General features: G+C 42.7%; 1 protein-coding gene and 1 pseudogene across 1 annotated transcript; one reads left to right on the forward strand and one right to left on the reverse strand.

The window, feature by feature from the left end:
* The first annotated feature begins 24,751 nt into the window (after positions 1 to 24,751).
* On the forward strand, positions 24,752 to 92,036 carry LOC147426705 (uncharacterized). Its single transcript, XM_086498872.1, has 4 exons — positions 24,752 to 25,028; positions 51,718 to 52,203; positions 90,462 to 90,797; positions 91,620 to 92,036. Exons 1-4 carry the CDS (start codon positions 24,828 to 24,830, stop codon positions 91,791 to 91,793), a joined length of 1,197 nt encoding a protein of 398 aa, XP_086354998.1. The 5' UTR covers positions 24,752 to 24,827; the 3' UTR covers positions 91,794 to 92,036.
* LOC147426706 (uncharacterized) lies at positions 72,816 to 75,887 on the reverse strand (annotated as a pseudogene).
* Positions 92,037 to 144,179: the final 52,143 nt, after the last annotated feature.

The raw sequence follows: 144,179 nt of genomic DNA on the forward strand, positions 1-144,179 counted from the left end.
TGCTATAACCATCTCTGCTAATGCCTACCTTATCCATAGTATATTGCACATCCTCCTTGTCCAAGCAAGAGCTCTGCAAAAATCCCCCAATGCACTGCTCCTTTGCCTTTTTAAACTTCTTCTCTGTGAAAATCTTTTTGGCAACCTTGAGAGGTAAAACATCACAATAATGTTTAGCTGCCATTTCCATGTTTGATGCAGAGTTTGGTTGTAGCAAATTCCTAAATCAAAAGGTACAAAATTAATTGATTATTGTCCAAATGACACAAACAAAATAAACAAACTAAATTAAAGTTAACTGAATATTAATCATTTAATAAAGAACAATAGCATAATAACAATAACATAAGCATAATAATGTGGAGCAGAATCATAATACAACTTAACAAAAAGATTAACAACCTAACATAAGAAGAATCATATAAAATAACAATACCTTGCTGCTCTGATTCTCCTGCTGCAACCTCCTCCACCATGTCTCAAGGCTTCAATGTTCTTTAACTTCTTTTCTCTTTGTCTATTTCCTAACATTGTATTCTTGCTTCTAGCTTGTTTGAGCTGAGTTTGTAGCTTTTCGTTGCTCTCTTTACATTCCTCAAGCTGTTGTTTAAGAGTATTTATCATTTGTTTGGTCAAATGATCTTCTAACTTAAGAATATCTCTCTCTGCCGCAAGACTCTGTGTATAACCCAGCAACCCTCTTTGACCATCACCCACAAATTTTATCAAAGATGAACAATTTGAGAATGGGGGAGTGCTCTTTGTCATTGGGTCCACTGGATACAATCTTCCATCAGTCCAGAGATCAATGTGATTTTTTTTATCTTGCCGCATTGCTTCAAATATGGACGAGGACACCTCTGCACATTTCTTTCTCTTGCGCACTGGACAATATTCTTCATTTAGCTCAATGTGTAGATGGTATAAGCTTTTTCTCTTCCTCATGGAAGTCTGTTAACAGTATTTGTCAGAGATAGTACTATAGGAAAAAGCTGTGCAGATACGAGGAAGAAGACGACACAGAAAAGGTTTGTTTCAGCTTTTGGAAATTTTGAATTTTGGGCCAGAACTGACGTTTTCGTTAGTTTTGGAGGGAGTATTTTTTAGAATACGAAAGATCCTAGAAAGATTTGACAATGACATGTTTCGGTGGAGGTAAAAAGGACTCAAACTCACCTTTTTACAAACATTTCACTATTTTTAAAATAAAGTATATATTCTCTCTCTACATATTCTTACAGGGCACAAAAGTGACCTCAAAATTCCCCTAATGCACCAATTCCATAAACCCTTAGCCATACCTAGTGTCATCCAAGAAGAAAGTGACTTAAAGTCATGGGAAAGTGGGCGTACTCACTCCTTGATGGAAAGAATATTTATAGAGGGACTACCTGACCCTATCGAAGAAATGGAGATCCCATCTTCCCCACGTCAAGGGACTGAAACCCAAAAGGTGCCGTTAAACATTGCCAAATTGATGGATTTCATGTCTTCAGAAGTTAGAACCACCATCATGTCCAAACTATATAAAGACCCTGAGCTAGTCTCAGCTCTTCGAGCTTTTCTCAATGGAGAACTGAAGGTTGGGCTACCACAATTTGCATAGATGGATGGAGCTGGGGAGATTCCAATAGAGGAGGAACACTTAGATCCACAACCCAACCTAGATGAGAACCTTATTGTAGAAATACCCGTTAACAAGTTGGGACAATACTTTGAGGGAGATGAATCCAATGCAACCATACCAATCACTACCAAGGGATTAATTGTTTTAAGGGAATCCTTGATGGTGGTGCTGGGGTTAGCATTGTGATTAAAAATTGCTGGGAAAATATGGGAAGACCTCACCTTGGGACCACAACCATAGTAGTAAAGATGGCCAATGGGCCTATTGTTAAACTTATTGGGATGCTAGAAGATCTCAAGATCAAGGTCTTTGGACATAAAATATGAATTACCTTCATTCTAATGGATTTCTCCAAGCACACTTTGGCATCTGAGATGATCTTAGGCGTCCTTTCATGAGGGAAGAAAAAATGGTGCATGACTGGTCTAAAAACCATGTCTACTTGCAGTTCCAAGATTTTGTCATTCGAGTAGATCTTGTAACTAGTAGAGCACATCGTCTAGGAAATAGGTTTATAATTTATCATATATCTGACACCACAGTTCACTTGGCACCATTGCAGTATTGTTACACGTGTAAAGCGGACACTGATGTTGGGAAAGATTCTCCTTATATGGATGTACTACCTGGGATGACTGAGTCAGACAATGTGGATTGGGTCCACCTAGCAGCAACCATAGACACTTGGGGAAACAGGGGGACAACCTGGGTAACACCTGAGGGGGATAAAATGCCACCACTCGTACCCTTAAATATGCTGGAAGCAATGCATATAGCTTCTGATGACCTACAAGATGAAGGTTTGACTGACATTAGAACCAGTAGTGTCTCATTAGACGATAGCCCACACGAGTTGGGGTTAGAATCATCAATTGAAATTGACTTTGAGGACGAAGAATCTAAGTTAAATCTTAGTGCAAATGTGGGGACAAACCATTCAGGGCCCAGTGATACCCTAGATGACAATCTATCCAAGGGAGCAGAAGACACAAGTAGTGATTCATCTAGTGACTCTTCACTAGAGATCGGCTGTGATAAAAAATAAGACAAGAAGAGTAAGAGTATAAGAGGCGCCGATATCAAGCAAATGTGTGTGCTAGAATAAATAAAAATAAATCTACCGCAGAATGGCTTAACTATATAGGGGCATGATGCTCATCAGAAGTTGGTAGATAACTGGGGTGAATACATTCAAAGCATTATGTGGTGTAGTCCACAAGCCGTTGACATCGCACAACTACAGGCTACAGAGAAGCCAAAGTTGAGCCGTACCGTAAGGAGACAACAAAATCGAGATTTATCTCAACAACAAAAGGAATTGGAAGTGAAATCACAGTCCACAGAACAACAGAACCCCACAGACTTACACCCTGCACCTAAACATTTCAAATCCTACACCACAAAGGAACATAAGGTTGTGTATACAAAGGATCAAAGAAAACCTATCGATGGAAGCAATGGAGTTTATGATGGTCCAGTGATACTTAAGAAAATAGAGTTAGTAGACCCAGGAGAAGAGTCCAAACTTGTTTTCATTGCCCAAGATCTGACAGAGACTGAAGAGTGTGTACTTAGAGAACTTCTCAAGGAATTCACGGATATCTTTGCTTGGACATATCATGATATGAAAGGTGTTCCACCTTCTATGGTGCAGCACACAATCCCCATGAATAGCATGGCTAAACCAGTTCAGCAGCGACCCTACCCAATGAATCCTAAATATGCAAAGATCGTTCAAGAAGAGATTGAAAAGCTTGTGAAATACGGATTCATATACCCTATTGAGCACTCAGAATGGGTGTCTCCAATAGTGGTTGTGCCAAAAAAGAATGGGAAACTCAAAGTGTGCATGGATCTCAAGAAGGTCAATGTCGCCACTAGAAGGGACCATTACCCCTTGCATTATTCAGAACATGTGCTTCAAAGAGTTGCAGGGAAGGAAGCTTATAGTTTTTTAAATGGGTACTCGGGCTACAATCAAATTATAATGGCACTAGAGGACCAAGCTAAAATAGCCTTTATAACCAAATTTGGAGTGTTTGCCTTTCGTGTTATGGCTTTTGGCTTAACCAATGCCCCTGCTACCTTTCAAAGATTAATAAACACTGCTTTTAGAGAATATTTGAGGGAGTTTTGTGAAGCTTTCTTAGATGACCTTTGTGTTTATTCCTCTTGGAAAGAACATCTATAATGCTTATGAAAAGTGTTTGAGAAGTACAGATTGTATCGCCTAAACCCTTTCAAATGCCAATTTTGGGTTAAACATGGAGTCATTTTAGGGCATATACTGTCCAAAAATGGGATTTCCACATATGAGAGCAAAATTAAATTCATTGCTGAATTGCCACCACCTACAAACTATAAAGGAGTTCAAAGGTTCACAGGCCATGTTGGTTATTACTGTCAACGGTTTATTTTAAACTTTGTCGAGATAGCTCGTCCTTTATACAAGCTTCTTATTGAGTTCCATTGGACCGCGGAGTGTGATCATGCTTATGAGTCATTGAAAAAGACCTTGACTAGCACTCCTATTCTATCAGTGTCTGATTGGAATGTAGTTTTCCATGTTCATATTGATGCATCAAACTTTGCTATTGGATGTGTGTCTAGCTCAACCAGGAGAACATAAATTGGACTACCCCATTAGCTTTGCAAGTCGTCAATTGAATGATGCCGAGAGAAACTACACCACTACAGAGCGAGAGGTTTAGGTATGATTTAAGCAGTGAAGAAATTATGCTACTACCTTCTCGCTAACAAGTTTGTTTTCTATGTTGATCATCAAGCCTTGTTGTATCTAGTACATAAACCTTGTTCCACGGGAAGAATTACACGATGGTTGTTAATTCTCCTTGAGTTTGATTTTACTGTTATGGTGAGACCTGGTAAAAAACATGTCATGGCGGATCATTTGTCTCGCATACCCAATGGTGAAGCCCCTACTGGAGTCGATGATGAATTGCCTGATACTTCTGTGTTCCTAGTCAAGACCATACCTGAATGGAGTGAGAAGATTGTGAACTTTTTAGTTAACGGTTTTCCACCCAAAGAGCTTCGTAAGGACATAGATCGAGCACTGTTAAAAGAATGTTAACCTTACTCTCTCATTGCAGGAACTCTCTACATGCTAGGGAAGGATGATGTTCTAAGACATTGTGTCCGTGAGGATGAGTATTTATACATATTGCAAGAAGCCCACATGGGTATAGCCGGAGAATATTTCTCAGGGGAACTAACAGGTAGAAAGGTGTTGCAATCAGGCTATTGGTGGCCTACCTTATTCAAGGATGCATCACTTTTTGCAAAAGGATATGATGAATGCCAACGTTACAAGATCACGCAACGAAAGGATAGGATGACCTTACATCGTGTTAAAGTGACTCAACCATTTGAAAAATGGGGTTTGGACTTTGTAGGCCCAATTAGTTTGGCAGCTCGTAGCACTCAATCTCGATATATTATCGTTGCCAATGACTATGTAACAAAGTGGGTGGAAGCCAAGGCGACACGCAAGGTTGATGCAAGGTCAACTGCCAAGTTTTTCTTTGAGAACATTATTACAAGATTTGGTTGTCCCTTTGAGATTGTGAGTGACAATGGCACTCATTTTATAAATGGAGTGATAAAAGAACTCACTATCGACTTCATTATAGCTCACCATAAGTCCACACCTTATTATCCACAAGCAAATGGCCAAGCTGATAGTACCAATAAAACTCTCATCTCCATTTTGACAAGACAGTTGAGGCTCATCATACAAATTGGGATTTAAAGCTTACATCAGCTCTATGGGCTTATCGTACTGCATATAAACTTGCCATTAAATGTACACCGTTTAAGATGGTGTATGGCCAAGAAGCGATCATGCCATGGGAGTTTGTCGTTTTTAGTCTTCAAGTAGCTTCTGAAGAAGGTTGGGATGGTAACCCCTTAGTTGAGCGATTATACATCCTTGAAAGGCTAGATGAAGAGAGGCAATTAGCTGCGCAAAATGAACTTGTGGAGAAAGATAGGAAAAAGAAATGGTTTGACTGTCCTCTAAAGAACAAAGATATCAATGTTGGTGATAAAGTTCTTAGATATGGAGTGCGTAACAAACAGAAAAAGTTGAAATATGCAGGAAAAGGACCATATAGAGTATGTGAGATCACCCCACAATGAACCATTCGTGTGGAGACTCTTGATGGAGTTGAAACCATTGGATTCCTATGATCCTTTAAGCCATGAGGAGCTACGTGCCATCCATAAAAAAAGGCAGCCAAGGCACAAACAGAATTGAAGAAGATACAAGCTCAAGCTTAGACTAAGGAACGACAACAACGTATAAGACGCCAACGAGAGGCTAACCTTGGAGTTACACATGCATTCCACGTTGAAATCGACAAGGATTGGTTGGACTCTGACACACCTCTATGATACCCTATTGAGCTAAACAACACCTATGGAAAAGTGCTATATAACGCCTTATTGGACACGGGTGCTAAGTATAATCTGCTATCATATGAGGTGTGGTTTCAGTTGGGAAATCCACCTCTATCTGAGAGTATTATCCAAGTCAAGGGTATCAACAAGAAAAAAACTGCGGTTTTTAGAATCTGGCACACTTTTGTCAGTTATGACAATGGGGTTGTAGCTCAAGACTTTTTGGTCATGCATCTGCTGGAACTATGGAGGGTTATATAAACCTAGGATGCACGTGGATGATAGCCACCAAATGCACTATTGATTGGGGGACAGGGGGTGTCACAACGCAGAAACCAACTCTTAGCCCTGCCACTCAAGCCATAGTCCCTGAGATATTACCTCTTAGGGAAATAAAACCCAAAGCATTGCATGTCCAAGAGGTTGAACCATATGTCCCCATAGCCCAACTCTCTAAAGCTTCAACTGTTGTAGTTGAAATAAAGCTTGAGACACACAAGACCCACCCTAATATAACAAAGAAAACTTACAAGTGGGTCCCTAAAGCTTCTTTAGCAACCATAGCTAGTGCTAAAAGACAAGAGACTACTAAGAGACGTTCCACTTGCCCCAAAAAATGTAAAGAAACGGTGCGGGATTCCTAAAAAACTATTGGAAGCCCAAGGCTAATATGAAGGAAATGATCAAATATGGGTGCCAAAACGTAAATTGTGCTCTTACCTATCACTTGACCCATGTGAGCCCAATCCTGTAGCTCCAAAACGAATTGAAGATCTCGAAAAGGAAAAAATCACGGAATGCTACATACCCGCTCTAGAGCTTGTTTGGGTTCCGAAGAAAGAACGATTTGTTCCACCTAGCTCAGAAACAGAGAGTTCAAATGAAGCTTCTTGCTCTTCATGTAATTCCTATACGAAAATAGAAGCTTCGACACAACCTCCACCTACCATTGTACATATCCATACAAACAAGGAAGAGTTTGCACCTCCAGTTATAAGTTCACTACCTACAACAACGTTGCAAATAAAATCATGGGAGAGTACCTTACCACCCTTGCAACTAGATGAAATGCATAGGGCGGTCAAAAAATATTGGTTAAAGCCTTCACCCATAACAACTTGGAACAATTGGTTTCAAAAGGTGATGACATCATTCCAAAAGGTATGATCTACCCAAGGAAGGGGGGAGTGTTTGCTGACATCCATCATTCACTTATTTCCCTCTCACCCTTCTTGCCCTGACCCTTGAACTTTTTGATTTTAAGGATTGTATATATATAGATATATAGTAACTAACCACCCTAGTTTTTTTTGAAAAAAATAGTAAAGAGCAAGAGCAATTAGCAAACGAGTGTGCACAATACTAGTCAAAATCATTGACCCAGACCTACACATGTCACATCCGATACACTGAAATGGAAACCTATGTTATCAAACACGTTGATCCTCATCACTCGAGTGATGGAGGGTAGGTAGGATTAGTACAATAGGAGTGTTTCTATTTTAGAGTTTAGTGATTAGCAAAGTTCTCTTTTCCCACTGATGTGCATCTGGAAGGTGGATGTTTGGTGGTGACTATTGTGCAGTTTGTAACTACATAAGGATGCCTTCAAAGGACAATGACAATGGATGTGTACATGGTACAATGGATGTTCTCCATTATATCAGGTGTACTACTTTCTTTTATCTATGCTTCCACATTTACATGTTTGCATCTTGTCATTTGAATTCTAATAATGCATAAAATTTATGAAGTTGTAACATTGCCAATTTAGATGCTATAATTTTTTCAAACTTCTAGTACCTTGTTCTTCTCTTTGAGTTTGGTCTATTAATTGGCTTTAAGTAGCTATCAGGACCTTAGGCTAAACTAGGCCACTTAATTTGCTGACTTAAATTCCTAAATAGTCTATTAATTGTAGTAACGTTAGTAATGTGTTAGGCTATGAGGATATAGTTCTCTCTAGCTTATTTCACCTAAGTGTGACTTGCGTTATGGAAGCCCATGTGTTAAGCTGGTATTTGAGACCTCGAGTCTCCCGGCTAGTTTATGCTCAAGCTGGTATTTGAGACCTTGAGTCTCCCAGCTGTTGGTATTTGAGACCTCGAGTCCCCAGCTACTTGTAGCAACTATGACAAGAACAAAAAAGAAAAAAACGGAGAAAAAGAAAACAGAAAGCAAATAGCACAAACTTCCTTGTATTTTATGTTGATCACACTTAAGTGGTATAAGTGACAAGATCACTAGTCTATAGACCCCGACGAGCATTCCTAGGGTTAACTACTCTTTAGTCGACATTTTTTAATTAACTTAGACAATCTAGTACTTACTTTAGCCCTAGCTCTTGTATACTTCTCTTCGAGTCGACCTAATAGACCCTAACTCAATTGCATTTTATTCAGGTACTACGCTTGTTCTAATTGGCAATGTTACAATTCATTATTTTTTTTCCATTTCCTAGAATATCATGTATGCATCTCACTTATTGCACGCCTACACATGCTGCCTTTGAGCTTTCACAATGTTGCTTTTCTTATGACATAGGTACCCCTTGTTAGGAAATAAGACGTAGCTAAATAGATAATTGAGTAGATTACTTAATGGAGAGAGACATATTTATATACACGAGATTATAGAGTAGAGAGAGAGAGAGAGAGAGAGAGTACACACGATATACGTGGTTCACCCAATGTGGGCTACGTCCACGGGAAAGCAGCCACTCAATGGCTTTAGTACTTAAAAACAAGAAGTAGTTTACAAAGGGATTATACCCTTAATGGAGCTCCCGCCTTGCTTCACTCTCACCACCTCACACTCACCTTGTTGCATCAACTTCACACACTATGAAATGTGTGTAGAAATGGCCTCCTTTTATAGGCCAAAAGGGCTGCCCTTTCTTATGAGAGACAACCATGTGTAGCTGCCCTTGTGCGAATAAGTCCAAATCGGACCCTCCAATCCGCCCATGTGTGGCCGCCCTTGAGAAGACAAGTCCGCTTTTGAATTCGGCCACCGGCCACCGGCCATTGACTTCCGACCACCGGCCATCGGCCATTGACTACCGGCCACCGGCCAACCGACCGGTTGTTTTCCAACCACTTTCCGGCCGCCGTCCGGGAATAATATTCCGACGAAAAAGAATATTCCGGCGAAAAAAAAGTCTCGGGGGCGGAGGAGGCCTTTAAAGTTGCCCCTGATTCTTGTCCGTGAAAATTTTGGTTTCCGGTGAGTGATTTTCCTTCACGCACGATGGCTTCTCCTCATAATGAGGGCCTTACAAATGTGCGCTTTTACCACAGAAAATTACAAGGGTAAATCAGGCTCCATACTTAACACCCCTATCGTGGATCCCAATGCTGCACTATTATATTCAGAGGACGGAATCTACATCAGGAAGGGGGGCATGTTAACCACTGGCATCCACTTCTAGTAGTCGGTCCAATAGGAAAAGGGTAAGAGTGATCGCCGATGAGAGGTGCACTCTAACATGAACATTCAAGGGTTAGTTGGCTAAGTATGGGTGTCCAAGTGTGAATAGGGCGAGCTCATATAAATGTCACCTAGACCTAAAAATCATTCATTCTCTCATTTGTGCAATTGAAGAGTGCTCTTGCTCCATCTCCATCTTCTTCTTCATCTCCTTGTGTGTGTGTGTGCGTGTGAGAGAGAGAGAGTGTGTGCGATCGAGCATTGCGATGTCGGCACGGCGATTGCGATTCGGTTGAGTGCGGCATGACAGTAGCTCCTTCTTCTTTGCAGTGAGGAATCCTCCACGAGGACGAGCGTAGGGCGGTGAGTGACACACCCTTGCTCTCTTGAGCTTGCTAGATTAGTCTGGTTGTGTGCTTGTAGCCATTTGTGGCTCGCACACAGAGTATGGCAAGTCCCTTGCATTGACACGTGCAACAGACGCGCACATCATCACTCTGAGCGTTTTTTTGAGGACGCCAAAGCCCTTCATTCTCCACGTGCTCCAAAGCAATGAACCTCAAGCGAGAGATTGCCCTTTTGCACTTGGCGCAAGGTCAAGGGAGTTTGTCCTTGAGCCATCGATCGCGTTAAGGGCCATTCGAAGGGCCACGATCATCCCACTCGTCCTGCACATGCACGAAAGAGAGATTATATTTCAAAAAGTTTATATTTCACCATATATGTCCTAAAAATAAACAATTAAAAGAGAAAATAGTGTCGATTATCTTTTTCAATAAAAGAGAGAAATGACTAAAAATATAGAGAGAATAAAGTGCAATGAGTGCTACAATTTTAAATATATATATATACTTATACTAAATGGCTTAATTTTTAATCACAAATAGTACAAAAGAAATTAAAAAATCATATAAAAAATCTCAAAAAATGCTACAAATAAACATATGCTAAGTGCATGTTAGTATAAATATTCAATACTATCAATTCAAAAATTGAAAAGAAGTTTTTGAAAAAGCAAAAGGCTATGTATGAAATCATGGTGATCTAAGGGTAGAGGGCGGTAATTTGTAATCCCCCCCCCCCCCTGCTACCTCGAATATTTGTATTCATTTGAAATGACACAACCCGGTAATATTCACGATAATGATCGCGGTAATATCCATAATAATGTTCGCGGCAATCACTGGTGCGGCATACTCTGTCCTTTACTTCTTCGCCGTTGCACCTACATCTTTGCTCACCCTCCCTACTCTACCTTCCACACCCTCTACCTCTATCTCCCTTGTCCATCTCTCCTCTCCTTCTCCCTCACACATGCACGCACACACACACACACACACACACATATACATTCTATTCGGATGCGAATACGGTTTTGGAGTGGGGGTTATCCACGAACAACATTGGACACTCAACCTCTTTGCAACCAACTCGTCAATGCATGATAAATACCATCTCAACCCCCCCCCCCCCCCGGCGCCCGGTCCTTATTGTTTTCTACCGACACACACACACACACACACACACAATAATGTAAATAGAGAATACCTCTTCCATTTGTAGGGATTTACGAATGTTGTGCAAAGTAGAGCTTTCTTTTCTCCCCAGAATCGTTCTGAACATACAATAGTAATGCTTGTTGTTGGCGTGTGATTAGTTCATATGTGTTGGTGTGAGATTGCTTGTTTGCTTGGTGTATGATTAACACACACACACACACACACACAAAGGAAAAGAGAGGGAGAATGAGAGATTAGGAATAATTTAATGGTTATTGTCATAAGTCCTAATGTAGAGAGAGGAGAAATGTTTTAGAGTAGTGTCAAAATAGTGTAAGTGAGAGTGAGAAATGTTTAATGTTAGGTTAGAGTGAGAAATGTTAAAATAGAGTTAAAATATGTAAGGTAGGGGTATAGAGAGAGAGAGAGAGAGAGAGAGAGAGAGAGAGAGAGAGAGAAGAAGAAGAAGAAGAGAGGGAGAGAAAGATGGAGGGGAAGGGATAGAGAGAAAGAGAAAGAGGGATGGGATAGAGAGAGATATAAAGGTAGAGAGAGAGAGAGAGGGAGATATAGAAAGAGGGAGAGAGAAAAAGAGATAGCAAGTGGGAAAGAGAGAGAGAGAGAGAAAGAGATCAAAGGGAGAGAAGCACATTGACTTATAGTATCCCATAGACCCCATCACCAAAAGCACCCCACCATTTCTTCATTAAATCAATGAGATCAAAGGGAAAGAAGCACAATGACTTATAGTATCCCATAGACCCCATCACCAAAGGCACCCCACCATTTCTTCATTGATGAGGTTTGTAAGAGATGGCATAAAAGGGTTGTCAAGATATACACAAAACCTTCTAGTCAAAGAAGAAAATTTTGTGGTTGGGTGCTTTTGAGGTTGATTGTGAGGATTTTTATGTGTTAGATTGCGTATTGCACCACACAGATATCCCCAAAATAATCAAAACCTAACAAGCTGGGGAGGATGTAGATGTTGAGGGTTCTGGTGAGTACATGGTGAAGTGGCACTTGGAGGGAGACCTAAATATAATAAAGTGTATGTACAATGTGTCAAAGGGTGCCAATGACAAAACCCCTTATATATATAGCATGGGGGTAGCAAAGGAGTGGAATCTTGTTAATTAGAATAAACCCCCAGATAGACATTGTGAAGATTTAAACTTTCAATAAATGCAAGATATTGGTCTTTTAAATGTTTAGTTGTGCACATTGCGTGCAGAATCGTTGAGAAAATTGTGCAGATCTACATAGGGTTTACATGGAAACTACAACTTTTATCATCCAAGGAAACTATCCTGAAAGGTATTGAAAGGGTATTTTTTTATATTGGACTTCATTAGGGGAATGTGGTGATTGAGATAGACCCCAAGAGGTCATCTGGTGGGAAAAATGTTCCCAGAAAGGCTTCTATTGGTGGGGTGAAGGCCGGGATCTTTCATTAGATTCCATGGGTAATTGAATAAGGGAGCATCCAGAGTCCAGTAAAACCAATGGAAGGTCCTACATAATGCTACGAAGGACCACGGAGTCGATGGAAGAGCAAGAAATCAAAAGAAAAAAGTGTGGGAAGCCTTGGATATAGTCTTCTCTTACTTTGATAAAGTCACTAAAGAAAGAATGGCCTCTCCAACTTCAAGAAAGAGCTCAACCATTCTAAGAAAGCTAGGACAAATATTTGGAGCTCATAGCCTTTCATGCATTACATGGTAATAGTTAAATTATGATTTTGTTAATTTACCTCAGCACTTTTGCATAATCGGATAAAGATCTCTCTTTTTTGTGTAGCATATTATCTACAATCATAGTCCTTGGTTTATAAAGAAATATGGAAGCTTGCCAATTTGGTCTACTCAAGGTATGGATAAGTCCCACTACCAAGCAAGATTTAAGCTTTCTACGCACACTAGATGTGGAGGAAGAGCTCAAAAAGCTACTAGAAGTTTTCCAGTGGTTTTACAGACAAATGTCACATAGAACTAGTCACTACTAGAGTCTCTTCAACGTATTGATGCTAAGAGTATGGCAATTTTCTACCATATAGCCAGTATCAACATTTGCACGTCAATATGCACATTAATAATAGTGACTGTGAAACAGCCATGCATAGCGATGCAAATATTGATGCCCTGAAAGGGAAAATTTTATTTTGAAGTTATCTGTGAGATCATTTTGAGCTTTTAATGACAAGTAGCAAAGTTTTGTCTTCTCCAATTTGTGTTGTAGGTAAGCCACATCTCTCTCTCTCTCTCTCTCTCTCTCTCTCTCTCTCTCCAATGTATTATGTGCGCAAAACAATACACACACACACACACTATAGATCTACACATGCACACCAAAAAATATATATCAATTTTTCTTAACTAAATGCTAGATTATTTAAAATAGTTGAGATTTTAATCAATTTAGAAAATCTTATATGAAGGCTCTTAATTATCTTAGGTTATTTATTGTTACATCAAAGTTTTGCATTGTTTTTGTTATTTAGCTTCAATTTTTTTTATCTATTTGAAGTATAAATGTAAGATTTGAGATTTGATTTAAGTTTGAATTATAAATTTAAGTTCTATGTTCACTTTCTTTGCAATGCAAATAGAGACACCTACATCAATGTCGTGACATGAAAAGTCAAGTTCGTCTAAATTGGTATGAGCATCACAGTATGAAGAGCCCTTTTTAGTGAGATCACAAGAATGTGAAATGATTTTGAGTGCGGATACGTGTGTGCGGTGAGGAAGAAGAGTACACAATATATGATGGAGTCTGTAGTGAGATCACAAGAAGGTGAAAGGAGTTTGAGTGCCGATATGTGTGTGCGGTGAGGACGAGGAGTACTTAATGTATGATGGAGTATGCAATATAAGAGTAAGGTTAGATGTGAGTTATTATGGGTGTATCTGGTAGATCATATGAGTCCGTTACCCTTACAACCTCCCATTGAACGGCCAATGTGGCCTAAGTGGAGTAAAAAAAAACTATGTACCAAAAACCTATAAAATTATGAATCATGATATTGACTTCACCCCATGCCCGTGAGCTCTATGCAATGTGCAAATCGCTCCACAACTAAGCTCTTCATAAAACATCTGTAGGAGGGTTGTCATCTATAGAGACCTTGACAATATCAGTCCCCAGATCTGCCAACACATCCCATATGAAGTGATACCTCACCTCTCTCTGTGCTTTGTTTTTAATGAAACGTGGGATTCTTTGCCAAATCAATGGCAATCTAACTATCACAATACAATACTAGAATATGATGATCCTTTTCTAAATCTCCGTCTAAATGTGCCAACCATAATGCTTCCTCGTTGTGCAATCTAGTGTCAATGTGCACAAGTTGCCAAATGTTGTATCAACACATTGACCTGTACAACAAGATCACGTGTACAATGAGAGCATAACCATAAGCGAAAAATTGCGTTTGAGCTACAAAGCTTGACGTACATAGCCCATCATCATAAATGGCTCATATAGAGCACCACAATTGTGCAACTTGGTGGATACACTAGATATTGGCAAACTAGGAGAGCCTTTTTTAGAAAAAAAGGTACTCTTTTTGCGAGATCGCTTGACAATCAAGACTTTTCAATGCATCCTTGGATATGTGTTTTGTTTGGACCCTAATTCATGGCTCTCAAAATATGGTAATATGCTATACTAATTGCATAAATTGTTGGCAATCTAAATCTATACAAACTACTAAAAGTGGGTACAGTTGATCTTGTACATGCCCTTGATGCTATGGTTAGTTTATGAGAGTTGTGGGTTTGTGAGAGACTTTGCTCGTGGTTTTGTGATGCTAGGTTTGTGCATCAAATGGGCCTTTATTGCTTTAATTATGTGTGAGTGTTGATATCCTGCTATGGGATACAAGTGGTTATGCTTAAAGATATAAACATTGAATGCCAATGTGATCATTCTAGATGCTTTATTTGGTCTGTGGAAACTTGAGCAAGTTTATGGGTCTTTTGATATCAATTTACAACAGCTTTGATGCACGTTTGGCACTATGTGTTTTCTCTCATGATTGTGGATGCACCCATGTGATTTTGTCTTCATATTAAGGCAATCTCTCTACATGCAAGGCATGTTGGTGATGTCAAGAAATCAATAACACATCTTGATGCTCATGTTGGAAACTTATTTTGGGCTATCTTGTATTGCTTACAAAGCAAAACCTTGAGGTAATTCTTTTCTTTTTAACAATGCGATATACACCATGGCTTCACTGAAAGGACAAAGGGTCTACTGATGTGCGATCTCGACCCAACCTAATACTCTTGTAGGTGCCCTTATCCCCTATCTTGAGGTAATTATTTTATTTTTAACAATGCGGTATACACCATGGCGTCAGTGAAAGGACAAAGGGTCTATTGATGTGCGATCTGGCATGTAGAAACCTAGTTTTACAGATGTATGATTCATATGCATGTGAAATTGTAAAAGGAATGATCATTCTCATAAATCCATGCAGATAAATTCTAGAACTCCTTATCTGTGAATTTTTCACAAATAAAATACACCCTTTTCCTATTCAATCTGTAAATTTTTTCCCAATTCCATTTTGTGATACCCTTCTCTATGTAAAAATGTGAGAAAAAATGAAATTTAATATCCGCTTCTGCTGCACTCATGTGATAGTCACAAAATTATTAAGTGACCCCCCTGAGATCTAGCCACATCCTTGTTGTAACAAGAAACAAACCTGATTTTGGAAGCGTATGTGTATCCATTGTATGATGCTCATTGCCGAAGCCATTCAAAATTGAAATTGAAGCTAGAAATTGAGTACCTGGTAGCTTGTCGGTTGCATTAATACCTTCTATGTAGGGGAGAATTAATTTAAGGGTCTTCAAACCTCCTTGTTCAGAGTCGCACCCATGGAATTTGAGCTCAAGGGCCCTTGGCCTAGCCCATAGTGTTCTCTAAAGCAAGTCGAAACACAATACCCATTGCAACCCTTTTTGGGAGAGCTTGCTCGCATTACATGATCATGTTCGCTTGAGTGGCGTGCAATAGAGCTCAAAAAATTGCCTTTATAGGCCATGAGAAACACGAAGCAAATAGACAGCTAGCCGTGTTGGACACAAGCACTTGTGTTGTGCTCAAAGAACTCTCGTGGAGCCGTATTTGCTAGATTTTTGAATCCATAAACTGGGAGAGCCAAATTTGATTAGCCTAGAAGCTTGTGGGATAGATTGACAGCCTTGTTGAAAACCATGGTCGTGCTTAGTGCCATGCTGACCCGACCTTGCCGACACAATTTTACCAAGTCCAAAGATCGTACCTTTGTTGATATTGGCCTTGTCTTTGCTGGGATTGCCAAACAAGCTGATGCCATGCATGGCTATCATAAATAATCATGCAGCAGTTCGATGCATGCCTTACAAACTATATTATGGCCGTGGTCATACCCCGATCATAACACCCCTGGCATGCCTTGTAGAGGCCTTGCATGCGGCTCCGGCTGTTACAGCGGCTACTGCTTCCGTGGGAAAAACTCCTTAAATTGGGGTAGGGGGGACCCAAAATAGGGCGCCCCAACTCTAAAAGTAAAGCATTATATATGTGAAAAGTCATGATGTAGCCATGGCGGGTCGACTGCGCAGAGCCGAGATGAGAGAAAAGTGTTTGCACGTCGCCTCGTGATGTTTCCTTGCAGATAGCCAAGAGATAAAAAGTGTCCCTCTCAATGGTGCGAACCAAATTAGAGCTATCTTCTTGCAATTTTGCAAAGCCCGAACTTGCTCCTTCCTCCATGCAAGGGGTGTTTCCCACCCGCAGCTCCCACCTGCCCTGGCTAGTCTCGTCATGCAAGAGTTGTTTCCTGCGACCTGTTGCCCCATGGAGCCTCAATGAGAGAGGAAGAGGAATAGATCATCAAGATAGGGAGGATGCTGAGATCGAGAAAGCGAGAGAGAGAGAGAGAGAGAGAGAGAGAGAGAGAGAGAGAGAGAGAGAGAGAGAGAGAGAGAGAGAGAGAGAGAGAGAGAGAGAGAGAGAGAGAGAGAGAGAGAGAGAGAGAGAGAACAAGAGTCCCTTCCCCTCCTCCATGACTGCTCTCCCATGAGCTCTGATACCAATGTGAAGACTGGGGACTGGAGCATGCAACTTTCCACCCAACCCTGTCCTATATAGGCCCTTCCTTGCTAATAATAGGGACCCCCTGTACCGCATGTCTGTCTTGTCCCTTGACCTGCCCGGTATTACCCTAGGCCTAACACAAACACCCAAAAACAAGCATGTAATCAATAGATGGCTTTCTATCATGCCATGCTTCATATGGAGTCATAGACTGCAAAGCATTTGTAGGACACCTATTGAGTACATAAGTGGCACACATGATGGCCTCAAGAAAAGATGAATGTGGCAAAGCTTGACTTTTGACCATACACCTTGCCATCTCCATAAGTGAAATGTTCTTCCTTTCAGCAACACCATTTTGTTGAGGCGTATACAACATTATACATGGTTGTTTTATCCCACGACTAGACAGAAATGCATTATATTCATGAGACATATACTCCCCCCCTCGATCGGAACGGAGGGTGCCGATAGTATATATAGAGACATTTTCAGCCATAGCCAAAAATTGCTTGAAGCACTTATACACTTTGGACTTTGCCTTAAGCGGATACACCCATGTATGCCTAGAGTAATCATCAATGAAAGCCACAAAATAAAGGTAATTGTCCAAGGATGGAGTTTGCATGGGCCCACAAACATCACTATGCACAAGATGCAACGTGCATGTAGCCCTAATTAAACCATCCTTTGGAAACTTCAAATGCTACATCTTACCTAAAATACATCCTTCACAAACATGCTTAGCACGTGCTTCAAGATGTGGCAAAGAAGCATCCATATCAGATTTCTGCAAACACAGCAAACTGGAATAATTCACATGCCAAAATGTGCATGCCAAAGTTTTGCATTTGAAATAGCCTTAGGATCCAGAACTGCATTTTCAAAATTCTGCCCACACTTGTCATACAAAGTGAGCTTATACAACCCACAACATAAAATGCATGATGCAACAATCTCATCACCAAAACTGAGATCATGAACTGTACATTTGATATCTACAATTTTCACAACAAGACCAAGTCTAGCAAGTGCAGATATAGACAAAAGGTTCTTCTTGATCCCACGTACATAAAGTGAATCAACAAGTGTAAAAGAATTTACATTCACAGTAGTCATCACAATCTTTCCAACTCCCTTGACCGGATAAGAGGCATTTTGGCACAAGTGACTGAATTCCCATGAGAGACATCCTTGAGAGAGGTAAACAAGTCATGATGAGAGGTAATGTACTTTGTAGAACCATTGTCAAAGTACCACACGTGAGCATCTGCAACAACTGACATACATGCATCATTATGGATAGAAGGATCATAAGTGCACTCTACACTAAAAGCCCATTTTGCATAAACAGCAGCATCACAATGTCCTTTCACACAAGACTCAACAATAGTTGCATTTGTAGTGGAACCATGCCCTTTCTTCTTAGCCTCTTTTGCCTTCAACTTAGGACACTGCTTGATTAAGTGATCATAAGCTTTACAATAATGGAAATGCATCTTCTTTTTGTCCTTTTCACCAAATTTCCCAGACAAATTGATGCCAACATAAGCATTAGGAATCGGTGATTTGCCACTTGCACAAGGACCATGAGAAGTGGCTACATTGTTATTACCACCTTTTCTTTGAGCAACAATAAAGGCCCACTCAATTGCACATTGTTTAGCCCTGTTTTTTCTAGAAAGTGATTCTTGCAACAACAATGTGCATAATGCATCAAACTTGACAACTTTTGGAATTCCTTGGGTCATAAGTCTCCTAGTACTAGCAAAAGTCTCGTAAGAATCTGGTAAAGCATCAAGAACAGTTTGCACAAGGGAATTGTCAGAAATGACTTCACCTGTGCAGAAATGAGTTGCTCATTAATATCCTTGACACCAACAAGGGAAGTGTCCATCTCATCTTCCTCATGCATAATCTTAGACTCCAGCTCTTTACGCAGCAATGTAATTTTAGCCTCATTGCGACTTGCATAAAGACCAGCTAGAATATCCCAAGCTTGTTCTGAAAATTTTGTTGAAAAAAGATGAGGAGTAATAGTGTGCTTCACAGACAGCACAATCAATGCATGAGCCTACGCATCTCTTACATCCCAACAAGCTTGCTCAGCCGTAGGCAAAACAGCTCTGGCAGTAGCAACCCTGCCACCAAAACCTGCAATATCCTCAACATTGCCTACATCCTCAGAACCAGGACGTACATCAATGCACAATATTCCAAACACCCGGCCCTTTGACACAAGGACATGTTTCATCATGTAAGCCCACATAGGGTAATTTTCCCCATCCAATCTATCCTCAACAGCAAACATCTTGAACACATATGTGTTGTTGTTAGCCATGGTGAATGCATGCACCTGATGTGAAACTGCTTGAAAAGAGGAGAAATGAAGCGGGACCAACATGTTATGTATAGCACAACCCGTAGAAGACTGTAAGGACCTATTATGCAAAAAATGACACTAACAAAAATTTTGCACAAAATGAAAAAATTGCCTGCACAGCACTGCATGTAGTGGAAATGAAGGCCGAAATGAGATCGAATCAAAAATCTAATGGTGCTCACCAAGCTAACAAAAATAAAAAAAAGTGAGTAGGCATGTGCTGGAGCTGCTAACAACTAATCCCGGGAGGTCGCAACCTGTTTTGATACGAATTGTTGGAATATGGTTGCAGGGAAACACACACAACTTGGAGAAGACGAAGGAAACTTAAGGCACACAACTGAGAGTGTATTACTTAGTGTGAAATGGAAAGATAAAATAACCCTAAAATGATGGGCATATATACAATGCACGGGGGGAAAAACCTCCTAGTGAGGGAAAAAAAATTGCCCTGGTGGTCCTAAGTGTGTTCACTCACATCGCTACCACATGTATATGGTAACAATATAATGTAGAGCACGATTTAGTCAAAAGAAATAGTTTTAAAGCATTAGAGGCATGCACTAAAGCATTCAAACACCAAATTATTGTAGTTAATGAAAACATGACATAACTCACTAACTTAATTTTAAATTTCATGAGTCAATAGGATACAAAAAGCCATCCCAAACAACCGCTTTCGTAGGAGAATTTTCCCTAAAAGATTGGTAATTATGATAAGACTAATTTTTTGCAATCATTAGACCCAAAAGGGGTGGTGAAATCATCTTAAGACCATGAAGGCCCCAAATGTTTGTGGGAGGACAAAGCCGCAATAAGAATAAGAATCTGCCAAAAAATATAAGCTCCAACCACAAGAATAAGAATCGGACATCTTGATGCATGTAGACATATACTCATTTGCTAAATAAGAATGCAATCCATACATATAAACCTAGTCCCTTTCGGAATATGAGTAACTCTCAATAAAGACCATATAGGGAGACTCAACAATCACCACATCATTTTTATAATCCTTCACAAGCTCCTCCAACATGGCATCAGCTTTTACATTAGCCATCATCATATCCTCAAGCATGATAAACAAATCATGTCTCTCAGCCTCAATAGAGTATTCCTTTTATTCAAATATGCCATGCTTGAAAGGTAAGTCTTCTACACATTGCTTCATTTCCTTAACAAAAGAATCAAACTATGAAGAATCGACGATCTCATCATGAGACATCAAAATTACATTTTTGTGGCCTTCCATATACTCAAGAACCTCCAAAGCCTCTCTATCACTCAAGGCATGACTATTTATAGCATCACATATGTAATTGCGAATCTTTTCATGGGAAATCTCCGCATTAACAAAGTTCACAACCTTAGTAGCATCATCACTCTCTAACATAAACTCCACCATAGCATGCACGTGAGAAAACTCTTCATTGGATCATCTGCTTGCACATAAATATCACAATTGACTTGAAAACCAACCTCTAACTTCTTTATGTTAAAGAGGAAGACTCACACTCACATTAGTGTCAGAACCATGCATGACTTCATTCATCATACATCAAAAGCATCAACCATGTGACTTACATATTGCTTTTCCTCACTCTTACCCTTTGAAAGTTCATTGATCAAATTCTTGTCATTCTCATTGACATTCATCTCGATAGTCACATCATCTTTATCCCTTTGAACGTTCATTGATCGTATTCTTGTCATTGACATTCATCTCGATAGACACATCATCTTTATCGTGTGTAGCACCATCCCAACACCATTAAATCTACATAAACAACAAGGATGACATACTGTGAGGAGCTTCTTGTTAGTCTCTTTTTCCTTACTACAAGCTTGCTATTTTTGCTCAAGGCATTCATCAACACAAAAACTTTGATTGCGTTTTTTAACCATATCCAAAATTAAAGCATGATTGATATTTGGCTTCACTGTTTTGCAATCTTAACTTTGTTCGTTTCTTTAGTTTTCATTCCTTATGTTTTGTAACGTTCACTGCACCCTCAAGTTTTTGGCCTTTTAAGCTCATCCTTTAGCCTCAATTAGCCTTCAAGCTATGCATAAATATGGTCAATTTAAGCATAAGAGGAGGAAATTCTTTTACCAATGCTTTGCATCATCTACCCTATAGTTCATTTAACCCCTCACACACATGTCCATTGTTTCTTCTTCCCCTACGTAAAACTCTTAATGGAAAGGCCTACCTTCTTTGGATCCTTTATTTCTAAGACCTCTCAAGGAAGGCCTTCTTTAACTTATCTTAAGTCATCACGTTTGGTGACTGACATGATTTCCATTGAGCTTCATATTCATTGCACCATGTCCTTGAATCTTCTTTCAAGCACCCTTACTAATTTTTATATTGCATAAGTGCTAGATATTCCTTATTTGAAATCAAACCAGAAAATTTAAATTTATCCATGAAATCATCATCTTCTTCATGCACCATTAAATTATGGAAACTCTTCCATCATGTCCATCAAAACTTGTCAAATGGAGGTCACTTGAAGTAGCTCCTCATTGTTGCACACTGTGAGAGACATACCATATCTGTAAAACCACAATTCCAAAAGGTGCACTTTAATGTTTCAACAAATCCTTTGATCTCTACAACCAAAGTGTTGAACATGGAAATGTCCAAAGATACACACAACTATATGCAAAAATTCCACAAACAAGGAGCTCTCTTGGCACCACAATGTGTCGGCACGGCAAGACGAGAGCCCAAACTACCATCCATCAAGGAGAGTGAGACCCATACACACAAAAATATCCTCATATTGTACCCATACATGCACCACCATAAACCCCGCTATAGCTGGCACTACATAGGCGACTTGCCTTGCATGTAAATGCACCTAATACACCAAGCTAAAAAGCCCACAAAAGAAAAACATACACACTCTTATGTCACTCTATAACATCTCCATATGTACAATATGTACAAAAACTCTCTTCGAAATGTGGCTAACAAAGTCTTATCCTCATATCAAGTGCATTGTATTTTTTTTATATGTGTTGATCTAGCGTGGATCTTAGTTGTAGCTACTTGTTGTAGCATGGAACATCCACTGCTATCAGGGTGCATGTTCATATAGTAATGCACATCAATCTTTGGCTATTCTAGGTCTTCATTTTATTGATATGATACATGTTAGAAGAAGAAAAATTTAAGATAGGCTTGCTTTGATGTCTCTGATGAGCTTGTTGTTTGCCCTTATATCTTTGGAGATGAACTCCTAGGCCTCAAGAGCAAAAGTTTACTCTATTGCTTTCTAATGTGTCTATCTTGCCAAAAATTCTTTTGATGAAATGGAATGTATCCATTGAGTGGTTAAAGAGAACACTATACAATTGGTTGTTGTTTTAACTCTTGCACTTCTTCTCTACGTAGCTTTGTATTAAAATTTGCAGTGCCTTTCTTGGGCTTTGAACAAGTTATTGTATTTGATATAATTGAACAACCCTTAACGAAGTCTTTTTATGAACAAATTGGCTACCTTTGTGGTTTGTGAAAATAGGTGTTAATAAGACTATCTGGCTTGTTGTGGGTTTTGAAACATGGAGATTGCCTTGAATGGGATCACTCAGCTAACGATTGCTTTCTTGTTAAGGACTTGAAACAATGAAGTTTTCGCTACAAATGTTCTATAACAACGAGCCCCATGCTTCATTGTGGACAAAATGAAGCAGCTGCATGATATGATAACAAAAGTATGAAAAGTAAAGACTCGCTTGAAGATAAGCCCCATGCTTCATTGTGGACAAAATGAAGCAGCTGCATGATATGATAACAAAAGTATGAAAAGTAAAGACTCGCTTGAAGATAAGTCTAATGTTGGGGATGTATCTAATGTTGATTATTCTGACATAAATCGTGGTATCCAAAGAGTGTTTTTTTCCCCACTAGTCTCGTCATTTTGAGATTAGTTTTTACCAAACGATGACCTTGATCATTCGACACAACCCCTTTCAATTGAAATCATTGATCCCATGCCCAACTCCCCGTTGTATTGGGTAGAGGGACCACTGAAAAGATGCCCCCCTATTGAGGGGCTCGTCTACTCCCAAAAATTAACACTTGATTGCTCCAGTTTAGAAGCAACTCTTATTGTGAGCTGAAGTGGTTAGCGCAGTTGAGTTGAAATCCGGACCATCGGATTGTGTTTTCAAGCCTTGCTAGTAGAAACGGTTCTAAATACCCCCGATTTGTTCAACATTTGGTATTGAAATTTTTACACGGGGAAAATAAAATGTTCTTCTTCCTCTCTGGATTGCTATTCACGCTGTCATTTCTCTTACAAGCACCTGTTGCGTACAACTTTCTATTGCATTCCTTCAAAGCTCGAATCAATTGAGCATATCATGTATAATTCCTCACCTAAGTTGGGTACCTCTAAACTGGTAAAGATGAGGTAATTTGCCCATGTTGCCATAGAATGCAAACCATGGGATCAATGATACATATTGAAATTGGGGCCGTTGCTAAATCTCGACCATCAATCTGTAATTAGTTTTTTTATAATTAGTTTTCTTTGGAATTATAACCACATGGTCCTGCATCTAAAGTAAAGTACGCACGTGGGTGTGATGGTTAGGGCTCACCCCGATGGCGAGGGTTCAAATCGCGGATGCAAGGGGGTGAGGAGTCCCGAGATTAAGCCCCACATCTTGAGATTAGTTTTTCTCTCACTAATCTCGAAATCCTGAGATTAACTCCCAAAAATCGATGGCAGAGATTTAATGGTAGCTCAATTTTGAATCTAGGCTGTCGATCCCATGATTTGCATCCTGTGGTACTTAAAGGGGAGACGCATCCAAAGGGGAGGCCCATGTGAGGCTATCTTTTCTTGAGGATAGTTCTTTATGATGGCAGTTGTACTCACAGAGTTGTAGGAAGGAAGAAACTCACAGAGAAGAGAACTACATCGGCTCTCGCATTTTTGGGAAAACTACTAATATATCCCTCTAATATGTGGAAATGCCCAGAATACCCCTCAAATTTGAAAAATTCCCCATATACCCCCAATATTTTGTCATAAATTCCCACAATGCCCTTCAAATTTTCCAATATCCCCAAATACCCCTAGTTGTGAGATTAAATTTCTCCAAAAATAGAGACAATTGTAGCTTTTCATAAGAAGACTGATCTCAACTGAAGATTAGAAAGTCTTGAACAATCCAATCAAGATAGAATTTTGTGAAATTTGAAGGGTGGGAATTTCCACAAATTAGCGGGGTATTTCGGTAATTGTCCATAAATTTTTACTTACTACTTTTCCCGGCTAGAACCAGGGGAAAAGAGCCTCCTCTCTTAGATGGTTTTGCAGCAGCACGCATTGGGAGATAGAGAGAGAGCATGGCAGAAGCCTGCTTCTCTCCACTAACCAAACACTGCGATGCCCACCTCCACTCTACTCAGTTTCTTCCCACCTGCTCTTTTCCAGCTCGTTTGAAGACGTCATTTGTTGGCAACCCTCCATCAGCAAGGCTTTTCTTCAGGTCGGCTCACAAAAGCAGCCATAACGTCAACTCTGCTCCACCTGCAGGTTTTAGCAAGGTTTGCCTTTTCGCTTCTTTTATTTGTACGTGTGTCTGTGCTTACGCTTACATGCATGTATGATGCATTTTCTTGTTCTGTATGTTATTGACTGCGCATATGTGTGTGTGATCACTTCTGCTGGTTTGAAATGTGTGGAGGTAGTAGTACCTTCACACAAAATGCAACAGTCTCAATCTATTCATTCTTTGTACCATGTATGATTGTTGCTTGTGTGTGTCCTCATGTGCGGCACTCTCACGCACATCACAGCTGCCAACTAAGTGCACTCACCACTACAATTGTAAGTGGTGGGGGGCAACTGAAATTAACTTGGTTTGACTACTTGGGGTAGATAGTAATATTGACCTGGCTTCGTATGAAGGGGGGTGGATAAAGTAAATATAAGCATTTAAATATTGGTAGGTCATGGCCGGCATGATTATATGTGGCACTAGCAGCACTTTGCATATACGGATAAGTAGGGCCTTCAGTGGACTATGGCATGGAAGAAGTTGTTCAACTTGGAGAGTTAGCAATTGTGGCTTATAAGGAAGGTGAGTACTCAGTAGGCTTCTCTAATTACTTAGTCTTGGGTAGTTCATGTTGCATCTTGAACGTTTTAGAGTGAGCATGGCCAAAAAGGGAGAAATGGTGTCGGCCTCCACTTCACACGTGTGTTGTTCTGATTGCTTTAAAGAGGTAACCATAGTAAGACGTACTACTGGGGTGTCCATCGTAGCTTCTTGAATGACCTGGTCTTGCTTCTTATGTCCTGTGTGAGCTGTAGAGAGGTGTCAAAATTATGCATTTCAAGTGAATGTCCAATACGACCCTATTTATTATTTTTTCATTTTAGGTATTTATTTTACTTATTTGACATGAGTCTTGGTCGGGCAATTCATGTGAGGGGTATTTAAATTTTAAGTCTCCTAGGAGAGTATATAAGAGCATCCTGCCCCCATGGTAATGATGATCTAACTCATTGCTTGCTTGGTTGGTTTGAGCATCTCTCTCTCTCTCATTCTCTCTCTATCTCTGTGCTTCCGCATCGTTGACTTTGAAAGGAGAGAGGTTTGCCTTTGAATTCCCTTAGAAGAGAAATGAATCAAAGAGAAATTCACCTCCATTTTCAGTCTGCAAGGTAGAGACTTTATAATTGGATTGCCTTGTAACTTGACTTATCCAATTTTGAAAATTAAAGAGAACATCAGACTTCTTATCTAGAAAAAATACCCATGTCTTTCTAGAGGAATTATCAACAAGTATCAAATAATATTTTGAACCTCCAACCGAGTCCCACCTCCACAGGACTTGCAATATCAACATGAACTATTTACAAAATACAAGAGGCAAACCAACGGGGTTGTAACCTAGTGGTTAAGGTGGATGTGTGGGTGTGTAAGGACCCAGGTTCGATACCCGAGCGGCAGCTTTCATATTTTAGTTGTACCTCTATTTTTTTTATAACAAGAGGCACGAAAAGTTGCCTCTTTGGAAATGAGTCACCGTGGTGTTTGCGTTTCGCACTTTAACAGAAAACATGATGAGACTTGCGAAGCTTGGGCAAGCCAGTAACAACATTCCTGGAAACAAGATGTTGCAAAAGAGCATTTGGGACATGACCAAAGTGAGAGTGCTAATGAATACTCTCATCACTCGTAGTTTTATCGGGAACGTCTAGAAATAACCCCTAGAACGTGGTAACAGTGTTCTGAGCATTGGTGAGTGAAGGGAACGTCTCGGAACATTTTGGCGTTCTAGAGATGAAGTGTTACCGGAATGGAACGGAGCGTCGAGGAACGGATGGCCGTAAATGGGTAGCTTTTAAGAAACAGTCTTTTTTTGAGCGACCCTTCCACTTATAAAATATCCCTTCCCCCCATCCCTTACGTTCACACAAGCTATCAAGCTCTCAAGTTAAGCTGTCAAGCTATCATGGTAGAAAGCCATTGTGGAATTGATGCTGTAAGGATTCTAGGTGCTAATCCTTAATTAAGTACTTAAACTCATGATTAAGACTTAAGAAACTTGAACTGTACTCGAGACAAGACTTAGAAGACTTTGTGTTTGATTGATTGAATGTGTGATACAAGGGCTCCTTATATAGGAGACGAAGAGACATAAATGAAAAGACACGTCTCTTGGTGAAGAGACACGACTTTAGACGTAAAGACACATCCTTTGGGCGAAGAGTCGCACCCGTAGAGCGAAGGGGTGTGACCAGTCGTCGAAGGAGTGTGGCTTTTTGCGAAGAGACACGTCCTTTGGGTGAAGGGGTGTGACCATCCAAGCGCAGGGGTCCTCCTTGGCATGGCACTTCGCGTATCTGCAACTAGGAGTAGATGTATTGCTGTTAACATAGTCACAATTGTGACATTCCCTCCCATTTAACATGAGAGCCCGTGTCAAAGAAATGACTTCTGATGTTGATAGAACTCTGGAAAAGCATTGAATCTCAAAAATCTTCAATCTTTGAGTTATCGGAAACCTTTATCTTGGACCTTTGCTTCTTGCGAAACCTTTTTGCTTTGACTGCTAAATCCCGTGTCATTGCATTATTCAAAGACTTTTTAGAGGAATCTGGCTTTATCAGGTTGACTGCAACAAGAGGTTGATCTTCAAAATTCTTCATGTGATGTAAGACTTTTGGTTCAAAATCTTCCAGTAACTGCGAAATATTTGGGGAAGAGGAAATCTTCTCAAGGTACTCTTCAGATGAGGTAACTTCAACTTTATGAATCACTGGAGAGGATTTTGGCTTGAGAGTATAATCATCTTCCAATAATGAATCCTAAAATTCTTCAGAATCATCTTCTGAAACTGTAACTTTATGGCTTGTAATTGGCATATCATCATCTAACAAAGAATCAAAGAAAGCATAGTCGTCTTCAGACTTGGAATTTGCAACTAAGTCCTTATCTTTGTCTTCATCAATTGATTCAGGAGAAGTTAATGAATTCAAAAATTCATCAATAATAATATCTGCATCTGTATCGAAAATCATATTCTCTTCATAATCCACTGTATCATGCTGTTTGACTAGTACACGTGAGGTTTGAATCACTCTTTCCGCATGAGAAAGCTCGTGTAAAGTCAATTCACGTCCATCTTTGAATAAATTGATAGTATGTCCTCGAAAGCTAATTGCTGGATCATATTGGAATAACCAATGCTGACCAAGAATCATGTCATAATAAGATAAAGGCATGACTTCGAAATCCAATTGATCTGCATAAGTTTGCATCTCAAACTGCAACCGTCGAACTGTCTGATCACAAGTCAAAATTGATCCATCTGCTAATTCCACATCATATAAGTGAGATGTCTTCTGAGTTGGTAAGCCAAGCTGTTGAACTATCGGAGTGCTGACGAAGTTATTAGAACATCCGCTGTCCACCAAAATATTGATAGAGCGACCATTGAGTGTTCCAAGAAGGCTCAAAACTTGCTTTGAGAGGCTCCAAAACTGAAGAATTGCACTGAGCATGCTTCATAAGAATACTCGTATCCTCTGAGACACGAATCGTATTGACCACAGATTTTCTTTTATCCTTAGCAGAATTTGGTTGTTCAGAATTCGATGATGTTTCCGCGTTGGAATTTCTTTTCAAATTAGACGGATTTGGTCTCTTTGGACATTGATACCATCTATGGTCACCACTGCAAATTGTACATAATCCTTCCTTCTTTGAAGTCGAAGATCCATTTGACGAAGAGCCTTGCTGAGTATTGGAATGCCGATCTTGAGAAAAATCACATCCTTTACCACGATCAAGTGGAGGAACATGTGAATAAGATCTGCTTTCAGATTGTCGATCTTGAAAATAGAACCTTGAAGTTGAATAACGTTGTGTTGCTTGCTGTCTGAACTGAGATTGATGTTGCTGACTTTGGCTATAGCTGTCTCTACGATCACGCTGTGAAAAGCGAGCGCTATTTGAAAATCTGTTACTAGGGAGAAAATTCCGTGTAGAGCGTCGATTATCGCCAAGACGCTCCACATAGGCAATTGCAGCATCCAAGGTGGTAGGGTTGTATTTGTGCACATCATCCTTCAGGTTGGGTTCGAGTCCGTCGATAAAACTGTGAAGTTTATCAGAGGGACTAAGGGTCTCTATCTCCAGAATTAGCCTTTGGAACTCTGTGATGTACGCGGCCAAGGGACCTGTCTGGCTCAGGCGGCGAAGAGAGGACCGGGCATGAAAATCCGCATTGGCAGGTTCGAACGCCTTGTGAATAGCACGCCGGAATTTATCCCAAGAAGGTGTGTGTTTACCATCAGCAACCCTCGTTGCCACCAAAGAAATGCTGTGTCTTTGAGCAGAGAACTAGCAAGTGCAACTTTTTACTTTTGACCAAGTCTGTGTTCGATAAGTAAATCTCCATTTTGAACAGCCATTGGTCCAGCACGCGCTTGTCGTGGCGACAAGTGTATGGTTCCGGCAATTTAACATCAAGCTTCTTCTTCTGTGCAGCATTAAAATTTTTGTAAAGTAATTAAAGTTCGCGATTGTCTACCTCTTCAGTTGGATCTGGTTCGTTTGGTTCGTCCACTGAAGCTTCGGAAGAAGGTGTTGAAGATGCTGCATTTGTAGTTCGAGAAACAACAGGTCGACTTCGAGAAGTGTTTTCCATATGCATCTCATCCAAGCGAGTGTGAAGTGATGCAAGGCTTGCGGAAAGTGTGGCCATCTGCTCCTTAATATGAGTAAGGGCATCGTCAGATTGACCACCTCCTGTCACAAAGTGATGACGTGGCGGACAGCAGAAACCCTAAAATTCTTGCAAACCCTAATTTTTGCCAAAAAACCCTAAATTCCGGAAATCGCGGAGGCGGATTATTAAAATAAAATAAAATAATATATATATTTTTTTGGAAAATGATGAGCGACGCGAATTTTGCTTTTGCTTTTTTTTTTTTATAAAAAAAAAAAGAGAAAAGACTCTCTAAGAGAGAGAGAGAACTGATGCTTTTGATTTTAAAAGCTTTTGGGGCTCTGCTTTTGGGCATCCCTTGTAACCTTTAAATTAGTGGTGAGGGCCTCACTTCTCAGAGCATCTGGACGCAGAGTCTGAGAGTGAAACCCTAACCGCTCTCTTGTACTTTGATGATTGATTAATACAAAAAGAAATACCGAAAGGGGCGCCAGTCTTTGGGGCCAATATCTCTAGGCACGGAACTCCGCCGGGCCAGTGCAAATCTATTGTGATCTGTGAATTGTTTTGAAGTGGTTATTTGGTGCTGTCGCGGTTGATTCTTGACATGGAGTGTCCAAGTTTGTTACAGTGGTATCAGAGCACGGCCGATTTCTCTTCTACGGGAAATCCGATCTCCGAATTTTTTTTTCCACGGCACCTATGGCTTCAGGTAATGATCAGTCGACTCCCTCTGCATCTGGACATGCGGGCTGGGATCACAACGAAGATTCAGACAGAGTATGGCCCGCCTTGGCCTACTTAGGCAGAGCGGCGAGAGATAGAGCGTCGCCAGTTGATCAGCGATGCAACAATGATGATGCTCAATTTTGCCAAGGACCCGAAGATGGCAAAATATATGAACCAGACCTCTTTGAAAGAGCTACAGATGGAGTGGCAGAGAACCACAACACCACTCCCGAAACCCGCTCTCAAGAAACCTTCTGCCTCCAAGAAATATACGGAGAAGGAACTGGAGAACGTGGTTGATGCACGGATTGCTCAGCTTTTCGACGTGCAAAAGAAAGGCAAAAAGCACGGCAAAAAAGCAGAACAAAGGTACTGACTTCCCGGGATATTTGGGTCGTCAGTCGACTTTCGACAAAGCAAAGAAACGGGAGAAGCGTGTTCGATTTGAAGGAGTACCCAGTTCTTCTTCTTCTTCTTCTGATAGTTCTTCTAGCTCCTCAGATTAGAGCGAAGAAGACAGAAAAAAAGCAAAAAGCGAAGCAAGACACAAAGCTTCGGAACGGGCAAGAAAAAAGCAAAGAATACTACATCTTGCCCAGAGACTGACAGTTCTACTGAGGACTCGTCTACAGACAGCTCAGATTCCGATGACGGAAAGTTTTATGCGAACAAGAAGAATTTTTACAAAGCCAACCAGTATGACTTTCTCGAAGATAACAGCAAGAAAGTCCGAGAGTTTAAGGAAGGTGGCCACTCGATCAAGTTTGATACTTTTCAGGATACTCAGATGCTTCGAAGGCTTTGTCTTTTATACAGCAGTTTGACATCGCTTTCGCGGGAGGACGCTATTCAGAGCACTCCAAGATTCGGAGAGCTGCCTCTTACTCTGAGGGGAATGCTCGTACTTGGTGGTCCACGCTTCTATTAAGCAAGACTGTGCCAGTTACATGGCTGAAATTCAAGAGGCTTTTTATTTCTTCTTGGTTGACTCAAGAGTTTGAGCGAGATATACGAGCTGCTTGGAACCATCTCCGGATGACCAAGAGCGATACAGTGAATTCTTATCGTGAAAGATTCTGGAGCTCTTTTCTACCCGCCTCTTCATTCAAGAAGATCTCGTTCAGAGAACAGATTGAGCGGTTTACCTTGGGTCTACCTACAGAGATCCGAGATCATTGCTTGGAACAGAAGTCAGCTTCTATTCAGGAGTTGATGAGTCATGCGAAGCGAGGCTTTGCCATTCACTCTGGCAGTCTGACCTACCCCACAGATGAGGCCATGACACAACGAGCCGAACAGACTTCTGGGAATGAAAGTAGAATGAAAAAGAGCAACCCAGAGAAAAAAAAGGATGCACGACCCAAGCTTACTCCTGAGGAGAGAGCTCGCTTCATCAGAGAGGGGAAGTGCTTTGGATGCGGGAAACATGGACATATTTCCGCAAAGTGCCCTGATAAGGCACAGAAAGAACAGAATGATAAAGACGACGACAGGTCTGAGAGTTCGAGAGCAGCTGAGGAATGTGGCAGAAAAGGCAGATAGAAAAGCAGAACTGGTACCACATGGCGTGGGACTTGCACCGAATCAAATGAATGAAAGTACAAACTTTGCCGTTTTTTTTTTGGGGCAAAGTGAAGGATCAGGAAGCTCTTTTGAAGGAGCCAAGGCCAACTTCTTTTCACTTGGAATTGGCGGCTCGATTTGGAACTGCGCCCGACAGACTGACGCCACTGGCGGAGGTAGTTCGACTGGCACCCGGATGGGATGTTGCCATTACACCGAGCATTGGCAAACTTCGTTTGCAATGACAGGGGTGTTCAGGGCACGTGAGTGACGTTCTACTCGGGATCCCTTGGTACCACAAGAACTACGCCGTGGTTGACTACCGGGCCGAGAAAGCGACTTTGATAAATGAAGGGCTTAGAGATTGTACTTGATGAACTTCAGTTTTCTTACTCATTCTTTTGGGAGAACTGAACGATGGATAAAGGTTGAATATGTTTTGACCTGAAGAAAAGAACGCCAAGATTTTTTTCTCCACGCTCATGCCGATTGCTTTTGAGAGGGCCTGAAGATCATACCATTGATCTGATATCTGGAAGCACGCCACCGAATCGGCCACCTTATTGTGTGAGCCGAGTACAGAATGAAAAGATTATGAACTCAGTGAAAGACCTCTTGGAAAAGGGTCTTGTCCAGCCTAGTACTTCACCGTATTGCTCTCCAGTGTTGTTGGTTTTGAAGAAAGACGGATCTTGGAGAATGTGCATCGATTATAGCACTCTCAACGAAATCACCATCAAGAACAGATTTCCGATTCCTAGGATTGATGATATACTCGACAGGTTACAGGGATCCTCGTGCTTTAGCAGGATTGACTTGAAGAGTGGATATCATCAGATCAGGATAGCACCAGGAGATGTCTACAAGACAGCTTTTCGGACGAATTTTGGGTTATTTGAGTTTTTGGTGATGCCTTTTGGCTTAACCAATGCTCCTGCGACATTTAACCGGATGATGGATAGGATTTTTCGAGAGTACAGGCTATTTGTTGGCACTTTCTTTGACGACATCATTGTTTTCTCCAAGAATGAGGCAGAACACAGAGATCATCTGTTTCAGGTCTTTCAGGCATTACGAGATCACAAGTTAGTGATTAATGCAAAGAAAAGTGAATTTTTCCTACCAGAGATACACTTTTTGGGACACATTGTGTCAGCAGCAGGAGTGCGAATGGACCCGGCCAAGATAGAGACTATCCGTGATTGGCCCGATTTGAGGAATGTCCATGAAGTTAGAAGCTTCTTGGGACTGTGTTCGTACTACAGGCGGTTCATACGAAACTTTGCAGAGGTTGCTTCCCCTTTGCATACTTTGACACAGAAAGGAGTACCTTTTTCGTGGGGACCCACAGAGCTGACTGCCTTTCGGACATTGAAAGAGAAATTGACTACGGGACCTATTTTGACTTTGCCGGACTTGCAGAAGTCATTTGAAGTATTTTGTGATACTTGTGGTCGTAGTCTGGGTACGGTCTTGATGCAAGAAGGCCATGTCATAGCTTACGAGAGCCGTTTGTTCTCTAGGCTGGAGAAGACAGCACAGATCTATGGGAAAGAGCTTTTGGCGGTTATCCATGCTCTTACTCAGTGGCGGCATTACCTACTCGGAGCGGATTTTACTGTCTTTACAAACCATCAGAGTTTGCGCTACTTCTTGTCACAGAAGCAGCTTTCGGAAAAGCAGATGCGGTGGGTGAACATCTTGTCACAGTTCCACTTCCAGATTGTCCATGTGCAGGGACAGAAGAATGTGGTGGCAGATGCTTTGTCTCGGAAATCGTTGGTTCTGGCTATTTCCGCGATACATCATAGGAGCTTCGAGGATATGGTCGATCAGTATGCCACAGATACAGATTTTGCAGATATTTTCACACGGATACGGGATGGGGAGACAGTAGCTAGATACACCCTTCGGGAAGGCTACTTGATGAAAAAGACTATGTTGTGCGTTACACAGCCGTTGAGGGAAAAGGTTATGACTGATTGCCGCTGTCCACCTTTTACGGGTCACCGCGGCATTGCTACCACCATGAAAGGGGTAGAGAGAGATTTCTTTTGGCGGAGATTGAAGAAGGATGTGGAAGAGTTTGTGCGCAGTTGCTTGGTATGCCAGAAGGTCAAGTTTGACAGGCATAAAGCACAGGGATTGTTACAGCCTTTACCCATACCCACCCGCCCCTGGGAAAGTATTGAAATGGATTTCATTTTTTTTGATCTCCCGAGAATACAGAATGATCACGATGATTTTCCGATTACATGGCACGCCTGAGACGATTGTCTCCGACAGAGACCCCAGATTTATGAGTTTGTTTTGGAAGGCAATTTGGGAGAACATTGGCACGCGGTTGCAGTTCTCGTCATCGTTCCACTTGCAGACTGACGGGCAATCTGAGATTGCCAATTCAGTGATTTTAGATTTATTGAAGTCTTGTATCTCGCATCAGAAGACTCAATGGGAAAAGAACTTACCTTTGATGGAATTTGCCTACAATAACACGATACACTCTTCGACGGGGAAGACGCCATGAGAGATTGTTGAAACTGCTGCGAAGGTTCCATCCTTCCTGAGCACGAAAGATTAGAAATTTGAAGCGGATGAATATTCGCGAGATTTGGATACGGCTTTTGCCAAGGTTCACGAGACTTTACAGAAGTCTCAAGAACGACAGAAAAAGGCAGCGGATCGGTCGCGACTGGAAACTGAAGGAGGATGATTGGGTGCTCTTACTTTTGAGAAGGCACGCCTAAGAAAAATAAAGGGAAAGGAGAGGCTTTTTCCAAAGCTTAGTATGTGATACTACGGACCTTTCCAGATTACTGACAAGATAAATGATGTCTCCTTCCGATTGGAACTGCCAGATACTTGGAGGATTCATAATGCATTGCATGTGAGTCTCTTGAACCCTGTTAAGGGTGATGTGCCTGATGATGGGGAGCCTGATGAGCAACCCGAAGTGGAAGAAAACGAGGAGATCCTTGTTCCTGAACAGATTTTGGCACATAATGATACGAAGAAAGGTAAAGTCCGAAGGCGGTTCTTGGTTAAGTTCAAGAACTTTCCTGCATTTGATGCGAAGTGGATGGAGGAGGAGGACCTAGCAGATACTCCTCGGATTGTGAAACTTTACCTCGATGTTTTGGTTTAGCATAGTCTACTCCAAACGGAACCCAGAAACTCAGCTTGGCCGAAGATCTGGTGCAGTGGGATGCACAAGAGGGGAGTCGCTCCACTCCTTTGTCAACAGATGCCTCGATTTTGATACTAAAGTCACTGATGTCTCTTGGAGCTTCAGGGATACTGAGAGCTGACAGTATTCTGCTGGCTGACTTTATGAAATGGAATTCCTGATTATGATACTGATTTGTTCTTGACTTCTTGTGAGTGCAGGAACTGATAGCCGAAATGACTGCAGTATTTTGGTCTGATTGATCTCGAATAGACATGGTTGCAATAGGGGTTAGTCAATCGGACATCGATGAGGTCCCGATTGGACCTAGATGTGATTGCTAGCTACATTGCCGATAAATCATGGTCTAAGATCCGAATGAATGTTGAATGTCATGTGATGTCCTGTGATGTCTGGTGATGTCCTGTGATGTCGTGTGATGTGACTGTCGATTTTGTACATGTGCTAGATGTGTGTTCCTAGTACGTAGGTACTAACAGTCAGTGTCTGCTAAGACGGTTTATGGCTTTTGTCGGTTTTGCAGGCGTAATCGCGGTCGATTACAATGCTTTCAAGAGGGGGGTATGTCACAAAGTGATGACGTGGCGGACAGCAGAAACCCTAAAATTCCTGCAAACCCTAATTTTTGCCAAAAAACCCTAAATTCCGAAAATCGCGAAGGCGGATTATTTTTTTTTTAAAAAAAAATATGTTTTTTTTTTTGGAAAATGATGAGCGACGCGAATTTTGCTCTTGCTTTTTTTTTTTAATTAAAAAAAAAGAGAAAAGACTCTCTAAGAGAGAGAGAGAACTGATGCTTTTGATTTTAAAAGCTTTTGGGGCTCTGCTTTTGGGCATCCCTTGTAACCTTTAAATTAGTGGTGAGGGCCTCACTTCTCAGAGCATCTGGACGCAGAGTCTGAGAGTGAAACCCTAACCGCTCTCTTGTACTTTGATGATTGATTAATACAAAAAGAAATACCGAAAGGGGCGCCAGTCTTTGGGGCCAATATCTCTAGGCACGGAACTCCGCCGGGCCAGTGCAAATCTATTGTGATCTGTGAATTGTTTTGAAGTGGTTATTTGGTGCTGTCGCGGTTGATTCTTGACTTGGAGTGTCCAAGTTTGTTACACCTCCATCCTGGGAATTTGGCATGGTTATGCCTCAAAAGGAACTCGAACAAGTGCAGGAGGAGGTTCTGTGAACAGGTTTTGGGACGGGAGCACTTGCGGAAGCTCCGTTATAGGGAGAGGATTCACCGGTATGGCTTCTTCGGGAACTTCGTCTATATATGAAAGATAAGGGACGGGCACCCCGAATGCATCGTCTACCATGGGTGCGATTCCCATGGCGTCCAAAGGACAAGCAGGGAGCCAGCGTTGGTCAGAGAAATTTGTAGAATAACATGCGCCCATTTGTAATGCTGCTTGCTGGTCATCATGTATTTCTCGTAAGTGAATTTGGGGAAGGGTTAATGTATAACGTAAGTTCACATGAGGGCTTTTAAAAATTTGGGGATGGGCAGCCAAATTAAAATCGAAGGTAGATGCTAAGATTAAAAAGCTTATGTTGCCTGCAAATGACGTAAAAGAGTCCAGCGAAAGTCTATTGGCAGCGTAAAACAGCCAGCGCTTGCAAAGAGGTAACTCCAATGTGCGGAATTCTTGGGGAAGGGGTGCGCCTTTTCAGCCCATCGTTTTCAGCATGATCAACCTAGTGTTTGAGAGTCTCAAGCGTTTCAGAATTCAGCCTGACATACCTGGGGAAAGGGTGCGCTAGTGAAGGGGCATCGCCAAAGGGTTTGCCAGTGATGAGGTAGCACCAAGGGGTGCCTACGCCAAGTGGTGTAATTCTAAGGCTGCTGAATTTCAGCAGTGCTGCGGAAGGGTGCCTGCCGGCGAAGGGTTGCTACCTTTTGGCACGAAGGGACACCTTTCGACGAAGAGGCATCTGGCAATATTTTTAGCAGGTATGCCATACACACCCATCTTTGTCTCTTTGGTTATGTACTTAATAAGAGAAGGGTTCGGGTTACCTCATACATGTTGGTAGGTAGTCGATCTTTCTGTTGCTTCCATACAACTCCGGGAAAGGGGTAGAGTGTAGCGTCAAGGGTGAGAGGCTCACAACCGTAGGGTCCCGGGAATTTTTTTTCTCTGATACCACTGTAAGGATTCTAGGTGCTAATCCTTAATTAAGTACTTAAACTCATGATTAAGACTTAAGAAACTTGAATTGTACTCGAGACAAGACTTAGAAGACTTTGTGTTTGATTGATTGAATGTGTGATACAAGGGCTCCTTATATAGGAGACGAAGAGACATAAATGAAAAGAAACATCTCTTGGTGAAGAGACACGACTTTAGACGTAAAGACACATCCTTTCGGCGAAGAGCTGTAACCATTGGGTGAAGAGTCGCACCCGTAGAGCGAAGGGGTGTGACCAGTCGTCGAAGGAGTGTGGCTTTTGGCGAAGAGACACGTCCTTTGGGTGAAGGGGTGTGACCATCCAAGCGCAGGGGTCCTCCTTGGCATGGCACTTTGCGTATTTGCAACTAGGAGTAGATGTATTGTTGTTAACATAGTCGCAATCGTGACAGATGTGATAGTGAAAGCTTCAAAGCGGTAGAGACATTCTTTTATTGGCCTACTTTGAGGAGAGATGTGGATGCCTTTGTGTGAGCATGCGTGATTTGCCAAAAGGTCAAATTTGACAAGCAAAAGGTTGGTACTAGGGTTGTTACAACCATTGTCAATTCCAGATAAGCCATGGGAAAGCATTGCTATGGATTTTATCTTTGATCTTCCAAGAACGTCGACAGGGAATGATGTCACAATCTGATGACGTGGCTGCCCATTGAACTGCGCGAAATGTTGACGTGGCAGACTGGTACGACAGCCTGCAGGCCCAGGATTCGCGGCGGAAATTGCGGCGTTTTTCATGGGCGATGACGTGGCAGCGCTGGCAGCCTTTGAGCGATGCTTTTGGCTACGCAATCTCAAAAAGAGAGAGGGAGCTTTTGCTGCTTTATTTTCTACGTAATTGCAAGAGTGAGAAAGGGCTTTTAATTTTTGAAGAAGCTTTAAAATTGAAAGCCTAAGGGCAGATTTTTATGTCAAGCTTTTTAAAGAAGCTTTTGGGGCTCTGCATCCCATGTAACCTTTAAATAAACGAGCTGGCCTCTCACAACTCACAGCATATGGACGCAGAGTCTGAGTGTGAGCGCCTGCCCGCACTCTTGTACTTTGAACTCATATCAATACAAAAAAGAAATACCGAAAGGGGCGCCAGTCTTTGGGGCCAATATCTCTAGGCACGGAACTCCGCCGGGCCAGTGTGGAATAAATTGTGAACTGTGAAGTGTTTTGAAGTGGTTATTTGGTGATGTCGCGGTAGACTCTTAACTTGGAGTGTCCAAGTCTATTACAGTGGTATCAAAGCACGACCGATTTCTCTTCTATGGGAAATGCGATCCCAATTTTTTTCCGCGGCACCTATGGCTTCAGGCAAAGATCAGGCGACTCCCTCTGCATCCGGAGATGCGGGAAGGGATCACAACGAAGATTCCGGCAAGGAGTATGGCCCACCTCGGCCTACTCAGGCGGAGCGTCAAGAGATGGAGCGTCGTCAATTGATCGACGATGCAACAAAGATGATGCTCAATTGCGAAGGACCCAAAATTTGCAAAATATATGAGCGAGGCTTCTTTCCAGGAGGTGCACGCGTAGTGGCAGAAAACCACAACACCACCCCCAAAACCCGCGCTCAAGAAACCTCCTGCTCCCAAGAAGTATTCAGAGAAGGAATTGGAAGAGGTGGTTGATGCACGAATTGCTCAGCTTTTTGACGCGCAAAACAAAGCTAAAAAGCACGGCAAAAAGTAGAAAAAGGCACTGACTTTGCGGGTTATTTGGGTCGTCAGTCAACATTTGAAAAGGCAAAGAAACAGAAGAAGCGTATTCGATTTGAAGGAGTATCCTGTTCTTCTTCTTCTTCTTCTTCTTCTTCTTCTGACAGTTTTTCTAGCTCATCTGACTCGAGCGAAGAAGACCGAAAAGGCAAAAAGTGAAGCAAGAAGCAACGCTTCCGAAAGGGCAAGAAAAAGACAAAGAAGTCTAAATCTCGCCCCGTGAGTGACAGTTCTACAGAGGACTCGTCTACAGACAGTTCAGAAAGGCACAGGCATAGAAAGAACAGAACGACAAGGACGATGAAAGGCTTGAGAGTTCGAGAGCAACTGAGGAACCTGGAAGAAAAGGAAAGATGAAAACAGGACTGGTTCCAGATTGCGTGGGTATCGATCCCAGCACGGTGGACGAGAGTACAGAACTTTGCCGAGCTTGGGGCAAAGTGAAAGACCAAGAAGCCTTGATCTTCTTTGATGGAGGAGCTAAGGCCAACTTCATTTCACTGGAATTGGCGGCGCGGCTCGAGATCACTCCCGATTGGATGGAACCACTTGCGGAGGCAGTTGTAGCCATTACACCTGTCGGCAAACTTCGGTTGCATTGTCGGGGGTATTTGGGGCATGAGGACTTTTATATAATGCCTTTGGAAGGTTGTGATGTTCTCTTGGGAATTCCCTGGTACCACAAGAACAACGCCGTGGTCGAGTATCGGGCGAGGAAAGCGACATTGACTACAGAGAAGGGCAGAACCATTGTACTCGATATAAAACTGAAGGGCGAGTCTGTCCCTATTGTATCGGCTTTGGCCATTTCAAAATTGATGAAATCCAGTCTGTTTGTTTACTCGATCTTTTTGAAAGAGTTGAGTGATGAGGATAGGACAAATATGTCCGAACTTGATAAAGAACGCCAAGATTTTCTCCACTCTCATGCCGATTGCTTCTCAGAGGGCCTGCCAGGCGAGTTACCACGTGCTTGTCCTGAAGATCATACCATTGATCTGATTCTTGGAAGCACACCACCAAACCAGCCACCTTACCGTGTAAGCCGAGCATAGAACGAAGAGATTATGAACCAAGTGAAGACCTCTTGGAAAAGGGTCTTGTCCAGCCGAGTACTTCACCGTATTGCTCTCCAGTGTTGTTGGTTTTGAAGAAAGACGGATCTTGGAAAATGTGCATCGATTATAGAGCTCTCAACAAAATCACCATCAAGAACAGATTTCCGATTCCTAGGATCGATGATATACTCGACAGATTATTGGGATCCTCGTGCTTTAACATGATTGATTTGAAGAGTGGATATCATCAAATCCGAATTGTGCCAGGAGACGTCTACAAGACAGCCTTTCGGACGACTTTTGGGTTATTTGAGTTTTTGGTGATGCCTTTTGGCCTAACCAATGCTCTTGCGACATTTAACCGGATGATGGACAGGATTTTTCGAGAGTACAGGCTATTTGTTGGCACTTTCTTTGACGATATCATTGTTTTCTTCAAGAATGAGGCAGAACATAGAGATCATCTGCTTCAGGTCTTTCAGGAATTACGAGATCACAAGTTAGTGATTAATGCAAAGAAAAGTGAATTTTTCTTACAAGAGATACACATTTTGGGACACATTGTCTCAGCAGCAGGAGTACAGATGGATCCGGCCAAGATAGAGACTATCCGTGATTGGCCCGATTTGAAGAATGTCCATGAAGTTAGAAGCTTCTTGGGATTGTGTTCGTACAGGCGGTTCATTCGAAAGTTTGCAGAGGTTGCTTCCCCTTTGTATATCTTGACGTAGAAAGGAGTCCTTTTCCGTGGGGACCCACAGAGGTGACTGCCTTTTAGACTTTGAAAGAGAAATTGACTACGGGACCAGTTTGGACTTTGTCGGACTTGCAGAAGTCATTTGAAGTATATTGTGATGCTTGTGGTCGTAGTTTCGGTGCAGTCTAAATGCAAGAAGGCCATGTCATTGCTTACGAGAGCCGATTGTTCTCAAGGCCGGAATTGACAGCACAGATTTATGAGAAAGAGCTTTTGGTGGTTATCCATGCTCTTACTCAGTGGCGGCACTACCTACTCGGAGCGGATTTTACTGTCTTTATAGACCATCAGAGTTTGCTCTACTTCTTGTCACAGAAGCAGCTATCGGAAAAGCAAATGCGGTGGGCGAACATCTTGTCATAGTTTCACTTCCAGATTGTCCATGTTCAGGGACAGAAGAATTTGGTGGCAGATGCTTTGTCTCGGAAGCCGTTGGTTCTGGCTATTTCTGCGATACATCATCGAAGCTTTGAGGATACGGTTGACCAGTATGCCACAGATCCAGATTTTGCAGACGTTTTCACACGAATACGGGATGGGGAGACAGTAGCGGGATACCACCATGAAAGGGGTAGAGAGATACTTCTTTTGGCCGAGACTCAAGAAGGATGTGGAAGAGTTTGTGCGCAGGTGCTTGGTATGCCAGAAGGTCAAGTTTGACAGGCATAAAGCACAGGGATTGTTACAGTCTTTGCCCATATCCACCTGCCCCTTGGAAAGTATTGCAATGGATTTCATTTTTGATCTCCCAAGAACATAGAGTGGTCACGATGGTATCTGGAGTGTTATTGACAGATTTAGCAAACAGGCTCATTTGATTCTAGTGAAGAAAACAATCAAGCCGGATCACTTAGCGAGACTGTTTGTGGCCCAAATTTTTAGTTTACATGGCATGCCTGAGACGATTGTCTTCGACAGGGACCCTCGATTTACGAGTTTGTTTTGGAAGGAAATTTGAGAGAACATTGGCACGCGGTTGCAGTTGTCGTCATCTTTCTACCTGCAGATTGACGGACAATCTGAGATTGCCAATTCAATGGTTTTAGATTTATTGAAGTCTTATATCTCAGATTAGAAGACTCAATGGGAAAAGTATCTACCTTTGGTGGAATTTGCCTACAATAACATGATACACTCTTCGACGGGGAAGGCGCCATTTGAGATTGTTGAAGGTGCTGCGAAGGTTCCACCCTTCCTAAGCACGAAAGGTAGGATTTTTGAAGCTGATGAGTATACGTGCGACTTAGACACGGCGTTTGCCAAGGTCCGCGAGGCTTTGCAGAAATCTCAAGAACGACAGAAAAAGGCAGCGGATCGCAATCGTCGTGATTTGAAATTGAAGGAGGATGATTGGGTGCTCTTACGTTTTGAGAAGGCATGCCTGAGAAAGAAGAAGGGAAAGGAGAGGCTTTTTCCAAAGCTTAGTATGAGATACTACGGACCTTTCCAGATCTCCGAAAAGATCAATGATGTCTCCTTCCGACTGAAACTGCCTGACACTTGGAGGATTCACAATGCATTTCATGTGAGTCTCTTGAAACCTTTCAAAGGTGATGTGCCTGATGATGGGGAGCCCGATGAGCAACCCGAAGTGGAGGAAAACGAGGAGATTCTTGTTCCTGAATAGATTTTGGCACATAAGGACACAAAGAGTAAGGGTAAAGTAAGAAGGCGGTTCTTGGTTAAATTCAAGAACTATCCTGCATTGGATGCGAAGTGGATGGAGGAGGAGGACCTAGCAGATACTCCTCAGATTGTGAACCTTTACCTTGAAGCTTTGGAACGTAGAATTCAGCTTGGCCGCAGATCTGGTGCAGTGGGATGCACAAGAGGGAGTTACTCCGCTCCTTTAATCAACAGATGCCTTGATTTTAGAATACTAGAGTCACTGATGTCTCTTTGAGCTTCAGGGATACTGAGAGCTGACAGTATTCTGTTGTATGACTTTATGAAATGGAATTCTGGAATATGAAACTGATTTGTTCTTGACTTTTTTTTTAAAGTGCAGGAATTGATGGCCGAAATGACTGCAACATTTTAGTGTAATTGATCTTGAATAGACATGGTTGCAATAGGGGTTAGTCAATTGGGCATCTATGAGGTCCCGACTGGACCTAGATGCGATTGCTAACTGCATTGCCGATAAATCATGGTCTAAGATCCGAATGAAAATTGAATGTCATGTGATGTCTTGTGATGTCAAGTGATGTCTTGTGATGTGATTGTCGATTGGTACATGTGCTAGATGTGTGTTCCTAGTGCGTAGGTACTAACAGTCAGTGTCTGCTAAGACAGTTTATGGCTTCTGTCTGTTTTGCAGGCGTAATCGAGAGCGATTACAATGCTTTCAAGAGGGGGTATGTCACAATCTGATGACGTGGATGCCCTTGGTGTGTCCACAGTTTGACGGGGCTACCCACTGAACTGTGCGAAATGCCGACGTGGCAGGCTGGTACGGCAGGCCCAGGATTTGCGGCGGAAATTGCGGCGCTTTTCATGGGCGATGACGTGGCAGCGCTGGCAGCCTTTGAGCGATGCTTTTGGCTACACGATCTCAGAAAGAGAGGGAGCTTTTGCTGCTTTATTTTCTACGCAATTGCAAGAGAGAGAAAGGGCTTTTAATTTTTGAAGAAGCTTTAAAATTGAAAGCCTAAGGGCAGATTTTTATGGCAAGCTTTTTAAAGAAGCTTTTGGGGCTCTGCTTTTGGCATCCCATGTAACCTTTAAATAATGGGCCGGCCTCTCACAACTCAGAGCATCTGGACGCAGAGTCTGAGTGTGAGCGCCTGCCCGTACCTTATACTTTGAACTCAGATTGATACAAAAAAGAAATACCGAAAGGGGCGCCAGTCTTCGGGGCCAATATCTCTAGGCACGGAACTCCGCCGGGCCAGTGTGGAATAAATTGTGAATTGTGGACTGTTTTGAAGTGGTTATTTGGTGCTATCGCGGTAGACTCTTGACTTGGAGTGTTCAAGTCTGTTACAAATGATGGTATATGGACCATTATCTGCAAGTTCAGCAAACAGGGCCATTTTATTCCTGTCAGGAAGAAGATAAAATTTGATCAGATGGCACGGTTGTTCATGTACAATGTGTTTAAGTACCATGGTATACCACTGTCGATTGTCAGTGATCGTGATCCTCACATGACGAGTTTGTTATGGAGAGGATTGTTTGAGAACATGGGCACTACGCTCAAGTTCTTGTCTTCGTTTCATCCGCAAACCGATGGACAGTCAGAAGAGGTTAATTCTACTGTCTTGATCTGCTGAAATGTTGTGTGTCAGATAATAAGAGCAAGTGGGAACAATATTTGCCTATGCTCCTAGGGTCACTTATATATGGAATTAAAGTTGGGTCGGGCAATGCCACTCACTTGTTAATGAGTTAATAAACTCACTTATAAGAGGTGCTTCACATGCAGATAAATACCTAGGCTGGGTACTAATGCAACTGTATGGGAACACTCCTTAGTGCCTACACCTAGCAGACACTAACTGTGCTCATGTGCATTCAGAGGGTATGCAACTACTCTAAAGTGTTTGGGCATGTAGGTCCTCTGTACAGGCTCACAAGGGTGCCATAACACTTCCTAGACTGTGTAACAAACTTGGACACTCCAAGTCAAGAATCAACCGCGACAGCACCAAATAACCACTTCAAAACAATTCACAGATCACAATAGATTTGCATTGGCCCGGCGGAGTTCCGTGCCTAGAGATATTGGCCCCAAAGACTGGCGCCCCTTTCGGTATTTCTTTTTATATTAATCAATCATCAAAGTACAAGAGAGCGGTTAGGGTTTCACTCTCAGACTCTGCGTCCAGATGCTCTGAGAAGTGAGGCCCTCACCACTAATTTAAAGGTTACAAGGGATGCCCAAAAGCAGAGCCCCAAAAGCTTTTAAAATCAAAAGCATCAGTTCTCTCTCTCTCTCTTAGAGAGTCTTTTCTCTTTTTTTAAAAAAAAAAGCAAAAGCAAAATTCGCGTCGCTCATCATTTTCCAAATTTTTTTTTTTAATAATAATAATCCGCCTCCGCGATTTTCGGAATTTAGGGTTTTTGGCAAAAATTAGGGTTTGCAAGAATTTTAGGGTTTCTGGCAGAAATTAGGGTTTCTGCTGTCTGCCACGTCATCACTTTGTGACATACCCCCCTCTTGAAAGCATTGTAATCGACCGCGATTACGCCTGCAAAACCGACAAAAGCCATAAACTGTCTTAGCAGACACTGACTGTTAGTACCTTCGTACTAGGAACACACATCTAGCACATTTACAAAATCGACAGTCACATCACACGACATCACAGGACATCACCAGACATCATAGGACATCACATGACATTCAACATTCATTCGGATCTTAGACCATGATTTATCGGCAATGTAGCTAGCAATCACATCTAGGTCCAATCGGGACCTCATCGATGTCCGATTGACTAACCCCTATTGCAACCATGTCTATTCGAGATCAAGTAGACCAAAATGCTGCAGTCATTTCGTCTACCAGTTCCTGCACTCACAAGAAGTCAAGAACAAATCAGTATCATAATCAGGAATTCCATTTCATAAAGTCATCCAGCAGAATACTGTCAGCTCTCAGTATCCCTGAAGCTCAAAGAGACATCAGTGACTTTAGTATCAAAATCAAGGCATCTGTTGACAAAGGAGCGGAGTAACTCCCCTCTTGTGCATCCCACTGCACCAGATCTTCGGCCAAGCTGAGTTTCTGGGTTCCGTTTGGAGTAGACTATGCTAAACCAAAACATCGAGGTAAAGTTTCACAATCCGAGGAGTATCTGCTAGGTCCCCCTCCTCCATCCACTTCGCATCAAATGCAGGAAAGTTCTTGAACTTAACCAAGAACCGCCTTCAGACTTTACCTTTCTTCGTATCATTATGTGCCAAAATCTGTTCAGGAACAAGGATCTCCTCGTTTTCTTCCACTTTGGGTTGCTCATCAGGCTCCCCATCATCAGGCACATCACCCTTAACAGGGTTCAAGAGACTCACATGCAATGCATTGTGAATCCTCCAAGTATCTGGCAGTTTCAATCGGAAGGAGACATCATTTATCTTGTCAGTAATCTGGAAAGGTCCGTAGTATCACATACTAAGCTTTGGAAAAAGCCTCTCCTTTCCCTGTTTCTTTCTTAGGCGTGCCTTCTCAAAAGTAAGAGCACCCAATCATCCTCCTTCAGTTTCCAGTCGCGACGATGGCGATCCACTGCCTTTTTCTGTCGTTCTTGAGACTCCTGCAAAGTCTCGCGAACCTTGGCAAAAGCCGTATCCAAATCTCGCGAATATTCATCCGCTTCAAATTTCTAATCTTTCGTGCTCAGGAAGGATGGAACCTTCGCAGCAATTTCAACAATATCACATGGCATCTTCGACGTCGAAGAGTGTATCGTGTTATTGTAGGCAAATTCCACCAAAGGTAAGTTCTTTTTCCATTGAGTCTTCTGATGCGAGATACAAGACTTCAATAAATCTAAAATCACTGAATTGGCAATCTCAGATTGCCCGTCAGTCTGCAAGTGGAACGATGACGAGAACTGCAACCGCGTGCCAATGTTCTCCCAAAATTGCCTTCCAAAACAAACTCATAAATCTGGGGTCTCTGTCGGAGACAATCGTCTCAGGCGTGCCATGTAATCGGAAAATCATCGTGATCATTCTGTATTCTCGGGAGATCAAAAAAAAAGAAATCCATTTCAATATTTTCCCAGGGACGGGTGGGTATGGGTAAAGGCTGTAACAATCCTTGTGCCTTATGCCTGTCAAACTTGACCTTCTGGCATACCAAGCAACTGCGCACAAACTCTTCCACATCCTTCTTCAGTCTCCGCCAAAAGAAATCTCTCTATACCCCTTTCATGATGGTAGCAATGCCGCGGTGACCCGTAAAAGGTGGACAGCGGCAATCAGTCATAACCTTTTCCCTCAACGGCTGTGTAACGCACAACATAGTCTTTTTCATCAAGTAGCCTTCCCGAAGGGAGTATCCAGCTACTGTCTCCCCATCCCGTATCCGTGTGAAAATATCTGCAAAATCTGTATCTGTGGCATTCTGATCGACCATATCCTCGAAGCTCCTATGATGTATCGCGGAAATAGCCAGAACCAACGGTTTCCGAGACAAAGCATCTACCACCACATTCTTTTGTCCGTGCACATGGACAATCTTGAAGTGGAACTGTGACAAGATGTTTGCCCACCGCATCTGCTTTTCCGAAAGCTGCTTCTGTGACAAGAAGTAGCGCAAACTCTGATGGTCTGTAAAGACAGTAAAATCCGCTTCGAGTAGGTAATGCCGCCACTGAGTAAGAGCATGGATAACTGCCAAAAGCTCTTTCTCATAAATCTGTGCTGTCATCTCAGGCCTAGAGAACAAACGGCTCTCGTAAGCTATGACATGGCCTTCTTGCAGCAAGACTGCACCCAGACTACGACCACAAGCATCACAATATACTTCAAATGACTTCTGCAATTCCGGCAAAGTCAAAATAGGTCTCGTAGTCAATTTCTCTTTCAATGTCCGAAAGGCAGTCACCTCTGTGGGTCCCCATGAAAAAGGTACTCCTTTCTGTGTCAAGGTATGCAAAGGGGAAGCAACCTCTGCAAACTTTCGTATGAACCGCCTGTAGTACGAACACACTCCCAAGAAGCTTCTAACTTCATGGACATTCCTCAAATCGGGCCAATCACGGATAGTCTTCGCACTCCTGCTGCTGACACAATGTGTCCCAAAAAGTGTATCTCTAGTAGGAAATATTCACTTTTCTTTGCATTAATCACTAATGTGTGATCTCGTAATGCCTGAAAGACTTGAAGCAGATGATCTCTGTGTTCTGCCTCATTCTTGGAGAAAACAATGATGTCGTCAAAGAAAGTGCCACCAAATAGCCTGTACTCTCGAAAAATCTTGTCCATCATCCGGTTAAATGTCGCAGGAGCATTGGTTAAGCCAAAAGGCATCACCAAAAACTCAAATAACCCAAAAGTCGTCCGAAAAGCTGTCTTGTAGACATCTCCTGGCGCTATCCTGATCTGATGATATCCACTCTTCAAGTCAATCCTGCTAAAGCACGAGGATCCCTGTAACCTGTCGAGTATATCATCGATCCTAGGAATCGGAAATCTGTTCTTGATGGTGATTTCGTTGAGAGTGCTATAATCGATGCACATTCTCCAAGATCCGTCTTTCTTCAAAACCAATAACACTGGAGAGCAATACGGTGAAGTACTAGGCTGGACAAGACCCTTTTCCAAGAGGTCTTTCACTGAGTTCATAATCTTTTCATTCTGTACTCGGCTCACACGATAAGGTGGCCGATTTCGGTGGTGTGCTTCCAGATATCAGATCAATGGTATGATCTTCAGGCCCTCTCAAAAGCAATCGGCATGAGCGTGGAGAAAAAAAAATCTTGGCGTTCTTTTCTTTAGGTCAAAACATTTTCAACTTTTATCCATCGTTCAGTTCTCCCAAAAGAATGAGTAAGAAAACTGAAGTTCATCAAGTACAATCTCTAAGCCCTTCATTTATCAAAGTCGCTTTCTCGGCCCGATAGTCAACCACGGCGTAGTTCTTGTGGTACCAAGGGATCCCGAGTAGAACGTCACTCGTGGCCCTGAACACCCCTATCATTGCAAACGAAGTTTGCCAATGCTCGGTGTAATGGCAACATCCCATCCGGGTGCCAGTTGAACTACCTCCGCCTGTGGCGTCAGTCTGTGGGGCGTAGTTCCAAATCGAGCCGCCAATTCCAAGTGAAAAGAAGTTGGCCTTGGCTCCTTCAAAAGAACTTCATGATCCTTCACTTTGCCCCAAAAAAAGCGGCAAAGTTTGTACTTTCATTCATTTGATTCGGTGCAAGTCCCACGCCATGTGGTACCAGTTCTACTTTTCTATCTGCCTTTTCTGCCACATTCCTCAGCTGCTCTCGAACTCTCAGACCTGTCGTCGTCTTTATCATTCTGTTCTTTCTGTGCCTTATCAGGGCACTTCGCGGAAATATGTCTATGTTCCCCGCATCCAAAGCACTTCCCCTCTCTGATGAAGCGAGCTCTCTCCTCAGGAGTAAGCTTCGGTCGTGCATCCTTTTTTTTCTCTGGGTTGCTCTTTTTCATTCTACTTTCATTCCCAGAAGTCTGTTCGGCTCGTTGTGTCATGGCCTCATCTGTGGGGTAGGTCAGACTGCCAGAGTGAATGGCAAAGCCCCGCTTCGCATGACTCATCAACTCCTGAACAGAAGCTGACTTTTGTTCCAAGCAGTGATTTCGGATCTCTGTAGGTAGACCCAAGGTAAACCGCTCAATCTGTTCTCTGAACGAGATCTTCTTGAATGAAGAGGCGGGTAGAAAAGAGCTCCAGAATCTTTCACAATAAGAATTCACTGTATCGCTCTTGGTCATCCGGAGATGGTTCCAAGCAGCTCGTATATCTCGCTCAAACTCTTGAGTCAACCAAGAAGAAATAAAAAGCCTCTTGAATTTTAGCCATGTAACTGGCATAGTCTTGCTTAATAGAAGCGTGGACCACCAAGTACGAGCATTCCCCTTAAAGTAAGAGGCAGCTCTCCGAATTTTGGAGTGCTCTGAATAGCGTCCTCCCACGAAAGCGATGTCAAAGACACAGCCTTCGAAGCATCTGAGTCTCCTGAAAAGTATCAAACTTGATCGAGTGGCCACCTTCCTTAAACTCTCGGACTTTTTTGCTTTTATCTTCGAGAAAGTCATACTGGTTGGCTTTGTAAAAATTCTTCTTGTTCGCATAAAACTTTCCGTCATCGGAATCTGAGTTGTCTGTAGACGAGTCCTCAGTAGAACTGTCAGTCTCTGGGCGAGATTTAGCCTTCTTTGCCTTGCCCTTTCCAAAGCGTTGCTTCTTGCTTCGCTTTTTACCTTTTCTGTCTTCTTCGCTCGAATCCGAGGAGCTAGAAGAACTGTCTGAAGAAGAAGAAGAAGAACTGGGTACTCCTTCAAATTGAACACGCTTCTTCCGTTTCTTTGCCTTGCTTTTTGGCTTTCTTTTGCCTGTCAAAAAGTTGAGCAATCCGTGCATCAACCACGTTCTCCAGTTCCTTCTTTGTATATTTCTTGGAGGCAGAAGGTTTCTTGAGAGCGGGTTTCGGGAGTGGTGTTGTGGTTCTCTGCTACTCCATCTGTACCTCTTTCAAAGAGGTCTGGTTCATATATTTTGCCATCTTCGGGTCCTTGGCAAAATTGAGCATCATCTTTGTTGCATCGCTGATCAACTGGCGACGCTCTATCTCTCGCCGCTCCGCCTAAGTAGGCCAAGGCGGGCCATACTCTCTGCCTGAATCTTCGTTGTGATCCCAGCCCGCATCTCCAGATGCAAAGGGAGTCGACTGATCATTGCCTGAAGCCATAGGTGCCGCGGAAAAAAAAATTCGGGGATCGGATTTCCCGTAGAAGAGAAATCGGCCGTGCTCTGATACCACTGTAACAAACTTGGACACTCCAAGTCAAGAATCAACAGCGACAGCACCAAATAACCACTTCAAAACAATTCACAGATCACAATAGATTTGCACTGGCCCGGCGGAGTTCCGTGCCTAGAGATATTGACCCCAAAGACTGGCGCCCCTTTCGGTATTTCTTTTTATATTAATCAATCATCAAAGTACAAGAGAGCGGTTAGGGTTTCACTCTCAGACTCTGCGTCCAGATGCTCTGAGAAGTGAGGCCCTCACCACTAATTTAAAGGTTACAAGGGATGCCCAAAAGCAGAGCCCCAAAAGCTTTTAAAATCAAAAGCATCAGTTCTCTCTCTCTCTCTCTTAGAGAGTCTTTTCTCTTTTTTTATAAAAAAAAGCAAAAGCAAAATTCGCGTCGCTCATCATTTTCCTTTTTTTTTTTTTATTTATAATAATCCGCCTCCGCGATTTCCGGAATTTAGGGTTTTTGGCAGAAATTAGGGTTTGCAGGAATTTTAGGGTTTCTGGCAGAAATTAGGGTTTCTGCTGTCCGCCACGTCATCACTTTGTGACAAACTGTCCTAAACCCTAGAAATAGGAGTTACAACTTGTCACATGCACATAGGGTTAGATGTGCACGTGACACTTTGCTAGTCAACTTGTGGCTACCTTATGCACTTCTCTTGGTGATGTCCGTTGTTTCTTCTCTATCATCTTAGTCTCATCGACTTCTCCCTCCCATTTCTCCTTGCCTTTGTTATCGTATGGTACGAGTTTGCGAACGTCGCCCGACTTTGAGCTCCTACCATTGGTGGCTTTTTGGTAGTTATGGCTTATGGTATGCAATTACAGAGTGAGCTTTTGGTGGGAGTGCCTATCTTTCAGAGGCAGTTGTCATCCTCCCTCTACTTTGCTTACCAGGGCTCTTTTTACTCCTTTTATAGTTTTTTCCCCTAGCTTTTTAGTTCTTTTAGGTTTTGCCGTATGGCTAGTTGTATACAGTTTTTTCAAGTGTTACCTTTGAGCGTGCTTTGTAAAGAGTATTGTACTTGCCCTCAGAATTGGCACCATTTGGGTGTTCTGACGACAAATGGTGTTCTGACGATTATTTATGCAATAGAAATCAGCCCCTTTTCTTTGCGCACGCACGCGCGCGTGCACACACACACACACACACACACACACACAGAGAGAGAGAGAGAGAGAGAGAGAGAGAGAGAGAGAGAGAGAGAGAGAAAGAGGAGAAGAAGAAGAAGAGAGTTTTAACATCGTAGGAAACTATCCCAAGAGACCTTAAAGATCTAGCCGACGAGGAGTTGAACTCAAGACCTGTTATGAGAGAGAGAGAGAGAGAGAGAGAGAGAGAGAGAGAGAGAGAGAGAGAGAGAGAGAGAGAGAGAGAGATTTTTGTTTGAGTTTTCAGAAGAAGAAAAGGAAAGTTGAGGAGGATCCATGGGAATCCTTATTTCGGCAATTGGAGAAAGATTTAGAGAATGACAAAGATGATGGTAACGAGGAAGATATAACAGAGGAGGATGTAGCAAATTTAGAAAAAGAGCTGGACACGCTCCTTCAGGACATCGAAAATGCAACGACAGATGACAAGCAGGCGAATGAGTCAAATGACATGCTGAGAGGTCAGGGTCCGGATGATGATGACAGTATTCTTGTTGACGAAGAAAAGGGTATTAATGCCAAAGGGAACAGCAAACATGATCAAGACAAGGGTCTTAATGGAACAGGAAAAGATAGAGACGATGATGAGGAAGAAGCAGATTTTGAGCTTGCAGATGATGCCGATGAAGATTCAAGTGATGATGAGTTTGAGGAGCCCAGGATAGTAAATTTGCAGAAGTGGCAGCTTCGGAAATTAGCAGCTGCAGTAGAGCTTGGAAGACGAAAAGTGAATGTAAGTTTGTTGTTCATGATAGATTATGTGTTTTTGCAACTTGCATAATTCTTCCATGTTCCTTGTCGCTGAAAGTTTAAATTTACTGCTGCTTTGCGTTGTAAGCCTTATTGTTTGCTTATTACCAACAGTATCCTTCACTCTTCTCAACAAGGACTTCGTATATGTGCTTTTTTTTGGAAGATTCAGATAGGCTTTTAATGTATGTGTTAGTCAATCAGCTCTCAGTCTGTCACTTTTGCTGCTTGTTATTGTGGCTGTCATACTTCAGATTGTATCTCAAAGTACGAACTATTTGTGGTGCATAAGGCCAGTTACGGAGAGTTATTGCCTTCGGGCCTGCTTTGTAATCAGTGTATACTTGCCCTCAGAATCGGCACCATTTGGGCGTTCTGAGGTTCTGTTCAAGTTATAGAAATCAGCCTTCTTCTCTCTCTCTCTCTCTCTCTCTCTCTCTCTCTCTCTCTCACACACACACACACACACACACACACACACCATAGTCACAAGGGACACGTCCCGAGGAGTGGGGACGGGGCTCAAATAATTTTTAGTGTAAAATAGAGGGCGGGACGGCAAGTGGGGACGGGAAGCCTGAAAATGGGCGTCCCCTGTGACTATGAGACACACACAGTGACACACACATCACTTTTATCTTATGAGTGCTGGCCTGATAAATTTCCTACCTAATGAAAGTTCCTCAGCCTTTTACTGGAAAAAAAATCCACACTTACACTCACACAGTATACTATTTCTCTGTGATTACTTTCCTACAAAATATCTCATTATTTTCCTGGCCTTATATTTCAAAAACCTATGACTCTCTTGGGGGATGCTTGGTGGGACCTTACCCCGTGATTGCTGGCTTGATAAATTTCCTACGTAATGAAATTTACTCTCTTGGGGGATACTGACTTGGATGGGAATGCTTGATAGAGCAACCCTTTGAAGGGAAACATATGGGGTACCCGGCTGGCTTTATGGCGGCGTACACATACATTTATTACCGTCTCCCTTCCTGCCCTGAGTTACTCGACTCCTCGTCTGCATCTCCTATTGCACTACCCTCTTGAATTTTCTCTATGTTCTCTCTCTTGCGCACACACCCTCTCTTTCTCCGATCCTGTGGCCCTCCTTAACCTATACCTATTTTACTGTCCTGGAGCATTTGTGAGTACTAGTGACTAGTGTAGGATTGCTTGGGGATTTTGCCACTGGCAGCTGTGAAGGCTTTGCTCACCCCGAGGTTGTCGATGGAACTTCACCTGCAGACGGCGTTGCCTATTTAAACAGGTGAGAGGTTTTAACTCCCTCACTTAGCCTTGATATGCTTTGTATAAACTGTGAAAGTGAGTGAGGGTCGTCGTGTGTGTTGCTGGTCTGAATCTTGCATCATGGAAATAACTGAACAACCTGCTGGCTCTTAGGTGGGTGCCTAACCGCTTGTCGATTATCATTTGGTTAAAAATTTGAGCAGAAACCTGGATTATTGGTTAAATTAAAAAAAGGGGGGGGGGGGGGGGGGGGGGTTTGGCTTGATGGCTGTCACAACTGTCATATTTGGTTAATGGTGCCGTGTTTTTGGCTTTATATGAGTAAGTTTCTCTGTTATACTGTTGTTCTAAGCTACTCGGTATGGTTTCTCTCTGCTGCCTGTTCTGGTTCCTGCCGAAACTGAGAATACAGTCGTGTTTATGATTTTATGCCTATGATGGATTGTGTCGCATTAGGCTACTGGCAGATCTTCTGTTGTTCGGTGCTGATACTCGTTCAGGTTGGTTAAAAAAAGGGGGGTTCGCCTATACTAGTTGATATTTCTATCGAAATTAATCAAACAAATCAGCATAATTTTACACGATGTACACCAAGCCTGAATAGTCAAATCGTTGGAGGTTATACTTACTTACCAAAGTTGATGGGTATTTTTTCCACATTTTGTAAAAAACCACTATTTGCCAAAAGTGACCTCATGTGGTTTGACCGAAATCACTAATATAAGCTCTAGAAAACTGTTTGACCTACCTACCTACCTCTCATTGCTGTAAGTAATTGATACTCAAGTTGCTATTGATAATCAAAGACAGTTATAAACTTACTTTTTGATACTTGTTATGGCTATTAAGTCATAGTTACAGGGAATGGTCATTTTCAGGTCTCTGTTCCCCATTCCCATTCCAACTTCCCATTTCGAATCCCCGTTCCGTGTTTCAAACGTGAGTATTCGTAACAAGAAATGGTGTTTCATGCCCGTTGCCGTTTCTTGTTCCCCGTTTCGAAATCCCGGAACGAGGAACATTAAAGTCCATTTGCTTGGACTGCCCAAGTGTCTGTAGATTACAAAACTGTAACATCTGATATAAATACTGTTTGATTTATAGATATTGCTTGACATAGATGTTTTTGGCACTTTCAAAATTTTGTATTATGACATTGGGGATGACTCTAGCTGTCTTTTGCCATGTTGGCTTGGCCGTTAAAGAGGATTCTTGGTCCTCCCTCTTTGCCTTCTAAGATCATGGAGCTTGCCTACTTAACTATTAGGTCATTTTTTCAACATCTTGAGCAATGTTAAAAAACTTTACACTAAATTTTTTTCAATACTTGGTGCAAACCACTCCACTTTATACTTGGGCTTAGCAAAGTAGTGGGCTTAACAAGTTGGGTAGAATGAACAAAATTTTAGCTTAGCCACTTGCATCAAAAGGGGTAATGGCCTTTTGATGCCTTTATGGATAATTAAAAAGTGGGTTCTCTTTTTGAAAGATATCTTTTTGATAAGATGTTTTCACACTTCAAATAACTTAAAAAAAAAAAAGAAAGTAAAAAGTGATAACAAAGAAAATATATTTTTTTCACTAGACGTTTGGATCAGCAGGGGTGATGGCCTTTTGATCATAATAAAACCATTTGAAAAACTAAGTAAAAGAAAAAGTCTTTAGGTTCTAGCCACTTACTTTTGCAAGGGTAAAGACCTTCTGATACTTTGCTCTATTCGATATTCTAAACTTATTTTTGGATAGTAGGTTAAGAATTTTTTGGCTTAGCTGCTATTCGTCTCTGAAGACCCTGGCTACCTCTTCTATAGGACCATTGTATCTCGACTATTTCTTGTATAAAAATATTAGAATGATACTTCATTCTCATTATTATGTAGAAAAAGCTATCAATATGGCTCAAGCGGACCAGGCAGCCATCAATATGGCTCAAGTCTCAAGCGCCATCAATATGACACAACTTACAAGCTTCATTGGGGGGGAAGGTGGGTATCCTTCCCATCCTCTCCTAGATAATCCAAACCCCCAAGCTCTCAAGTCTCAAAAACCGGCCTCCCCATGGCATATTTTAGGTTCACTGTTCCGGCCCCCGTTCCCGTTGCGCTGTTCCAAGTCCACTTTGTTCTTTGAACGTTCCGGAGGCCCCCGTTCCCGTTCCCCGTTCCCGTTCTGTGTAACTATGAATACAATGTCTGGGTACAAAATAAAATAAAGGCTAAAAGGAACATCAGTGACCGAGAATAACATCAATGTCCTCCATAGTGAGTACTCTAGCGACTCTTGTGTCGTGCTAGTATGGTGTGGATCCTCTGTAGTAGTCTCCATTGGTGTCGAGACGGTCCCTTCATTCGGGGGCGACGGGATCGCCCCAACTCTATCGCTCGATCAAGCAATGTGTCTCTGGTGCCGCTATACTGTGGGGCCGATTCCTCTGTCCGTGTCCGAAAGAAATCTGTAATTTTATAAGTTGTTCCCAACTTATGAGGTCTTGTCTGATGGGGCCCAGGGGACACAGATAAAAAAAAAGAAAGGAGAAGAGAAAATCGCGTGGATGTGCTGATGTGGCAAGGTCGTATGGATGCCTTCGCGATTCACGCTGGTTGCTGATGTGACATTGTACTTCTGTGATTTGCGCTAGTAGCTTTTGAGTGCCAGTTTTTGGGCCAAATGCTTTTGGTACTTGAAGCTTTTGAACTGATTGCTTTTGGGGCTCTGCTTTTGGCATCCTTGTATTGTTTATAAGAGCCCTTGAGGCCTCACTCTGCAGAGCATCTAGACGTAGAGTGTGAGAGCAGAGGTTCCCTCGGGAGTTGTACTTTGCAATGATTAATGATAAAGAAATACCGAAAGGAGCGCCAGACTCTGGGGCCAATACCTTTGTGCAGGGAACTATGTCGGGCCGTGTCGACTCTCTCTCCCTCTCTTCAAGTTTAGTGATTTTGAATTTCTGCTCGTGTATTATTGATTTTTGGCTTGGAGCGTCCAAGCTTGTTACAGTGGTATCAGAGCCAGGTTAGAAAGATTCTTCTTTTACGGAGGTTTCGATCCCTTGTGTAGGATACATAGATTCTCGAGGAGAACACGACAGAACAGTCAAGATTTTAAATGTATGTGAAAGAATCTTCGTGTCCCAACCCTGGACTTATCAGCCACTTCCACCCTTACTTCATCGCTCATTGGGCGTGCTCTCGTCTTCATCGCTCTATCTCACAAGGCATAAGCCATAAAGAACCCGAGATTACACATGGGTTCTCGTGGAGAATCTAACAGAGATAACACCTCTTGGTGGGTAGGCAAAGAAAAGTTGAAATCAGGTGCAAGAACTGAAGAAAAGAATGAAGGTTTGGACAAATTCTTGGCGGAAAAGTTTGCCAGAGCAGAGTACAAATGTCAACTGCAGGTTGACACGTGTGAAAAGATTGATCAAGTACTTCAGAGACCCAAGATTTGTGAAACACCTGAAGGATTACCCGATTGATGAGATTTACTCGAGATGGCAAAGGCCATTGATTCTCCTCTCAGGTCGGGAGGAAAGCTGAAAGGACAGATGAGTGCAGAAAAAGCGAAACTTATACTTGCAGAAAGAGCTGGATAGAGTTCTTGAAAAGAACCAGAGGACCACCAGAAGACAAGCCAAGAAATTTTAGAGCAGTTGAAGAGCGCGGAAGAAAAGGAAAGACGAAAGCTGGACTGGTGAGAACCGACCCTGATCAAATGCTTTGCAAAGCATGGCGTAAATTGCCAGACCAGGAAGCCCTTATCTTCTTTGATGGAGAAGCTAAGGTCAACTTCATTTCAACCGAACTGGCAGGTTGCCTTGGAATTACGTCTAACCGAGGAAACAAGGCCATCGGCTGAGGTTGTTCTATAGGACGGGATGTTGCCATTACACCTGTCATTGGCATATTACGTTTGCATTGTCAGGGGTATTTAGGGCACGAGGACTTTTACGTCATGCCTTTGGAAGGGTGTGATGTCCTACGAGGAATCCCTTGGTTCCCCAAGAACAGTGCCGTGGTCGATTATAGGGCAACGAAAGCCATCTTGAAGAATGAGAAGGGCAAAGAGATTGTACTTGATGTAAACTAAAAGGCGAGTCCGTCCCACTTGATGAAACCCAAGCTTTTTGAAAGAACTGAATGTGATCAAAGGTCAAATATGTATGACCTTGAAAAGGAACGGCAAGATTTTCTGCAAGCTCAGGCTTACTATTTCCTTGAGGGCTTACTAGGCGAGTTGCCTTTTTCAGATCTTGAAGATCACATGATTGTTATGATTCCCGGTAGTACACCACTGAACCGGCTACCTTACCGAGTTAGCCGAGCTCAAAATGATGAAATAATGAACAAGGTAAAAGAACTTCTTGAAAAGGGTCTCATCCAACCTAGGCACTTCACCTTTCTGTTCACCGGTGTTGCTAGTACTAAAGAAAGAGTACTAAAGAAAGATGGATCGTGGAGAATGTGCATTGATTATAGAGCTCTCAATAAAATCACCATCAAGAACATAGTCCCTATCCCAAGGATCGATGATATTCTCACAAGGGTCCTCTTGTTTTAGTAGAATTGATTTGAAGAGTAGATATCATCATATCCAAATTTGCTCCTAGAGACGTCTACAAGACAACTTTTAGGACGACTTTTGAGGTTGTATAAATATTTGGTGATGCCATTTGGCCTTACGAATGCTCCAACAACATTCAACCATAGGATGGATAGGATTTTCAAAGAGTACCGATTGTTTGTGGGCACTTTCTTTGATGACATCATCGTCTTCTCCAAGAGTGAGGCAGAGCACAAACACCATCTGTTGCAAGTTTTCCAGACACTGCGGCAACATATATTGGTTGTAAATGCGAAAAAGAGCGAGTTTTTCTTGGGCGAGATACACTTTCCGAGATACATCGTCTCAGCGGAAGGTGTAAAGATAGCGGAAGGTGTAAAGATGGGCCCGGCCAATGTTGAGACCATTTGTGATTGGCCCGATGTCAAGAATGTTCATGAAATTTGAAGCTTTTTGGGTTTCTGCTCCTATTATCCGCGGTTTATTCGAAAATTTGCAGAGATAGCTTCTCCTTTGCATATGTTGATTCAGAAAGGGGTTCCTTTTATTGGGGGACGGTTAGAGATTGTAGCCTTCAGACTCTCAAGAAAAAGTTGACAACCGGACCAGTATTGACTTTTCCAGACTTGCAAAAGCCCTTTGATGTTTACTGTGGTGCATGTGGTCGCAGTTTGGGAGCAATATTGATGCAAGAAGGCCATGCCATTGCTTACAATAGCAGGATTTTTTCACATCGTGAATTGGTTGCACAGATTTACAAGAAAGTTGTTGGCAATTATCCATGCACTTACGCAGTGGCAACACTATCTACTCGGAGCTGACTTTACCGTCTTCACAGACCATCAGAGTTAACGCTACTTACCGCTGAAGCAGCTTTTGGAAAGGCAGATGAGGTGGGCTAACATCTTGTCATAGGTTCATTTCCAGATAGTCCATGTTCAGAGACATGAGAATTTAGTGGCAGATGCGTTGTCTAGAAACCCTTGGTTCTGTCTATTTTCGCGATACATCATCGAAGCTTCGAGGACATGGTAGATGAGTACGCCATAAATTTTGATTTTACAGATATCTCTCACCGAATATACAGTGGAGAGACAGTTGCAGCATACGGGACGGCTATCTGATGAGGAAAACGATGTTGTGTGTTACACAACCTTTGAGGCCCACTTCATGCCAGTAAAGAAGACAATTAAGCCCAATCCTTTGGTGAAACTGTTTGTCTCATAGATTTTCCGATTACTTGGGCATGCTCGAGTCCATTGTTTCGGACATAGATTCCCTAATTCACTAGTTTGTTTTGGAGGGCAATCTGGGACAACATTGGTATGCGGTTGTAGTTCTCGCCCTTGTTTCACCCACAGACAGAGAGGCAATTTGAGATAGCCAATTCAGTGGTTTTGGATTTCTTGAAGTCTTATATTTCGGATCAGGAGACTCAATGGGAAAAGTATTTGCCCTTGGTGGAGTTTGCCTACAACAACACAATTCATTCTTCGATGGGGAAGGCGCCATTTGAGGTAGTTGAGGGTGCTTAGAAGGTCCCATCATTTCTGAGCACCAAAGATAAGATTTTTAAAGTGGAGAAAAAGCAAGAAAAGCAGATTTTCGAGAAAGTCTAGAGGGCATGCAAGGCCATCTAGCAGTTCAGAGGAGAGCTCGTCTTTTTCTGATAGTGACCAGATGAGCAAGAAGACCAAGGAGTTCAAAGAAGGGGGTCAAGCCGTCAGGTTCGAGACGTTTTTAGGCTACCAGGACACCCGTCGAGCCCTTGAAACTGTACAACAATTTGACATCGCCTTCTCTGGAGAGCGGTTCACAGAACACTCCAAGGTTCGAAGGGCGGTATCTTTCTGAAAGGAACTGCACAAACATTCTGTTGTTACGCACAACAACAGTTGCGACGTGGTTAAAATTCAAGAAAATTATCACGTCAACTTGGACATCATATGAATAGGAAAGAACGGTCATCATGGCTTGGCATCACTTGAGAATGACTAAGAAAGATACATTGGATGATTACTGCCAAAGGTTTTGGGATACTTATTTGCCAGTGTCTTCATTTCTGAAGATTACTTTGAGAGACCAGATTGAGCGTTTTACTGTGGTTTGCTAAAAGAGATTCGAGACTATTGTCTAAACCAGAAGTCTGACTCTATTCAGAGACTTATGGAACATGCTAAACAATGACTTGGAATGCATGCCGGCTCATTGGCTTATTCTACGGAGAGGATAGTATCCACCTCAATAGGGCAAGAGTCCACTAGTGAAAAGAATGAATCAGGGGAATCAGATGACAGCTTGTCACAAGATTCTGGAGAATCAGATGGTAGCACATCCGAAGGTTCCGATGACCTAAGGGAACCAGATGCAAGTTCATTAGAGGATTCCCAATAAAGGGGATCAGATGATAGTGCATCTCAGGGTTCCGATGATTGAGAATGACTTGCCAACGGACAAGGGAAGCTAGCGAAGCTACCAATAGGTCCTAGGGCACAAGGAAAGAAAGGAAAAAATCAGTTGGTAGATCAAAGACTTCCCCAAATCAAGGATGAGATTTTTGAAGCAGATCAGTATGATCTAGATCTTGATACTGCTTTTGCCAAGGTGCACGAGGCTCTTGAGAAGTATCAAGCACGACATAAGAAGGCAGCTGACAAGAATCAACTTGCAGGTGAAAAAAGATGATTGGGTGCTCTTACGGTTTGAGAAAGCATGCCTAAGGAAACGAAAGGGAAAGGAGCGGAAAGCTAAGAATGCGGTACTATGGCCCTTTCGAGACTCAAGAGAAGATAAATGATGTATCCTTCAGACTGAAGTTGCCAGATACTTGGAAGATTCGCAATGCTTTTCATGTGAGTCTTTTGAAACCTGTAAAGCGTGAGGTGCCAATCGATAGGGAGCCTGAGGAGCAACGTGAAGTGGAAGAGAGCGAGGAGATTCTTGTTCTGGAACAGATACTGACTCATCAAGAAAGGAAAGAGAAAGGTAAAGTAAACGACGGTTCTTAGTCAAGAACTATCTGGCTTTGGATGTGAAGTGGATGGAGGAGGACCTAGGAGTTACTCCTCAGATATTGGAACTCACCTTGAGGTTTTTGGTCTAGCTTCGACTTGTAAGGTGCAGCGGAAGTGAATGTTGAACTTTGCTCAAGATGAGTGCTCCGAATTGTGCTCAAGGGTTCCTTTTACTTATGGAAGGGAGAGCCTTCCGTTTCTTTAGTGAGAGAGTGCAATGGACACAAACAAAGTGGTGAACATTGTGAATGAAGGTGCTGAGATTGAGAGATAGAGAGAGAAGAATACGACACTAGAAAAGTTGTCAAACCCTCCTCCAAAGGCCCCACCCTCTATGGTGAGAGCGGTCTACTTATGATTGCACAAATCTCTACAATGCTTTGGACTTGCCGACGATGTCGACGACGATGAGGACGACGACCAAATGGGCTGAAATCTGAAAATGCTAATGGCTGAAATCTGCAAATCTTTATCTGCTGAATTCTGACTCTATGTCAGTGACGATGTCGATGGCGACGATGCGACGACGACATGCTGAAAACGCAGATGCTGAAATCTGCGTTTTCCGGGCTGAAACTGTAAACTTCGCCGGATCTGACCGTGCGGCGAGGATTTGTTGCGGGAAGGTGAGATCTGCCAGGTTTGGGAACTCTATTGCGGTATCTGACTGCTGAAAACTAAAAACGCTGGTCCTAGGGCTGCATCTATTGCGATGGAATTGCAAAACGCTGAGGCTGATCTGCAAACCAAAAATGCTAGGCTAAACTCTGCTTCCTGTGGTGGAAATCTGCTAACGCTAGGAATCTGCTGTCTTCTGGGGAATCTGCTAACGCTAGGGCTGATCTGTTGTCTACTGTCGCCGGGAATCTGCAAATGCAAAAACGCTGGCTGATCTGATGCAAAAACGCTAGCCCTTCTAGGTGAGTGAAAACGCTAGAGTTGTAGCGGGGGGGAGTCTTGCTGAGAAGTTACCTGATGAACACGGGGTTCTTGCTGCCTCTTCTACCAGAAAGTGCTAGCGCTAGGTTTTCTTATATACAAACTTAGCAAAATTGCCCTACCTAGTTTCCAACAAAAGTCACTTAAAAATAATAAGTGAAAAATGTCAAAAATAGGGAAAATAGGTCTATGCACTGTAAAACTGCTCTTGATGGGTTCTGATGGAAATCTGATGATCATGTTGTGTGCAACCAGAGGATATGCATCTAATCTAAGTGTCTGGACATGCACGGTTTGCGAACAGACTCACAAAGGTGCCAGATCACTTCCTATTCTAGACTGACTTGACTAAACTGAACCTTGGTCATGTTGTAGCTTGTCCACGGACACATAGGGTTGGATGTGTCACGTGACATCCCCTCCTTTTCAAAGTGAGGTACTAATACCGAACTGTATGGCGTCGAGGGAGATCGCCAATAACATCCGGAATCCTTGGAAGGACTCTTCGCCGGCCCACTTTGATGTGTGGGTCGTGCGATACTTGAACTTCATAAAGGTCTGCAAAGTCTTCTTATTTGGGCCGAGCCGAAAGCGACACAAAGTCATCTTCAATGCTTCCACTTCGTCTATAGTCATGCGTCTACCTTCTTCAAGAATCTCCGAGGCTGAAAATTCTTGAAACCACTTCTAACACAAAAACATGAACATATCCATTCCATGTAAAGTGACTGGAAAAAATCTCGTCTTCCTAAAAGACTGTGCATGCAATGTAGATGAACAAAGTGACGGAGTGCCAAACCGTTCATCAAACACACGCAAACAATGGAGTCGAATCTTGACTTGCTGATCTAAATCAATCAACTGTGGCAAATCACAATGGAAATGCCGATACTTGATGCTCAATTTTTCTTGTGCTCTTTCTATGACTGTGTCATGCCACGGAAGAGACATGGAATGCGACTTCCTTGAATGCATACTTTTCATGAGAAATCCGCATACATCCGTGCTCATTCATGAGTGAATTGTGCTCAACGTACAATATGGCATGCCTATGAAAAGGGATCACATAAAGACGCCGACTAAAATACAAGAAACTATCACGAATGAAATACTCGAACAATGCGTGCTGACTAATCACTCGAACACATAGTACTTCCTGTGAGGGTTCTTTGGACCTCGACTCGAGAGCCAAGATCGGTTCTTTTTGAGGGGGTTCTTTGGACCTAGGCTCGAGAGCCAAGATCGGTTCTTCCTGAGGGGGTTCTTTGGACCTTGACTCGAAAGCCAAGATCGGTTATTCTTGATTGATCGAATCTGCAACGAGGTTAGCTTCGCTAGAAAAAGCATCAACTAAACCATCATCCTTGTGAACAATCACATCTTTTTCGTGCAAATCATCATGCTTGTGAGTAATCACATCTTTTTCCTGCAAATCATCATGCTTGTGAGTAATCACATCTTGATCATGCAAATCATCATGCTTGTCATTGTCATGCAATTCTTCATGCTTATCATCATGCAAATCCTGTGTGTCATGCTTTGGAGAAGAAGAGATTGAGAGAGTCTCCTTTTCCCGAATCTCTTGCATCTGTGTCTGCACTTGAGAAAATAATCGGAACAAGGCGGCTTTCCTTTCGTTGTGCCCATGCTCTATGGTTGCCATTCTTTCTTTGTGGTCACGTTGGATTTCTGCTTTTCTTTCTGCATTTCTTGCTTCGCGTTCTAACTTCTTGTCCATCATCATCGTGTCGAAAGCCTCCATAGGAGGTAGTGCAATCCTTGGCGTAGATGGGGAAGGGTTGGAAAAACCTCCTGGTGAGGAAAACTCTTCTTCGCCACTCCCATGCTCACCACCTCCAAGCGAAGTATCCATTCCGCTTCGAGTGATGACCATTGTCAGGAGGACGTAACAATTGCTAACCTTAGTTGTTGGTTTCTTTCCAATGATTTTTGTTTTATTTTTGAGACCCTCATTTTGAACTTGCAAATGGTCGGACATTGTATGGCCAATGTGAATGGTAGTTTCACCCGCAAATGGGAACTTGGTCGGCACTGGAACTCGTAAAGTAAAAGGATGTCTAGGCTCAGTTCAAGATCATGTAGGTCCCCCTGTCGCACTTAGCAAGTTGGTGGATACTAGGAAGTGAACTCAATAAAGGCATAAAGTCAAGGTGGGATCACCGACAGAAAGTATCTGACAGTTGGGCCACATTGCACTTTTGGATGCGGTCCCAATGAGGATAGATGGTCAGAGACCAGTGGGAGCCTAACGGAAGCATCCCCTAAAATTTAGGGAACTGCTATTTTGGGCCACGAAATATATTCGCGTCATTAGCTTCAGATTGACAAGGGGAACATTTTATTACTTTGCTGCAAAGTCAATTGATGAACTAGTTGAGAGATTTTTAAGCAGGAAGCCCAATGTGGGGAAATTGCATGTATGAGTGCCAGGTGGCACTTTTTGGCCAATTTACGAAGTTTGGGAGAACAGAACTCGTAACTGACTTTTTGGAGCAATATTGGAGGCTGATAACTATGATTTTCATCCATTTCTCTCTATTTTTGAGCTTCCTATGACTTTACCTAGGACCAAGGAGCTCATTTTCAGCATTGAAAGGCATCAAATGCATGTTTACAGGGTTGTTTTGCTGCGTTTTCAGCGATACGCACGTTTTGGCAGCTGTGGAAATCTTCCCCTTTTGCATCTATTTGTTCACAGATGCATTACAGGTCAAGGGCAGAAGAGGGGGTGCTCGATTTATGCTGGGGGGATGCTTCATCGAGAACCTGTCACAGGTTAAGAGCTATGAAGTGCTTTCTTTTCACTCTATGTACAGTGTGGTGCTAGGAGTGATGCCCTGCACACTACAGACTGCTCAGTGCTCTCTCTCTCCCCTACGTGGAGTTATGTGATGCCCCACAAGAGGACTCTTCATTTGATTGATGTACAGCTGTGTGGTTTCATGCTTTTGTGCTGAGGCAAGAGCCTCATTGAGCAGAACAGGGTTAGCTAATTGCTACTCCAAAGCAGGCACAGGTGAGGGTCATAACCTCACCGTACAGGTGCGTTTTCAGCGCTGTGTATGCGCTGTAAATTGATTGTTTTTCAGCCATACGGACGCCAGAACCATTGGGAATAGTGCCCATTGGTAGAGGACAATTTGGTGACTATTTAGGGCTGAAAATAGGGCAAAAACCAGTAAATACAGCATGCTGAATTTACTGTTTTTGGGCAAGAATCAAAGGGTTTATGCCGGTGGAAGTGAGTTCTAGCAAAGGAATTGGTTTCGCGCAAGTTTTGGGGCTGTTATGTTGCCGAAATTTGGCCAAAACAGGTGGTATCTACCTGGATACAGTTAAAGGATTCCGAGGACTCTACTTTGTAATTTACCCTCTCAAAGTAATAAGAAATACCGAAAGGGGCGCCCATTTTGGGGCCTACAGGTCGTCGGCGTCTGCTCGGACCATTCTTGCTTCCGAGGCGTGTGTTGATGAGCGCGCGGCGGTGTGTGCAAGTGAAAGAGCACGCGAGAGTGTGCGGGGTGTGCACCTTGGAGAGGGGCTAGTGCTTGCAGAGTAGGAGGCGCTAGCAGAACGAAGAGCAGGGAGAGAGAGCGCTCGTTAGTTTCAAGGGGATAAGTGAGTGAGTTGATAAAAAACTCACTATCCCTTTATTATTTGTATAAGGACCATTTAATAAGTTAGTGGCCAAGCTCAATGTGAACTTGGCCAAAGGTTAGTAACTTTTAAAATATATATTAAAAGGGGGCCATTTGGGCCTTTAACCCAACAACCTCCCACTTAAAGGCATAAATGGCGCCTTTAAGCTACGTGACTCCCACCATCTCTATGCATAGATGATGTTGTGCTTTGGGTAAGCACTTAGTGAGAGCATCGGCTGGATTTTGTGATGTATGGACCTTAACCAATGTAATAAGGCCATCCTCAAGCACTTCTCGTATGAAGTGATACCGCACATCGATATGCTTTGTGCGTGCATGAAACATGGCGTTCTTTGCCAGACATATGGCACTCTGGCTATCACAACCAAGCATAGGTGTCTTGGCAGGCAAACCAAACTCACTACATAGGCGTGCTAACCAAATAGCTTCTTTGGAAGCCTCAGTGGCTGAAATATATTCAGCCTCTGTCGTAGACAATGCAACAATCTTTTGCAATCTAGAACACCATGAAATAGCACCTCCCGCAAGAGTAAATACATAGCCACTTGTGGATTTCCGTGTATCCACATCACCAGCCATGTCAGAGTCACAAAATCCCTTCAACTCCATTGGTCCTTTACCATAGTAGAGGCATTTGTTTTTAGTCCCTTTCAAGTACCTCATAATGGACTTCACTGCATCCCAATGCAACCTGCCTGGATTAGCCATAAATCGGCTCACAACTCCCACTGCATGAGCTATGTCAGGCCTAGTAGCAACCATAGCATACATAAGTGAACCACAAGCTGAAGCATAAGGCACACTTCGCATGTCATTGGCTTCTTCCTTTGACTTGGGACAATCATCCTTGGAGATCTTGACATATGGCTGTAATGTCACACCAAGAGGCTTTGCTTCAGCCATGTTAAATCTGTCCGCACCTTTTCAATGTACTTTTCTTGCGACAAATACAATAGGCGCTTGTCTCTTTGCCGTGTAACACGCACTACAAGTATATGTTCAGCTGCCCCAAGGTCTTTCATTGAAAACGCAGATTTCAGCTGCCCTTTAAGAGCATCAACAATGCTTCTTTTCTTTGCAGCTATCAACATATCGTCTACATAGAGCACAAGAATGATAGGGCTGCCATCCTCATCACGTTTGGTATACAAACAATGGTCTGCATGGCTTCTTTTGTAACCATGTTTAAGCATGAAGCGATCAAACTTCTTGTACCACTGTCTACATGATTGTTTCAGCCCATACAAGCTTCTATTGAGCATACATACCAAATTTTCCTTGCCAAGGATAACAAAACCCTCGGGTTGCTTCATGTAAAGTTCTTCTTCCACATCACCATGCAAGAAAGTGATATGTACATCCATTTGGTCCATTTCCAAATCAAGAGCAGCGACTATGGCAAACAATACACGCAAAGTGGTCATCTTCACAACAGGAGAGAACACTTCCTGAAAGTCTATGCCCTTGGTTTGAACATATCCCTTTGCAACAAGCCTTGCCTTATAGTTGGGTTTTGCATCAACAGTCTTGATTTTATACACCCATTTGTTAGGAATAGCTTCCTTCCTTTGGGCAATTCAACCAAATCCCAAGTATGATTAGCATGCAAAGCTTTAATCTCTTCCTGCATAGCAAGCTCCCACTTGTCGCTGTGCTCACATGTCTTTGCCTCTTTATACGTAAGAGGCTCTCCCTCATCTGTCAACATAATGTAATGCAAAGAGGGGTCATATCGACTCATAGGCCGTCTTTGACGAGTAGACCGCCTCACCCAATGATCCACATTATCTGGCAATGGGTTTACATCAGGTGGCACGATAAAATAATCAACAATGGGCTGCTATACATCATTTTCAGCACCATTTTCAGCATTGTTTCTTGGTTGCAAATGCCCTTCAGGAGCCTCAATTTGCTGTCCAACATCATCTGGCTCAAACACCACTGGATCATCTACATTTTCAGCCATTTGTGGTGCATCCCGAGGGTCAAAAATAGGCCTAATAGGTGGTTGGTCATGCTGAAATTTCACCCTTTTATGGTCATGCTTTGAGGCACAATTGTTGTAGCCTTGCCTCATTAAAAACAACATCCCGGCTACGTACAACCCTTTTGAGCTGAGGTAACCAAATCCTGTAACCCATTTCGCCTTCTTCACCATATCCCATGAAGAGGCCTTTAATGGACTTCGCATCTAATTTACTCCTCAACTCATGCACAAAAGCTTCGCAACCAAAAATGCATAAGTGATCATTGAAGCAGGCTTGCCAGACCAAACCTCTTGAGGGATGTCACCTTTCAAAGACATGTGAGGGGATCGATTGCATATATGCACTGTAGTTTTCAAAGCTTCTCCCCAAAATCCATGAGAGAGATTAGCTGTGGACAGCATGCATCTCACCCTCTCACAAAGTGTCCTATTGAATCTTTCAGCCACACCATTAGAAGAGGGGCTGTATGGCATAGTAAGCTCTTTCTTAATGCCCAAATTTTCACAAAACTTGTTAAATTCAACACTTTTGTACTTCCCCCCATTGTCTGTACGCAAGCATTTTAGCTTTCTACCTGTTTGGGTGGTCACAAATGCATGAAATCTCTTAAACGTAGCAAAGGCTTCATCCTTAGACTTAAGCAAATAAACCCAAATTTTCCTAGAATGATCATCAACAAAGGAGAAAAAATAACATGCACCACCCATAGACTTAGTAGGCATGCTGCATACATCAGAATGTACAACATCAAGCACACAAGATTTACGAGAGAGACCAGAGTAATAAGAACGCTTTACTTGCTTGCCATATTGACATTCATTACAAAAGTCAAGCTTTGTGCCTTTAGCATCAAGCTTGTTCAAAGTACAAAGCTTAGAAAGGCCCTTTTGGCTCATATGGCCAAGCCTCTTGTGCCACAACTCCATGTGAGAGTTAATTTCAGCCAATGCAATAAACTTGCCCAATAGGGCCTTTCCATGCATGCAGTAAAGTGTCCCTTTCTTTGTGCCCTTTACAATCAGCCTTGAGCCTTTAGTCATTTTCCATGATCCTCTCTCAAACAAGATGCTGTAACCATGCATATCCATCTGACCAACAGAAAGCAAACTCTTCTTGATTCTTGGCACATATCTAACATCATGCAAGACAAGCTCATTTGTGCAATCTATGGAGAGATGCACAGTGCGAATACCCTCATTGGAACATGCATGATTGTTTCCAAGGTATACATGGCCACTCTTGCCTGCATCAAAAGTAGAGAAACACTCCTTGATAGGAGTCATGTTAGGTGCAACGGAATGAATGTTGTATTTTCTCAAGATTAGTGATCTTTATTTGTTCAAGGTTCCTTTTAGTTCTTAGGGAAAGAGAGAGCCTTCTGTCTTGTAGAGTGCTATGATCATGAACAAAGTGAGTGGATATTGTGCGTGCAAGTGGATGAGACTGAGAGAAGGAGAGAGAAGAGATATGACACCCGAGAGTTTGTAAAACCCTCCTCCGAAGGCCCCACTGTCGTTGGCGAGAGTGGTCTACTTTGATTGCACAAAGGTGTAGAATGCGTATGCAATGGGACTATGCCGATGACGACGACGACGACTCGATGGCTGAAATCTGTAGTCTTCTATCTGCTGTTTTTCGGGACTGTTTCGGTGGCTGAAAATGACTGTTTTGGCTGCGTTTTTATGGCTGAAAATGGGGGAGCATCTGCAACCAACTTGGGGTGAATCTGCTACTGTATCCTAGGGCTGGAAAACGCTGTAGATCTGAGGCAGTTTGGCTGAAATTGCACTAACGCTGGCTGATTGCAGTTTCTTGCCAAAAATGCTGCAGTTTCTTGTGGGAGGTCAAAATGCTGATGTATCTGCTGTCTAGGCTGAAATCGCTGATGATGCTGCTGGTCTGCAATCTCAAAAACGCTGGTCCTTTGGGGCTGCTGCTGTAGGTCAAAAACGCTAAGGGCTGATGCCTGTGGGTCGCGGGAAAACACCAAGGTGATGGCTCTGCTGCTAGAGAAGGAAACGCTAGGGAGATCTGGGGGTATGGCGAGGTTGGGAGTCCCAAAATGCCAAGGTGCTGAGGTACTGCTGAGAAGTTGCCTGTTGAGCGGGAAGCTCCTGTTGCCTCTTTTGCCAGAAAGTGCTAACTTGGGTTTGCTTATATATTAACTTAGCAAAATTGCCCTACCTACTTTTGTTGGAAAGTCACTTAAAAATAATAAGTGAAAATACCAATAAATAGGAAAATAGGATAAATGCATTGGAAAATTCCCCTAACTGATGCTAATGGATTCTGATGGGAATTCCGATCATGCTGTGTGGAACCGGAGGATATGCATCTAAGCTAAGTGACTGGGCATGCATGGTCTATGAATAGACTCACAAAAGTGCCAGATCATTGCTAATCTAAACTTGGCTTGACTGACGGGAACCCTGCTATGGTGTAGCTTGTCCACGGACACATAGGGTTGGGATGTGTCACATGACAAGTCACATGAAATGAAGCACCGGAATCAACAATCCAAGTCTGGGACAATGCATCATTGACAGTCAACAAAGCATCAATAAGATCACTCTTGGTGATCTGCATGTCCTGTGAATGAACATTTAGAGAGGCACCAAAGTCATAAGCATCATCATCTGACAAAGTGGCACACAAGATGTCCTCTACATCTGACAGCTCCTCAATCACGACATTAGAAGCCACATTGGACTTCTCTTTGTCCTTTGAGCTATCCTGTGCATCTGCCTTGACTTCCGTCTTCTCTTTCTTTTTGTCTCTGCCATTCTTTTTCCGTTCTAACTCAGCTTTATAGTACCTGCAATCGGGTTTCTTGTGACCTTTCCTGCCACATTGATAGCAAGTCACATCGCCCTTGCCTTTGCTGTCATTTCCCCTTTCTTTACTCTTACTGTTACTCCTTTGTGTATAAGCATTCTTCTTTTCTGTCCTACCTCTAACCATGTTGGCAGAGCTGCTCCCCTCTCCACTTGCTTTCCTCCTGATTTCTTCATTCAAGATAGAACCTCTAACACCATCAAAGGTCAAATTGGGGTTATTGGACAACGAAACCACCAAAGTTTCCCATGACTCAGGTAATGTCATAAGCAAGAAGATAGCTTTCAGCTTATCATTAAAAGGGGGCAAGCCTGAATCTTGTAACTGCGACAAAGTACCTGCGAACAACGACAAGTGCTCTGCCGCGCTCTTGGACTCATCTAGTTGCATGCCAACAAGTTTTCGTATCAAGTGCATATGGTTGACAGGCGTTGTATTTTCATACATTCCCTTTAACTTCTCCCACACATCAAAAGCAGTTGTGAGACCTTTCACATCAATGACGGTCTCATTGGTCATGGCCATTTTAATGTATGTAACGGCCTTCCTGTTCATGCTAACCCATGCTTCATCCGTCATATTGTGTGGCTTTACCTGTTCAAGTCCCCCTTCGCAATCCTTAAGAAATAGGATTCCCTGAATCCTGTCTTTCCAAAGATCAAAACCTGTTCCATCGAACCTCCTAATCTCGAAGAGGTTCTTCACATTCGAAGAAGATGAGGCCGTAGTTGCACGAAATAAGAGGGATAATAAGCTGAATTTTTGGGCAAAATGCGCAAAAATCGGAGTATAGCCTCACAGAGATGTGCACTACAGCTCCAAATGGTCACAGGAGCAATTTGGGGCAAAATAGATCGGTTTGGGCACAAAAATCAATATCTGAAATTTATGCGCAGGAAATTTCAGCGAGCGAATTTGTGCTCGAAAACAACAACTTTAGTTGTTTTTAGCCTTACAGAACATACATAAGGCTAATACGCAGCCTTTAGAAGCATGTAAGAGCAAAAGCCCCAATTTGTAGCATCAAAATTGCATGAAATTGAGCCACAAATGGTCATACATTGCCAAAATTTATCAAATGTGCGTAGATTGCATCAATTTGCACTTTCCCCAATGTAATCGCACCATAAAAACACTTGCAAAAACCTGAAATTTGCTTAAAACACCTGTTTTAGGGCTTGTTTTTCGGCAATTTCAGTGTTTTCGGGCAGCGGGGACTTAGCAAAAGTATTCCCACACCTTAATACATCATTTGCAAAACCTGTATTTTGCTGTTATAACCTGTAATTTTCTGTTTTTGACCTAATTTCAGCCTATTTTCGGTCAATTTGGGTTGCCGGGAGCTCTCTAGTGTCCGGGGACGAGTCCTTTGGCGACGAAATTGCAAAATCTCGCGTGAAAGTTGACCTTCTTGGCTGAAATTCAGCGCTTGCAGGTTTGGGGGCAAACCCTAATTGGGCTCTGATACCGGTTGATGAGCGCGCGGCGGTGTGTGCAAGTGAAAGAGCACGCGAGAGTGTGCGGGGTGTGCACCTTGGAGAGGGGCGAGTGCTAGCCAAGTAGGAGGCGCTAGCAGAACGAAGAGCAGGGAGAGAGAGCGCTCGTTAGTTTCAAGGGGATAAGTGAGTGAGTTGATAAAAAACTCACTATCCCTTTATTATTTGTATAAGGACCAATTTAATAAGTTAGTGGCCAAGTTCAACGTGAACTTGGCCAAAGGTTAGTAACCTTTAAAATATACATTAAAAAAGAGCCATTTGGGCCTTTAATCCAACATGTGTGTACTTAAGTGTTAATTCCCGTCGCAGGTTCCTTTTGCAAAGTGCTCTGTGTGTGTGTCTAAAGTAAAGAATTTTCGGGTGAAAGCCAACGTCTATCGCCCTACGGGCCGGTTTCAAGGTTTCATTGCCGGGATACAGGGTGGTCTCGTACGGTCACGTACGTTTTGTCCATGTACGAAGACGTACGGTACTCATCGAACTAGAAAAATTTATGTCATACGACATGGTTACTAACGTTCAAAAATAAAAACACGCAATTCTTAACCTTAGATTTTACACTTACGACAAATAGACAATTGATTATCACATTGGACAAGAATGCAACTTGCAAGTGCCAAGTGCCGACACTCAAGAGTTGAGAATCAAGACAATGAGACAGAATGGCCATGAACTGCGATTCGCATTACATATGTCATAAATCAAAAAGCTAAGTTGAGATTCGATAATCGAGATGATACAAAAAAGTAGGCCTTTTAAGCTTCAATCATGCAAAAAGTGGAAGTAGGGTCAAAAAAGATATGAGAGACACTAAAGTCTAAGAGCTTCCTCGGCTCTCATCATCATCATCATCTTCCTCTTGTGAGCTATGCTCATCGATGTCATCTTCATCCTCACATGAATCGGATTGTGGTGTGTCATAATCTCCCTCACTAAGGAGATTTCCCTCCTTGTCATACTCCGGCTCTCTAGGGTCCATAGTGTTGGATCTACGAATAGGTACATCCTCCAAAACAGAGGCTGCCGCAATGGAGCCGCTTCCCGAGCCTCGCCGCACATAGGTTGTAGGAGTAGTAGCCTCCATCTCACGCCCACGGCCACGAGCATGGGAAGCTCTTGCACCTCTACCTCTTGTAGCCGAAGGGACTCCACGCACAATGACCCTCTTGCGTGATCGTGTGCGAGAAACCCGTCGGTCAATCTCCTCTAGCTCCAAGTAGAGCTCGCGAAAAATTTGCTCCTCCGTCATATCACGCTCTTTGTTGACACTTTTGAGAGTATCAATTGAGAGCTTGCAATCATCAACATTGACCTATTTGACAAGTTATACAAAAGTTCAAAAGAGTCAAGACTCAAGATAAAGTTAGCACATGTGAATTGGAATGCAAAGCCATAGCAAGAAGCAAGTGTGTAGAAAGAGGGTTTACTTGTCTAGCCATAGGCATCTCATGCATGGAGCGCAACATTCGGAGATTGGAGCGACAATAGATGAGCCGCTCCAATTGCTTTGTTGACAGTTTGTTGCGAATGTTGGTGTGGATAAGCGAGTATGTGGACCAATTTCGCTCGCATGCACCGGATGAGCAATCCTATATTATATTCAAAAGATAGTGAGTATCATGTATGTAATATAATTCATGAGAGAGAGAGAGAGAGAGAGAGAGAGAGAGAGAGAGAGAGAGAGAGAGAGAGAGAGAGAGAGAGAGAGAGCGCGAGCGCCAAGGCCCGAGGCTTAAGAGGGTTTACTTGTCTAAGAATCCTTAATGCAACTCTTTGAAGGTGAGGTAATTGGTACCCGAAGCTCTCCCACCAAAGAAGAGGCTTCACCAAGGACTCCCTCTTCCAACATATGGTGGAAGTAAAAGCCGTGCCTCTTTGGCCTCCATAGTTGATTAGCTCTTGAAGGAATGCGCCGTGATGATCTTCCGAGAGGGCCTTGGGAAGGAAGTTGCGGCTCTCTTCTTGTAGCGTTTGGTTTGTGAAAAGATCCGGCTTCTTGTAGGCCGGATGCAAGAGAGCCGCAAAGTGGTGAATGGGCCTCTTCATAAAATCCCATCTCTTTTGGAAAAGAAAGAGAATATCATCTTTCTTGGAGATGAGTGAGAGAGGTGAGGCATAGTGCAAATTAGCAAAAAACATATTGTCGACTTGAGAATGGAGAGCAAAGGAGATACATCATACCGTGTCCCATCGGGTGGACCATCAAGAATGGTTGATGCCTCTATTTCCTTGTATGCCTCATCCATGAAGTGGTGAAGAAGGCCTATGGTAGATCCCTCCATGTCGGTCATTCGGAGCACTCTGTAGATGGGCAAGATGGCTACCACAAAACCCTTCACCTCTTCCCAAAATTCTTCTTTGAGGGAAAGCCGTTGGATGGCCTTTGCCTCTTGTGAGGTTGCCGAGTTCTCTCCTTCACACCATTGCTTGAACTCATCGGACACCATGGTTTTTTGCACTTTGTTTTGGACATCGTAGAGGCGCTCAAGAAGAAGCCACATAGAGGCAAATCGTGTTGCGGAGGGTTTCTTCAACTCCTTGTCAGAGTACGTGCGAAAAATTGCAAGTACTCTCACCTTAGCATTGATGAAGTTGACGATAGTAAGGGCTTGGGTGAGAATGGCCTTCACCCATTCTAGTTCTCCTATGTCTTCCATGAGAAGATCGAGGCAATGGGAGGCACAAGGGGTCCATACAATGTTCTTGTATTCGGCCTCAGTCGGCTCATGCTAGTGCAATTGGATGCATTATTGGTGATCACTTGCACCACATTTTTGGGTCCGACCTACATTAAAGAGAGAAAAATTTAGAACACTTATCAAGAGGGCAAAAAGTAGTAAGTACATACTACACATTGCACAATGCACATTGCACAAGAAGAGGGGACAACTTAAACTCTCACCTCTTCTATTGCCGCTTTGATGTGCTTGTAGATGAATTTTCCCGTGACCTTCTTGCCTCTTGCTCCCGCATCAACCGCTCTCAAGAAGTAGGTGCCAAGAGGGCATGACACGAGTATGTTAATGATGCCCCTCTTCTTACGATCACTCCACCCATCGGAGAGAATGGAGCATCCATATTTTGCCCATCCAGCTCGCACGGGCTCAAGGGATTTGTCGATTTCTGTCCGCTCTTCGTCGAGCTTCTTGGTGAGCATGTCCGCATAGGATGGACCCGTCCACCCCTCACATGGACCGACGGCCGCAATAGCTTTCACCATCCTCTTCCACCGCTCTAGTCGAAGGATGTTGAAAGCAAGATTACACTCAATGATGGTGCGTGCAATCTCAATGTCCGCAAGCCTTTGTCTCTCTTTGAGGAAAGACAATGGACCGGAGCTCAAACCCACCGATTGCAAGAGAGAGGCTTGCTTTGCTTGCTTTGGAGGACGGCCACTAGCACTTGCCAATGCCTTCTTCTTATTGGTAGCCATTGAGCTTGCCGTCGCGTCACCGCTTGCAATGGAGGTAGAGGGAGAAGGACCGCTTGTAGTTGTATCCTCCTCCGAGTAGGTAACATCAATGTCATGCGCCACTATCTGCTCTTGGGCTCTCTTCATCCCCACCTTGCGCGTTTTCAAAGGGAGATACTTCTTCTTGCACTCTTCCAAAATGTCGTCGGGTATATTGGGACATGGACCGGCTTCACCTCCCATTTTCGTCAAGTGGATGATGAGTCGAGTGGAGGAGGAGGTCATGATCTTGGGACAATACTTGCATGTCCACCTACAAATGTTTCGTTTGTCCCTCACTCTCTCATAGGAACGGCAATGCTTTTCAAAAGCTTCATGAAGAGGGGGAGGCATGATAGAATACTTGAAAGTTGAGAGATTTAGAGCTTGAAAGTTGAAACTTGAGAGGGTTACGCAATGGAGAGCTTGAGATTTTTTGATAATGGAGAGAGGAGGTGTGAGAGAGGAAGACTCAAGAGGAAAGCTTCATGGAGGAATGGAGAGCTATGAGGGAGGAATGGAGAGCTTGAGAGCTATGGAGGAATGCTTCATGGAGGAATGGAGAGCTTGAGAGCTTGAGAATGACTCATGAGCTTGAGCCTTGAGTTGGAACATAATGGAGAAGAAGAGAAAGAGGGCATCCTTATATAGATTTAGAGTGTAGACACTTGCCCTTGAACACGAGAGAGAGAGAGAGAGAGAGAGAGAGAGAGAGAGAGAGAGAGAGAGAGAGAGAGAGAGAGAGAGAGAGAGAGAGAGAGAGAGAGGAGCCTAGGCCCTAATGGAATCCAAGGTAAAGGACCAAAGCAATGAGAGAGAGGGAGAGGGAGAGAGAGGAGCTAATGGAATCCAGAGCAATGTGAGAGGGAGAGAGAGAGAGGAGGCTCAAGGCATGTGGGAGGTGAGGGGGGGGGATCTTAGGAGGGATCCTATGCCAAAAAGTAACGTAAAATCCTCCCAAAAAAAAGCGCAGTCAACGGTTTTAAAACCGGTCAAACAGACTAAAAAGGGACCGGATGGAACGTACGCCACCGTCGGACGGGACGAGACCGGACTTGACCGGACGGAACGTTACGTCCGACGGACGAGAACAACTGTGCCGGGATATCAATCACTTTTTTCTCAAGAAGGGAGCCTCGGTTGTTTTGGGTAAAGACACAGTGTACAGGAACGCGAGATTACACAATGGCCGACAAAGGGAAGGGAATTATGGAAGAGGGTTCCTCTTCACAGGACAGACAGGAAATTCTGCATGTTCACTCTACCAAAAAGTGATCAAATTAGGACTGATTTTCTGCTGCGATTTAGGGTTTGCAAGTATGAACCAAGATGAGATAGGGAGAGGTCTCACGGTGGTAGATTGGCCACTAGATCTCTTGTGGGAGTGATGTGGGTCTGCCAAGTGGCACGCTGCTCACCGATTCTCTGAGACGATTGCTTGGATTCTATGACGCATTGGTAAATCATCTTGAAATTTGAGCTTACTTGGTTGTGGGTGGTACGCTACAGTGTTGTGGAATTATGTCCGTTTGCATAGGCAAGAGCCTTTTGCACACATAAAAGTTAAGGGACAGGTTGCAAGATTCTATGTGGTGAAGTTTAAGAACTATTCACCTATGGATGCAAAGTTGATGGAAGAGTATGAACTGTCAGAGTCATCAAATGTATGGCAGCTTTACCTTGAGGCCTTTGGGTTACAGCCTACGTATGCCCCAACCCAATGTGTGCAAAGGAGAGATAATGATAGAGCTACCCCATCATATGTACATATGAATTCAGTGTGATAGATGGAAATGACAAAAGTATGAAGGTCTCATTAAGTCATTTGTATCTATGTGTTACGACCTTTCTTGCGGATACATGCGATGATAAAAGAGTGCTAACAACACAAGATCATCAGTGGCATGTATCTATGTTATGCAATCGAGGACGTTTGCGATTTCAAGAGGGGGGTATGTCACGAGGACGTGGCAATTGCTAACCTTAGTTGTTGGTTTCTTTCCAATGATTTTTGTTTTATTTTTGAGACCCTCTTTTTGAAGTTGCAAATGGTCGGACATTGTATGGCCAATGTGAACGGTAGTTTCACCCGCACACGGGAAGTTGGTCGGCACTGGAACTCGTAAAGTAAAAGGATGTCTAGGCTCAATTCAAGATCATGTAGGTCCCCCTGTCGCACTTAGCAAATTGGTGGATACTAGGAAGTGAACTCAATAAAGCCATAAAGTCAAGGTGGGATCACGAACAAAAAGTATCTAACAGCTGGGCCACATTGCACTTTTGGATGCGGTCCCAATGAGGATAGATGGTCAGAAGACCAGTGGAGCCCAACGGAAGCATTCCCTAAAATTTAGGGAACTACTATTTTAGGCCATGAAATCTATTCGCGTCATTAGCTTCAGATTGACAAGGGGAACATTTTATTACTTTGCTGCAAAGTGTATTGATGCACCAGTTGAGAGATTTTTTAGCAGGAAGCCCAATGTGGAAAAATTACATGTATGAGTGTCAAGTGGCACTTTTTGGCCAATTTACCGAGTTTGGGAGAACAGAACTCGTAACTGACTTTTTGGAGCAGTTTTGGAGGCTGATAACTGTGATTTTCAGCCATTTCTCTCCATTTTTGAGCTTCCTATGACTTTACCTAGGACCAAAGAGCTCATTTTCAGCATTGAAAGGCATCAGATGCGTGTTTACAGAGCTGTTTTGCTACGTTTTCAGCGATACGCAGGTTTTGGCAGCCGTGGAAATCTTCCCCTTTTGCATCTATTTGTTCACAGATGCATTACAGGTCAAGGGTAGAAGAGGGGGCGCTCGATTTATGCTGGGGGGATGCTTCATTGAGAACCTGTCACAGGTTGAGAGCTATGGAGTGCTTTCTTTCCACTCTATGTACAGTGTGGTGCTAGGAGTGATGCCCTGCACACTACACACTGCTCTCTCTCTCCCCTACGTGCAGTTATGTGATGCCCCGCAAGAGGGCTCTTCATTTGATTGATGTACAGCTGTGTGGTTTTATGCTTTTGTGCTGAGGCAAGAGCCTCCTTGAGCAGGAACAGGGGTAGCTAATTGCTACTCCAAAGCAGGCACCGGTGAGGGTCATAACCTCACCGTATAGGTGCGTTTTCAGTGCTGTGTATGCGTTGTAAATTGACTTTTTTTCAGTCATACGGATGCCAGAACCATTGGGAATAGTGTCCCACTGGTAGAGGACAATTCGGGGACTGTTTAGTATTGAAAATAGGGCAAAAACCAGTAAATACAGCGTGCTGAATTTACTGTTTTTGGGTAGGAATCAGAGGGTTTATGCGAGTGGAAGTGAGGTGCAACAGGGGAATTGGTTTCGCGCAAGTTTTGGGGCTGTTACGCTACCGAAATTTGGCCAAAACAGGTGGTATCTAGCTGGATACAGGTAAAGAATCCCGAGGACTCTACTTTGTAATTTACCCTCTCAAAGTATAAAGAAATATCGAAAGGGACGCCAAATTTTGGGGCCTACAGGTTGTCGGCGTTTGCTCGAAGCATTCTAACTTCCGAGCCGTGTGTGTACTTAAGTGTTAATTCCCGTCGTAGGTTCCTTTTGCAAAGTGCTCTGTGCGTGTGTCTAAAGTAAAGAATTTCGGGTGAAAGCCAACGCCTACCGCCCTACGGGCTGGTTTCAACCATCCACTGAAGTCGTGGGTTCTTGTGGATTCTTAAGTTCACGAGGAACTTGGGTTCTTGGGGGCGTTGGGTCTTGGGTCTTGGGGTTCTTGAGGGTCTTGAGGTTCTTTCGGTTCTTGAGGGTCTTGAGGTTCTTGCAGTTCTTCTTTCGCTTGCAATCTGTGTTAGAGAAGGATCTTCTCTTCACCCGATTTCTGCTCTTTTCCGCGTGCGCACCTCTTGGCGGCCTTTCGCTCACACCAAGGTTGCTTTTTTCCACCTCACGTCAATTGGCCGGCCGCTAAGTGCACGGTCCGCTCTCAACGAGTGAAAAGAGAAACAAGGGGAGGTTGGACAAGCCCTTCTTTCTTGGGTTTCCTGTCACTCTTCAAAAACACGGTTAGGAATCGACACGCCCAAGAGGGACTTGGGTTACGTGCGACTGCAATAAGCAAAAAAAATTCTGTGGTTCTTTCCTTGAGTGATACAAAACACTGCCAAAGCTCTGATACCAATGTAAGGTGAAGTGGAAGTGAATGTTGAACTTTGCTCAAGATGAGTGCTCCGAACTGTGCTCAAGGGTTCCTTTTACTTACGGAAGGGAGAGCCTTCCGTTCCTTTAGTGAGAGAGTGCAATGGACACAAACAAAGTGGTGAACACTGTGAATGAAGGTGTTGAGACTAAGAGATAGAGAGAGAAGAATACAACACCAGAAAAGTTGTCAAACCCTCCTTCGAAGGCCCCACCCTCTATGGCGAGAGCGGTCTACTTATGATTGCACAAATCTCGACAATGCTTTGGACTTGCCGACGATGTCGACGACGATGAGGACGACGACGAAACCGGCTGAAATCTGAAAATGGTAATGGTTGAAATCTGCAAACCTTTATCTGCTGAATTCTGACTCTATGTCAGTGACAATGTCGATGGCGACGATACGACGACGACACGTTGAAAACGCAGATGCTGAAATCTGCGTTTTCTGGGCCGAAAGTGTAAACTTCGCCGGATCTGACCGTGCGGCGAGGATTTGCTGCGGGAAGGTGAGATCTGCGAGGTTTGGGAACTCTACTGCGGTATCTGACTGCTGAAAACTGAAAATGCTGGTCCTAGGGATGAATTTGTCGCGATGGAATTGCAAAACGTTGAGGCTGATCTGCAAACCAAAAACGCTAGGCTGAATTTTGCTTCCTGCGGTGGAAATCTGCTAATGTTAGGAATCTGCCGTCTTCTGGGGAATCTGCTAACGCTAGGGCCGATCTGCTATCAACGGTCGCCGGGAATTTGCAAGTGCAAAAATGCTGGCTGATCTAATGCAAAAACGCTAGCCCTTCTAGGTGAGTTAAAATGCTAAAGTTGTCGCGGGGGGGGGAGTCTTGTTGAGAAGTTGCTTGATGAACACGGGTTTCCTGTTGCCTCTTCTGACAGAAAGTGCTAGGCTAGGTTTTCTTATATACAAATTTAGCAAAATTGCCCTACCTAGTTTCCAACAAAAGTCACTTAAAAATAATAAGTGAAAAATGTCAAAAATAGGGAAAACCAGAGGATATGCATCTAATCTAAGTGTCTGGACATGCACGGTCTTCGAACAGACTCACAAGATTGCCAGATCACTTGTAAGGTGCAGCGGAATGAATGTTTGCGCTTTGCTCAAGATGAGTGCTCCGAACTGTGCTCAAGGTTCCTTCTGTTCTTATGGAAGGTAGAGCCTTCCGTTCTTAATGAGAGAATGCTATGATCACAAACAAAGTGAATGGACACTGTGCGTGCAAGTGTATGAGACTGAGAGATAGAGAGAGAAGAGAGATACGACACCAGAGACGTTGTAAAACCCTCCTTCGAAGGCCCCACTCTCTTCGGCGAGAGTGGTCTACTTATGATTGCACAATCTGGTACAAATGGAATACATGTGACTGATGCAAGTCTAGGCTATGTTGACGACGACGACAGGGACGACGAGGCCGACACTAGGGCTGAAATCTGCAATCTTTGTACTGCCGTCCAAAAACGCTATGGGCTGAATTCTGCGACTAGTTCAAACACGCTGATTTGGGGGCTGTTTTGAAAATCTGTAGGTTTAGGGCTGAAAACTGAGGTTTCTTTAGGTTGAAAACTGATGGTCTTTCCGGTCTGAATCTGCTACCTCTTTAGGGCTGAATCTTGATGGTCTTCTACTGCTGAAAATGGCGATGTCTGAGATCTGCAAAGGCTGAGGTCTTCAAAAACGCTAGGGTTGATGTTCTGCAAAAACGCTAAGCTGAGGTTTTGCAAAAAGCGCTATCTTCTGGGCTTGCTGGCGATGGCTACTCATGCAAAACGCCAAGTGCTGGAAGGTATGGCGATAACCACCTTGATGGAAAAGCCAGGGAATGCTGATGGTTCTTCTTGCTCGGAGGGGGAAACCGCCAAGGGGTCTTGTTGAGAAGTTGCCTGCTGAGCTTGGCTCCTGTTGCCTCTTCTGCCAATTAGTGCTAGTCTAGCTTTGCTTATATACAAACTTACTCAATTTGCTCTACCTACTTTCCAACAAAAGTCACTTAAAAATAATAAGTGAAAAATGTCAAAAATAGGTAAAATAGGCTAAATGCACTGGAAAATTCCCCTTGATGGAATCTGATGGATTTTGATGGGAATGCTTATGATCATGCTGTGTCCAACCAGAGGATATGCATCTATACTAAGTATCTGGACATGCACGGTTTGCGAACAGACTCACAAAAGTGCCAGATCACTTCGTATTCTAGACTAACTTGACTGAACTGAACCCTGGTCATGCTGTAGCTTGTCCACTGACACATAGGGTTGGATGTGTCACGTGACATCACTTCCTATTCTAGACTGACTTGATTGAACTGAATCCTGGTCATGCTGTAGCTTGTCCACTGACACATAGGGTTGGATGTGTCATGTGACATCCCCTCCTTTTCAAAGTGAGGTACTGGTACCAAACTGTATGGCGTCTAGGGAGATCACCAATAGCATCCCGAATCCTGGAAGGGACTCTTTGCAGGCCCACTCTGATGGGTGGGTCGTGCGGTACTTGAACTTCATAAAGGTCTGCAACGCTTGCTTCTTTGGGCCGCGCCGAAAGCGACACAAAGTCTTGTGTGACTCCTTCGATGCTTCAACTTCGTCTAGAGTCCTGCTTCTTTCTTCTTCAAGAATCTCCATGGCTGAAAATTCCTGAAACCATTTCCAACACAAAAACATGAACATACCAATTCCATGTAAAGTGAGTGGAAAAAATCTCGTCTTCCTAAAAGACTGTGCATGCAACGTAGATGAACAAATAGACGGAGTGCCAAATTGTTCACCACACACATGCAAACAATGAGATTGAATCTTTCTCTTCTGATCTAGAGCAATCAAATGTGGCAATGCACAACGGAAATGCCCATGCTTGGTGCTCATATTTTCATGTGCTCTTTCTACCACTGTGTCGTGCCAAGGAAGAGACGGGGAATGTGACTTCCTTGAATGCATACTTTTCAGCTTTTCATGAAAAATCCGCATACATTCGTTCTCATTCATGAGCGAAACGTGCTCAACGTACAATATAGCATGCCTAGTAAAAGGGATCACATAAAGACGCTGACTAAAATACAGGAAACGATCACGAATGAAACACTCGAACAATGCGTGCGTATCAATCATGCGAACACATAATATTTCTTGTGATGGTTCTATTGACCTAGGCTCGAGAGCCAAGATCGGTTGTTCCTGAATGATCGAATCGTCCTGTGGGGGTTCGTTGGACCTTGACTCGAAAGCCAAGATCTGTTCTTCGTGATTGATCGAATCTACAACGAGGTTAGCTTCGCTAGAAAAAAGCATCCACTAACACATCATCCTTGTGAACAATCACATCATCTTCATGCAACTCATCATGCTTGTGAGAAATCACATCTTGATCATGTAAATCATCATGCTTGTCATTGTCATCCAAATCATCATGTTTATCATTATCATTCAAATCATCATGCAAATCATGTTTGTCATGCTTTGGAGAAGAAGAGACTGAGAGAGTCTCCTTTTCCCGAATCTCTTGCATCTGTGCCTGAACTTGAGAAAAGAGTCGCAACATCTCTTGCATTCTTTCTTTGTTCTCGCGATCAAATCTTGCTTGACTTTCTTTTTCTTCCAAGTCGTATTGACGCTCTATGGCTGCCATTTCTTCTTCGTAGTCACGATCTATGGCTGCCATTTCTTCTTCGTAGGCCTTTCTTTCTGCTTCTCTTTCTTCGCGTTCTAACTTTCTTTCCGTAAACAACTGCTTCAACTCCTTTATAGGAGTTAGTGCAGTCCTTGACGTAGATGGGAAAGGGGGAGGGTCGGAAAAACCTCCTGGTGGGGAAAATTCTTCTTCGCCTCTGTCATGCTCATCACCTCCAATCGAAGTATCCATTCCGCTTCGAGTGATGACCATTCTGAAGTCGTGGGTTTTTGTGGGTTCTTGCGGTCTTGAATTCTTAAGTTCACGAGGAACTTTGGGTTCTTGGGCGTACAATAATACGGTGCATTCGTCTACTGACAACGCACCTTTTGAAATTGTTGAAGGCGGCAAAAAGGTTCCTCCCATTTTGCATACAAAGGACAAGATCTTTGAGGCAGATCGATATGTTGAGAACATGGATGAGATGTATGAGAAGATTAAAGTTGCCTTGGAGAAGACTCAGGCAAAGCAGAAAAAGGCTGCTGATCGTCACCGTCGTGAATTGCTGTTATCACCTGGTGATTGGGTTCTGTTATGGTTCGAAAAGGCAAGGTTAAAGAAGATGAAGGGCAAGGAACGGCTGTTTCTTAAGCTCAGCATGCGTTACTATGGGCCTTTTCAAGTGCTTGACAAGATCAGCGATGTGGCTTACAGGCTGAAATTGCCTGATGCGTGGAAGATTTATAATGCGTTTCACGTGAGTCTTCTAAGACACTTCGTGGGTGATGTGCCAGAAGATATGCCAGGTGAGGATCAGCGAGAAGTTGAGGAACTTGATGAGATCCTGGTACCTGAGCAAGTTTTGGCACATAAGGACATAAAAGTTAAAGGACAAGTTGCAAGACGATATTTGGTGAAGTTCAAGAACTATCCGCCTATGGATGCAAAGTGGATGGAAGAGCATGAATTGTTAGAGTCACCAAATGTATTGCAGCTTTACCTTGAAGCCTTTGGGTTACAGCCTACTTATGCCCCAATCCAACGTGTGCAAAGGAGGGGTAATGATAGAGCTAGTACATCAAATGTACATATGAATTCAGTGTAATAGATGGAAATGACAAAAGTATGAAGGCCTCATTAAGTCATTTGTATCTATGTGTTATGACCTTTCTTGCGGATACATGCGATGATAAAAGAGTGTTAATAGCACAAGATCATCAGTGGCGTGTATTTATGGTAAGCAATCGAGGACGTTTGCGATTTCAAGAGGGGGGTATGTCACGGGGACGTGGCAACTGCTAACTTTAGTTGTTGGTTTCTTTCCAAGGGGTTTTGTTTTATTTTTGAGACCCTCTTCTTGAAGTAGCAAACGGTTGGACATTGTATGGCCAATGTGAACGATAGGTTCACCCGCAGATGGGTAGTGGTCGGCACTGGAATTTGTATGGTAAGAGGATGTCTAGGCTTAGAGCAAGATCATATAGGTCTCCCCGTCGCACTTAGCAAGTTGGTGGATACTAGGAAGTGAACTCAATAAAGGCATAAAGTCAAGGTGGGACTACCAACAGAAAGTATCCGACAGTTGGGCCACATTGCACTTTTGGATGCGGTCCCAATGAAGATAGATGGTCAGATGACCACAGGGAGCCCAACGGAATCATTTCCTAAAATTTAGGGAACTGCTATTTTGGGCCGTGAAATGTGTTCGCGTCATTACCTGCGGTATGACTAGGGAAACACTTTACAACTCTGCCGCGAAGTCAACTGGGCAATCAGTTGGGATATTTTTAAGCGGCGAACCCGAAACGGGAAAATGCTTGAAAATGCGCCAAGTGTCAAATTTTCATGCACTTTCCTCCTACAGAAAAAAGGGCGCTGATTTTTAAGCTGGGAAGAGCCTCCTTTTGCATTTTGTCATAGGTTAAGAGCTATGGAGTGCTTCCTTTCCCTCTTATGTACAATGCGGTGCCAGGAGTGATGCCCTGCACGCTACGCACTGCTCTCTCTCTCTCTCCCCTACGAGCAGTATGTTATGCCCCACTAGTGGGCTTTTCATTTGACAATGTACAATTATGTGGGTTCATGCGCGATTGCCGAGGGAAGAGCCTCTTGCAAAAGTACTGGATTAGCTAGTGGCTAATCCCCCGCAGGTACAGGTGAATTCGGAGAGGTTTCACGCCAGAAATCTCGTCCGATTCAAAGGGCAAGTAGCCATACAGGTGTGGGAGCTCGAGGTCTTGCTATAGATGCGACCGGCACGCGAAACGGAGCCCAAAACAGGGAATTACAGCCTGCTGTGTATTTTTTCAGGTTTAGGGTTTCGGCCCTAAACGGACCCAAATACCCCCAGGAGGTTCGGGGACGTGAGGGGACCGCTGTACAGGTGAACTGACGCATTTTCGGGGCAGAAAGCAAAGAATTCAGCGTGCTGCAGATTCTCGCCAAGTTTTGCAAAGTGTCCGTATGTCGGGAAAGTCACCTATTGCGCGGGGATACTGACTGTGAAGCGTCCTAGTACAGTGATGTTGCCGAAATCGGGCCAGAACAGGTGTTTCTTTGCCTTGATTGTGCAGGGCAGCTCGTAGTAGGTCACAGGTTTTATTCCCTTTGTTAAAGAATAAAGAAATACCGAAAGGGGTGCCAATTTTGGGGCCTACAGGTTGTCGGTGTCTGCTCGGAGCATTCTAGCTTCCGAGCCGTGTGTGTACTTAGGCGTTAATCCCCGTTACAGGTTTCCTTTGCAAAGTACTCTGTGTGTGTCTAAAGTAAAGAATTTCGGGTGAAAGCCAACGCCTACCGCCCCACGGGCCGGTTTCAGTCACCGACATAGAGTTAGAATTCAACAGATACAAGATTTGCAGATTTCAGCCTTAGCGTGCATGTCCAGGCACTTAGAGTAGATGCATATCCTCTGGTTGCACACAGCATAATCATCAAATTATTATCAGTACCCATCAGGAGCACTTTACAGTGCATAGAACCTATTTTCCCTATTTTAGTCAGTTTTCACTTATTATTAATAAGTGACTTTGTTGGGAAATTGGGGAGGGAAATTTGGCTAAGCATATATATAAGAAAACCTAGCGCTAGCATTTCCTGGCAGAAGAGGCAGCAGGGACTAAGTTTTGGACAGTGCACCTTCTCAGCAAGAACCCTCAGCAGGCAACCTAGCTTTTTCAGCCACCAAAGACCAGCCAGTGTTTTCAGCATTTGCAGGTCAGCCCAGCGTTTTGTAGTCGCCAATGATGCCTGGCGACAACAGATCACAGCAGACTCCCTAGCGTTTTTGCATTAGACAGCAGATCAGCCCAGCGTTTTTGCATTTGCAGACTATCGTGAGCGTTTGCAGATTCTCGGCGACAGAACCATTCATTTCATCAGCGTTTTGCATTTTCAGCAGTCAGACTCCGTACCGCAGCTCCCAAACCTCGTAGATCTCACCTTCCTACAGCGGAACCTCGCCGCGTGGTCAGATCAGCCAGCATTTGCAGATTCAGCCCGCTATTCGCAGATTTCAGCATCTGCGTTTTCAGGACATCATCGTCACGTCGTCGTCACTGCCGCCGTCAGACATAGAGTTAGAATTCAGTAGATACAAGATTTGCAGATTTCAGCCTTAGCGTTTCCAGGTTTCAGCCCGTCTCGTCGTCGTCCTCATCGTCGTCGACAATCGTTGGCGAGTCCATTGCATTGTAGAGATTTGTGCAATCAATAGTAGACCGCTCTCGCCATAGAGAGTGGGCCTTCGAAGGAGGGTTTGACAACATTCCGGTGTCGTATTCTTCTCTCTCTTTCTCTCAGTCTCCGTACCTTCATTCACAGTGTTTACCCACTTTGTTTGTGACCATTTGCACTATTTCACTAAAGGAACAGAAGGCTCTCCCTTTCGTAAGTAAAAGGAACCCTTGAGCACAGTTAGGAGCACTCATGTTGAGCAAAGTTCAACATTCACTTCTGCTGTACCTTACAACAGAGGTCCCTCGGGAGTTGTACTTTGCAATGATTAATGATAAAGAAATACCAAAAGGGACGCCAGACTTTGGGGTCAATACCTCTGGGCACCGAACTGCGTCGAGCCGTGTTGACTCTCTAGAGAGATTTCCCACGAGGAATCTCATCTAATTCAAGGGGCAAGTGACCCTACAGGTGCGAGAGCTCAAGGGCTACCCAGAAAAGTGATCGGCACGCGGATTGGAGCGCAAAACAGAGAATTCAGCGAGCTGCAATTTCGCGCCAGGTTTTGCAAAGAGCTCTAAAGTGAGTGGAAAGTCTATGTTTGCTTTGTCTGTGGAGACTTCTACTATGGTTATGTTGTCGAAATCGGGTTGGAGTAGAGGAATTTCAGCCCGATAAAACTGGGACAGCTTGTAGAAGTTTACAGGTTTTTCTCAAGTATAATAAGAATAAAGAAATACCGAAAGGGGCATCAGTCTTTGGGGCCAACAGGGTGTCGTTGTCTGCTTGGTAGCGCTCTAGCTGCAGGCCATGGTTTGAAGTGTTGAAGTCGAGTCACATGCTTATTCGTGAAGTTCCTTTGTGTCGTAAAGTTAAAGTAAAGTTATCGGGTGAAAGCCAAAGTCCTTCGCCCTACGCACCGGTTTCAGTTTTGGTCCTGCATCTAGACCCTCCGGATCAGCCGGATGATATGTTTTCTCATGTGGATGATAGGATTGCCTGTAGGCACTTGGTGAGCTGTCATTGGTCATGATCCGACTTGTCAAAGATGTACTTTAGTCTTTGGAGTCCGAGTCTTTGAGGCACTGTTTTTGGGTTTGTCCATATGCGCAACCAGTGTGGATGGCAGTTTGTTGTTTGTTGATTAGAGTGGCATCCATGATGGAATTGTGACGTGGGGGGCAGTTGCATGCCTTTTGCAATTTCAAGGGTCAAACACCTTTTTCAGGTCTTGTCGACAGATCCGGTCTTCTTGCTTATTCCCTTAGTATTTAGACCAGGTAATCTACAGATGGTACCAGATGTAGGTCATGAGTTGGATTTCTGCTACCCGAGACAGTTTTCACCATGATATGCAGCATCACGCGTTGGACCATGTGGAAGGCTCGCTGTGCCCACATTTTAGGCCCTTAGTCCTCCCCTACGTCCACCGTTTTGACAGCCATTTGGACAGAGCTGTTGCATACTCTTCGCAATCAGTGGGATTTTTCATCCGGCTCCTCCAGGGCAGCAAAGCAGCGGCGATCCGTCTTTGTTCATAGATGGGCGAGATCGTTAGTTCTTTTCCGTCGAGATCATGGCCACATCACATGGCATTATGCACCCCCACAATGGTTCCTTTTAGATTTATCATAGAAGCCACCTTGATGTATATATAGTTCACAGCTTGTTGGCCCACTTTTGTACTTCCTCTGGGTCATAGGCCATTGTGCATCTCCAGAGGTCTCTTATGTACACAGAATACAGCCCCTTTTCTTGCAAGAGAGAGAGAGAGAGAGAGAGAGAGAGAGAGAGAGAGAGAGAGAGAGAGAGAGAGAGAGAGAGAGATTTTGTTCTCAATGTGGGACAGATAAAGAGCCTAGCTGCAGAATTGAAACTGGACCGTCATGATCTGATTTATTTCTTGCAAAACAGACAGAGAGAGAGAGAGAGAGAGAGAGAGAGAGAGAGAGAGAGAGAGAGAGAGAGAGAGAGATTTTGTTCTCAATGTGGGACAGATAAAGAGCCTAGCTGCAGAATTGAAACTGGACCGTCATGATCTGATTTATTTCTTGCAAAACAGAGAGAGAGACAGAGAGAAAAAGAAAGAAAGATTTTTTAACGTCCATAGGAGGCCGAAATCGGCCTATGAGACAAATCAAAGTACATGGGGTGGGTGTCCTCTGGATATCCTGTGAAGGATGAAAAGGTACAAAGCAAAAATAGCTATCCTGTGTAAGGATTGAGGGAGGAGGGAGGTGGTACAAGGTTGGGGTTCTAAAAACAGGGGAGAGATGCAATCCTATATGCCGCGGGGTATATACAATCATGAAAGAAATGCTATCATATCTCTAGCTCCATCCAGTCCCGTAATTAGGGTGTAAGACATGATGCATGGGTGGGTGAGGTGTGAACAATCCCCGTAGGATGGCGGTTGGATCTGCAAAAGCTCGGATGCGTCTCTCCTCTATAGATCTGTAGTAGCGCTCGTGGATCTCTTGGATCTCTCTCTGGTGAAGTCGGGGTGCCCTACGCCCATGGGGACGTGGACGTATGCGAGCTCGGACCTCCTCAGCCTGCTGTAGAGTCACTCCTCTCTGAGTAGTCTGGGATGGTGGTACTACTGTGTCCCTCTGGAAGAAATCTGTAAACTGTGTCTGGCGCTCGTCTCTCATGACTGATGATGTCTGAAGGAGAGAGTCCCGGTGCTGCTGTGCCTCTATGAGGAAGCGGCCGAAAAGTCGCTGGTCTCTTGAGTGAGTAAGGTGGGCTGATCTGCAAACAAAGTTGGATAGCTGATCTGCAAACAAAGTCGGATATCTGCCTCTGATCCCCTCATATGCTCTACATCTGCACACAAAATGCTCCTCACTCTCAATGTCTGCTATGCAAAGTCTGCATATCCTCTCTGCCCTGGGGACATGTGCAGCTCTCCCTGCCTCAAATCTCTAGCTGGTGTGATGATACTCTGAGCTGTCCAATGGCGACCCGTGCTCTATGTGACATGTGGACACCATGTATCTCGGTCTCTGGATGAAACCATCTGCTAGGATGGTCAGGAAGTGGTCTCTGTAGTATTGCCTCTTCGTAGGAAGAGGCTCTCTGGGTGTGATCCATGTCTCTCGGATGTATAGCTGCCAGAGATCCTGTCTGAGAACTCGATTCCTCTCATGGTGTGAGAGGCGTATGTATGGGGAGTCAAGATCATACTGAAAAGGGGGCAAGTCTGTGATGTCCAAGCTATGGGATGTGAACCACTCTGTGACCTGTGAGTACCATGCTCTGGTGTCCCCCTTTTGATGTAGCTGTATCGATGCCTCGAAAGCTCTGCATGTGAGTCTGTCTGGTGGAAGCTCTCGCATGCGCCGGATGAAGCAAACTGTCTGGAAGAGGGCGTCTACTAGCATCGGGGGTGCCGCTAGCTCTGCTCTGATGATGTCGTGTGGTACTGATGGTTTGCTATGGAGCAAACGAGAGAGAGAGAGAGAGAGAGAGAGAGAGAGAGAGAGAGAGAGAGAGAGAGAGAGAGAGAGAGATTGATTTTGTTCTCAATGTGGGACAGATAAAGAGCCTAGCTGCAGAATTGAAGCTGGACCGTCATGATCTGATTTATTTCTTGAAGAATCCTCCACCAGAGCTCCTGATGGCAGTTAGTGCTTTAGAAGAAAATGCAGATGAAGATAATGAGTCAGTTCCTGATCAAGCTGATGTTGGTGCTGATATTGAAAAGACTGATGTCTCTGTTACTGTGTCAGTGAATGACGACCAGGACATGAATAAACCCACAGAAACACAAAAGCCAACTTATGGTCCCAGGGATTGGTATAAGGGAAAGCGTATAAAGAAGACTAATTTATTGACTCTTGAGCGCGTTTACCAGCGATCACGACGGCCAACTGTAAGTGGATTTTGTTAATTTTTGTTTTGATTTATGGCTTGTCTGAAATCCTGTGCAATTTCCTTGTCTTGAGACATTAAGGGACCGCACATGTGTGTAATTTAAGTAGTAAATGCCCCATGTCTTGTATGAGACCATTTTTGAAGAGAATATTAACTTAGGTGTTGCAATATTGTGCATGAAAGTGTCCTCTTGACAGCGCATGCCCTCGGCTTTTAACGTTGACTTTGTAAATGCATCATGTTTGAAGTATGCATCCTACTAATAAGCATAACGCTCTGTTTTTCTAGCTTGTCAGAAAGCCTTGGCAATTGACTCAAACTTATGCTGAAGGGAACTTTTAAGGCACATCATTGTTAGTATAGGAAGATTTTCCTGAAAAGGAACATCGGGCAGAGCATTGCGTAGTGGAAGGCAGAGATGAGGTTTTCATTGGTGCTTTGCTTAGCAGGGTTAAAAAGGGTGTTTGAAACAACATGTTGGGCTCTTGTATAGATAGCTAAAGAAGAAGACTCTAAATTCTGCTCAGGAAATTGCTGACAGCTATGTTCTCACTAGCTAGCTTCAAAGGCATAAGTATTCATGAAGGGTTTTTAGAAGGCGATGAACTCTTCTTAATAGGTCTAGGTTAATGTCCTTCAGACGGTACATTGTTTGAAACTTGTGCACACATGGGTGCACAGCATTGCCAGTCGATACTGTTTTAATGTGTTCTGTCTTGAACATTTTGAGAGGATATGGTTCATTCCAAGCATCAATGACTACGCATGTGTGCTTATCAAATGGGACAATTTAAACATGTGCTGTTTCTCTGTGTCGTAGAACTCTATGATCGAAAGTTTGGTACAAGCAACACATCTACCTCGCTCACGAATTTTGGAGTGGTTTGAGGAGCAAAGAGCAAGGTCAGGCGCACGGAGTCCTCCCAGGCCAAATGCTGCTTCAAGGCAGGCCTGGAAAAAGCCTGTCACTCACTCCTTTGAAAGACTGCATTAGAACACTTTTAGTGGAGCTATTGTTGAAATTTTCTGTTTCGAGAAAACAGTGGATACTACAAAGGATCCCGTGGGAAAGTTAGTTCCAGGTTATGCTTGCAAGGGAACACGGTCCTATAATCTTGATTTGTTCTTAGTTATTGCAAGCTTGTATAGTTGTTGAGGCTTGACAATCCCATTGTAACTTGATATGAATGCTTTGTTTTGTACTCATATTTGGACTTGCATACCAACATTCAGTGAAGATTCTCTCTCTCTCTCTCTCTCTCTCTCTCTCTCACACACACACACACACACACACACACACACAAACACACAAGATATAGAAATAAAAACATTGTTCAATGTCTGGTGTGTGTTGAAGACTAAGAGCTAAGATTGGAGGTTGGAATTGGCCTAAAGGGGAATTGTTTGCTAGGTGATATTTGGAAGAAGGGAGGCTTGCATTTTTCAATTAGACTATTTGAAACCCGGTATAAGGGTGACAATGTTCTAAGAAGTGTTATATTGCCTCTCTTGGTTAGCTCATTCAAGGAGTTTGTTGAAATGAGTTTATTGAAATAAGTAAAGCAAGTTAGGGGTTGTTGACTAGTTTGATCTGCTTTTGTATCACATGCACATACTGTTGTTATGATCGCATTAACGAGGAACACGGAATGGGGCCCAGATGGTTAAAAGTAAGGAACAGGTTTGGTGCAAAAGAAAAAAGCCAAAACAAAAAACCACATAGATGCAACATTGTGAGCAACACTACATTAGGAGATTTCGGAGGTCTTTTAGAGGGCCTTATGGAGGAGAGAGAAAAGGAGACGCATCCAATGAGCAACAAGGCAACATAATATAGAAAATAGAAGGAAAAAAAAATCAAGAAATAACAAAAAAAAGGCCAATCGTGAGGTAACATCTCGTTTTTACGGGGTTAAAGGCATCCATATGTGGATCCAGGAGTTTGATAGTCATAAAGCTATTGAAAGATGATTACCTAAATCTGTCAAGCTTTCTTTTTCTACTCGGAAAGAGCCATGGTTTTTTCTTCTTCCTATCCTTATAGCTCTAGGGGTCGTATTCTCTCTCCATTAGTTTGTCGAGGAGGCCAAGTAGCTCTATCACCATCTCAAACTTCATCAATATAGATAGTCAATGGTAAGAGTAGAGGATATCCAAAGGTTCTTGGGTTCTTATGCAACCAATGAGGAGAAGGAAAAGATCTTCTACATCAAATCTATTTCGTTCAGCATGGAAAGCAGGAATGCTAGATTTCAAAGTGGAGGTCGGCAAGAAAACTATAAGGAAGTTTTGGTTTAGCAGGTCTATAGTCACTCTGACGTGATTGTAAATACCGGAGATGTCCCATTGGTTTATCATCCACGATGCAACTGTAAGTGCTTTCTTAGCCTTCTTTTTGTATTCTTCCTTTGAGATCTTATTGGTCTCTTACTTTCTTTTCTTTTTGAAGAGATGACCTATATTAAACAAGGTAGATCTAGTTCTTTAAAGTATTCTTAAATTCTATTCAGTTGTCTGACTAAGTTGTCTTGGTTATTGCAATTGCAGATGTTTTATCTTTCATCATACGAGGAACGGAAGTCAGTGGAGTGTATATTAGGTCTCATATATGTAATCCACGGTTGACATTGGTGTTTTACTATATGTTGGAAGAATTAGCAAAAGTCTTGTAGATGAGGGCATTTTCTTCTAAGAGCACTTCTATCAGCTCAACCAGAGAAATCAAAAAGGTACTTTGGTTAAACTTTCTCCCCCTACCAATTGGAGCTGTATTGATTGGTCAGTTTCGGACACCAGTGTGAAGCTCTCCGAAGTATGTTGTTTAGGGATGTGTAGAGTTCTCTACGAAATTCTATACCTACCAAAATAGTGAAGATTGTTAATTTTTGTCCTATAAGTTTATTTGTGGAACTATTTCACACCTGTCACATACACGTTGCAAAGAAAATGCTAGTATGTAAATCTCTAGACACTTGTTTCTTTGACAAGCTTCTTGATAGAGAGTGGTTATGTTAAAGAGGAAGATGACATACATTGTGAGGTTGCACTCGACACTTGGGTGGCCAAGTACATGATCGGCACACAATCACTGCGTATCTGTCACACGTGTCAAAGCAAGGGACTTGTCGTACACTGTGTGCGAGCCACAAATGGTTGCAAGCACACAACCAAATTAATCTAACAAGCTCAAGAGAGCAAGGGTGTGTCACTCACCGTTCCACGTTCGCCTTCGTGGAGGATTTCTCGTCGCGAAAAAGAGAGCTATTGTCGTGCTGCGCTCAAGCGTCTCGTCACCGTCGTACCATTGCAATGCTCGATCACATACACTCTCTCTCTCTTTCTCTCTCTCACTCATACATATACACACACAAGGAGATGAAGAAGAAGATGGAGATGGAGCAAGAACACTTTTCAATTGCACAAATAAAAAAATGAGTGATTTTTAGGTTTAGGTGACTTTTATATGAGCTCGCCTATTCGCACTTGGACGCGTATGCTTAGCCAACTAGCCCTTGAATGTTCCAGTTAGAGTGTACCTCTCATTGGCGATCACTCTTATCCTTTTCCTATTGAATCGACAAGCTCGGTCCATGACTACTAATAGTGGATGCCGGTGGTTAAATGCTCCCCTTCCTGATGTAGATTCCGTCCTCGGAAGCTATTGAGTTGAAGCTCCTTCGTCGAGGTGGAAAAACATTTGAGATGAATGTCCTTAGCCTTCTTCAGTCACTGCAAAATCAAACAAAATTGACACAGTAATTGTATTCTTATATACAATTAAAAAGTATATATAGTTGTAGGCAGACAAATTGATTGATAACAGAATATTAAACAATTTGTCATCAATAAACATTAAATTATAATATAATCAAATGCATAAACAATTGTAAAGGTCAAAAACTAAACAAGTATGGGGTCGCTAATTTAACGATCGAAAGCACTAAAGATCAATTATTAATACCATGGGTAAGCTTCTCAATTTTCTCTAGTCAATTAAGTTGTTTGATCGCAAGGGCCAAGTACTTCATGTCCGAGGGCTGACTAGAGGCTATATCTAGAAGACCTTGTAGTTAAGCTACGATAAAAAAAATTGCTCATGAAATCATCGACTGACTTATTTTCTTTTTTTTGACTCCCCAAAGTCTTTTCACATTGATTCATGCTTTGGATTTTTTGTTTTTCAAGGAAAAGCGTCTACACTGGGAACCTCTAGGGCTCTAGTATGATAGACGATACATGTGACTAAAGTACCAAATCAAGCTGAGATTTCTCTTCTTGCTTAAGATTTTACATTGTGGCACTTTTGATTTTTTTTTTGTTCGTTTTCAACATTTTAATTTTGTAACTTTGTGGAGCCATATAACACTGTTACCCTCCCCAGGCTCATCACATTAGTAAACTTCCTTTATAATACTTAAGCTAAAGGTCAATAAGGACTAAGTCCACTAGAAAGCCCTAGTACATTACACACAATGTTGTTTAAATCTGATTAAGAACGTAAGTAACCATTGATTATTAAGAAGGCATTCCCTATGGTATTAAGAGAAGATCTCTAACGCCTAGCTTGGTCAAACTAGCTTAATCGGATTGCTTGATTTTTAAACTTAAACAAGTGATTATGATAAAAAATTACATTGAATTTAATGTTTGGTACTAAGAAAATGCGTTGAATATTATGCTACCAATCATAATTAAAGCAGACAAACATGGATGAAAAAAAGATAGAGGACAATGTTAATGGACAAGAACACCTGTTTATGTTGATGATCGAGCTTGATTTGAAGAGTGAACGAGAGAAAGATTCCATGAAGGTTCAAATCCTAACAATAGTAACACGTTCCTATACACACTAGGAAACACAAAGAATACCTCTAGGAAGCACATTAGTGGGAAGGGGTACCAATCCTTATTGAACACAATTAAACAACATAAGGAACCCTAATCTAATTATTTGCACTCTCCCTAGAGAGTCAAGGGAATGAGATATTGTAGAGATTGGGGGGGAACCCTAAGGCTAAACCTCTATACTTGTCGTTAAGAAAAACAAAGTCATCATCCGTGAGACCATATGTGTCATCCGTGTAATCACGTAAATTGTCTTCATCATTAGAGACACCAATGTTTACTAAGAAGGTCACTAGACGCCTGTAGACATCTTGGTCAAGAGGGTAGTTTTGTGTAATCGGAGTGACGTACTCTACTAAGTATGGATCAGTTGTGGTCAAGAGACGTATCAACCATTCTAATTTCTCAAAATTCCTCTCACATGCTAGCTTACATACCAAATTCCATTCACATGCAAGCACTGAGTAGACTATGTGAAACACTTGGGCAAAGTAAAGAGGGTATCTCTCGCCCAAGGCAGGAGTGGATGACTCTAGCATACTAGCCATATCTATACACACAAATAAATGATGGTTAGAATGCAAATATTACAAGGGTCGTATCAAAAGGTTGTGTCCTTGTGCATAATGTGTTTTTATGATTTTGTGTTATGTATAGAACTCGTAGGTTTTCAGATTTTTGTTTGGTGCCTTGCTCTTTTACTTTCTTATTTTTATTTTTTTATGAGTATAAGGCTTTATATATACATTCCTAAGTTTGGGAGATTGAGAGGTCAGGGAGGAAGATTAAGAGGGAAGCAAGTGAATGATGGATGTCAGCAAACACTCCCCCCTTCCTTGGGTAGATCATACCTTTTGAAATGACATTGTCACCTTTTGAAAACAATTGTTCCAAGTTGTTATGGGTGAAGGCTTTAACCAATACTTTTCAACCGCCCTATACGTTTCATCTAGTTGCAAGGGTGGTAAGGTACTCTCCCATGATTTTATGTGCAACGTTCTTGTAGGTGGTGAACTTACAACGGGAGGTGCAAACTCTTCCTTGTTTGTATACTGGTAGGTGAAGGTTGTGTCGAAGCTTCTACTTTCATATAGGAACTACATGAAGAGCAAAAAGCTTCATTTGACTTCCTTATTCCTGAGCTAGGTGGAACAAATCGTTCTTTCTTCGGTACCCAAACTAGCTCTGGAGCGCGTGTGTAGCATTCTGTGATTTTTTTTTTTCCGCAATCGTCAATTCCCTTTGGAGCTACAGGATTGGGCTCACATGGGTCAGGTGACTGGTAAGAGCACAATTTACGTTTTGGCATCCAGATTTGATCATTTCCTTCATAGAGCCTTGGGCTTCCAATAGTTTTTTAAGAACCCAACGCAACGTTTCTTTACATTTCTTGGGGCGAGTGGGACGTTTCTTACCAGGATCCTATCTTTTAGCACTAGCTATGGTTGCTAAAGAAGCTTTAGGGACTCACTTGTATGTTTTCTTTGCTATATTAGGATGGGTTTTGTGTGTCTCAAGCTTTATTTCAACTCCAACAGTTGAAGTTCGAGAGAGTTGGGCTATGGGAACATATGGTTCAACCTCTTGGACATGTAATGTTTTGGGTTTTATTTCCTTAAGAGGCAATATCTCAAGGACTATGGCTTGAGTGGCAAGGCTAAGAGTTGGTTTCTGCTTTGTGACACCCCCTGTCCCCCAATCAATAGTGCATTTGGTGGCTATCATCCACGTGCGTCCTAGGTTTATATTACCCTCCATAGTTCCAGCAGGCATGACAAAAAAGTCTTGAGCTACAACCCCATTGTCATAACTGACAGAAGTGTGCCATATTCCAAAAACCACAGTTTTTTTCATGTTGAAACCCTTGACTTGGATATACTCTCAGATAGAGATGGCTTCCCTAACTGACACCAAACTCCATAGGATAACAGATTATACTTAGCACCCGTGTCCAATAAAGCGTTATATAGAACTTTTTCATAGGAGCTATTTAGCTCAATAAGGTATCGTAGAGGTGTGTCAGAGTCCAACCAATCATCCTCTGTTTCAATGTGGAATGCATGTGTAACTCCAAGGTTGGTCTCTCGTTGGCGTTTTATGGGTTGTTGTCTCTCTTTAGCCTCAGCTTGAGCTTGTATCTTCTTCAATTCTGTTTGTGCCTTGGCTGTCTTTTTTTGATGGATGGCACGTAGCTCCTCTCGGCTTAGAGGATCATAATATCTTTTAAATTTGCTGCCATTGAGGAATTCGATGGTTTCAACTCCATCAAGAGTCTCCACACGAATGGTTCCTTGTGGGATGATTTCACATACTCTATATGGTCCTTTTCTCGCATATTTCAACTTTTTCTTTTTGTTACACACTCCATACATAAGGACTTTATCACCAACATTGATATTCTTTGAGCAATTGTATATACAATCTTACGTTCCTTTGTGGTGTAGGATTTGAAATGTTAAGGTGCAGAGTGTAAGTCTGTGGAGTTCTGTTGTTCTGTGGACTGTGATTTCACTTTCGATTCTTTTTGTTGTTGAGCTAACTCTCGATTTTGACGTCTCCTTATGGTACAACTCAACTTTGGCTTCTCTGTAGCCTCTAGTTGTGCGATGTCAGTGGGTTGTGGACTACACCACATAACGCTTTGAAGGTATTCACCCCAGTTATCTACCAACTTCCGATGAGCATCACATGTCCCTATATAATTAAGCCATTCTACGGTAGATTTCTTTTCATTTATTCTAGTACGCACATTTGCTCGATATCACCGCCTCTTATATCTCTTACTCTTCTTGTCTAATTTTCAATTACGGTCGATCTCTATTGAAGAGTCACTAGATGAATCGCTACTTGTTTCTTCTGCTCCCTTGGACAGATTGTCATCTAGGGTACCACTAGGCCCTGAATGGTTTGTCCACACATTTGCACTAAGATTTAACTCAGATTCTTTTTCCTCAGAGTCAATTTCAATTGATGATTTTGACCGCAAATCGTGTGTACTATAGTCTTGTGAGACGCTACTGGTTCCAATGCCAGTCAAACCTTCATCTTGTAGATCATCAGAAGCTATATGCATTGCTTCTAGCATGTTTGAGGGTACGAGTGGTGGCATTTCATCCCCCTCAGGTGTTACCTTGGTCATCCCTCTGTTTTTCCAAGTGTCTATGGTTGCTGCTAAGTGGACCCAATCCACATTGTCCGACTCAGTTATCCCACGTTGTACATCCATATAAGGAGAATCTTCCCCAACATCAGTGTCCACTTTATATGTGTAACAATATTGCAATGGGGGTCGAGTGAACTATAGTGTCAGATATATGATCCATTATAAACCTGTTTCTTAGAGGATGTGCTCGACCAGTTACAAGATCCGCTCGAATGACATAATCTTGGAACTGCAAGTAGACATGGTTTTTAGACCGGTCATGCACCGTCCATAACAATGAAGGTATTTCTTATTTTATGTCCAAAGACCTTGATCTTGAGATCTTCTAGCATCCCAATCGGTTTAAGTAGAGCCATTGACCATCTTTATTACTATGGTTGTGGTCTCAAGGTGAGGTCTTCCCATAGTTTCCCAACAATTTTTAGTCACAATGCTAACCCCATCACCGACATCAAAGATTCCCTTCATAGTTAATCCCTTGGTAGTGATTGGTATGGTTGCATTGGATTCATCGCCCTCAACTCAACTTGTTAACATGTATTTCCACAACAGGGTTCTCATCTAGGTTGGGTTGTGGATCTAAGTATTCCTCCTCTATTGGCATCTCCCTAGCTCCATCCATCTATGCAAATTGTGGTAGCCCGACCTTCAGTTCTCCATTGAGGAAAGCTCGAAGAGCTAAGAATAGCTCGGGGTCTCCATATAGTTTGGACATGATGGTGGTTCTTACTTCTGAAGCCATGAAATCCATCAATTTGGCAATGTTTAACGACACCTTTTGGGCTTCAGTCCCTAGACGTGGGGAAGATGGGATCTCCATTTCTTCGATAAGGTCAGGTAGTCCCTATGTAAACATTCTTTCCAACAAGAAGTGAATCTGCCCACTTTCCCATGACTTTTAAGTCACTTTCTTCTTGGATGACACTAGGTATGGCTAGGGGTCTATGGACTTTGTGAGGTTGTGTTGCGTAGGAAACAATGTGACTGTTACCTGGATCTGCCTAGGTACTGGTTCTAGATTCCTTTGGGTATCTTCTACCAAAATATTTAATTGCTTGATTCGCTCGATCTCCTCTGTAGGGTTTGGATAAGTTCCTATCTTCTTCTTGGATCCTGGCCATTGTGGCTCATGATGATCTTCCTTGTTGGTTTCTTTCTTAGTGGTCATTTTGGTCTCCATGGTTTCACGTGAATCAGAATCCTCTTCAGCGTCGTTCATATATACGGGGTCGTCACCAGTCCCTATGTTGGTCTTTGAACTGGGGTCTAACTTCGCTGCTTTTTGCGATCTCTTCTTTCGTGTTTTCTTCTTCTTTTGAGATTGGGAAATTGATGCCGTGTCTCTTTATTCAAGAATATAATTTTGTTTTTGGAGCGGTGTACTTTGTGATGGATCCTCGATAACCTCAATCAAATTTAATGGCGTGATCTTCGGTGCATTTGGATTATTCGGACATCGGGCAATCAAATGATCTATGCCACATCGATTACACATGAATATTGACAGTGTAGACGTGCTTGCTTGATTGGTTTGCATTAGTGTGGCATTCTTTTGTAGCCTAATAGGACACTCGGCCACACGATGTGGACCTCCACACTCATAGCATTGAAGAGGTGGTCTCTTGGTGCAGTGAAATTGATATTTTGGCCTCTTGCAAAGAGAGTAGCTACTTGATAGACATGTTTGACTTGTCCCCAATAGTCCTCCATGTAGTATTGTGGACTTTCTTCAAGCACATCAATCCCATAGGCAATATTAGGGTCTATATCTTCTTCACAACCTTCCAAACAAGCAATAGATGACTCACAACCCACTTGATTCACAGAAGTGATTCTTGGATGTGGTGGTTGCGGTCCTAGCACTGGAGGTGGTAAGGGTGTTGTTTGAACAACATTTTGGGCCGTAGGGACCATGTGTTCTGACGTTTGTTCAAGAGGTGGGGCCGGCATCAATGCAGACACTCGAGGTGTATCTGTCCATGCTACGGTTGGTCTATTGGCCATTGCACGCTTAAATACTATGCAATCCTTAGCTTGATGACCATACCTCCCACATGCATTGCAATTCCCATTGAATTATACTCTAAAAGTAGGGAACTCACTGGTACTATGCGGACCATAGCATACTGAGCACCATTGTTGCTCCCTTCTTGGATACATATGATTGTTTTGCGGAGCATGATTGTCTCTAAGACTCTCTTGAAAGGCCTTGGTGAGATCTGATAAAGTCATCTCAGATATCTTTGGCTCCTTAGCAATAGGCTTTAGGGTCATTTGTTGATGTCCCGATGCTTGCGAGCTAGTAGATTTAGGCTCAACAGACACTCTTTCTCCTTGATCATTAAATTATCCTCCAATTGGATCGCATTGGTTGTGATTGCTTCCCAAGTGGTAATACCTCTAATGAGTAGGCCATTGTAGATATCCTCATGTCATAATCCCCTAATGAATCTATCAAGCAATTGATTATTATTGAAGCGCTCATTTGGATTACAACGAGAATTCAAATGCTTCAAGCGACTAATAAAGTCTCTCACCGACTCTCCTTCCTCTCGTTGGGCTTTTTGGTGCTGAGAGGCTACACCCCAAAGCATTCCTTCTCGTATGTATTCTTTCAAGAACAGTCTCCTAAGAGTAGGGTAAATCGTTTTTTCTTCCACCCTTAGGGTTCTATAACAATCCCAACCTTCCCACTTAAGGTTAGGCTTAAAGAATTACTCTTATGCAGGTCATTGTGTTCTCCTAGAGAATCGCATATTTGTTCAAACACTTCGATATGCTTTCTCACATCCCCGTCTCCACTAAATTTTTGTGTGAGCGTGGCTATTTGTACTGCCGTACCTCTAGGCTCTCTATCAGCCGTGTTACGCATCTTCTTAGCAATAGATCGATCGATGGTTTGAGCAAATGCTACCAAATCTCCTAAATAAACAAGTATAGTCGCCGCAGGTGCAGGTGCTCCTGGAACTACATGTGGGATGGGGGTTGCCCTTGGCCTTGGCATACGCACGGTCCTCGGGTCCTATACCTCGTATGGTGGTGTACACACGTGGTTGTCCAAAGTTCATAGGTGTGGCCCTAGGCATAGCCGGTGCCGGATATGACATGTTATTGCTAAATGGTATGGCCCCACTTGAATAAGAGCTCAGATAATGCCATTGTGGAGTGTAAGCCCTTGGCATAATTGGGGGTGTGGGAGCTTCGTGGGCATGAGGTGCAATAGATACATAGGCTTGATACACACCTGTAGGTATTGTTGGGGGCACTGTGCTACTAGGTAGCAGTGTAGTGCTAACAAACGAGGTCCATGGTGCTCCATTAATTTGCTCAAGGTTATTTTGTGCTTGGTAACTTACCATTTTGAAGTAGTAGTAGGGGGTATGGCGCTCTATGCTAAGACAAAAACACTAAAAATTTTGAGTGTTAATAAAACCTTATATATAAAAGAACATAAGTACTTTAGACTAAGCTAGAATGTTGTTAAAAAATGTTAAAAGATGGACATGGATAACAACTGGTATAGTCCATTGATACCTGTAAAACACATCCAAGGCTAACATATCTGTTGTCTTGCTTGGATGGATATAGGTAAGGACTCTATCTTATCTTAAAAGGTTTCTTTTGGCTTTTAGCAATCGTCCAATACAGGATTATACATACACCTATTGCAAGGGAAGTACTTCTGATATCTGTATACTGGAATGAGGCTTCATTCATACAAACATTATACAAAGATAATTCTAATCCTGAGTTGTTTTTGTACTTATCATTTCTCTTTCTCTGAAGCCAACTGTCTTTTGAATGTAAAAATTCAAATTATGTCTTATTATTTATGATAAAACAGCTACACACACACACACACACACACACACACACACACACACTCTTTTACATCCAAGGACCACATTGACAAGTACAAATAACCATATTAATGTACATAGTCAACATTTTGGAGAGTAGTTGTAAGTACAAATTTTGAAATAATCGATAAGGGATCAAAATGTCCTTTAGGTAGAAGTCATGCTCATGCCCTTCAAATGAGGGAGGGGAGAGAGTTATGCCCAATGAATTAACTGATCCCTTATGTGCTGTGTCGTCTATCAACAGAGTGTTGTCAACATCAAATGGGACATGGATTTGAGATAAAGGTTTGTAATAAAGTTGTACATTTGGTTTTGTAGGGTGGTAGTGGCCATCGATGACAATACAATGTGCTTGGCAATACACAAAATCAAATTGCCAACATTCGATTTTGACTATGTTACAAACTATGGCTTACGAGGTGTCATTAAATATCTAATATCTAACCAACCCAAATGATTTTCTCATATTTTAATATGGGATAATAAACGGGAACAAGGGTTAGAATATAGACATGTGCTTACGGATCTATCTCAACACGGGGCCAATGGTAAAGGGACCCAAATGAGAGACGGTCTGTCAAAGAGCAAGGTTAACTAATGAGCTTAAAAGACCTTAGGGTTAGCTTCATTAAAGACCTCCAATGGTTAGTGTTAAAAGTCCTTTTGACCTTAAGCAAGCTAGGGTTGTGCTTGAGGTGGAAACCTTAAGCAAGCTAGGGCTGTGCTTGAGGTGGGAACCTGACCTAAACTTAGGCAAGCTAGGGTTGTGCTTGAGGTGGGAACCTTAAGCAAGCTAGGGCTATGCTTGAGGTGGGAACCTAACCTAAACTTAGGCAAGCTAGGGTTGTGCTTGAGGTGGGAACCTGACCTAAACTTAGGAAAGCTAGGGCTGTGCTTGAGGTGGGAACCCGACCTAAACTTAGGCAAGCTAGGGCTGTGCTTGAGGTGGGAGCCCGACCTAAGCTTAGGCAAGCTAGGGTTGTGCTTGAGGTGGGAACTCAACCTAAGGTGGTTGTCATGCTTGATGACTAAGGTACTTGAGGTACTTGTCACATTTAATGAGGAAGTTGCTTGAGAAGCTTCCTATGCATGGGAGGTAAGATGCTTGAGTCAAAAAGAGAACCTACTCACTTAATGAGGAAGTTGCTTGACAAACTTCCTATGCATAAAAATCTCAAAGTTAGAGGAATTCTAAAAGAGCACATGGGACACATGTCAGACTCTCACTAAGCTTAACCACATGGTGTGCTTGAATGCTATTGGTTGGGCTAAAGAGGGGTCCAATGAGCTTCTACTTCCACCTAGCAAATATCTAGATATTTTCAAGATATCTCTCTCTAAGGGGTAAGGAGGACACTTGTCAAAAGACTACCCATGTACTTGACTGCATGCTATATGTGATTGGCCAGGGGGAAAGGGGTCCAATGAGCCTACAACATGTGTAAAAGTCTCCACTCGCCCAAAGCAAGAAGGGGGGGTGCTAGGGGGATATACACCATCACACACACTCATTTGAGACACCATTCTCACTTGGCGAAAGTTGAGGAACACCACCTTCTTCTCCAAGCTTGTGAGAGTGAAAGCCTACACCAACACTCTTGGCTATGAAATGCAAATCCAATCAAGAGTCATGCTTCAATGCTTAAGCTTGCCATCTTCTCCATCTCCATTACTATGCTATAATGTATTCTAGCAAGAAGAGCAATGGTAAGTGAGGAACTACTTCTTTCTCCTATGGAATGTTTCTTCTTCCTCTTCCCTATCCTCATTCCCCGCTAGCTCTCTCCACCTTCGAAGGTGTTTGAAGCCTTGGGACTGAGGCTTGGAATAGTTAATGCTTTCTTTAAGTTTATGCTACGCTTGTGATGCATGAAGCTTTCCATCTTCATCGCATCACGTAGGTCACAAGGAACACAAAGATTGTATTGTACCAAGTCTCTCTTGATGGACGAAACTATAATACAAATGCCTATTGGAGGGGGGACCGGCTCCATATGAATCCGACCCTACACTATTGTCATGTTCTCTAAACTCTCTATCTCTTGCAAAAGTATTGTTCATGCCAAGTTAGCTAAGTACCATGTTTATGTTGCTACCATCAAATAAGTTCACCTGCTATGCTCACAAAGAATCTCTGAAAAGTGCTTCACCTAATTTCCTAATTCCGCTACTCTCAAAGTTCATAGAAATTTCCATTACATTAGTATCATATCATTTGGTTTCTCTTTTCTTGCTTAAGAAGAGAGGTCCGTAAGGAGCCTATTAATGGTTGATTTTGTTTATTATATTAGGGTAAGTGGCACTGGGATCTATTATCGGTTTTGTTGAGCCCAATATGTGGGATATGGTGCACACCTCGGGAGCTTTGGACTTAATAATGGAGTCTTTTTAGACTTGCCTACGGCTTTTGTTGGGGTATAAAGCCCAATGTGGTCGCCTAGGTAAGTGGGCGGGCCGCCAGGTATGTACACATATTCTTTTGTTAAAACCTAATAAGAACTCACTATGCTCTACACATTACAGTAGAGCGAGTTCACCATATCGTCATGCTCTTCTTCTCGCACTCTCTCTCGCGTCGCACTTCCGCTCGTACTCCTTCAACTGGTATCAGAGCTCAGATCGAGGCTCGGGGCAGCACTGCAGGAGGCTAGAGTCACCAGCTCAGATTGGAGTGAAATTCGACAGACAAAGACACGGCCCCAAATCTCGTGGAAAAACCCAAAGGGCTTGGCGTTGTCAAAATTTCATTCTGAGGTCATCTCGGCCACCATTCGGCTTCGACAAAGGTCTGCGTAGGCCATTTTCGACTACGTGGTCTCGGCGGGTGCATATCCGACTCTGCAAATTTGGGGTTTTCGGCCTACGACTGCAGGTGCTGAGGATATCGACACTCCCAGAGTGTTGATTTGTGGCTCACAGTTCTTGGAGGCGTGTCACATACGACACGGACGCATCTACACACAGACTGTAGGCGACATCCACTAGTTCATCAGGTAGCTTGTGTTTGCTGCTTGATATTCCAGATTTCATCCTGAAATTGCAGGTACTTCCACATGGGATGTATTGTCAGAGATGATGTATGTTTGTTGAGGGTTTGCTGGCTGTGAGTCACGCAGCAAACAACCGCCGCAGCGGTTACAGCATATAGTGGGAAATTTGTGGATGTATGACTTTGTGGGAAGTCTATGTACTGTCAGATTCACTGCAGCCTTTGTTGAGGGTCGAGTGAGGTTTTATTGAGCTGGGGGATTCTCGAATGTTGAGATCCTTTCGGTGATACAGGTCTTGGAGCGATCCCTTGAGCACCCTTAGATAGGCAGCTAGGATGTATTGACTGTGAGTTAGACAGTTGGGATTGCATCTTTGCTTTACTGCCGTTGAGGCATTGTAACAGTCTATGCTTACAGGACAGTATCAGGACAGTGAGAGACAGTACAGGTGCAGGACAGGTTTACCCGCAGCTTACAGTGTTAGAGAGACAGTGTTTTTTGAGCTGTTTTTTGGTCTGTTTTTTGAGTACACCAGAGCCATTTTACAAAGGAGACTCTGCCAAAATTTATGCAGAATCTAAAGCTTTCTTGGTTCATTTGACAGGTTGATATTGGTTCAGAGGTCAGTTTACAGGGGAACTCTACCGAATTTTTCCCAGGAAAGTAAACTACTGTGAAGCGTAGCTATGGCTGGATCATAGGACACTGCTCTTTACAATATCAAGAAGCTGGATGGAACCAATTTCCCATTGTGGAAGCAGCAGATTTGGCACGTGTTGGTACAAAATAAGCAGATAAAACCTATAAAGCTCAAGGGGATAAAACAAAAGAATATGTGTACATACCTGGCGGCCCGCCCACTTACCTGGGCGACCACATTGGGCTTTATACCCCAACAACCTCCCACTTAAAGTACCAAATGTGGTACTTTAAGTGGGAGGTTGTTGGGGTATAAAGCCCAATGTGGTCGCCCAGGTAAGTGGGCGGGCCGCCAGGTATGTACACATATTCTTTTGTTAAAACCTAATAAGAACTCACTATGCTCTACACATTACAATAGAGCGAGTTCACCATATCATCGTGCTCTTCTTCTCGCACTCTCTCTCGCGTCGCACTTCCGCTCGTACTCCTTCAACTTTACTATTATTGAGCCATAAGAAGTCTGAAAGGAGCTATCCCTCGACAACTTCGCTATGTTAGACTCACTCCACTACTCTCTATAATTAACCAATTTGAGCCGTGGGTGTAGATACTTAAGTGCCTATTTTCAAAGGCTAAGAGGAGTAGCAACTAAGGTTTTGAATTGCCAAAGCATACACTAAGTAAACACATAAGTTTAATTAGCATGGCTGTCAATAAACAAGAGAGGAGAATGAACATTGATAACTTTGATTTTGCACATGAAGGTGCCAATGATGATGCTCCCATGTTTGTTAATTATCTTGTCACTAGGTTGCAACAAGCTATGGGAAACAAGCTATGGGCAACCCCACTTTGCAAGCCGAAGTTACTCAACAACTTTGTGCTTATTCCTCTGAGGAGAGAGAGCTTACGAGGCCTCTTGAAGAGACCCCCAAAAGAAGACTCTCTCCCATACGGGAGGAGGAATCCAAATATCAAGAAATCAATGAATCCCTAAATTCCTCTGAAGATGTGGCTCTACGAAGAAGGAGGACTAAACGATCGCCAACTCCTCCCAAGAGGAAATGGTTAACCCATAGTCCTTCTCCTCGTCACTCCAAAAGGGAAGAGAGGAAACCAAGGAAGAAAAGGGCAAGAAAGAGATCACCCTTTTCTCCTTCTTCTTCACCTTTCTCCTCTACCGATGAAAGCTATGGCTATTCTCCTAGAGAATACAAGAGGCGAGGACATCGCAAATCTTACCCTCCATGGCGAAGGTCACAAAAGCTCAAGAAGTTCAAAGAGGGAGAAAAGAGTATCTCTTTCCTCACCTATGATGGCACCTTTGGTGCTACCGACAAAGCCTTTGGCTTTCATCCAAGAATTTGATGCGGCCTTTGGAGACGAGGGCTTCACGGAGTCCTCCAAGCTACGCCATGTAGCTATGCACTTCCAAAAATCGGCTCGTCAATGGTGGGTTAGCCTTCGAGGCAATGGTGAAGCACCAAAGACATGGAAAACTCTACGAGTTTCCATCATGAAGCAATTCCTTGCAAGTGATGCAAAGGACAAAGTGCTCACCGAATAGCGGAGTTTAAGGCTTCTCTCTCATGAGTCTATCCACAAATATGTGGAAAAGTTTTGGGATTTACATCTCAAGGCTACTGTGTTTCAAAAGATAGACTTTGCTGAGCAAAAACAACAATTCTGTGCGGGATTACCTGAAGAGATGGCCGAGTATGTCAACTCTCAACGAACTGACTCTATCAGCGAAGTAATCCACCATACCATGGTTTCTTCACGCATCAATTTCCAACAAGGGGTTAGACGGAATGTCAAACCCATGGAAAATAAAGACAAAAGTGATGCAAAGGGAAAAATTAATGCCCAAAATTTTTCCCACGGCCATTCCAACAACAACAACAACAATCGGTCCAAGGAGAAAGGAGTTTACAAAGGTAAAAATAAACTCTCTCCTGAAGAGCTTGAAACTTTTCGCAAGGATCACAAATGTTTTAAGTGTGGGGAGCAAGGACATGGCTATCGTTCTTGCCCCAAAAGAAATGCTCGCAATGAGACTCCTAGAGCTTCTACTATCGAAGCTCCAAAAGATGATACTCATTGCAAAGGATCACCTCTCTCCTATGCTTGGGGAAAGGTAAGGTAGCATGATGCTTTCATCTTGTTTGACCCTGGTTCTGCTCTCAACTTCATATCCATGGAGTTAGCCACCAAGTTGGGCATTCAAGCTTTTGAGATGGGAGATGCTGTAACGGCCGATGCTGCTTTCAAGGGACAACAAGCCTTCGTTACTCCCTTGATTGGGAAGTTGAGGCTTCATGTCCAAAGCTATGTCGACAAAGAAGACTTCTTCATCTCTCCTCTCCAACATGAGGATGTTATCCTAGGGATACCATGGTTCAACCGCATGGCTGCCAACATGAAAGGAGAATCTACTTCACCTACAGGGGAAAGAATATATATATAGATGCTAATGAGTCTGGTCATACTATACCACTTGTAAATCCTCTCGCCCTTGATAAATCAATGAAAAGCTCAGTTTCTACATACATGATTTTTGTCAAAGAATCCCTAAAAGGTCCTAATGTTTCATCAAAGGTGAATGGTAGGAATCAAGAAGAGTTAGACTTGTCTAACTTTCTAAAAGGATTCCAAGATGTGTTCATTGATGATATCCCTATGGACTTACCTCCAAAACGAGGGGATGATGACCATCGAATTCAGCTCCTATTAGGAAGCTCACCGCCTAACAAACCTCCTTATCGAGTTTCACAAGCTCAACAAGTGGAGATCATGAGGCAAGTACAAGAATTAATAGACAAAGGAATGGTGAGGCCTAGCTCCTCTCCCTTTTGCTCTCCAGTTCTTTTAGTGCAAAAGAAAGATGGTACATACCGCATGTGTGTGGACTATCGCGCACTAAACCATATCACTATCAAAAACAGATTTCTTGTACCCCGGGTAGAAGATCTATTTGATAAGCTACAAGGCTCTACCTACTTCAGTAGGATTGACCTTAAAAGTGGCTACCATCAAATAAGGATAGTGAATGAAGGTATCCTAAAGACCGTGTTTCGTACAACGTTTGGCCTTTATGAATATCTAGTAATGCCTTTTGGTTTGACTAATGCACCAGCTACATTCAATCGATTAATGGAATTTTTTTAAGACCCTACCGCAAATTCACTGGAGTGTTCTTTGATGATATCATCAGCTACTCCAATTCTTTGGAGGAACACAAGCAACACCTCCAAGTGATTTTTCAAGCATTAAGGGAGAATAAGCTTTTTCTCAATCAAAAGAAAAATGAATTTTTCCTTCAAGAGATTCAATACTTAGGTCATATTATCTCTCGAGATGGTATCCGTATGGATCCATCAAAGTTGGAGGTAATAAAAGCATGGTCTAATCCAAGGAATCTACATGAGCTAAGAAGCTTTATTGGTATGTGTGCATACTATAAACGCTTCATAGCAAAATTCTCTCAAATAGCAGGACCATTACATGACTTGACAAAGAAAAACGTTAAGTATTCATGGACTGCTAAGGAGCAAAGTGCTTTTGACAAGCTCAAAGAGAAGCTTATCTCCCTAACAGCCCTTATGCTTCCGGATCTCTCAAAGCCATTTGAGGTCCAATGTGATGCTTGTGGTGATTGCCTTGGAGCAGTCTTGCTTCAAGAAGGGCATGCCATAGCATATGAGAGCCGAAGGCTCAACACGGATGAACGGTTCTTAGACATTTACGAGAAAGAGCTGTTAGTTGTTCTACATGTCCTAAACACATGGAAGCACTATCTATTGGGGACTCCATTCATCTTACGAACAGACCATCAAAGTCTCAAGTACCTCATGATGCAAACAAATCTTTTCGACAAACAAATGAGGTGGGCAAATTTTCTTTCACAATTTAATTTCCACATTGCTCACATTGCTGGTAAGCACAATCAAGTGACTGATGCACTTTCACGATGACCAAAAGCTAATGTTGTGTCAATAGCAACTCACAATGATCTATCTTCTATGATAGATGCGTATGCTACTGACCTTGACTTTAAAGACATAATGTCAGCTCTTGCTTTGGGGAAGAAAGAGGAACCATTCACCTTACAGGATGGTTATCTTCTCCATGGCAATAGGCTATGTGTTACCCACTCCCTTCGTGAGAAAGCCATGTATGAATCCCATGCTCCTCCCTATGCGGGGCATAGAGGCATTCAACCTACTCTTCGAGGAGTAGAGACGTACTTTTATTGGCCTACCATGAAAGTGGACATACAAGAGTATGTTTCAAAATGTGTAGTATGCCAAAAGACTAAGTATGATAGAGGGAAGCAACCTGGATTACTCCAGCCATTGCCAATTCCTAATTCACCATGGGAGAGTATATCCATGGATTACAAAAATCTATCCATGGGAATACGGGAATATGGACAATAGTCGACAGGTTAGCAAGCAAGCACACTTTATCCCTGTCAAGAAGACTATTAAGGCACACCAAATGGCAACTCTCTTCATGTCACAAATTTTCAAACACCATGGATTGCCAACATCCATCGTGTCAGATAGAGATCCTAGAATGACCAGTAATTTTTGGAAAGGTCTCTTCAAAAATCTAGGTACAAGATTGAATTTCTCTTCGGCCTATCACCCACAAACGGATGGCCAAAGTGAGATAGCCAATCTTATGATTCTTGATCTACTAAAGAACTATGTTACAGAGGTAGATCAACGCTCACAATGGGAAAAGTACTTACCTCTTGTAGAGTATGCGTATAATAATACCCCATCCATGCTTCTACGGGAAAAGCACCTTTTGAAATCATAGAAGGAAGACCTAAAAGTCCCTTGCTACTTAAAGTACATGGGAAGATCTTCGTTGCCGATGAGTATAGCCGTGACCTGCAAACATCTTTTCAAAAGATTAAGGAGGCTATATCCATCTCCCAACTAAGGCAAAAAGTTGCTGTGCTGACAAGCACAGAAGGCCCTTAACGTTCAAAGAAAATGATTGGGTCTTACTTAAGTTTCCTAAGGCTCGATTCAGGCAAACGACGGGCAAAAATCCTACGGGCCATCAAAAGTATTATGCTAAACTAGCAAAAAAGATACTATGGTCCTTTTCAAATTTTGAAGCCAATCAATGAGGTAGCTTATCAACTCAAGTTACCTAACCATTGGCTCATACACAATTCTTTTCATGTGAGCCTACTCAAGCCCTACAAAGGAGAGCCTCCAAATGAACCAATTATTGAAGACCCTCCCGAAATTGAAGATCAAGAAGAGGTACTACAACCCGAAGCTATCATTCGGCATGCAGACAAGGTACTACGACATGGTAAGATTATCCGAGGGTATCCGATTAAGTTCAAAAATTATCCTTTTGAAGATGCTAAATGGATGCAAGGAATCCAGATTAAGGATAGTATGAAACTTGTCAATGCTTACAATGCTACTTTAGAGTAACCAAATGTACATGTTTCTTTGAAATGATCAATGTTTTTGTCTTATAAGACTAATTCTCTCTTTATTGTGCACAAATTTAAGTAGTATGCATACTAAGAATCATGTTTGGGATGACGACGTCTCTCAAACACCATGTAGAATTTGTCACTCTACTTGGCAGGATGAAATGGACTAAAGAGCAGACATGCTTGCGGCAGCTATGTCTCCCAAGCACCAAATGGATTAGTCATCCATCTTGGAATGATGTCATAGGGTAAAAAGGGATCCTCTACTCGCTAAGACAAATTGATTAATGACTATGAATTGATCTCTTTTACCTCATAGTCAAGGACGACTATGATTTCAAGAGAGAGGTAATGTCATTAAATATCTAATATCTAACCAACCCAAATGATTCTCTTATATTAAACGGACCATTTAATATAGGATAATAAATGAGAACAAGGGTTAGAATATAGACATGTGCTTACGGATCTATCTCAACACAGGGCCAATGGTAAAGGGACCCAAATGAGAGATGGTCTCTCAAAGAGTAAGGTTAACTAATGAAGCTTAAAAGACCTTAGGGTTAGCTTCATTAAAGACCTCCAATGGTTAGTGTTAAAAGTCCTTTTGACCTTAAGCAAGCTAGGGTTGTGCTTGAGGTGGAAACCTTAAGCAAGCTAGGACTGTGCTTGAGGTGGGAACCTGACCTAAACTTAGGCAAGCTAGGGTTGTGCTTGAGGTGGGAACCTTAAGCAAGTTAGGGCTGTGCTTGAGGTGGGAACCTGACCTAAACTTAGGCAAGCTAGGGTTGTGCTTGAGGTGGGAACCTAACCTAAACTCAGGAAAGCTAGGGCTGTGCTTGAGGTGGGAACCTAACCTAAACTCAGGAAAGCTAGGGCTGTGCTTGAGGTGGGAACCCGACCTGAACTTAGGCAAGCTAGGGTTGTGCTTGAGGTGGGAGCCCGATCTACACTTAGGCAAGCTAGGGCTGTGCTTGAGGTGGGAACTCCACCTAAAGTGCTTGTCATGCTTGATGACTAAGGTACTTGAGGTACTTGTCACATTTAATGAAGAAGTTGCTTGAGAAGCTTCCTATGCATGGGAGGTAAGATGCTCGAGTCAAAAAGAGAACCTACTCACTTAATGAGGAAGTTGCTTGAGAAACTTCCTATGCATAAAAATCTCAAAGTTAGGGGAATTCTAAAAGAGCACATGGGACACATGTCAGACTTTCACTAAGCTTAACCACATAGTGTGCTTGAATGCTATTGGTTGGGCTAAAGAGGGGTCCAATGAGCTTCTACTTCCACCTAACAAATATCTAGATATTTTCAAGATCTCTCTCTCTAAGGGGTAAGGAGGACACTTGTCAAAAGACTACCCATGTACTTGACTGCATGCTACATGTGATTGGCCAGGGGGAGAGGGGTCCAATGAGCCTGCAGCATGTGGAAAAGTCTCCACTCGCCCAAAGAAAGGAGGGGGGGTGCTAGGGGGATATACACCATCACACACACTCATTTGAGACACCATTCTCACTTGGTGAAAGTTGAGGAACACCACCTTCTTCTCCAAGCTTGTGAGAGTGAAATCCTACACCAACACTCTTGGCTATGAAATGCAAATCCAATCAAGAGTCATGCTTCAATGCTTAAGCTTTCCATCTTCTCCATCTCCATTACTATGCTATTATGTAATCTAGCAAGAAGAGCAATGGTAAGTGAGGAACTACTTCTTTCTCCTATGGAATGTTTCTTCTTCCTCTTCCCTATCCTCATTCCCCGCTAGCTCTCTCCACCTTCGAAGGTGTTTGAGGCCTTGGGACTGAGGCTTGGGATAGTTAATGCTTTCTTTAAGTTTATGCTATGCTTGTGATGCATGAAGCTTTCCATCTTCATCGCATCACGTAGGTCACAAGGAACACAAAGATTGTATTGTACCAAGTCTCTCTTGATGGAAGAAACTATAATAAAAATGCCTATTGGAGGGGGGACCGGCTCCATATGAATCCGACCCTACACTATCGTCATGTTCTCTAAACTCTCTATCTCTTGCAAAAGTATTGTTCATGCCAAGTTAGCTAAGTACCATGTTTATGTTGTTACCATCAAATAAGTTCACCTGCTATGCTCACAAAGAATCTCTCAAAAGTGCTTCACCTAATTTCCTAATTTCGCTACTCTCAAAGTTCATAGGCAATTTCCATTACACGAGGGGGTTGAGGTTTCTCAGCTGCATAGAAGACTATATCGCGATGCAAAACCTTGGAAAAAGAAATTGCAAAAATCCTTGGTGTTCGGCCATTAAATGACTTTGTATCTAGCTACATGAAAGTTGCGCAGGTTGAGAGAACCTGCATTTGAATGATATGGCTCAGGAAACAACAATGTCAAGAATAATTAGTTTTTGCAAACAGTTTGTAAAACAAACAAGTAGTTAAACAATAGGACGACTTTCAAATTCTTTTACATGGGTTATCCGGACCATTTATGTCAATGTCTAGCAAAGGTCCATATCGGGTTTGGCTGCTATGGAGGTTGTCCACTTCAGTGTTGACATCCTTGAGCTTTTTCTCACCACTCCCTTGCTCTTTTGTTGTACGAGACTCTTGTGTCTCAAGTGTAGTGTGCTCTACTTGTGGGTCGGGCATCATTGATTGTTGCTTATTTTCAGGCTCTATCGATGGAATGGTGGGAGTGGCATGCTGTGCTTGAGGGTTGGTGTGTCCTTCCTCAACCCCTTCCTCTGCATTATCTTCTTCCTTCTGAAACCCTCCAAGCGTAGAGGGAGTTTCAATCTTAAGTTCTTCCTCGTTCCCTCCATGTGCATGATCTGGCTCCTTTGTGCTCGCACTATCCTTCCCCTCATCCTGTATCTCCTTCTTCTCAATCTCTCCCACTGCATGATTTTTCTTCACATGAGTCCGTCCCTTGTCTTTCTCCTGTCTCTTCTTGTTGGGTTTCAAACCCGTAGCCGGTTATGGTCAAGCGGGCGAATGCCCACTTCTTTTAATATTTGTTATAATAGCAAATAAGGAGTGTGAGAGCCATTCTCTCACAAGGTCCACCACATAGAGGTTCTCTGCTTCCCCTTCCCCCTTTCTCTCCATTCCTTCCCTTGCACTCACCGCACAACAGCATCAAGTGGTATCAAAGCCCAGGAGCACCCCTCCCGACCCCTGTCCCATCCCGCACGTGCAGCCATCCTTGTCGACCTTGGGAGCTCTTGGATGCAGCAAAATCAAGTGCAGCCAAGCAGTCGGAATTTCTGAACACAGAGCAATCGAGAGCTTGCAATTTCTTCTCAAAGAGGAAAATCAAAAGCATAGGGGAAATTGGCAATGAGCAGTAGAGGCTTGCAAGGAAATCGGCAGTGAATTGAAAGTTTTCACAAGCAATTGGGGGCAAGCCATTGAAGACCATCCGAGCAATGAGCAGGAAGCAGGCCAGAATCGAGCAAGGAAGAGAGCCTTGAAGAGCTTGCGGCTTGACATCAATAGAGAGCAGCTCGACAGGGCTTGGCATCGTAAGCTGAAGATGGGACAAGAAGCCAAGCAGGGTCGAGAGCTTGGGGCTCATCCAGGCTTGCAAGGTCGCGCTTGTGAGCTCATGACCAGGAGCAGTTCAATTGAGAGAGAGAGAGAGAGAGAGTCGCATAGCAAGGCATTGCAAGGCGCACACACACACACACACACACACACTCGTCATTTCGTTAGGTCACCGACACTCTGACAGTTCTGCAGACTTCGACAGAGTGCAACAGAATTTGTTTTTTGGCCTGCCCAAAGGGCAAAGGCTATAGCGATGCAATGTCTTTTTGCTGACTAAAATAAAAAAAATAATTGAGTTGTATTTTTAAGCATTTTTTGCTAAGCCAAAAATGTTGATTGATTTAATTAAGATAGTGGATATTCATTTAAATGAAGAGTGTGTAACTCTAATGATGACATGTCTTGAGTTTTGAAATATTAAAGATTTTGAGTTGCCTCTAATGAAAAGAATGTGGGTTTAGTTTTGAGTTTTTTTTGCCTGCACAGAAGGGGAGAGACATTAGTGATGGTTTTTCTTTTTGTTAATGAAAAAGAAAAGATTATTTTTTTGAATTCACACTTTTTGGCCAGCCCAAGGGCTAACATTCAAGAAAGAATCATAAGTGGTAGTGGTGGGTTACGAAAAAATGTGAAGGATCTCAAATCATCCATCTGATATGTATGAGTGAAGAAGGGAAAAATATGAAACTACTATGTAATTTTTGGCCTTCCCCAACGGGTAAGCCTCAGTGATGCGCAATTTATTGATTGGTTGGAGAAGACTTTCAAGTTTTATTGGTTGAATAAAGTAATAATGAATATGGTATTTAAAAGGTAGGCTGCGCATTCGAGAGAAATGTTAGGCTGAAAGATCCATCGCACGTATAGACAGCTTGGGCATTGGCCCGCGCGATGCACGATCGCATGCCACAGAGAAAGCTCACAACATTGACGATGGTCGAGGGAGGAGGGAGCAGGCGCAGCTCTCACTGTATTCTGTTGCTAAGGCATCGCATACCTGCATTAGAAAAGTTGCATGTCTGCGGATCTCTCTCTCTCTCTCTCTCTCTCTCTCTCTCTCTCTCTCTCTCTCTCTCTCTCGGGCACACACAACTGCGCGCCTCCTATTTTGGCATGCCTTGTGAACCTGACCAGTGACCATGCTACCTCAGATCGAGAGGGTCGCTACCCATTTCATCTCTCTCTCTCTCTCTCTCTCTCTCTGTGTGTGAGTACAGGTGCGTCTCCTATTGACGGGCATATCATGGCCAGCTTGGCTAGGATAGGGCACATGGCTAGAGAGAGATCTAGCTTGCTCTTTGTTCTCCTTGTGCGATGTGGTAAGCAGTCGAAGCTCGCAATAGTGGTTGCTATTTGCACACTGTGGTGGTGGAGCAGGGGGCAACCTAGCAGCGAATGGGAATTGTAGAATGATACATCAACGACACTACATTATAATCATGGCCAACAAAAGCCAGAATGCAGAATGGAGGTGGTCAATGAGCAATGTGGGCTCAACGAGGTCCTTGACGCACCAGCTTCACGAATACGTCCAAGCTTCCTGATCTAGGAAGGCTTGTGCAGCAGCATGAGATTTGCCCTTTCTGATTGGAAACCAACTCCTGCTGCTGCTGGTAAAAGTGATAAGGTAAACTATATATAAGTATGTATGTATAACTGTCTTGCTTTCACCAGTTTTGACATAACCTTGTGCATACTTGGGGATCAGTTTTGACGTAACGCACATTGCATGACTGAAGCGGTAAAAACACAAGACTGTTTCTGACATTTTCCATGTGAGAAAGGAGTTGTTTCCCCGTTGTATTTGGCCTGCCGAGGTCATCGTCATGAGCAACTACCCGGCGGGAGGACCGCACAGTACAAATCTAGCTAGGTGCACTTTGGGCAAAAAGAAGTTTTTGAAATTTTCCCATGGGGGCAAGTAGCTGATTTCCCATGGTTTCTCCATCATGAGCTACTCCATTGGATAAATCACATCATGAGCTACTCCATTGGAAAAATCATGGCTATGTAGCTCCATGAGGTTAATGTTACAGTTGGGAGCAGGAGATTGCCGGCCGGTAACCAGCTTCCTCCCTGAATTGCACCTTATAGTAGGGACCAGGTGGCCGGCAACCAACTAATTCCTCTCTGAATTGCACCTAGCTATAGGTATGTGGTCCTTCCCTCGCAGTAGCTCCTGGCATTAATGTCATGATCCACAAATGGGGCTGGCATGGCAAGCCCACCTACCTTGGTATGCGGTCCCTTCTTTGGAGAAGGCTACAATGTTTCCATATCTCATTTTGTGGGAATTATGATGGGAATGAACCAAAAACTTCTTGTGAAACTCTCAAATTACGACCTTTAATGATCTAGCTCGAGTAATTTGAGCTAGCATCAATGTACCAATTGTGTTTCCGCACTTGATTCCCGTATTGCAGGACAGTGAGCAAACCCAAGGCGTAGGCTCATGCATCTGCTTTTTTGCCAGATTTGCCAGCTAATTCCTAGCTTCTTGCTCAAGATCGTTTGAATGCTTTCTCAAGCACCTGATGATGGTTAATGCTTCATGCAGGCTGCCGAATAGACCAACGTTGCCACAGAAAACCAAGTCACCTTTGCAAGCATGCAGCTCATGCTCTGCGACAACACTAGGATCATCCGGCCCTGGGTCCCCTATAATTCCTGTTACTGGTTGTCCAGTCCCTGATCACCATCACTCTCGAATCACCCATGTTAGCAATGTAGAGTACTACTTCGACACGGTTCGGACTTCTTTCATCAACGCGGCAATAATGATGGTGCTCACAAGACATAACTTTTCTAGCGCTCTTCGAAGCTGCAGAACTAGAATGATATCCCTTGGATGCATAAGCTTGCACACTTTTCAGTTAATTCCTTGGAAAACTTGCCACAAAAGGTGGCTAGCCTAAGGTCTACATAGAGGCAAACCTCTTTCACCAACTATGCCAGATCTCTCCATGGTCAAAGGCTCCTTTCATAACTTGCCCATCTCTCCTCACCTCATTCCCTGCTTGATACTTGTAGCTTTTCTTGATTATCTTGTCTACTTCCGCTTTGCTTGTGGGAGCATCGTTTTTGGCATGTTGCATGACATTAATGCACGTGAGCGAGCTAATTAATCTTTAAGGTTGAGGCCTACTACTTATGATTCAAGCATGCTCCAAGCAAATGCGAATAAAAACAGTAGCATATTTTTTATTTTTCCATGCTAAGAATGTGATTGTGTGTGTGAATAAGAGCTAGCCATGCTTGAAGGAGAGTGCGACTTCTCTATTACCTCACTCATGAAGATAATTCTTAGATGATTTTCCAAGCTTTAGCATTTACGATGAGCGATTTTTTTTAGGATCTCTTGACGTTGTTGTAGAAGTGTTACCTTCATATTGAGTTAAGATGACTTGTCAAGCTGGCAAGCAAGTCTATGATGACTAGATTCTACAGATGTATCAACAGATGAGCACTCTCAAGAATTCCATTTCTGTTCTTAATGGAAAGCAATCACTCTTCACTAAGAGCAAACCACTCTCTCTCTCTCTCTCTCTCTCTCTCTCTCTCTCTCTCTCTCTCTATGCCTAAGTTGGTTGCCTACACAATGTGCATAAGAGAATAAGGAGGAACTTAATTTGTACTAAGATCTCTCTCTCTCTCTCTCTCTCTCTCTCTCTCACACACACACACACACACACACACACACACACACACACATATGATAGATCTTTGAGGTCTCTTGGGATAGTTGAGACTACTCTTTTTTTTTTTTCTCTCCCACCTTTTCTCTTGCACGATATAGTTTAGCTTTCAATTCTTTCCTTCCTTGGAGATCCCTACATCTCACTCAAGGTGGGATGAGAAAGTGATGAACTTGTAATAAATTGGTAAAGCGTGTTCTAAGAGTACTCGACTTAAACTTTCTTTGAGGAGGAAATTGTTTCTTGCAACCGTTAATGAAGGATATGGGGCCGATCCCAAACTTTAGGCATATGGAAGTAATCACACATAGTTTCTTTGGGTGTCACAAGTCTCCCTATTTATGTGCTTTTTCTTGCCATTATTTTTTGGGAGCATTTCATTTTCTATGAAGAATCCAAAAATTATGTTTATATATATCTCTCTCTAGCTCCAAAATGGCAGGCCTTGTGATTTTATCACTTGTTTATTAAATTTTGAGCCTTAGTGTGCAAGAACTTGCTCCCATGGAACTGCCATCGAGCCTCTCGATCGCTCACTCCCCGACTCTCCGACTCCTCTTTTCCTTGAACCTCAACTCTGGACAAGGGCTTGAGCGACAACCATGAGACATTGAGAGCTGGGAGAGAGAGATACTTTCTCAAAGGAAAGCAAGCACGAGAGTTTGATTTTGAGAGCGAGCGAGTGAGAGTGAGCAAGTTTTTCGACATCGACATACGCGCCTCCACATCCGCGATTCACCACCGCCTTGGTGTTCCACTTTTTTGAACTCCATTTTGCCATCGTGTTTGCGCCACGCCACGACTCTTGGCGATTCCCCTACGGCTATTTGGCTAGCCACCCCCATTTGATGGTGGGGGACGACGTCGACATCGGCGATTAGAGCTGTTTTGACACCGATTCTCGCATTTCGGCATCGGCTCGACATAACTTCCATTATGGGAGGATTTTTGACATCCGACCCGACATCAGCTTCACACGGATGACATTTTCTCGTGATCGACAACTGTACTTGCCACACGTATGAGTGAGGTGCCTCTACCATAGAGGAGTGGCACCCGGCATCGGCACCGAGTGCACTGATCGTGCTCTACGACACGATTTTCGGATACGACACCTTTGGCGGCTATTCGACTAGCGCATTTCCGTTGGCGACGAAAATCGGCACATAGCGACACCGACACCGACACGCAGGTTACAGATGTGACAGTGTGCTTTTCAGCCCCTTTACACACAGATTCTCCAGGTTTCCAGACACAACGCTTTCCCAGGCTATGTAGCAGTCGATGTGTGGAGCCATTTTTTACTATTTTTGTAATTTTTCCCGGTTGTTCTGAGACTCGGATCAGAAGAGCCCTTTCTGAGACTGTGACTAGTCCTACTGTGTCTGCATTAGCCTTTGGAGCGTCAATAGCGTGAGGTTTTCTTTGAGCTGGGGTATTCTTAAATGTTGAGATACCTTTGGTGATACAGGTAGCTAGAGTTCCCCTTTACGGTACCCTCGTCATATAGGACATGTATCTGGATGGTTTTTTATGCTTTTCACGTCGAGTTGACAATCACACAGCAGTGGTTTTATACAGTATATGCCAATGATTGTTCTTTTGAATAGTTTATGCAATTTTTAGTCGAGTTCTTACTCCTCATACAAAGGAGACTTCGTCAGATTTTTTTTCGCGAGTTCGTTTTATGCGTTCTTGGCACTTCTAGTTGTTCTCACACAGTGATTGTACTACATTTTGGTTGAGTTTTTACTCCTATTCTAGGGGAAACTCTGCTGAAATTGTCCCAGGTAATTCGCCATAAAGTTTTTGGCTACATTCTCTTAATCATGGTTGCGATAAGTGCTTCCGAGAGAGAAGAGTACTACATCAAAAAGTTTGATGGCTCAGACTTTGTCATTTGGCGGTAGCGTATGCAAGATGTTTTGATCAACAAAGGCTTGATCACATCCTTGTGTGCAAGAAGAGAGAATGCGTACACTAATGATGAGCGGGATGACTTGAATGAGCGTGCTATGGTGACCATTCGTCTGTACCTTGGCGAATCCATTTACTTTACCTTAATGGATAAGACCAACGCCAACAATTTGTTGGGATGATAACAATGCTTTGAACAAGGTTTTCTTGATGAAGAAATTGATGCACATGAACATGAAAGAAGGCAGTAATGTTAGTTCTCATTTGAACAAGTTCAACAACGCGTTTTCACAGCCTATTTCAAAAGGTCTCAATTTTGATGATGAAATGAAGGCCATTTTCTTGCTATGTTCGCTACCATTGTCATTGGATACTTTCAACATAGCCATAAGTAATTCTACACCCAATGGCAAGCTAGATTTCAGTAGTGTTGCTGGTGCGTTGCTCACTAAGGAGATTCGACGTCAGTCTCTTGATGCAAGTGGGCATGGTGATGCATATGTGGCTGGTGGAAATCATGACAAGCAAAAGCAGTGTGGTCATAGCCGTAGTCGTTCACACAATTGCAGGCAAGGTCATAGCAAGACTTGCGGCAAAGACATGTGAAATGTAGAGTGTTACTACTGTCATCAAAAGGGACACTGAAGAAAGATTTTTGCACAATGCAACATAATAAGGGCAAAGAGAAAGCAAAGTCTGACAAACATAAACGCAACGTGAAGATTGAAGAGCTTAATGTGGTTGAGTCTCCAGTCATTGAAAAAGTTTCTAAAGTGTCAAATGATGTGTTGATTTTCACCTCGGATTTGAGTCCTGATGCATTGTTAGCTCATGGATGAGTGTTATGCGCATAATTGGATTGTGGACTCAGGTGCTAGCTTTCATGTGACTCCTCACAATGAGTGGTTTTCTACATACACTGGCACGCATGGCATAGTGAAGCTAGGCAATTCTTATGAGCTTGATATATGCGGTGTAAACAACATCAAGTTTTCTATGCGTAATGGCACTGAGTTTATGATGCATAATGTCAGATATGTACCCAAATTGACAAAGAGTTTGATGTCAGTTGGACAACTGGATGATTTGGGTTACACTACCATATTTGCTCATGGTTCTTGGATCATCAAGAAGAGAAATCTGGTCATGCTTAAAGGCCAGAAGTCTGGCTCTATGTACTCATTTTATGTCTCTTCTATGAAAGAGAATTCTATTTGTGTAGCCGAGCTGCTATCTACAGAGTTGTGGCATAGTCGGCTAGGACATATGAGTCAAAAGAGAATGAAAGTCTTGTAGCTTTCTGGGTGTATCTCTATGTTAGATTACTCTAACTTCTCTTTATGTGAGCATTGTATCTACAGAAAACAGACTAGGTTGACATCAGCGCCTTTGGACAAGAAGTTAGGGAGTCCTCTAGATCTCGTTCATAGCGACTTGTGTGGACCTATGCCAGTCAAGTCTCTAGGGGGAGAGTTATACTTCTTAACGTTCATAGATGACTCTACTAGAAAGATGTGGGTTTACCTCTTGAAGAAAAAGAGCGACCTCTTTAGTGTCTTATAGAAGTTCTTAACATTGGTCGAAAACCAATTGGGTAGAAAGATTAAACTTTGCACAGTGAAAATGGAGGCGAGTACATTTTCTTTGAGTTAAAGAAATTTTGCAGTAAAAGAGGCATTAGAAGATAGTTTACCACTCCTTACACACCCGCACAAAACGGTGTGGCTGAAAGGATGAATAGAACCATTCAGGAATGGTTCACTTCTATGTTGTCTATGGCCAACTTACCTCAAGAATTTTGGGGAGAAGCTATTACGACGACTGCTTACTTGATCAATCGGTCACCTAGTACACCACTAAAGTACAAGGTTCCACAAGAGATGTGGATGGGCAAAAAGCCCAGCTATGACAGATTACATGTATTTGGGTGTGAGGCATTCTCACATGTGCCAAAAGTGCTTAGACAAAAGCTGGACCCCAAATCACACAAGTGCATCTTCATTGGGTACGGTGTAGACAAAGAGATGGGATATCGACTCTGGCACCCGGAATCAAAGAAGGTCATATGCAACTCACAAGTGATATTCAACGAGTCTAATATGCATAAAAAGAAAGTGAAAGACATTGAGTATTGCAAAGTACGGTTTGAGGATGCCGCCTCACTGCCAATTACACAGAATGTTGGACGTGCTAGTGATGTACCTTCCACTAGTACACACACACACATGTTGCTCCAGAGAGAGTGGAATCTAGCAGTCAGGCACTTCAAAGATATAATTGTACATCTCATACACCTGAGTGTTTGGAGCAAGGATTAGACTACTTGCTAGTGTGGTGAACCCACCTGCTACAAAGAGGCTATTCAAATGGATGATAGCGTGAAGTGGGAAGAGACTATGCAATCTGAGTATAACTCGATTTTACAGGCATTGCCATGCAAATGGTGTACAAGAAGAAGTATATCACAGATGACCCCGAGCCTAAGTATAAGGCAAGATTGGTTGCTAAAGGGTTTAAGAAAATGAAAGGCGTGGATTTTGATGAAATCTTTTCTCCAGTGGTGAAGATGACTACATTGCGTCTTGTGCTTGGACTAGTAGCCATTGAGGACTTGGAATTGGTCCAAATGGATGTGAAGACAACATTTCTTCATGGGGATCTTGAAGAGGATGTTTACATGAAACAACCAGAGGGTTTTATGATAAAGCTTGAGAAGCCAACAAGGGCAGAGCTGGTGTGGAGACTCAAGAAATCTTTGTATAGATTAAAGCAAGGCTCAAGGCAACGATACATCAAGTTTGATAAGTACATTCAATCCCAAGGTTACATACGGAGCCAAGAGGATCACTCCTTGTACACAAAGAGGTTAAACGATGGTACCCTCATCATTCTGATTTTGTACGTGGATGATATGCTCATGGCTAGGAAGTCAAAAGATGAGATTGCACTTCTCAAGGATGCCTTAAGCAATTTTCTATGAAATATTTTGGTGATGCACATCACTTTCTTGGTATGCGTATCAAAGAGAGATCGCAAACATGGTATACTTGAACTTTCATGGGAAGAGTATGTACACAAGGTCTTGCAACGTTTTAGTATGCAAGGGGCAAAAGCATTGAGTACCCCAATGGCAGAATACGAAAAACTTAGCAAGCATGATTGTCCCAAATCGGATGTTGAAAAGGCAAAGATAGCAAAGATGCCGTATTCTTCGGTAGTTGGCAGCCTTATGTTCGCCATGGTTAGCACACGGCTAGACATTGCATATGCAGTGGGAGTGGTCAACAACTTTATGGCAAATCTAGGAAAAAAGCAGTGGGAAGTAGTGAAGCACATCTTGAGATATGTCAAGGGCTCAGCTGGCAACTGCTTACGCTTTGGGAATAGTTATGCTTCCATAGTTGGATACACAGATTCAGATTATGCGGTTTGTGTGGACACTAGACGATCCACATCTCGCTACATTTTCTTGTTCGTTGGAGCGGTAGTTTTGTGGAGGTCATGTTGTCTTCCACCACTGAGGCAGAGTATGTTGCAGCTTCTAGTTCTAGTGAGGAAGCTGTGTGGTTATCTTGTCTAGTAGAGGAGGTTCCTTTTTTCATCCCACGACGCATGTCCATGCATTTACAATCCATTGATTGCCTTGCACACACCGTAGAGCATAGTAGAGGGAGAGATTGACTCAAAGAACACACACACACACACACACACACACACACACACACACACACACACACACACACACACACACACACACACACAGATTATTTTTTTGTCAGGATTAAGATCTCACAGAAGGAAGAGGAAAAGAAAAGATCCAGAGACTGTCTTTGGTCAAGAAGCAGAAGAGAGACCAACTCAGTTTTGCTGAGAGGTTTCTCAAAGAGAAATGTGGACTTTGCGGAGCCCACTGATATATTTCTTGGCAAGGATATTATGGGGACTAAAGAACCTCCCAATGACTCAAAAGCATCAGAAAATGAAGAAGTCCTTGTAATCCCAAAGCTTCAATTTCCTAGCACCAAAAGGATGGATATTGATTTTTCTTCTGCCAGTGAGCCAACTACAAAATGTAAGGAGGAAGGTGTGAATAAAAAAGAGGTAGTTGTTGTTGAAGATCGTGCAATTGCTGATGAAATACTGTTTGATTTTGCAATATGTGAAGGAGCTAGTAATATGTTTGACAAGGTCTCTTCTATATTGAAAGCCCCATTCATTCTTGATGACCTTATAGATTAGTATATTAATTTCCTAAAGTCTGAAAGAGACAAGTTTGATCTTGAGGTCAAAAAGGACAGGGTGACATGGTGGTGGTGCACTTGAAAGATTGTGATTCCAAAAGACGGTTGTATAAGAAGTACCATTAACTGCCTCTCTTGTATAGACCCTCATGGTCTCCCCTGCATGAATGAGAGTGCAAGCTAGTCCAAGAATCCTTTGGCTTCCTTCTATGATTAAATTGTCTATTTGCTAGTCTCATTAAGGAGCCTTTAGAGGTCATGGAGGAAGAGGATCTATCACCCAATGAATAGGAGGATGACGACTTGGAGTTCAATGAGGTGGCCAAGATTGAGGAGGCTATTAATCTTGAGGCAGAGGCTAAAGAGAGGGAACGAAGAAAAATCCTCTCAGTTAAAACATCTGAAATCAAGCTACCTTTATATGTGTCTGACTTCAATGAGAAGCAAGCCACATTGATGCTACCTGGATTGCCAATGTTCAAATTTGGTGAGAGATCATACATTTTCCTCCATAAAAGTATATTTTCTTTGAGGGAGGACTTTACACTTGCCACCATCTCCAAATTTCAAGAGGAGAGGAGTGGATTTGTATCTGATAATAGTAGTGACAACGAGACGATGAAAACCTCTAATAACCCACTAGAGTGCCTCAAACTCTGCTTTGACAAGGCAGAAACATATAGAGAGACACTCCTGGATGAGGCTACCATCCAAGCTATTAGAAACAACCTCAAGCCATCAACCAGTAATCAAGAAGTAGAGGACTGGTTCACGCGGCCATCACAAGGGTCGACGAGGTCAGTGGACCGATGGAAGAATGACTTATATATGCAAGATGAGAGCATGGTAAGCCCCCCCCCCCCCCCCCCCCCCCCCCCCCCCCCAACTCTCACTCTCACTCTCTAACTCATTCTTGTGTGAACAGTCCCGGATTACTGAAAAGTATGACTTTCTTCATCGTCGAACGAGAGAGTATCGTGGAAGGGATGCAGCACTAGGACAATATCTTGCCAAACTCTATGAGGCACGTGTACTAGTCTTTCACAATGGAATGTCCCAAGAGGGAAATACTGCAACATTCACCTTCAAGACGCTTTCACGCTTCCTAGGTGGCAATGCTACCACAAAATGTAGACAAAGTTATCCTCGTCGACAAAGTTTTTGCAAGAGAATGTTTTGGATATTGTTTGTCGGGGTACAAAGGTGGTCTTGCGGCTTATAATTACACATACACAACAATGGCACTCTCTTTAGGGAAACAAAACCCAAATGAACTCTTTGATTATGGCAAACATTTAATGCTCCGATACAAGGGTGATGTGCCAAAAGTTATCCATAAACAATCATCAAGTTGAGAGATGTGACTTGTACGTGATCTGTTAAATCGTTAGGAATCTCTTGTACATGTTGGTGACCTAAAATCAAATTCTCTTGGTCCACCTATGATCAAAATATTCCATTGACTCTCTCCACTTTCTTTGCCCTTCACAAACACTTGAGTTGTTGAATGCCTCTGCTCGTTTCCTTTTCTTTTGTTGCAAATGCCTAATTGCTTGTGTTGTTGCTGAAATGTCCAATACATGTTTTTGTTGTAGACGATAAAGGATTTTGTGGTAAAACCATTGAAACAAATCTTTCAAACTGTTTGTCTTAACTTGAGAGCCACCATATTGTGTGTGTTTGGGAGATACGCATTCCTAGCCATGTAGTGAGACTTTTCCAAGCCTTGGGTGTTCCATATGCTTTGGTTTTCATACTTTTGAATGAAGTATGGCAATTGATTGAAAATGATGTGCTGCAAATAAAACAAGTTGTCAAGAATTTTAAACATCCTCTTAGTCTTTTTTATTTAAAAGGGTGCTTTAGCAATACTGTGTAATGAGTAATCTGAGTTCAGTCCATGCTGTCTTTATTGCTTTCTTCAGTAGAGCTGAAGGCTCTCCTTAAACTTGTTGAGGTCATTCTGTGACCAATCATCTTTGTCACACATCTAAAATAGCGCATTGAGTGATTGCCACACATCACCCTTGCCATTACAAGTTGTTGGTTCATGGTCCTTCACTGCCATATGCAGATTTTTCCATTGCTGAAACTCAATTTTGTTGACGTAGGTGGACTGATATATCCTTCCACGCTTGGTTAGCTTCTTATCTTTCAAACTTGTTGGTTTAGATAAAAAACGATGTTCCTTGATCCCACCTGTGCGCGTATGTCGCACGTTTCAATGCAAGGAACTTGCTGATACACCATGTGCGAGCCACAAATGGCTCCAAGCACACAACAAGCCTAAACTAGTAAGCTCAAAGAAGGCGATGGTGTGTCACTCACCGCTCTACACTTGCTTTGTGGAGAATTCCTCGCCGCGAAGAAGAAAGAGCCGTCGCTTCACCGCGCTCAACCGCTTCACCGATGCCGCGCCGTCGTCGCAATGATCGATCGCACTCTCTCTCTCTCTCTCTCTCACGCATACACACACACACACACACACACACACACACACAAGGAGATGATGAAGAAGAAGATGGAGATGGAGCAAGAGCACTCTTCTATTGCACAAATGAGAGAATGAGTGAATTTTAGGTTTAGTTGACTTTTATATGAGCTCGCCCCATTCACACTTGGGCGCCCATGCTTAGCCAACTAATCCCTTGATTGTTCCAGTTAGAGTGCGCCTCTTATCGGCGATCACTCTTACCCTTTTCCTATTGGACCGACAAGCCCGGTACTTGACTCTACCAAATAAATAATACAATGTCCGCCGTAGGTTACAACGTCCGTTGTAGGTGATAGGGTGTCCGTGAGCCGTGAGGGTTAACATGCCCCCCTTCCTGATGTAGATTCCATCCTCGAAAGCTATTGAGTTGAAGCTCGTTCGTCTAGGTGGAAGAGCATTTGAGATGAATGTGCTTAGCCTCACTGCAAAATCAAACAACATTGGCACAGTAATTGCATTCTCATAAGCGATTAAAAAGCATATGCAGGTTTAGGCAGACAAATTGATTGGTAACAGAATTTTAAACAATTTGTCAGCAATAAACATTAAATTGCAATATAATCAAATGCATAAACATATGTAAAGGTAAAAAATTAAACAAGTATGGGGTCGCTAATTTAACGGTTGAAAGGCACTAGAGATCGACTATTAATACCATGGGTAAGCTTCTTAATTTTCTCTGGTCAATTAAGTTGTTTAATCGCGAGAGCCAAGTATTTCATGTTCGAGGGCTGACTAGAGGCTATACCTAGAAGACCTTGTAGTTAAGCTACGATAAAAGGAATTTCTCATGAAATCATAGCCTGACTGATTACCTTTTCTTTGACCCCCCAAAGTCTTTTCACAGTGATTCAATTTTGATGTGTGTGCTTATTTTGTATGCCTTGGGTTTTTTGCTTTTCAAGGAAAACGCCCACACTGGGAACCTCTAGGGCTCTAGTACCATAGGCGATACATGTGAGTGAAGTACCCAATCAAGCTGAGATTTCTCTTCCAACTTAAGATTTTACATTGTGGCACTTTGATTTTTTGTTTGTTCATTTTCAGTATTTTAATTTTGTAACTTTGGGGGGTCATATAACATTGATACACCTCCCCAGGCTCATCACACAAGTAAACTCCCTTTATAATACTTAAGCTAAAGGTCAATAGGGTCAAGCCCACTAGAAAGCCCTAGTACATTTCACACAATGCTGCCTAAATCGGATTAAGAACCTAAGTAACCATTGATTATTAGGAAGGTTTTCCCCCATGGTATTAAGAGAAGATCTCTAACACCTAACTTGGTCAAACTAGCTTAGTCAAACTGCTTGATTTTTAAATCTAGACAAGTGATTATGACAAAAAATTCATTGAATTTAATGTTTGATACTAAGCAAATGTGCTGAATATTATGCTACCAATCACAATCAAAGCAGACAAACATGGATGCAAAAAAGATAAGGGGCAATGCTAATGGACAAGAAACACCTGTTTGTGTTGATGGTCACGCTTGATTTGAAGAGTGAGTCGAGATAAAGATTCCATGAAGGTCCAAATCCTAACAGCAGCAACACGCTCCTGTACACACTACGAAACACAAAAGAATACCTCTAGGAGGCACATCAGTGGGAAAAGAGAACTTTGGTAATCACTCAACTCTAAAACAGAAACACTCCTATCGTACTAATCCTACCTACCCTCCATCACTCGAGTGATGAGGATCAAAGGTGTTTTATGACATAGGTTTCTGTTTAAGTATACCGGATGTGAATGTGTAGGTCTGGGTCAATTTTTTGACTTTTATTGTGCATACTCGTTTGCTAATTGCTCTTGCTCTTTATTATTTTTGTTTTTGTGAGTATAAGGCTTTATATATACATTCCCTAAGATTGGGAGATTAAGAGGTCAGGGAGGAAGGTTGAGAGGGAAATAATTCAATAGGCTGACATGAATGAAGACTTCCCCCCTTCCTTGGGTAGGTCATACTGTTTGAAATGTGGTCACCCTTTGAAACCAATTGTTCCAGTTGGTAATAGGTGAGGATTTTTGCCAGTAGTTTTCTATTACCTTAGGTGCCTCGTCGAGTTGCAAGGGTGGTAAGGTACTCTCCCAGGATCGAACTTGAAGTGGTTCATCAGGTGATTCTTGAACACTAGGAGGTGTGGATTCCTTTGTAACTTTATGGAGGTCCACTATTGTAGGTGGAGGCTGTGGATAAGCTTTTACCTCTATGGATGCATTACATGAGGAGCTAGAGGCTTTATTCGTTTTTTCTATGGTTGAGTTGAGCAAAACAATCCTTTCTCGCTTGGGAACCCATACTAGCTCTGGATCCGGTGTATAGTGTTCTGTGATTTTCCCTTTCCCACGATCTTTCATCGGCTTTGTCATCACAAGGTTTGACTCACATGGGTCAGGTGACAGGTAAAAACGCAATCTACGTTTTGGCACCCAGATTTGATCATTTCCTTGATAGTAGCCTTGGGCTTCCAATAACCGTTTAGGAATCCATGGCAATATTTTCTTACTTTTCTTGGAGCGAGTGGTACGTTTCTTACAAGGCTTCTGTTTTTTAGCACTAGCTATGGTCGCTAAAGAAGCTTTAGGGACCCACTTGTATGTTTTCTTTGTTATATGAGGATGAGTCTTGTAAGAAGCTATATACATTGCTTGTAGCATATTTAAGGGTACGGGCATTTCATCCCCCTCAGGTGTTACCCAGGTCGTCCCCCTGTTTCCCCAAGTGTCTATGGTTGCTGCTAGGTGGACCCAATCCACATTGTCCGACTCAGTCATCCCAGGTAGTACATCCATATAAGGAGAATCTTCCCCAACATCAGTGTCCGCTTTACATGTGTAACAATACTGCAATGGGGCCGAGTGAACTGTTGTGTCAGATCTATGATCAATTATAAACCTGTTTCCTAGAGGATGTGCTCGACCCTCACAAGATCCACGTGAATGACAGAATCTTGGAACTACAGGTAGACATGGTTTTTAGACCAGTCATGCACTATTTTTCTTCCCTCATGAAAGGACGTCCTAAGATCATCTTTGATGCCATAGTGTGTTTGAGAAATCCATAAAAATAAAGGTAATCCTTATTTTATGTCCAAAGACCTTGATCTTGAGATCTTCTAGCATCCCAATAGGTTTAACAATAACCCATTGGCCTTCTTCACTACTATGGTTGTGGTCGCAAGGTGAGGTCTTCCCATAGTTTCCCAGAAATTTTTAGTCACAATGCTAACCCTAGCGCCACCATCAAGGATTCCCTTCACAGTTAATCCCTTAGTAGTGATTGGTATGGTCGCATTGGATTCATCACCCTCAAAGTATTGTCCCAACTTGATAATAGGTATTTCTATAACAAGGTTCTCATCTAGGTTGGGTTGTGGATCTATGTATTCCTCCTCTATTGGCATCTCCCCAGCTCCATCCATCTGTGCAAATTGTGGTAGCCCAAACTTCAACTCTCCATTGAGGAAGGCTCGAAGAGCTGAGACTAGCTCAGGGTCTTTATATAGTTTGGACATGATGGTGGTTCTAACTTCTGAAGACATGAAATCCATCAATTTGGCAATGTTTAACAACACCTTTTGGCCTTGAGTCCCTTGACGTGGGGAAGATGGGATCTCCATTTATTCGATAGGATTAGGTAGTCCCTCTGTAAACATTCTTTCCATCAAGAAGTGAGTACGCCCACTTTCCCATGACTTTAAGTCACTTTCTTCTTGGATGACACTAGGTATGTCCAAGGGTCTATGGACTTGGTGATGTTGTTGTTGCGTAGGGAACACGGTGTCTGTAATATGGATCTTCCTAGGTGCTGGTTCTAGATCCCTTTGGGTATCTTCTGCCAAACTCCTTAATTGCTTGACTCGCTCAATCTCCTCTGTAGGGTTTGGGTAAGTTCCTATCTTCTTTTTGGATCCTGGCCATTGTGGCTGATGAAGATCTTCCTTGTGGGTTTCTATGTTAGTGGTCATTTTGGTCTCCATGGTTTCACCTGAATCAAAATCTTCTTCAGCGTCGTTCATATATATGGGGTCGTCACCAGTCCCTATGTTGGTCTTTGAACTGGGGTCTGACTTCGCTACTTTTGCGATCTCTTTCTTCGTGTTTTCTTCTTTTTCTGAGATTGGGCAATTGATGCCGTGTCTCTTTCCTCAAGAATATAATTTTCTTTTTGGAGCATTGATCGTGTGAGGAAGTTTACTGGTACCATGGGTGTACTTGGTGATGGCTCCTCGGTAACTTCAATCAAGTTTAATGGCATGATCTTCGATGCATTTGGATTATTTGGACATTGGGCAATCAAATGATCTATGCCACATCGATTACACATGAGTATCCACATTGTAGACGTGCTCCCTTGATTGGTTTGCATTAGTGTGGCGTTCTTTTGTAGCCTAATACGACACTCGGCTACACGATGTGGACCTCCACACTCATAGCATTGAAGAGGTGGTCTCTTAGCAGTGTAATTGATATTTTGGCCTCTTGCCGCAAGAGCAGCTACTTGATATACAGGTTTGACTTGTCCCCAATAGTCCTCCATGTAGTATTGTGGACTTTCCTCAAGCACATCCATCCCATAGGCGATATTAGGATCTATATCTTCCTCACAGCCTTCCAAACAAGAAATAGATGAATCACAACCCACTTGATTCACATAAGTGATTCTCGAATGTGGTGGTTGCGTTCCTAGCACTGGAGGTGGTAAGGGTGTTGTTTGAACAACATTTTGGGTCCTAGGGACCATGTGTTGTGTTGTTTGTTCAAGAGGTGGGGCCGCCATCAATGCAGGTACTCGAGGTGTGTCTGTCCATGCTAAGGTTCGTCTATTGGCCATCGCGTGCGTAAATACTATGCAATCATTAGCTTGATGACCATACCTTCCACATGCATTGCAGTTCCCATTGAATTTTACTCTAAAAGTAAGGCATTCATTGGTACTATGCGGTCCATAGCATACTGAGCACCATTGCTGCTCCCTTCTTGGATACATATGATTGTTTTCTGGAGCACGATTGTCTCTAAGACTCTCTTGAATAGCCTTGGTGAGATCTGCTAAAGTTATCTCAGATATCTTTGTCTCCTTAGCAATAGGCTTTAGGGTCATTGGCTGATGCCCCGATGCTTGTGAGCTAATAGATTTAGACTCAGCAGACACTCTTTCTCCTTGAATCATTAAATTATCCTCCAATTGGATCGCATTGGTGGTGACTGCTTCCCAAGGGGTGATACCTCTAATGACTAGGCCATTGTAGATATCCTCATGTCGTAATCCCCTAATGAATCTATTGAGCAATTGGTTATCATTGAAGCGTTCATTTGGATTACAACAAGAATTCAAATGCTTCAAGCGACTTATAAAGTCTCTCATCGACTCTCCTTCCTCTCGTTGGGCTTTGTGGAGTTGAGAGGCTACACCCCAAAGTACTCCCTCTCGTATGTGTTCTTTTAAGAACAGTCTCCTAAGAGTAGGGTAAATCGTTTTTTCTTCCACCCTTAGGGTTCTATACCAATACCCAGCCTTTCCACTTAAGGTTAGGCTTAAAGCATTGCTCTTATGTAGGTCATTGTGTTCTCCTAGAGAATCGCATATTTGTTCAAACACTTCGATATGCTTTCTCACATCCCCGTCTCCACTAAATTTTTGTGTGAGCTTGGCTATTTTTATTGCCTTACTTCTAGGCTCTCTATCAGGCGCGTAACACATATTCTCAGCAATAGATCGACCAATAGCTTGAGCAAATGTTGCTAAGTCACCTAAATGAGCAGGCACCGTGGGTGAAGGCGCTCCAGAGACTACATGTGGAGTAGGTATTGGCATTGGGCTTGGCGCATAGGAAGCCCTTGGATTCCACGTTGGGTATGATGTTGTGCCAGGTGGTGGTCCATAGTTCATATGGGTGGCCCTAGGCATAGCACACATCGGATGTGACATGCTAATGTTAGCCGATATAGTCCCATGGAAATAAGAACTTGGGTGTTGTGGTTGTGGAGTGTAGGTAGTTGAAACAATGGGAGGGGTAGGGACTACATGAGTGTGATGACCCATAGGTGCATATGATTGGTACACACTTGTAGGTACTGTTACAGACATTGAGCTACCATGTAGTGGTGCTTTACTAACAAATGAGGTCCATGGCGTGTTTCTCGGCATGCCCATCATTGGGATAGGCATGGTAGTCGTGGTGTCATCAAGGGAAAGATGAGCTAGACTTGGAAATGTGAAGCTATCACTTGTGGGCTCAAATTGCACTGAGACCCCTAGAGAAACAACATATGGGGGATCCATCGGACTTACCGAGGGAGTCTCCATTTGCGATAAGGTCGGTTGTTTAGTCTTCCCTGTATCCAAGAATCTCATGAGACCCGTTGAAGGCATGTTGATCCCCTTGTTCTGTCTCTCTAACTCAATGACCCTATGGATGACCTCACAAACTCTTTGTTGTTGATCCTCTACACTAGTAGCACCCATTGTGGATTGTAGAACATCTAACCAACCCACATGATAGGTGTGACCTGTGTATAGGTCGGTCAGAGTTTCCGTTTGTAGTTCGTACTCCCAGTTCTCATTTAGGAACACTCCATCTAGGATTGAGGTGCTAGGGGTGTCCTTTGAGCTAGATGCAATGTTGCTTTCTAGGGGTTGGCCCTTAGCGGTTGCTAAGTCAAGAGCACTAGATTGCTCTCCTAGCAAAGATATTGACATAGGATTTTAACTCTCTTCACTGCTCCACCTTACGTAATCTCTTGACTTCCTTTTCCCTCGCTGCAAGGATATATCGCTCAACCTCTTGCACTTCTGCAAGGCTTCTACCATCGGGTAATATGACCTCGGAGGGAAATAACTCTGAAGAGTCAGGAGGTGCAGTGAATGAAGTATTCACGTGCACATTCTCTAACGGTATAGGGTCTACGTTGGTCACGAATGGAGAATTTACTTCCTCACCTCCCTCATTTACATCATTAGCTCCATGTTCGGAGCGAGTGGCTCTACTCAAAGTTTCCTTCAAGCGGCTAAGCACACTCGGCCCGGACCGAGGACCCATGGCATGCATGTCTTGGCTTGAGCTATCGGGATTAGGCATTGGGAAACCCTCCATGACGTCGTAGTCAGAGGAAGAGTCACCAGCCGCTATGTTCGGGTCTTGGTTTGTACTACCTTGGGTCCCTGCCGAGGGTCCAGAACCTAAAGTAGGTGGATATTGAGAACTCACGTAAGTCGAAATTCTCTGTAGTTGCTCCGTCTCTAGCACACGACCAGAGTGCAGATGCATGTGCCTTTGGCACCCTACAAACGTCGGCGAATAACCTCGAAGGTTAACCGCTTACTTTTTCAAGCGTCCGTTTTCACTCGTGTTTTTTACATTTTTAATGCTTTTTATTGTTTGATTTTTTTTATTAAAGTGTGTGATAGCTCGAAATGAGCGTATCACTTAGAGGGTCGCTGTGTTCTTTACAGCACAATTTTTGGGCATCTGAAGTTCTGTTGGTCCTCAAAAAATCGATTTTTAGCTACGTGTGAAGCTAAATTCGTTTCTTTTAAAGGCGACTGAGGCCTAAGTCTGAGCGTGAGCTTGGGCTTGGGTCTGGGAGATATTCCCGATCCCGGTCCTACCTTTAAAATTTTAAATTTTAATTAATTAATTAATTTATTTAAGGATAAGGTCATCGCGGCCTGCGCGAGAGCACACACACACACACACACACACTCTATCTACCTACTTCTAACTAATACACCTATTGTTACACACTAACACACTCTATTAACTCTCACAGATCTACTTCCTGCTTACTGTACACGGAAAACTAACAACCTTAGTACATAGAGAATAAACACAGTATCTTTGAAAACTCCATTAACAAAAAAAACTAACAACCTTAATAAAGAGAGAATAAACACAATACCTTTGAAAACTCCATTAACAAAAAAAACACATAGTATAACACCAAATCCCTCTTCTCAACACACACATGCTCCTTTCTTACCTTTCCTACAATAGAAATTGCACCACAAAAGAAGCACAGAGTGCCATTCAAGCTTAGTGTATGGCATTCCCCGGCAACGGTGCCAAAAATGTGCGCGTATGTCGCACGTGTCAATGCAAGGAACTTGCCGATACACCGTGTGCGAGCCACAAATGGCTCCAAGCACACAACAAGCCTAAACTAGTAAGCTCAAAGAAGGCGATGGTGTGTCACTCACCGCTCTACGCTTGCTTCGTGGAGGATTCCTCGCCGCGAAGAAGAAGGAGCCGCCGCTTCGCCGCGCTCAACCGCTTCGTCGCCACCGTGCCGTCGTCGCAATGCTTGATTGCACTCTCTCTCTCTCTCACGCATACACACACACACAAGGAGATAAAAAAGAAGAAGATGGAGATGGAGCAAGAGCACTCTTCTATTGCACAAATGAGAGAATGAGTGAATTTTAGGTTTAGTTGACTTTTATATGAGCTTGCCCCATTCACACTTAGGCGCCCATGCTTAGCCAACTAATCCCTTGAATGTTCCAGTTAGAGTGCGCCTCTCATCGGCGATCACTCTTACCCTTTTCCTATTGGACCGACAAGTCCGATACCTGACTCTACCAAATAAATAATACAATGTCCGCCGTAGGTTACAACGTCTGTCGTAGGTGATAGGGTGTCCGTGAGCCGTGAGGGTTAACACCACCAATGGATGGTTTATATGGTACATCTTTATCATTGGTTGAGCTTTTCTTGTCTCATTGGATTTTCACATTGCCCCCATGGAGACCCATATCTGACAAAATTAGTTCAAGGGCCTGTACAACGACATGCCGTTCAACCGACTTCTTAAATTTTCCAGGAAAACCCAATGTACAGATACACAAACTTCTCCACAATTCTACAAAGAGCATGCATTTAGAAATGTGGACATTAACAAGTGGAATATCTAGAACTGTGAGGAGATTCATTGTGACGAGTAGGAGATTTTCTCCACCACTTTGGGTCCATCATCTTTGCAGGCTCCATGCAATACAAGCATGGAGAGTTTTCCATGGCATCCATTCCACAATTATACATACCCTTTAGTGTTTTGAGGTCACCTGCAAGATGCCATTGAACTTGAAAGTCTCCCCTCCCATCTACAACCAACACCTATCCTTGATTCATTTGTCTATCAATTATATCAAGAATAGGGGTTTGATGGAACACCCAAAATAAAATGTCACAGTCTTCTTTCTTTACTTGCAAGATTGAATCCTTATGAGACGTGATAAATCTAAAATTAAATCAAAAGGGGGATCGCCAGAGCTGAAGAATTGGATTACCTGAAAAGCACCAATCCACCATATGTTTGCTTTTGATTTACACTGAAGGATGAAGGATCATCAGTAGGGAATTTTGAAAGAGCTCTATTCATCAATGTTATTGTGACTTACTTGAGCTTTTTCTCTTTAAGAATATCACACTCATTTAGCTTCAAAACAAAATATAGAACGCCACCAGTCTCTTCAATATTACATTGTAGAACTCAACCATTCTAGTTTGCACCAAAGTGAGGTCCATGAAGATATTGTTGTACTCATCGTAGGTTACATTTATTCCTTGAGATCGATAAATACCATCAATATGAAATGGACATCCAATGAAGTCTGTTTGTGCATGGTTGAGTTGAAGTCTCTCTTTCCAAACACTTGCTGCTATTGATAAAAGTTTAGACTTTATTCCCATCTTCAAAAACATGGAGGAGATAGACTGTTGAATAGCTGAGCACCCTCTCTTACTCACACCAAGGGATTCAAGTGTGCCTTGTATTTCATTGGTAGGCATTGCATTCTTAAAAATAAAATGGTCAACAATATCCCGCTACAAAACCTTAAACTTTTTGTCCTGGATTATATCCTTTGCAAGACCACTAGTTATCAATGGCTTCAACTGCTTTCCTACATTGGCCTTTGGATCTATGTTTTCTTTGTCTAGATATATAGCATGTCTACAAAGAAAGCATAACTGCCATAAGGGAAAACCACATATAAGTGAAATAAATTAGAAGGTTCACAATTCTCACCTCAATGCTTGGATTCTTCTCTTAAGACTACCAGAGCCAACCTTCAAGGTTTCAAGATTCCTTAGCTTCTTCTTTTGCACACGAGCACCTAAGCTTGTATCTTTTGTTTGGAAGGTCTACACCTTTTCTTGCAAGACCTGTACTTCCTGTGTGTGCTGCAAAATGGTTTTCTGGTCCTCACAATGCAAATTAGAAAGTTGTAGAATCTCATTTGCTTGATGATGAACTATGCTTTTCTGAACTTATGATTTCCCAATCAGAGCTTTGCAATAACCAAGCAAGACATTCTCTCCATCACCTGCAAAGGCCAATAAAGTAGTGGGATTTGCAAATGCAGGGGAAGAATTGTTCATAGGATTCAAAGGATAGAGTGAGCCATTTGTCCATATATCTTTGTGTTTTGCTCCTTCTACTCCGAATCTTTCTTTCTCGGTGTGTGTTACTATTGTGTTTGTTTTCCTTTGCTTGCATAATGGCTCATATTCAAGATTTAGGCCAATGTGTAGATGATATTTATTTCATTTGGTGAGGAGGTTTGAGGGGGTGGAGGAAGAAGCAATGCATACACAGTGCAAGAAAATTAAGAAATGAAAGAGAAAAATGCCATTAGTCCCTAGTGCATACATTGTTTGGAGAAGAAACTCCCTCCAATATGACGAGGTGCATTCAATCTAAACAAAAAGTGATATTCCCTCCATTATCACGGTCATTATGACTCTGTCGAAGGAATCCACTTGGAAGTACACTTTTTGAATGGTTGATGAGGACACCTTTTCTTTTACCACACCAATTTTCTAGAGAGAGAGAGAGCACAAAAAATTGTATTTTCTTAGAAGACCCTCCAAATGACCTCCAAAATTCACTGATGTAACCACAAAATATACCAAATAAACTAAAAACATGATTCATATTAGCAAGATGTGCTACTATAGCATCAACGTCTTGATGATATGTGAAATGTGATAAATACACTCCTCCAGGGTTCCAAATGACAAGTGGCAAAAAATTCTAAAACCTAACTAGGTAGGGTATATATGCTCATGCTTTTAAGCTTCCGTCTCATCAGATGGTGTATACAATCTCAACATCTTGAAATTGAGTCTTGGTTATGACCAAGATTTTGCTTCAAGTCCTCTGAATTGTTGGATAGGCTGGAGATTACAATGTACCCTTCATAATAAGAGAATTTGAAGATCATTTTCAAAGACGGTACATAGAGCTTCTTACAGAGTAGGTTTTCCATCGAAGGGTGACATACTTGATGATCTCATCCCACACATAGGAAAACTCGTCCCCTATCTCAAAATTGCCTCCAAATTGTTGGATAGGCTATAGATAATATGAAGCACCCTTCACAATGAGAGAACTGGGAGACCATTTTGAAAGAGGGTACAGAGAGCTCCTTCTCACATGGTATAACATGCTTTCCTACATTCATTACTCATAGTGGATGCTCATCATAGTGATATTATACTCATAGTACAATACCATGTGAAGCTTCACATAGAAGGTTAGAGTCATAGGTGATTACTCATCTCAAACAATCGTCCTCTTAGAATGTGGGCTATGATTGCTACACTAATAAAAGTACTTATATGGGCTCTAGCTCATAACGCTTCCCCTCAAATGAGGATTTCATGGTTGAAAAAATGAAACCTAGAAAGAGGTAGACAAAATTATCAAGGCGTGTGTCTTTCTTAGAGTACATCACTATTCCTAACATTTATCACAAAAGTAAACATGGTTGTTACTTCTTTCTCTCCTTCTTTGACATTTGGAACCTGCACTCTTTTGTTTTGAAATATGCAAGAGTTGTATTAGAAAGGAGTCAAAACAACGTTTTTTGCAAGATGGAGCTTGGTAATAAGGGGGTTACATATGGGGTCAAGCTACATTTATTGGTCGGCTTTTACACTTTCAAACAAGTGAGCATACATAACTAGAACTCTATTCAGGTGTTTTTAAATGATATCCATCTTGATCAAAGGAGCCTCCACAGAATTGACTAGTTATCCTCCCCATTCCTGGATTGGCTTGAGAAAAAATTCCACATGCTCAGTTGCAGTTTCCTCCAATTTCTTTTCTTATATTGCTATATATCGTTCAAGGTGGTGCATGCGCACCAGGGTCTGGCTACGCAATCGGCTTTTTGCTTCACATGCTTGCGAAAAAGCATTAGCGATCCAATCATTGCCAACTGGCTGTGAGAGGGAAAAAAAATGTTACATCTTTTAATCCAAATATGTCAAAGATATTCTGCTCGAATGGCATTCCAAATAATAGTTGGGAAAGCCCTTGAAATCTCCTGGTAAATATGTTGCCAAGATAAGTTAAAGCATTCAAGGCTACAAAATTGAGTTAGAATACAAAATCTTTTTGTTTTCTTTGCAGCTAATGAATTGGTGGAAGATATTCTCTGGCTCTGATTTGCATCTAGGAAAAATCATACTACCCAGTCCACATTTATGAGCCTACACGTAAGACCACACAATTTAAGAAAGTATTAGTTATAACACTGGTATTTTTTTTTTGAAGTGAGGGGGTTAACCCAAAGCTGGGAGAAAATCGAGCTCCATTGGCGAGCATCTTTATAGCTAGCCCACCATTAGTTGAGTTTATTGTGCAAAGGTGTTGAAGTAGGTTGGTAGAGGCGAGGGATTTCATGGAGAGGGTGCCAGCCTAGCCATTGTAGTTTCCCCATCTCGATAGGGCCTCCACATTCTATCTTCCAGTGATGACCTTCCGAGAATTGCGAGGAGTGTTGGCTCAAAAAGGAGGTTTCATTAATTGAGATGCCAAACAAGGATGATGGATCCTCAATAGTCTTGAACCTGCCTTTGTCCTTATCCCATAAGTCTGCGAGGTGCGAGCACCTTTTTTATATAGTTTGTGAGCTTTACAATAGTCGTGGGGGGCAAGGGGAGGAATGTTTAAAGCTGACCACCACTAACAATCAAAATTAATATTATCTCATTGTGCATTGAGCATTGTGGAATATACCTTTGTGAAAGAGTAGGTACCTGTTTTAGTGTGACTTACCTTGGTGGTGTGCATAAAATCTCCAGAAAATTCCAAAATTCCGATATGGATTTCTCATCATTGTGTAGGAGACCAGTGGTATCATGAGCAAATAGTTGTAAGCATAACTGCTCTTTATCTAGTAGAGTGATTCCTTTAATTTTTCCTTGTTGGATTTTGTCGTGTACCGGGCTGGTGAGGCCTTTAATGACTACTGCAAATAGAAGTGGAGCCAATGGACATCTTTGCATGAGAGTGCACAAGGTTGATTGTTGAAGAAAGCTCACCACTCACACATATTTGGGAGCTAGCATTTCTAAGGAGAGTAAGGATGACTCTTATCATTCCTTGGTTGAGGCCCATATCTCTTAGGGAATGTATGATGAAATCCCATTCAATTTGATTATACGCCTTGTCAAAATCCATTTTACAAAGAGGAAGTCATGGGTGGTGTCTTTTTCATGTTAGATGCCCTCCCAAAGAGCGATTTATGGCATCCATGATGAACCTACCTTTGATGAAACCTTTTTGAGCAGGATTGATCTGATTTGAAGGTGATATTGTAATCTAAGAGCTATGAATCTAGCCATAATCTTATAGGTGCAAGAGAGGAGAGTAATGGGTCTCTAGTTACTGATGACGTCTTGATCACCTTTTTTGTGAATTAACTTGATTACTCATATGTAAATGAACCCTGGGAGCACCTCACGTAGCAATAACAACTCGTTCTAGAGGAGCAAGATTTTAGGTGCTAGCATATCATTGTAAGTGTGAAAGAACTAGGCTAGCCGTCCATTGTATCCATGGCTTTTCCCTTTCTTGAGAGCGTTGATGTTTGTCTGAATCTCGGACACAGAGAAAGGAGAGTCAAGTTGTTGAGCTAGAGAGGGGGGGATTTTCCTTTTATGCATGTAGAAATTTCTTGTTGAGCCTCACTCTTGGTAGCTGTCTTGGGGAAGAGGGGTAGAAAAGATATTGTTGAAATGTTGATGAACAAAAGCTATATTCTCTATGAGCAAACTCCATCCCCTTTGTGTAGGTTTGGGATGATGTCCTTAGCTTTCTTCTTTCTGAGTAATTGAACATTTTTGTGCTAGGCCTATCAACCTTGGGAAGCCACAGTTTTTGAATAAGATTTTTTTCTTCTTATTGAGTTCATGCCTTTCAGTTTTAGCCACGGATTGCCAAAGTTTAGTGACTTCCTCTTTAGCTTGATCTCCTGATTCTGTTTCCAAAGTTTCTAGTTTCTTGTGTATGTGAAGCTTGATGTCCTTGCTTATTTGTTTTACCTTTTTACTTTGGTTGGAGAAGCACTTATGAGTAGCCTGCATCCAAGCCTTTGCACGAGAGAAAAATTGAAAGAAGGCCTCCTCTCAAATTCAATGTATTTCCTCTTTAATCAAGGGGATTTGTAAAAGAGACATATCGGCGTGAAACCAACTGTCAGAGGTGTTAATGGAGCCTCCCAAAGTGAGATAGATAGAGGATAGTGGTCGGAGACGCAGCTCGCTCTGGGGAGTTGAGCGTTGGATCATCTTGGGAAAGAAGAGAGAAGAGGGGAGGAGATGTAGCATCTATCTAGCCTACCTTTGTGACATAGGTGCCCTTAACTGTAGTTTTTCCATGAGAAGTCTCCAATGCCTTCTATGTCAACTAGGCCAAAGGTGTTAGCTAGGTTACTAAAGGCTTCAAGTTCTGCACCTTTGAGAACCGTGCTGAGTCCTTTCTATCTATCTTTTCTTGTTTCCACCATATTGAAATCACCTAGGAGAATAAGGGGCCTATCCGCGTTTATTGTCATAGAATTCTAGAGGGCTGTTTTTTGGGGGATATACCCCCTTGCATAGCACAAGATGAGGGTTAAAGGAGTAGGGCAATCAAAGTCAAAATTGCACTAGCCAGATTCAATATCAAAATCCACTAAGGAGGAGATTTGATGCCAAGACTTGTCCCCCCTGACCCTCTAAAGTGTGAGGTGAAGATCCATATGAAGTCTGGAGCAATTTTCTCTAAGTCTGTTTTCTAAATTGCTGGTAGAAAAATTGAGCTCTTGAAGAGCGATGAAATCCATGAGGCTGGATTTGAGCCACTCCTTGATCAAAGGAGCCTTTTCAGGGTCAGTAATCCCCTTAACATTCTAGGAGATGCCTTTCATTTTTGAGGTTTATTTTTTCCAGGGGTGACCCAAGGCTTTCTAAGGTGATTGTGTAACTTGGGTGTGGTTTCGCGTGTTATCTTTGTGTATCTCCATTGGCACGATCTCTTTGCCTTTCCTAGGGTCTCTAACCGTGGGGAAATTTCTTATACAATAGTTTCTAGGGTAGTTCATTGAGAGACCGTGGTCTAGTGTTCAAGAACCGTAGGCATTTGGTCTAAGACCAACACTTGCTTGAGAAGCTTAGAATCAGATTGACGGGCAGTAGTTTGAGAAGGGTTAGGCACTTCAAAAGAGGAGAGTTTTGAATGTTTTTTGGGGACCAAAGGAAAAACTCCTCGTCATTCAATTCAGCTAGTAGCATGTATCAATTAGGGGAGCCTTTTTTCTATCGGTGCTATTTACGGGGTGGTTTTTCCTTCCTCGAGTCAATGGAAGATTGTGTAGAGACGGGGGGGCCAACGGTTGGGGCCCGTGCTAAGAAGAGGGGTAAGAGGAGGGGGTAGGTTTTGGGATCGAATGATCAGGCACAATCGATTGGATTGTGGATCTAGGTTTTCTAGCGAAACACTCCTTGATTTTGTGAGAAACCAATTCACAATGAAAACATGCATGAGGGAGATGTTTGAAGGTGAGAAGCTGGATAAACAAATCGTTTTTATTAATGTTAATGTTAACAAACTCAGGTAGAGGCTTAATACGATCCATTTCAACAAGGATTTGGGATGCCAAAGGGGGTTAAAGTCCCTAGGTGGGTGCCTGCCAAGAACCTTACGCACAGAAGAGGCAATTGTGCGCAAGAAGTTATAGTATCAGAATGGGAGGTGAGGAAACTCCATCCATATAGGGTAGAGCACCAGATTATTTCCTTCTAAGAAAAAAGATCATGACCAACAAAACAGGCATAGAGGAGCGTTCTTGGATATCCATTGACCAGTGCCAAGAGCTTGGCTTTATTGTTGAGGAGAATAATATAGAATTTGAGGAGAATTTATCTTTGAGGAGAATAATATAGAATTTTTAAAGGATAATTTGAACCTATTGGACTTTTATACCTTGAGACAACCAATTGTCTCTAAACCAAGACCTCAGAACGTGAGACCAGAGGGACTCCAGAACCTGTCTTTCACCCAACCTCTGCCCTTATATAGGCACGCTCGAGCTTGGTTCAGAGTGGCCCCTCACCTCTGGTGCTTAGCCTGACATTACTCCCCACTTGGAGGAGCATTTTTGTCCTTGAAAACAAAAGTGGAAAGTTTCTTCTTAAGAACACTAATGTTTTTCCAAGTGGCACCTTCTTTAGGTCTATCTTTCCACTTGACTTA

Source organism: Adiantum capillus-veneris, chromosome 24 (genome assembly GCF_014529385.1).
Source record: "Adiantum capillus-veneris isolate H3 chromosome 24, ASM1452938v2, whole genome shotgun sequence".
NCBI classification, from domain to species: domain Eukaryota; kingdom Viridiplantae; phylum Streptophyta; class Polypodiopsida; order Polypodiales; family Pteridaceae; genus Adiantum; species Adiantum capillus-veneris.

Bases quoted from the DNA above. Each gene is read 5' to 3' on its own strand.
- LOC147426705 (XM_086498872.1), top strand. From the start codon at position 24,828: ATGGCAGAAGCCTGCTTCTCTCCACTAACCAAACACTGCGATGCCCAC. The intron at 25,029-51,717 runs GTTTGCCTTTTC...TTGAGTTTTCAG, and splicing joins CACCTGCAGGTTTTAGCAAG to AAGAAGAAAAGGAAAGTTGA. The intron at 90,798-91,619 runs GTAAGTGGATTT...TCTGTGTCGTAG, and splicing joins AGCGATCACGACGGCCAACT to AACTCTATGATCGAAAGTTT.